A 111,753-nucleotide genomic window follows, 5' to 3' on the forward strand; every position below is an offset into this window, starting at 1 on the left:
CTCATCCTCACTTCTATCTTGTACTTTTACTTCTATTACTTGAAATCTTTTTGCCTCAAGTTCCATCTTCATCTTTTACAACTTGAACATTCTTTCCCTTTCTTCTGCAGTGGTTCTTCTTTCCTATTCTTTATCTTCTAACGCCAATTGTCTAATTTTCAATTTTTTCTAACTCCACTGCACGTGACTGATTTTCTGATATACCTAAATGCTTGACTAACTCCCTTACAATTTCAACTTTCTTTTTTTCCCTAGTTAAGCCCAAATCTAGCCTGTTTGCTAAGTCTAAAAATATATCCTTCTTCTTTCTAAACTTTCTTGGCAAATTTGGGAAGCATCATTGACCCCTAGAAGCTCTTTAGCAATCTTAAGAGCCATTTCCCCACTTTTGATTTAACCAACAACAAGCATCGTTTTCTGAAAGGTGTGAGAGCCAAAGGTTTTTTTTATAGCTGAGAGCTGTTCTCTTAGACCAATTTTCAAATTGCCTTTTCTTTTACACCCTTGATGATCTATCAATCTCTTACATTAGGATTGGTCCAATGTAATCAAAACCAGTAGGCTTAAATTTAAACTTAATTGGCTTTGGTATCTAGGGCCTGGTTTAAATTAATTGGCTAAATTCAAAAACCTGTTGTCATGGTAAAATTTTGTTGTCTTGCCTTTTGTACAATGTTTCAATTTCAAGAACTTGCTACGCGTCTGGTGCTACCCACATTTGTTTTAATCTCCAGGCCTAAAAAAACATCTTTTAAAGGGACCATGTACTTTACCCCTAATATTTTAGGAGCAGCTTCTAATGTCCTGCTTTCCAATCCACAAGTACTTCACCAATTTCGCTGCACATTTCAAATAGCTTCTTTCGTGTTTTGAGGGGATATTGAACATTAGAGAAGTAATGAGCATCCTGGCCAATACTTGTCCATCAATTAATAGCCTTGAGATTGAAACCGAAAGAACTGCAGATGCTGTAAATCAGAACCAAAAACATAAGTTGCTGGAAAAGCTCATCAGGTCTGGCAGTATCTGTGAAGAAAAATAAACGTTAACGTTTTGGGTCCAGTGACCCTGAGGAAGGTTTAACAGAACTACTCGAAATGTTCACTTTGAGTTCTCTACACAGATACTGCCAGACCTGATGAGATTTTCCAGCAACTTCCTATTTTTATCACTGAGATTACTTGTTTATTATCATGTTGCAGTTGGGTGGGAGAGATAATGGGAACTGCAGATGCTGGAGAATCCGAGATAACAAAGTGTGGGGCTGGATGAACACAGCAGGCCAAGCGGCATCTCAGGAGCACAAAAGCTGACGTTTGGGGCCTAGACCCTTCATCAGAAAGGAGCTCAGTGCGCTCAAATCGGCTTCCAAGTTGCACGTATATCGTTGGTAACGCTCTGACACATCCAGGGGTCGTGAGAGGCGCTACCGAAATGCAAGAAGCCTGCCACAGAGAAAGCGCACTCCGCTTTGTGTCTTGAGCTGCTTAGTTCGAGCCCCGTCTCCGAGTTTGCTGCTGATTGGACGAGGCCGCGGAACCGCCTCCTGTGATTCGTCAATCCCCTCTGGCGAATGGCTGCGGCCGCTGTCAATCACCAAGCTCCCCTGCTGGGTGCTGAGCTCCGGGAACGGCGCAGGGAGAAACCGCATCCTGGTCTCGCTAGCTAGCAGCTGCTTTCCTCTTTATGAATCATCTTTCCCAAGTATTGCATGCAAGCTTACAATTGCGAGAGTTCCTTCCTTCCTCCTTCCTAACTACGCCCCTCAGCTGAAACGTTGAGAAAAGACAGGCTCAGACCCAAGAGAAAGCCTAAGTGACAGGGTGAGTTTTCATTTTTTGAAGTTTTGACATATTTAACTGACTTGCAGCCATTAAAGTTTATTGCACACGAAGAATTGTTTGCAGGAGATCCCGGGCATTTGTTTTTAAGCTGCAATCGTGGTTGTCATGGTTCAGTAATAGAATTCACTCTTGTCACTGCAAAAGCTGCAATCCTGAACTTCTTCCTGTCTCTGCCTTCGGCTGCTCTCTGACCGTGAACTTTACGAGCAGTGTCCTTACAGAAGCGGATTCTCTCCACTGAACGGTCTCCTTGCCCCCGCTCAGAAACATACAATGGAAAGGGACCTACATCCCCAGTTTTCTCTTCCCTGCCTGCAGTGTGCATTGAGTTGAGCCACAGCAAATGTTTTAAATTCTATATCCCCATTAATTTAGTAAGTGAACCCGTCAGTGTGTAATTCATCAAGATTCGTACTGTACTGTACAGATTTATGCATTATTCATGATTGCTAAGAGCAAAACTATTACATTTGGTCCTGATTGGTAAAGACTTGTCAGAGACTGTCTCCTCGCCTGCGCAAGAAACAACAGCATTTCATTTATCGGCTTGTGTCAACTATAGAGCAGAAACGTTTAATGGAAGCAAAGATCTTCCGCATCTCAAATCGGAACGTGCACTTTGAGAATGTCATTAGCCCGAGATGGGCAATTCACATCGGTTTTTACTGACGCCTGTTGCAGTACTGTATAGAAAAATCGCCATTAACTGAACTGCGATATGAAAACCACACAGTCTGCATTAAAATCGTTGTGTTTGAGCCAATCACTGTGTCCTACTAGAATGAGATAAACGCGGCTTACCTAACGAAAATCTTCCGAATTTGCGATATACCTACAAGTTTGCAGCAATCCTCTGCACCCCGCCCAAAGGAATATATTTCCCTGGGAAGCACACTATTCTGTTCCTTTACCGGTCTGGAAAATGCTGTCTCCTAGCTAAGGAATGGTTTCATCATGCAGGTCATCTTCTGCTAACCTTCCTGGGTATGCCGTTCATTTAGTAAGCTTTGTCGATGCTGTCAGTCGATATGACTTGTTGATTGTTTCACAGTCCAGTTGATCCTGTCTGTGTTCATCTGAAATGCACGTGTTTCTAACAAGGGCCTTTGGATAGTGATCAGGGCCAGTTACAATGGCTGATTCCCAAACTTAGCAAATGATGGTCATACTATTAGTATCACTGCTGAATATTTAGCTGTGATTTACTCTGTTAAACACAGATTTTTATTTCCCTGTTTATTTTTGCTACTTTTGGTTATTAAGACCATTTTTTATGGTCTTAAGGATTAAGTTCAAACAAATCTGATTCTGTAAAATGTATGCATTGGAGAAGGATATTTATTAATATTTCAGAAAACAAATCTTAAGAAAATAACTTTTATTTATATTGTACCTTTTATAATCTCACAGCATCCAAAGCTCTTCACAATCAATGAGGTACTTTGATAAAGTGGTGACTGTAATGCAGAGAACCATAGTAGTCAATTTGCACACAGCGAGGTTCCTCAAACAGCATTCATTTTTAATTCAGTTGTTTGTTCACAACATGTGGGAACAGCACACCAGAGACCTGGCAAATAGGACTAGATTAATTTAGGATAAATGGTCTGCAATGGACGGGTTGGACTGATGAGTCTGTTTCCATGCTTTGCAATTCATTGCAATGACTGTAGGGCATTATTTATTACCCATTCTTAATTGCCTTCAATAAGATGACAGTACACTCACAGTGCTGTTAGGAAAGGAGTTCCAGAGTTTTGACCCAATGGCAAAGATACAAATCATTAGTCAATATGCTTTGGTCATTTTTGACAAGGAGATAAAAAGGGTCTCTTTGGTGGTGTGGGATCTTTTGCATCCACTTCAGAGAGAATTTTGGATTTCCATTTAATAGCAGAGCTTTTAAGTAATGGAAAAGATGAGCAAATTAGGCACAGGCAATTTTGCAACTACCTGGTACTCCCTTAGTGCTGCCCCAATATTTTAGCGAAGTGAAAGATCAAAAATAGGTTTTTATTTATATATTGCCTTTAATGGAGTAAAATGTCACAAAGCAAGTCATGGGAGCAATATAAAACAAAGTATGGCAATGAACTAGAAATAGAGATTATGTATCAATTGACAAAAAGCTTGGTCATGTTTTAAGGAGTGTCATCAAGCGAGAAGGTGAAGCTGAAAGGCAGGGAAGGAATAGAGCTTGGGAGTTTGAAATTAATGGTTTCATTCAGCCTAATGTTTAATTAAAGAAAATTTGTGCTTAGCCAGTGCTGAATAAGTAGCTCCACTAAACAAGTTCACTTCCAATCCAGTCTCCATCCTTACTTAGAAATATGATGCCATTTATTCAGTATTTCTGAGTCAACATCTGGAACTCCTCCCTAACTGTACATCTCCACCGAATGGACTGCAACTGTTCAAAAAGACAGCTTGTAACCACCAGCTTCTGAAGAGCAATAAATGCTTGCCCAGCCAGTGAAGGCCATATTGTATGACTGAATTTTTAAAAGCCTAATAGTTTAAATTTAGTGAAGGAGTCAAGACCAGGGGTGGCGCTTGGGGGGCACATCAGTGCATGCAGGCAAACTAATGCTGTGCCTTTAAATGTCACTAAGGGAAGGCATGTAGGTGTGAAAAGACATTCTTGTGAGACACCAGAAGTTACAGAAGTGGTGCAGCAAAAGAAGCCATTTCTAGTCATTGTCTGATGATTAGATAGTATTAAATGGAATCGGGGATGGCAAGCCCGGCAGTGAAAAGCCGTAGAGGAGTATATGGATAGCCATGTAAAAAGTTGCAAACAAAAAGAGTCAAAGTTTACCTTTGTCCCAGTCATGTAGGTTGTTTTCTGTGACTTTGATAAGATGCATTTTGGCATTATGGCAAGAACAGAAGTTTGGTTGGATGATCTGAACATGGAGTTACGCAAAAGGCAGAAACCGATTTCAGGTGACAACACATACAAATACTTTGGAGAGTGTATAATTCAAGGTGTGGTGGTAGTTTGCAAGGGCAGAATGGTCTAGTTCTCTTCTTTGAGGAAAGGGCTGGTGACATTGAAAGACAGAGACACATACCTGAAGAGAGAGAACCCATTTACAATATTGGCTAATGTGGGGACCAGGAGGAGAAGTTGGGCAGGTAACAGTTTAGTGGGCAGAAGACTAAGAAAATGGGGATTTGGGGCATGTTGACAAGATGAGTTCAGAAAGGGCATGAGAGGCAGACAATATTTCATGAAGTAGCCAAAACTTTATTTTAGATATGGCATTGCAGTTATTGCTTATTCAAAGTTGCTCCTGAGAAAGTGATGGTGAGCCTCACTGTTAAACTGTAGCAGTCAGTTTACTGTAGGTATACACATACTACCAGGATTTTGACCCAACAACACTGAAAGATCTGGTAATGTATGTCCAAGTCAGCATGTTGAGTGGCTTGGAGGGGAACTTACAGGTAGTGGAGTTCCTGTATCTGATGCCCTGTCCTTCTAGATGGGTTTGGAGGATGCTGTCTTAAGACCCTTGTTGAATTTCTGCAATGTATCATGTAGGTAGAGCTCAGGGCTGCTAATGAGCATCGGTAATGGCAGAAATGCATGTTTGTGGATGTAGTGCCATCGGGCAGGCTGATTTGTTATGGATGATGTCATGCTCCTTGAGTGTTGTTGAAGCTGCACTCATCTAGGCAAGTGCAGAGTATGCCAGTAAATTTCGGACTTGTGCCTTTTGGGAGTCAGGAGGTGAGTTACTCACTGCAGTATTTCTAGCCTCTAACCTGCTCTTGTAGCCATTGTATTTATTAGACTTGTTCAGTTCAGTTTCTGGTTAAGTGTATCCCCCAGGATGTTGCTGGAGAGGATTCTGTGACGGTAATGCCATTGAATGTTAAGGGATAGTGGTGATTGCTTGTCACTTGTGTGGTGTGAATATTGCTTGCCACCTTTCAACCCAAGCCTGCATATTGTCCAGGTTATGCTGCATTTGAACATTGACTGCTTCAGTATCCTTGTGATAGATGGAAAGACATTGATGAAACAGCTGAAGTTGGTTTGGTCTGCGACACCGGCCTGAGGAACTCTTGCAGTGATAGTGTCATGAGAATGTGGCAAGTTCTGAAGCACAAGTTTTCAATACTAATATTAGAATGTTGTCAGGGCCTTTGCAGCATCCAGTGCCTCCAACTGTTTCTTAACATCACATGGAAAGAGTCAAATTAGTTGAAGACTGGCATCAGTGATTCTGGGAGCCTCTGGTGGAGGATGAGATGATTGTCAACTCAGCTCTACTAGCTGAAAATTGGTGCAAATCCTTCAGCTTTGGCATTTGCACTGATGTGCTGGGCTCCCTTGTCATTGAACGTGGGGCTATTTGAGAAGCCTCCTTCTCCAGTCAGTTGTTGAATTATCCACCAAAATTCACAGCTAGGTATGGCAGGACTGCAGAGGCTAAATCTGATTCTTGGGTTCTTGGCTTTATCAATCAATTGCTATCAATTTTTGTAGATGTTTGGCACAAAAGTAGTTGTGTTCTGTAGCTTTCTGCCTAAATAGATATTTCTACTTGAAATATCCACGTTTGCCCAGATTTTGAAGTGTTAATCCTGGCAAAGATAATTGTAATAAAGCGAAAGTCTGAAGGAATGAATGTATTTTTTCAAAACAACAGTCAATAAGCTGTTTTGCTTAAGTGCTCAAAAATCAAATTCTGTTTCTCTCATGCTCTTTGAATTAACACAAACTTTGTATTTTGACTAAAGACTAAAAATTTGTCAGCATTGTGGTCAAGCAGTTGTAGATCTGTTTTCGAATCTTGCCACTGGATCCAAGAATGTGATTTCTATGTAGTTAAATTTCACCTGAAGTCTGGTATTGGATCGGTTTCCTTTGTTGAGAAGAGGTTACATTTTGCCTTGGCCCTCATGTATGACTCTTCAAAAAGTCATTTACCTTCATTTTGAAATATTCTACTGCCTGTCATGGAGTCATAGAAATGTACATCACAGAAACACACCCTTCAGTCGAACTCATCCGTGCCAACCAGATATCCTAAACTGATCTAATCCCATTTGCTATCGTTTGGCCCATATCCCTTTAAACCCTTCCTATTCATATATCCATCCAGATGCCTTTCAAATGTAATTGTACTGGCGTCCTCCACCACCTCTGGCAGCTCATTCTGTACACACACCACCCTCTGCATGTATAAGTTGCCCCTCAGGTCCCTTTTAAATCTTGCGCCTCTCACCTTAAACCTATGCCCTCTAGTTTTGTACTTCACTACCCTGGGGAAAAGACCTTGGTATTTACCCTATCCGTGCCCTCGTGATTATATCAACTTTTAGAAGGTCACCCCTCAGCCTCTAACTTCTCAGGGAAAATAACCCAAGCCTATTCAGCTTTTGTTTACAGTTCAAACCCTCCAACCCTGGCAACATCCTTGTAAATCTTTTCTGAACCCTTTCAAGGTTAACAACATCTCTCCTGTAGTAAGGAGACCAGAATTGAATGCAGTATTCAAAAAGTGTCCTGTTCAGCTGCAACATGACCTCCCAACTCTAGTGCTGACCAATGAAGGCAACTGTGCCAAACAACATCTTCATCACCTTGTCCATCTGTGACTCCACACTCAAGCAACTATGCACCTGCACCTAGCTCTCTTTGTTCGGCAATATTTTCCATGGTCCTACCATTGTGTGATTTGCCTTTCCAAAATGCATCACCTCAGTTTATATAACTTAAACTCCATCTGCCCATTAGCCCATCTGATCAAGGTCCTGTTGTACTCTGAGATAACCTTCACTGTCCACTATACCACCAATTTTGGTGTCATCTGCAAACTTACTAACTATATCTCCTATATTCACATCCAAATCATTTATATAAATGATGAAAAGCAGTGGACTCAGCACCAATCGTAGTGGCACACAACCAGTCACAGACCTCCAGTCTGAAAAATAACCCCCTACCACCACCCTTTGTCTCCTACCTTCAAGCCAGTTCTGCATCCAGAACTTCGTTGAATGCCTTTTTGGAGACATCTTTTATCAGAGATTCAAGGGAAACTTTGGAATAATTGTTCATGTTGCTTCAGTTAGACTTTGTAAAAACAACAAAATCAAGAAATGATACATTTTCTCGCTTTGAATGCGCCCTATTGAACACGTGCTATTTCATCAGACATGCTGTCCTGGTAAATAATTTTAATGTCAACCCTGTCTGTTCAAATGGATATATAGGATGAATTATTTGATGATCAGTGAAATGTGATCAACATTCCTTCCTGAACTATCATTATTAGAACCTGGTTAACTGATTAATTATTTCATTTACTGTTTGTGAGACCTTATTTTCCTGTGTAAAACGTGGCAACATTTAATTTGATGTCTAGTGCATTGACATTGAGGATATGGTGAGGTGCTATATAAAGTCTAGATCTCCCTTTCATTGAGGAGTCCAGTCTGTAACATACGTGACATACTTTAAGCATGAATGTTTTCAACATAATCTTTTAATTTGCAGAATAAATAGCTTTCTTTCTTGTAGAGTAATTGGTGTGATATTGTTTTGTGCTCAACTCCTGCGGAGTTCAGTCTCCACTCCAAGGAGGAAAACCTACAGGGAAAATGCACCTGAATTGCTGTAGGATATGTCCTGCTGGCCATGTTAAATGCAGGCAGAACCTGGAAGCAGGTGGCTGCTCACTTGCACGGTCAGAGAACTGCATTCTGCAGGAGTTGTTAAAAAAAACTAATGCAAGTAGAGGGGGCCTTTGTTTCTTTTTGTTATTCCATCCTCACCCCTGCACCAGCAGAATAAGAAACAAGTGGATATTGAACACTGTTATCTTTTATAATCTTAAACTTCCACATTTATATGAAAATGTGTAATTTTGTCAAGATCAGTCTTATTCCAGAGCAACAACATCTGTTTCTGAAATGGGTAAATGTGACCCCTTGCAAAGTAATAAAATTTTTTTAATGTAAGGAAGCAAGTAATATTTGCAGATGGTGGATGAAAGGTCTGTTTGCCATTTCCTACTTAAATTTTCTGTGCCTCAGACCAGAAGTTCCAGCCAGGCACAGCCTCATTTACCAACTTTTTTTGTCCAATTAGTAATCTTCCACCCAGGAGGGAGGTCCGCAAGGATGTAGATGTAAAAATATATGCCTGCATGGATCTTAGCTCTTCACCATAAAAATTCAAATATTTTTACAGCACACTTCTGGTAAGATTTGTTTTTGAGAATGATAAGTAGAATGGAACTCTGAGAGCGGATTAAAATTTTGTTTGGTATTCCAATAGAGTTGTATTTCATTCATCACCACTTCCAACTTGTATGAGACAGCGGTCCATCCAGAAGATTGGCTTAGAACCTTTCTTAGTGTTGTTCCTCAATCTCAATACGCAGGAAGGCTTTGTAGAGATACTGACCGTTGTAATTTTGATTTGATTTGAATTATTATTGTCACATGTACTAAAATACATGAAAAGTATTGTTTTGCATGCTATCCAGGCAAACCCAGCCATACATAAGTACGTCAGGGTAATAGAACAGAATGCAGAATACGGTGTTATAGCTACAGAGAAGGTGCAGAGAAAGATCAATTTGAATAAATAAGAGGTCTTCATTAGTCTGATAACAGCAGGGAAGAAGCTATTATTCAACCTGTTGGTATGTGCTTTCAAACTTATGTAACTTTTGCCCGATGGAAGAGAAAATAACTGGGATGGGAGGGGTCTTTGATTATGTTGGCTGCTTTCCCAAGGCCGTGGGAAGTATCGACAGAGTCAATTGATTTATTTATTGTCATGTGTATCAAAATACAGTGAAAAGCTTTGTTTACGAGCAGTGCAGGGAGATTATAATAAGCAAAGGATGTACAAATCATAAAGATTTAGACAGAGGTGTACAGATTACATTGCACTGGTCATGTGCTAGGTGAGATCAACATTAGCAAGATCAGCGTTATTTGATGTTAAAGAGTCGATTCATCATTCTGATAATGACCAAGAAGAAGCTGTTCCTGAACCTGCTCATGCATGTGGTCAGGCTTCTGTATCATCTGCCTGATGGAACAAGATGTAGGAGATCATTACCAGGGTGCAATGTGTCTTTCATGATGTTGGCCGCCTTTCTGCGGCAGCGAGCCATGTAAATGGAGTCCATGGATGGAAGGCTGGCCTCCATGGTGGGCTGGGCTGTGCACACCACCTTCTGTAGTTTCTTACATTCCTGGACAGAGCAGTTGCTGTATCAGGCTGTTATGCACCCAGACAGTAAGCTTTCAATGGTGCATCTGTAGAAGCTGGTGAGGGGCCCTGTGGACATGCCAAATTCCCAGAGCCGCCTGAGGGAGAAGAAGCATTGTTGTGCCGCCTTGACTGCGGCATCTATGTAGGAAATCCAGTCGGGTCATGGGTTATCATCACTCTGAGGAATTTGATGCACCTCACTGTCTCAACCTCAGTTCCATTGATGTATTTGAGGGTGTGTTCTCCTTCTTTCTTTCTGAAGTAAATAAGCAGTTCTTTAGTTTTGCCAATGTTGAGAGAGGAGGCTTTCATTGAGCCACCTCACCAAACCCTGTATCTCCCTTCTGTAGTTTGACTCATCGTCAATGAATGGGAAGCTGGTTTTCATGATGGACTGGGCTGCAGTCACATCTCTCTGTAATTGTATGTACTGGAAAGTTGCTCAGATGTTGCAAAATTTGTACTCGAATGGACATGTCACTTTTTAATTTGTTTTGTAATTTACCACATGGTAACAATACATTAGGTTGAGATGATGACATGAACTCACAGTGCAAAGCTACTGAGTTTCAGACTCGACTTGACTTCAAGGTTGGTTCTTAAATTTTGCATTTAACATTCATAATCTGAATATTAGGGTGAGGAGGAGAAAGAAAGATGAGACTGTTTGCCAAGATTTTTTGTGGAGAGCAGTTGCTATGACAGCTACTAGTAGTCTCTTGTTTTTTTTTCTGTGTTTACTTTGGAAAAGTTCCATACATGTGTTGTGTTCAGATTTCAAGTAATACTCCAGGGCCTGTCAGAAGTAGGTTCCCGTTTCTGGGGCACTGACACCAGGCCTGGAGAAAACAGGATCTGCACTGTTGAGATAGTGCACTCTTGAGTCATATGCAAGCCTTGTAACTAGGGAAGCAGGGAAGATGTTAAACAAATGTGAGGAGAGAAGTGAGAGGTCAAGCTTGGGTAGACATAGCAAAGTAGGAAAGCAAAATCGTAATGTGAGAAATGAAGATCCGAATAGACTGAGGGGCCTCTTTTTTGTTGTAAAAATGGTTTTACCCTTTGGCTTTCAAAACTGTACACAACCTCCAGACCCACCTCAAAAAAGACCTTCCTTGCTCTGAGTTATCATTTCTGGTTGATGTCCGTCCTGGAGCACTTGATTTGTGCTGGAGACTTTTCTCCTGAATCCCTGGTGACTGCCATTGAAATGTATTTTGAATGGCTTCGCAGTCACTTCCACCATTTTACTTTGGGAATCAGCAGGTGGCATTTCAGCAAGAGCTGTTTGCTTGAACTTCTTTGCTACTATCCCTTGCTACCTGGTCTCTTCACTTTGCTGCTTTTCTGTCTAGAACCTATAATTGAACCCATTGCACTCAATCAGAAGAGGGAAATCCATGGATAATTTAAACTTAAGTACTTTACAAACTGTGATGAATATATGGAAGGGACTGTGCAGCGATCGTGGCAAAACTTAGTACATTGAAAACTTCAAGGAAAACTTTGCAAATGCTTGGAGTGTGATTATGAGATATTAGTTTGAGAATTGGGCATGTGGATTGTGCCCTGTATTCTGCCCTTAGAATTTCAGTGTTTTATTACAATTAACAAAATCTGTGCATAAATTTACATCAGTCATTTTCTGAACAAGTGATGTTTTGTTGTAAGAATGTCAGAATTTGTTACAATAAGGAAATTACTTGTAATGCAGATTGCTAAAGTAAACATTTCAATGAAACTATTAGGGTGTGCTTGGGTTACAATAGTAGTTTCACTTTAGATTGAAGGTACAGTTTTAATGTAAAAGTAATCAAAATCCAGAGTCTGACACCACTGTGAGCAGAATCAAATTCCAAAGGAGAACTTTTATCCACTTTGTTCTAGAATTAATTTGAATACTAACTCTTAATTTAAACAGAACAGTTTGGGGTCAGTGAAGTACAGACACACCTTATATTGATGCTAATCATATTGGCTGGTGTTAACTTGTTAAATCATCACATCTCCTTTGATAAAGTGAATTGATAGAAATTGTGCACTGACAATCACAGATAGAAATCCAAACTGCTGTGTACGTTTATCTTAATAATTAGGGTTCCATGCAAAAATGTGTACTGCAATACTAAGTATGTTTAAATCATTAGCTGAAAGTGCTGGACAAATTCAACAGGTCTGGCAGCATTTGTTTTGAGAGAACTGGGTTAATATTTGAGTCCAATGTGACTTTTCTGTGGCAAAGTGTTTTTTGTTTTATTGTGGAAAAGGTTTAGGAAGCGTAAGCAGAACAAAGGGAAACTTAGGGTGTAAGGGAGACTCAAGATCGCGTCATGACAAAACAAGTGGCGAAAAGGAATGGTATTGATTGGAGAAAGAGACAGAGAGGACCAGAACAGGTGTTAATAGCAGAATATGTATCAGCTCTGCTGAAAGCAAAAATCAGATGACAAAGCACGTGGCAGGGAACGGTGGATGGACTAAAATGAAAGTCTGGACCTATTTCTGTCTCCCCTCTACAACTTTACGATTCCGTCTCTCTTTTTTGTTCTTATCAACTGTGATCTTTTGTCTCACTCACCTTCAAACTTCCCCTTGATTTTTCTATCTGTTAAATTTGTGTCTCCCCACCTTTTCCTACCAATATAGATCGTATCATTTTTCCACGTCTTCGGTTCCAGAGAAATCACATTGGACTCAAAATCCTAACTCTGTTTTCCTCTTCACATATGCTGACAGACCGGCTCAGTTTCTCCAGCATATATTCCTTTCAGATTTCCAGCGTCCAAAATATTTTGCTTTTGCTTAAATAAATGTTAATAAACATTTCTATTTAATTCTTCACAGCTTGACCAGTTATGAAGTCATTGTATTTTGGAGACTGCTGTCATTTCAAGAACAAATCCAGTGTGTTTTTAGTCTGTCGTGCTGTAGCCAATTGAACCATGTTGTTGGAGAATTAGAATTTAAGCAAATGTGTTTGGATGCATTCAAAAATTAATGTTTGAACCTGAAAGTTACTTTTAACCAGGGATAAATGTCCTCTATTTGTAAAAATATTACAGCAGCATTGCTTGAAAATGAATCAGATAAAGGTACTGTCTGTGGGATAAACTTCTGAAACCCAGGCTCATTTCCATTTCCCATTCATACTTCCCGTCAGTATTCTTCCTGCTGAACATTATTTGTCTCATGAGAGATCAAGTAAATAAATCTACAAAGTGAAAACGTGAGAAGCCAGAGCTTCCATTAGTTTCTAATATTTTAACAAACTTGCTTCTTTGGTTGATGAGATGTCACATCAAGTTTCTGAAAGAGTGGGAAAAGATAGCTGGAGAATCACTTTGTGTCATTTCCCAGGCCTCCTGTCCATTCAGCAAGAATGTAGGTTTATTGCATGGAGCCACAGGCTAATTGACAGAGCAATTATAAGGCAAGTGTGGACAATTGAGTTAGAAAATGTGCAACAACTCAAGGCCCCTGTGATGCAGTGGTAGTATCCCTTCCTCTGAACCAGGAGACGTGGTTTCAAGTCCCGAATCTGTTGTGGAGGCACGTTGCAAGATTACTGAATGGGTTTGTTTAAAAATAAAGGTGCAACAACTCATATCTGTTGGAATCAGCTACTTTTCCCCCATTTCAAATGCTTGCAGTGAAATATGCTTAACTTGTGTTGGGCACACGATAAGGAAACTATGTGGTACTATAGTGAGAATGGAACCTTTGTGAACTTTTAAAGACCATTTTGGGTGAGAGGATTCACACTTAAGTATTGGAGCTGTACAAGAATATCGACCACATCTCTGCCAGTTTTTTTATTCTGTTTTTTTTTCTGACCCCACTTTAATGGAATCATGGAGTAGAACAGAAAAGAAGCTGTTCAACCACTTAAGTCTGCGCCGTTGCTTTGCTAATGCCGTCCAAACCGGTCCTTTGTGTTTCAGTCATTGGCTCAGCTTTTTATATTATCAAATTTGAATCAAAGGATGATATATGTTCAAGCCACACTCAAATATTTCTGTGCATCATTTAACTGTGCTCAAGCTAAGAGGATATTACATTGTCAGATTTATGATACTTTGAATGAGATTTTAAATCAGGTTGTTATTTGCTTATTCTTTTGATCTGTAAGACCATTGTTGCCATTCACGGAAGAACAGAATTCTGTTGGTGGCCTAGCCAATATTTGTACTCAATTAATACCACCAAAAGGAGATTAACTGTCCACTTCACAGATTCACAAAAGTGTTGTGGTGCAGAAAGAGGCCATTTGGTTCATCATGTCTGTGCTGACTCTCCAAGTAAGCAACTTAATGCCATTCTTTGCCTTTTTCCCATACCTTTGCACACTGTTTTTATTCAAGTAATCATCCAATGCCTTCTTGAATACTTGAATGAACCTACCTCCACCATGTTTTCAGGAAGTGCATTCCAAGCCTGAACCACTCATTGTGTGGAAAAGTTCTTTTTTCTCACGTCATAAAATCTACCTCATTGCTTTTTGTAGAACTTGGTTGGGCAAAATTGATGTCTCAGTTTGCCAAATAAAAAATGGACTGTATTTACATAGTGCTTCCCATGACCATAGATGTTTCAAAGTGTTTTATACCCATCTCCATATTTTTTAGATGTAGTTGCTGCTGTAAAATAAGATGTGCGGCAACTAATTTTTACACAGCAAACTCTCACAGTAATAAAAGACCAGGTGATTTGCTTTTGTGATGATGGTTGAGCCAGTACAATAAACATGTTCCTAAAAAAGGGCCTGGGATATTTTACATGTACCAAAGGAAGTAGATGAAGCAAAATAGTAACTAAGCATTCAAGTATTTTCAACTATGTTTAAATATTCATTTTGGGCATCAACAATTTCAATCAGTTGACATTTCATTTCAGAAAAGAAATTCTATAAATTGTTGAGAAGAGATAGTAGAGTGTTGACGAGTTGATGGAGTTCATAATTGTGTAGAAGTAGGAGCAACCTTTGCTTGGAAAGGATAATAGTACTTTCCCATATTTATATTTGAAAGTGGCAAAAGTTAACAGAAAATAGAAAGCCAATTTTCACGTTTGTGTAAATGTAGAAATATTTAATGTGCTTTAGTGCTACAGTTACAAAAAAACTCTTGCCCTTTCGTTGAGGCCTTCTTTCATAGTAAGCCTTCCAAATATTGCTTTCACCTTTATTGTGTGCCAGTTATAACTCTACTCTTACTGTCTGTTTATCATTCATCAGCCTCAGTTTATTTTCTTTGTTAGTATGTATTTAACCCTAGTCCTTTACATACGACCTATGCTCCAAGTGGGGCTATATAATCTGTACCTTAGGCATCTTCTATTTAACACTCTTCCCCTGCTAGTTGCCTATTTGATCGTTTGGGTTTTTAGTTTGTTTCCCGTTGAAGTAGTTACTTGAAAATACTAAGTCTCCAGTCTTTGCAAATCTGGGTGTAAAGAAATCTGCAGAGAATGTAAAATAAAATCAATGATTAGCTACCTCATGTCAAAGATTTGCAAGAAGACACATGAGCACAGAGATCAAGTTAACATGTAGCTGAGATTATATGATTTTTTTTCAGTAAGGTTACAGATCTTCCACAAATCTGTTGAAAGGAGAGTAATCCAATTATTCTAATCATCACTGGCTGTCGACAATGAATTTCTCTAAATTGCAGTTGCATTTTATTCCTTTGAGACTCAAGTGGTCATCTGCTGAATTTTGGGGATAATTTGATTGTGTTAGTGTAGAAGAGGTTTACTTACAAGTGACTTTGAATGTTCTTTAAGTGAGTGGAGATTTCAAAATGTATTTTTTGACTTCTCTGTCCTTTGTCTTACTGTTTTTGGTTGCAATGAATTATTTTTGTCCTGCATATTTACTGGTTGGAGTGAGGGTGAGTGGGTCTGAGGGCTTGGGTGGGGAACTATAATGTTTTAACTGAAAGGGAGCAGAATAAAGCCAGTGATAAGAGTAGTTTGTTTAAATCAATAAATATTCCTCAAGATGCAACTGCACAAATGATTTGTGACAGCTAAGCTGTTTTAATACAGCTGTTTAGAAAGGGCCACATAAATGCCAGTATTTAGTCAAGGGACTTTCAGATGCTCTTAGATGTAAAACTATCATGGGCACTTGCATAGCTGAAATACCTCTTGGGTAATATGAGCAAAGCGCAACTAGTCAGTGCAGATACGGCATGTGTTTTTTTTATATTTCAGTGTGCAATGAAAGCTTCCTTTTGTGGTACAAAGACAGCTGCCTTTCGGTTAACCAGTAAAAACTATTTAAATTTTTTTTCTACATTATTTATTGAGTTAACAATACACATAAGCCCCATTCATCTAAGCTATCAAAAAGAAAATAATGCTTGGTTTGAACTATGTTGCTTTCTGTAAAGTAGTTTATTTTAGTCGATTTATTGGGATTCCCAAGTTGATGGCTTACAAACATATCCCTTAGAACACACTGTTTGAAGGTCTGGTAAATGTAGATGGTAGATTTGTTTGCATGTTGAAAACTAATTGAGTTTGCAAAAGAAAGGTGCCTTTCTGATCGATTAGCTAAATAGAATATTTCACTTAAGTATTTAAAACGACTGGCCAACTACGTATTCCATGTGTATTTTTCATCCAGAGGTTAAAGCTAAATATTCCGTCATAATTTTAGAATGAACGCTAATATTAATGCCAAAATGTTATTATGTTCTGTTTTCCTGGAAATATTACAAAGCATCAGATTGTGCTGTAATAGAGGCTATTTTAAAAGTTAAAGTCAGTGAGAAATTGGCGGTAGCAGCAACAGCTAGGTGTTGTCTCATCATGTTTTCTCATAAAACAGTTGCCATCTGTCGTGACTAAATTTGTGGCTTAATGATTGTGGGAAGTATGCTCCAGTTGCATTCCAGATACTTGAAGATTGTAAACTTCTAAATCTTTACTCATATTGGTAAATCATTTGCTAGTGGAGAGTTGCAGGAAGGGTTTTTTTAAAACCATTAAGTTGATCACTAAAATAATTATTTTCTTAAGAAAAGCCTCCAATTGTGTTTTCAAATCTCTCTATGCTATAAATCTTTTAGAATGCAATAGAAGAACTTAATTCCTGGTGAAGGTTCACAGAGCCACAGAAATGTTATAGCACAGGAGAAGGCCATTCAGCTCATCATAGAATCACTGGCTGATTAAGTCCTTCCTGCAAATAAAGCCACCAACGGATTAATTGGTTATTTTTTTCACTTGTATCAAAATTTAGTCCTCCTTGTGATGTGTGGGGATGGGTGCCTTCAAAGTCAAGAAACAGCCCTCTCCAACCAACAGGAAATCTTACCTCTACATGGCCGAGGCCAGACGCCAACTCTCCGACACCACCTCCTACAGCCCCCTCGATCATGACCCCACACCCAAGCACCAAACCATCATCTCCAACACCATTCGTGACCTCATCACCTCAGGGGACCTCCCACCCACAGCCTCCAACCTCATTGTTCCCCAACCCCGCACGGCCCGTTTCTATCTCCTTCCCAAAATCCACAAACCTGCCTGCCCTGGTCGACCCATCGTCTCAGCCTGCTACTGCTCCACCAAACTCATCTCCACCTATCTGGACTCCATTTTCTCCCCTTTCGTCCAGGAACTCCCCACCTACGTCCGTGACACCACCCACGCCCTCCACCTCCTCCAGGACTTCCAATTCCCTGGCCCCCAACACCTCATCTTCACCATGGACGTCCAGTCCCTATACACCTGCATTCCGCATGCAGATGGCCTCAAGGCCCTCCGGTTCTTCCTGTCCCGCAGGCCCGACCAGCCCCCCTCCACCGACACCCTCATCCGCCTAGCTGAACTCGTCCTCACCCTCAACTTCTCTTTTGACTCCTCCCACTTCCTACAGACTAAGGGGGTGGCCATGGGCACCCGCATGGGCCCCAGCTATGCCTGCCTCTTTGTAGGTTACGTGGAACAGTCCCTCTTCCGCACCTACACAGGCCCCAAACCCCACCTCTTCCTCCGGTACATTGATGACTGTATCGGCGCCGCCTCTTGCTCCCCAGAGGAGCTCGAACAGTTCATCCACTTCACCAACACCTTCCACCCCAACCTTCAGTTCACCTGGGCCATCTCCAGCACATCCCTCACCTTCCTGGACCTCTCAGTCTCCATCTCAGGCAACCAGCTTGTAACTGATGTCCATTTCAAGCCCACCAACTCCCACAGCTACCTAGAATACACCACCTCCCGCCCACCCTCCTGCAAAAATTCCATTCCCTAGTCCCAATTCCTCCGCCTCTGCCGCATCTGCTCCCACGATAAGACATTCCACTCCCGCACATCCCAGATGTCCAAGTTCTTCAAGGACCGCAACTTCCCCCCACAGTGATCGAGAACACCCTTGACCGCGTCTCCCGTATTTCCCGCAACACATCCCTCACACCCCACCCCCGCCACAACCGCCCAAAGAGGATCCCCCCCTCGTTCTCACACACCACCCTACCAACCTCCGGATACAACGAATCATCCTCCGACACCTCCGCCATTTACAATCCGACCCCACCACCCAAGACATTTTTCCATCCCCACCCCTGTCTGCTTTCCGGAGAGACCACTCTCTCCGTGACTCCCTTGTTCGCTCCACACTGCCCTCCAACCCCACCACACCCGGCACCTTCCCCTGCAACCGCAGGAAATGCTACACTTGCCCCCACACCTCCTCCCTCACCCCTATCCCAGGCCCCAAGATGACATTCCACATTAAGCAGAGGTTCACCTGCACATCTGCCAATGTGGTATACTGCATCCACTGTACCCGGTGCGGCTTCCTCTACATTGGGGAAACCAAGCGGAGGCTTGGAGAACGCTTTGCAGAACACCTCCGCTCAGTTCGCAACAAACAACTGCACCTCCCAGTCGCAAACCATTTCCACTCCCCCTCCCATTCTTTAGATGACATGTCCATCATATGCCTCCTGCCGTGCCACAATGATGCCACCCGAAGGTTGCAGAAACAGCAACTCATATTCCGCCTGGGAACCCTGCAGCCTAATGGTATCAATGTGGACTTCACCAGTTTCAAAATCTCCCCTTCCCCAACTGCATCCCTAAACCAGTCCAGTTCGTCCCCTCCCCCCACTGCACCACACAACCAGCCCAGCTCTTCCCCCCCCCACCCACTGCATCCCAAAACCAGTCCAACCTGTCTCTGCCTCCCTAACCGGTTCTTCCTCTCACCCATCCCTTCCTCCCACCCCAAGCCGCACCCCCATCTACCTACTCACCTCATCCCACCTCCTTGACCTGTCCGTCTTCCCTGGACTGACCTATCCCCTCCCTACCTCCCCACCTATACTCTCTCCACCTATCTTCTTTACTCTCCATCTTCGGTCCGCCTCCCCCCTCTCCCTATTTATTCCAGTTCCCTCTCCCCATCCCCCTCTCTGATGAAGGGTCTAGGCCCGAAACATCAGCTTTTGTGCTCCTGAGATGCTGCTTGGCCTGCTGTGTTCATCCAGCCTCACATTTTATTATCTAAGAAATCTTACCAGTCGAGCGCCAATTTGGTCCTTAAGAGTTACCAGGCAAGCTTCTTGTTGAATCAGGAGCTTCAACTCTGAAGCCATGCCCCACCTGAAACTGCCAGTCAATCAGTGCCTGGCAACGAAAGGAAATGGAATGACTTCTCTGAAGTATCAGTCTGCACAGCCATGACACAGTTGACGTTTTATTTAGTGGTGGGGGAGATTGTGGGGCGTGGGTCATACGGAGTCAAAGGCCTGCTCCTGATTTCACACAGTTCGGGCGGAAATGGCGACCACCTTCCCCTACCCCACCCAGAACCTGGCAGGCAGGTCATCAGCTATCTCCATCAGGACAGCAGCCATTATTTTCTACCTGCAGGAAAGCTAAAATTGGCCCACTGGAGGGCTGAGGTCCCCCAAGTGGCTGGGAATTGACACTGGACTGTCTTGGAAAAGGTTGAGGATCTTCCTTGGGTCAACTTGCTCAATTATGTACCATTCTGACCTCATCCATCCTGCCTCCAGAGAGAAGATCGCAACCTTAGTGTTTTTGGAACTTTGCTGTATATAGACTTTGTACAAATTGTTTTAGCATAATGGTGACCACAGTTCGGTTTAATTGGTTGCGAAGTCGTTTGGGGAATCCTGTACTACAAATGTAAGTTCTTTGTACAAAGCCTCTAGTCAACATAAGCAATTGCTGCCTGTCTCCCACTTTATTTTAAAGTAATTACGTCTTTCATTACTCACCGAACTTAATTATTCTATTTCTACAAGATGAATTTTAAATAAGTATATAATGAAAATGAGAGGATTGTGGAAAGGTTGGGAACTAAGAGATCATTGAAAATGTATGTACTTTGGTTGATTTCTAATCAAATAATTTTCTCTTCCATGGAAAATTATAGTTTATTTATTTGTGACATCTGTTTCAGTGCCAACGGTTAACTGTTACATTCATGTTTAAGGTATAAAGTTCAGTGTAATCCAGTATGTGTACTGTATATCTGTGTATACTGTCAAAAAATGCAATACTTCAGAAAAACTGAACCAAAAGCAAAGTGCTGGAAATACTTAGGGTCAGGCCACATCCATTGAGACAGTAACAAGTTAACATTTCAGGTCAAAGGTTTCAGATTGACAAGTGAATCCAGGTTCCACAGAGGCAGTGATTTCTTCAGTGTGATGAAAGTGGGAGATATTTGCTGGCGGCTGAAATTGAGGAGAATGTGGCAGAAGTGAAATGTGAGCACAGTGTGGTAGTGGGTGGGGGTGAGGGGTGTGAAAGGGGGACAGCAAAAGCCTTGGCAGTGAAATTGACATGGTCAAGGTCTTTCTTGCTGGCTATGTCTGTGAAGCTCAGCTGTCCGCTCCTGTGGCAATGAGTTCCACAGATTCACTGCCCACTGGCTGAAGAAGCTCGTCTTTATGTCAGCTCTAACGTGTTTGCCTTCCCTCGGAGGCTGCGCCCTTGGGTCCTAGTCTGCCATTACTGGTGGAAACATTGTGTACTCTTTCCGGGTATTTCAGTGTTCTGTACGTTTCAATAAGATCCCTCCATCATCCTTCTAAACTCCATTGAGTACAGATCCAGTGTCCTCAGCTGCTCCTCATATGGAAAGCCTTTCATCCCTGGGATCATTCTTGTAAACTTCCTCTGCACCCCCTCAAAGGCTGGCACATCCTTCCTTAGATACAGTGCCCAAAACTATTTGCAATTCCTACATGGATTGGCAATTGTTGCAAGTTAACGGCCTGTCAATTATGCACTCTATTTCAGCAGCACATTAAAACCAGCCCTAACCCAAAGTTGCGTTAAGCTATTATTTTCGATTTCAAATGAAACCTTTGATTTAGCTACAGTGATACTGTAGTTCTTGTCACTGTGACCCAAAACCAGAAACATTTAGAGTAACATAACATGACTATTTTTTGTTTTATTTTGTCAACTTGATTAGTCCATTGTTCACATAGAATCACAGATGTTTATAGTATGGAAGGAGGCTTTTCAGCTCAACATTTGTGAAATGTTGATATCCTACAACAAAAAATATGTTTCTATTAAACAGAAATTAGCACAGAATATTTACAAGGATGTTGTTAGGACTAGTAGGCCTGAGTTATAGGTAGAGGTTGGCCAGGAACGTATTCCTTGGAATGTAGGCGAATGAGGTGTAACATTACTGAAGTGTATAAAATCATGAGGGGCAGAGATGGGATGAATGCATATAGTCTTTTTCCTGGGGAAGGGGGAATGAAAACTGGTGGGCATAGGTTTAAGGTGAGAGGGGAAGAAATTAAGAAGGATCTGAGGGGCAACTTGTTCATAACGGGGGTTGGGCGTACATGGAACGGGCTGCCAGAGAAAGTGGTTGAGGCAGATACAATGGCAACATTTTAACAACATTTAGATAGGTACATGGATCGAATTTAGAGGAATATGGACCAAATGCAGGCATTTGGAACTAGCTGAGTGAGCACCATGGTCAGCATGGACCAGTTTGTGCTGAAGGGCCTGTTTCTATGCTGTATTACTGTATGACAGTGTGACCCTAAGATTGTAAACCGTGACTGTAGCATGCTTGCAAGAAACTCTGTTGATTGCATATTGCTTAAATTCCCTGATTTCTATTTTTTTCAGTTCAAAATGCTGTAAATGTTGTATTTATACATATAACATTGTACAAATTGAATTTACCTTTGCTACATCATTGACTTCATTGCTATCTGGCTTGGTAAATGTGCAAAATTAGGCAAAGGAAGCCAGCCACTTTTGGATGAACTACTGGGACTGATACAAAACAATTCCTCAATAAAGAAGCTAACTTTTCAACACAAGCTTTGAGAGTGTGGACCTTTTTTTTTCATTAAAAATAAAATGTGTTGACATTGGAATGCTTCCTCTTTTGAAGCGAACTTAGTGCACATTGCAAACATTTAACATATATATTGTCCCTCAAAATATTATTTTGCTGCAAGGTTTCAGTGAGAAGGAAGTGTAGTTTTTAATGTGTGGTTTGGTGGTAGATGTTTTTGACATAAAGTATGCAGGAAATATTGTGTGGTGTTTATGTTAAATGTGTTAACTTTGTGTTTCATAGTAAACATATTTGTTCAGATTTTTTAGATACGGGTAAAGTAGGCAATTTGATGTTTCATTTTATTGACTTGAAACAATTATAATAATTCGTCATTGAAACCTCATAAAACTACAACTGTGTAACATATTACCATTTAAATCTCTTCAAATAGTTCCTAAGTTTGAAATCATTGGTTCCGCAAGCAGAATTGTAAAACCAGTACTTCAGCAATTCTGTATACTACAGCACATTTCAAGTAACAGTTGTACGTAGTTTGTGACCACATAGTTCAGATTGCCTAGAAAATAAAGATGACCGGGCTTAATTGCCCCCGCCTGTAGGCATCTGCTTTTTTGCAAAAGAAGTGGTGTCAGCTCAGTTTCTTCAGGGAAGGCTTGATTTTCTTTCTTGACTGATTTAAAACCATCGATAGTATCTTTCAAGACAAAATACTTGTGATTATATTGTACCTTTAATGGTCACAGTATGCTTCACTGTTCTGTATAGCTAATGAAGTACTTTTGAAGTTTAATCACTGTTGTGCAGCTGGAAATACAGCTACTAATTTGCTCACAAGAATAAGGTTCCAGAAACAGCATTGAAACAAATAGCTAGATCAGCTGCTTTTTCATTTTGAAGTGTTTACAGAAATGTTTACAATGAGGCTGGGAATATCCCTTGAATGTGCTTTAACTAGTGTCATGGGATCACTTGCATACACTCTAGAGGGCAACCAGAGTTTCCATTCTCTCCTCCTATCCTCTGTCCTGTTATCCTGAAGACAGCCCCACCAGCCCCAAGCCATCATACTGTGGTTGATAGCACAAGGCTGAAGCCGGCATCTCACATCTGCTGCAAACAGTGTTCAATTCTTCTTGTGAAGGACTGGAAATCTGAAAGCTTTGTCTACTTTATCATCATATACTCTTTGGGCAGGGATGATTAGAATGCAGAAATTATCATAGGGTAGTTATGATCTTGAACAGCTAATACTGCTGCCTAACCAGCCAATCAGATCAATGTCCTTTTTAGATATTTTCCATAACAACCTGTTCAGAGATGTCATTACACACCTCTGGAGCAAGTGAGACTTGAACCCAACCTCCTGACCTAGAGGTAGATATATTTCCGTTGTGTCATAGAGCCTCTCAATGTCCCTCTAGCAATGAATCCGAGTGGTCTTAATCCAGGCTCCATGATAACCTCAAATTTCAGCATTCATGACTCCTCAGAAACTGAAGCAGTCAATGATCAGATGCAGCTAGACCTGTACAATACCCAGGCTTGGGCTGAAAAGTGGCAAACGACAATGACCATATCCCAACATTTACCTACCAGCCCTTGACATTCAATGGTGTTACCATCAGTGAAACTCTCATTATCAACATCCTAGGACTCCCATTGACCAGACACTTCTCTGGACTTGCCACATAAGTACAGTGGCTACAACAGCAGGTCAGAGACTAGGATACTGTAGTGAATAACTCACCTCATGACTCCCCAAAACCTGTCCACCATCTACAAAGCATAAGTCAGGAGTGTGATGGAGTACTGCCCACTTGCTCAGATGACTGCAGCTCTGAGAAGCTTGACATCATCCCAGACACAGCAGCATGTTTGATTTGCACTAAATCCGCAACCATGCACTTCCTCTACCACCAGTAGCAGCAGTGTGAGCTATTTATATGGTGCACTGCAAAGGTTCGCTTTAGATCTTTAGACAGCACTTTCCAAACCTATGGCTATTTACATTTAGAAGGACAAGGGCAGCAGGTGTTTGGAACACCACCACTAGTAAATTCCCTTGCAAGCCACTCACCATCCTGACTTGGAAATATATCACTGTTCCTTCACTGTCATTGGGCCAAAATCCTGAAATTCTCTTTCTAAGTGCATTGTGGGTCTACTTACAGCATGTGGACTGCAGCAGTTTAAGAAGAGAATTCACCACTATCTTCTCAAGGACAACTGGGGATAGGAAATAAATGCTAGCCAATCAGTGACACCCACATCCCACGAGAGAATAAAGAAAACTTTGTGATTGTGGAGCACCTACTTATGCTACTGATTCTTAGCAGAGTCATTTGCTATATCTTCTAACACGAGTAGGATTGAAAGAGCAAAACTGTTCTTCAAAGAAACTTGATGTTTGCTTCAAATGCTATTCACAATTATATAAGAACAGTTCATAAAAGTGATTACTTGCTTTGCTTGTCTGAATCTACTTTTCCCTTTCCCTGCTCTATCTATTACTTTGATGAGTTATGATCTGCCTTGTAGCTTGGTAGATCTGTCCATGATCTGTCTGAAGATAAGCTTTGATAAATTTGCGTCACTATTATCCCAGACACCACTCCCCATAGGAGCTATGTTCAAAGTTTTTTTCCGTCAAAAACAAATCTAGATTGAAAAACAATTTCAGTACAAGGCAAAACATCTGATACCCAAATTTTGATCTGCAAAGTGAATTTTGGGGATGTGCACACTTCAGAAAACGCTAAGAAAATTATCAATTACTTGACACCAGGTTATAGTCCAAGAGGTTTGTTTGAAATCACAAACTTTCGGAGCACTGCTCCTTTGTCAGGTGAATTCCCTTAAGAGGCCATTTGGCTCATTAAGTCTGTACCACTAAAAATATACTTCTGCCTGCATTTGCCCCACTTTGCTGCATTAGTCCTGCACTAGGCCCATACCATTTCAAGTGTTCATCCAAGTATTTCTTAAAGTTGTGAGGTTTCCTCACTCGGCTACCCTCCTAGGCAATGCATTCCTGACTCCCACTGCCATCTGTTTGAAAAAAAAATCATTCCTCAAATCATCTGTAAATGCCCTGCTTTTCAATTTAAAATTATGCCTCCTCTTGTTGATGCTTCAACTGAGTGGAACAGCTGCTTTCTATTCAAGGATAGCAAGAACTGCAGGTGCTGGAGTCAGAGACAACACAGTGTGGAGCTGGAGAAGCACAGCAGGCCAGAGAGCATCAGAGAAGCAGGAAAGTTGACATTTCAGGTCAGGACCGTTGTTCAGCTTTCCTTTGCCAATTTCCCTGCTCCCTGCCCTGATGCGCTTCTCCAGCTCCATACTGTTTTATATATGCTTTCTATTCAACTTGCTCATACCCCACATAACCTAATACACTTCTGACAGGTCACCTCTCAACCATCTCTTCTTCTAAGAAAACAACCTGAGATACCCAGCCTGTCTCCATAGCTGAAATTTTCATTCCCAGACAACATCCTGGTGAATCTCTTTTGCACCCCTCTAGTACAATCATGTCTTTCCAATTGTGTGGTGACCAGAACTGCACACAGCACTCCAACAGTGAACAAACCAAAGTTTAGTACAGCTCTGACATGACCTCCCTGTTCTTACAATCTATGCCATAACTAATGAAGACAAGCATCCTTTATGCTGTAACTTCCCTGTGAACCTGTCCTGCCACCTTCAGGGATCTGTTAAAAAGCATCCCAAGACCCTTGTAAGGGTATTTTTACAGTTCTGGAGGGATTGGAAGAAAAAGGAGAACAGTAGGCAGTCAGAACTTGATAAGGTAAGTGGAGTAGGCAGAAGATTGAACAAAAGTAAACCCCGTAATTTAACCTGTAATACATACCTGATCTAAGAAATAAATTTTCTTAAAAATGTCCAGCCCCTGCACCAAGCTTGGAGCAATAGAAGCTGTGACCCATTATTGAGAGACTGCAACGTAGCTAAAATGAAATAACTTCTTACATGTATTATTTTACATTAAAAGTCATATCCAAGTGTGCCTGAAGTGGCACCTCACTGAAATTGTAACCGAAGAAATAGAAATGGTTGTCCAAGAAAGTGGATAAGAATAATGCCCCATGTGCAAAACGTTTTGTCAATCAATAAATAATTTACAATGTGTGAATTGTGTATATTAAAGCAAAATCATATGGATTTTTTCCTGCAAAGCACAAAGAAATCACCCAATACTTATAGCTGAAATTTCCCACTTCCTAAACTATGTGGGCAATGACAGATCGGTTGGGAAAATATGGCGAGATTGAGCATGACATTTTTCCATTGTCTGGGAAAGAAAATCTGATATTCTATCGCAGGTTTGAACAGTGGGCTGAGAATCTCGTCAAGAACAGCAAGAGGCCTATTTGTTTGTATTTACATTTCTTAATTAGCTATTCTCGCCTCATTTGTGTGCAGTCTCCCATATGGCAGACAGAAACCAAACGGTGACAGTTTCCAGAATGAATGACAGAACTGGTGTTTGGCAGCTCCTCTGGGTCTCTGTCTTGGTCACTTCACTTGGTAACAACTGTCTGCATTCCCCTGTTCATGGATTTTGACAGTGAGAACACACCAACCCTACCGAATCATTACAGCACATCCTCAACTCCTGTGGTGTACAGTTCTCCACTTCAGCGCTGCACCAAACCGATCCCTTATGTTGTAATGCTACCTCTTGGCCACTTTGTGCACAGGGATAGGTGTCCAGCTCATGGATTTGTGCAGGGTGCATTGTAGGACACTTTGTTTGCTCATTTAGCATTCATTCACTTTGCATCTACTTGGATGTTCACAGCATCCCCTCATTTCCTTGCTTTTTTGCACATTGCCACATCATTCAAAACTTACAGGCATATAGTATCTGCTGTTCCCGTTGTGTCCTCCTCTATATTGGGGAAACCAAGCAGAGGCTTGGGGACCACTTTGTGGAACACCTACGCTCAGTTTGCAACAAACAACTACACCTCCCATTTCACAAACCATTCAACCTTCCCTCCCACTCCTTGGACGACATGTCCATCCTGGGCCTCCTGCAGTGCCACAATGATATCACCCGAAAGCTGCAGGAACAGCATCTCATATTTCGCTTGGGAACCCTGCAGCCCAAGGGCATCAACGTGGACTTCACAAGCTTCAAAATCTCCCCTCCCCAGACTGCATCCCAAAACCAGCCCAGCTTGTCCCCGCCTCCCTAACCATTCCTCCCACCTCAAACCCCACTGCCTACCCACTAACCTCATCCCGCCTCCTTGACCTTTCCGTCCTCCCTGGACCGACCTACCCCCTCTCTAACTCCCCACCTACACTCACCTTTACTGGCTCCATCCCCGCCTCTTTGACCTGTCTGTCTCCTCTCCACCTTTCTTCTCCTTTATCCGTCTTCTATCGGCCTCCTGCTCTCTACCTATTTATTTAAGAATCGCTTTCCCCTCCCCCATTTCTGAAGAAACTGCTCCTCTGATGCTGCTTGGCCTGCTGTGTTCATCCAGCTCTTCACTTTGTTATCTCAGATTCTCCAGCATTGGCAGCTTCCTACTATCTCAGGCATACAGTACTCCTGCTTTGCCTTGAGGTTTAGCAAAAACTCAAAGCCAGGCAGCTCGTCACATTTGCAGCAGGGATTAGTCAAGGAAGTGGACACGTTGCTTTATGCCACCATGCCACGTCAACATCATACTTGCAGCAATTGCTAGGAACTTGCATGGCAAGTACATGGCATGGGCATCAACTGAATGGTTGAGTGTGAAGGTCAAAAGGGAATAGTCTTCAGCCAAGTCAAGGGGGTTGCCATCAGCAAGGCATATGGGCACAGTAAGCCAAGGGCATCATCAGATACCAGCTTGGATGTCGTCTGTTGGCACCTGGGGCAGTCAGCAGTCTAGAGAATGAGTAACATGTATTTTACTTCTGCCTACAGGGATAACAGGTCTGGATGATTTATATCCCTGGCTGCTGAGGGAGATGTGGAACTAAATTTTTACTTCCTCTCTGGCCACAGCGAAGGTGCAAGAGGAACATGCCAGAGGACTAAAGCGTATTAATGTTGTTCCACTTCGCAAGAAGGGTCACTGAGATAAACCGGGGAATTACAGACCAGTGAGCTTACAGCAGTCGTAGGGAAACTATTGGAAAAAAACTGAGCAGGAGAGAATTACCACCGCGTGGAGAGGCAAGGTTTGATCAGGGATGGTCAACATGGCTTTGTCAGAAGGAAGTCATGCCTAACAAATTTTATTGAACTTTTCAAAGAGGTGACCAAGTATGTAGATGAGAGTAATGCAGTTAATGCAGTTTTATATGGACTTTAGCAAAGCCTTTGACAAGGTCCCACATGGGAGACCGATAAAGAAGGTAAAAGCACATGCAAGTCAAGACAAATTGGCAAGTTGGATCCAAATGTTTCTTTGTGATTAGGGGACAGAGGGTGGAGGTAGAAGGCTGTTTGTGTGAACGGTGGCTGTTTCCAGTGTCGTACCACAGGGTCTAGTGCTGGGCTCACTATACTTATAAACAATATAGAAAAAAATACACAAGGCTGATGTGTAAGTTTGCTGATGACATAAAGATTGACTGGGTGGTTGACAGTGAAGCGGAAGGTCTTAGGTCACAGGAGGATATAGACGGATTGCTGGGATGGGTAGATTAGTGGCAGTTGGAATTTAACCCTGATAAGTGTGAGATGGTGCACTCTGGAAGAAGTAACAAGACAACTGAGTTCTGACTGAATGTCAGGATACCAAGAAGCTCAGAAGAAGAGCGGGATCTTGGGCTGCTTGACCATAGATTTCTGAAGGTAGCAGGACAAGTTAGTAGGGTAGTTAAGAAAGTAGGTGGGACACTTGCCTTTATCAGTTGCAGCATACATCGGAGTTCAGTGCGCTATCCGGTAAGATTCCTCATGACACATTTGCAATCCACTTAAAAGACACTTCTGCACTTCAGTGTTACTCAGGGTACATCTGCACTGTACTGGCAACTATCATTGTAATGCCATAGCAAGGACACTGTGCACTCAGGGACATGCACCCAGATCATGGACTAGACAAGGTTGCATCACCAGGCCATTTGCCCAGTGTGATAGTGCTAACCCATCTCTGAACCTACCTGGATTTTCACAGCATATCGGCTTTGCATGACTTCGCCTTGCCTTGTTTTTGCACTATGCCCCATCAGCTAGAGATACCGTCTTCAAGTTACAACTGTCTTATTTATTGTAGACACAAAGGCAGGAAGTTTGTCATAGTTGTTAGCAGGCCTCAATCAAGCCAAGGGGGATACATTTGCTCAGGAAGTCCTAGCATAAAAAGTCAAAGGCAATCTCTAGCCTTAGTCCAGGCCTTACTCATGATGATCAGAATAAGGATAGTCTCTTCATGAAGGTTGAGAAACCAAATGGTGGGCAGCTCAGCAGCAGTCTTGGCTGTTCTTGTCCTGTGGTGGGATTGTTTTTCTCATGGGATAAAGGAGAGACTGGTATTATAGAAAATGAAAGTAGTTGGTGCAGATATAACAGTTGGTGCAGGTGAGGAGTGTTCAGAAATAATATGTAGGCAGTGCAGAGGGCATGCAGAATTAGTGTTGACAGAGCACGGGGAAGATGTTGCAGGAAATAATGAAAGTGGTAGAGCACAAGCCTTGATGGGAGCTGGGTACAGTGGCAGAGATAGTGTGAGGTGTCACGTGTCAGAAAGAAGATGGTGTAACATTCGTTGAGAGAGAGGAGAGGACGTTGACCTGTGCCCTGCAGCCCTGGGCATTACACCAGACAGCTGAGTGCATTTTAACCATGGGGGTCAACTTGAGACATGAACTGGTATTGCCTACATTGCTGGGCCTGCAGATCGAGGAAGTCCCACCTTGCCCACCTCCAAGACCACCAGGATCTTGCCCGTAAAGTGAAGCACCCATTTCCCCCATCAGCCATGTCCAGGACAAATGTCAGGGATAATGCAGGGCAGCTCTGGATTGATGGTGTTTGTCTGGGTGCATCACTGGTTTTTAAAGATGGTGCATACACCAGGGATGCCAGTCAATTCCAGATATCCAGTGAGTGGCAAATACTTCTGGGAACAGTGAGTGGTAGAATAAGATGGAGGTCAGCTGTGATACCTACCATTGGGGTGGGAACAGCAATTAATTTTATGAATTTTAAGACGAAATGGGAAAACTCACTAGCACAAATGACAAGAGTCCCTTCAACAATCTCAAAATCACTAATCCTTAGCCAAAAACAGTAAGATTCAGTAATGTTTTGAGGCCGGGACACTTTGTTCATCAGTTTTGTTAATTTTTAAATTGATATTTAATCTACATAATAGTAGACCAATAAATGTGCCCAAACTGCTGTCCTTAGCCTGTCCCCATTGAACTCACTGAATATTTCACAGCAGTTGAAAGTTATTTGTAAAATATCATTTTCAGTATTCACAGAAATAAGTATTCACATTGTTTGAAAACTTAAAATGTAACTCCATATAAAGGCCTAAACAATTAAGACAAATTGCTGATTCACTGAAATCAGCCTTGCTAAGTCTGAAGGCATATGTGAGTACATAAAATGCGTATGCTAAATTTACTACAGGTACAATCCAGAGATAATGGGAACTGCAGATGCTGGAGAATTCCAAGATAATAAAATGTGAGGCTGGATGAACACAGCAGGCCAAGCAGCATCTCAGGAGCACAAAAGCTGACGTTTCGGGCCTAGACCCTTCATCAGAGAGGGGGATGGGGAGAGGGAACTGGAATAAATAGGGAGAGAGGGGGAGGCGGACCGAAGATGGAGAGTAAAGAAGATAGGTGGAGAGAGTATAGGTGGGGAGGTAGGGAGGGGATAGGGGAGGTAGGGAGGGGATAGGTCAGTCCAGGGAAGACGGACAGGTCAAGGAGGTGGGATGAGGTTCGTAGGTAGATAGGGGTGCGGCTTGGGGTGGGAGGAAGGGATGGGTGAGAGGGAGAACCGGTTAGGGAGGCAGAGACAGGTTGGACTGGTTTTGGGATGCAGTGGGTGGGGGAAAAGAGCTGGGTTGGTTGTGTGGTGCAGTGGGGGGAGGGGACGAACTGGGCTGGTTTAGGGATACAGTAGGGGAAGGGGAGATTTTGAAACTGGTGAAGTCCACATTGATACCATATGGCTGCAGGGTTCCCAGGCGGAATATGAGTTGCTGTTCCTGCAACCTTCGGGTGGCATCATTGTGGCAGTGCAGGAGGCCCATGATGGACATGTCATCTAGAGAATGGGAGGGGGAGTGGAAATGGTTTGCGACTGGGAGGTGCAGTTGTTTGTTGCGAACTGAGCGGAGGTGTTCTGCAAAGCGGTCTCCAAGCCTCCGCTTGGTTTCCCCAATGTAGAGGATGCCACACCGGGTACAGTGGATGCAGTATACCACATTGGCAGATGTGCAGGTGAACCTCTGCTTAATGTGGAATGTCATCTTGGGGCCTGGGATAGGGGTGAGGGAGAGGTGTGGGGGCAAGTGTAGCATTTCCTGCGGTTGCAGGGGAAGGTGGCGGGTGTGGTGGGGTTGGAGGGCAGTGTGGAGCGAACTAGGGAGTCACGGAGAGAGTGGTCTCTCCGGAAAGCAGACAGAGGTGGGGATGGAAAAATGTCTTGGGTGGTGGGGTCGGATTGTAAATGGCAAAAGTGTCGGAGGATGCTGCGTTGTATCCGGAGGTTGGTAGGGTGGTGTGTGAGAACGAGGGGGATCCTCTTAGGGCGGTTGTGGCGGGGGCGGGGTGTGAGGGATGTGTTGCGGGAAATACGGGAGACGCGGTCAAGGGCGTTCTCAATCACTGTGGGGGGAAAGTTGCAGTTCTTGAAGAACTTGGACATCTGGGATGTGCGGGAGTGGAATGTCTTATCGTGGGAGCAGATGCGGCGGAGGCGGAGGAATTGGGAATAGGGAATGGAATTTTTGCAGGAGGGTGGGTGGGAGGAGGTGTATTCTAGGTAGCTGTGGGAGTCGGTGGGCTTGAAATGGACATCAGTTACAAGCTGGTTGCCTGAGATGGAGACTGAGAGGTCCAGGAAGGTGAGGGATGTGCTGGAGATGGCCCAGGTGAACTGAAGGTTGGGGTGGAAGGTGTTGGTGAAGTGGATGAACTGTTTGAGCTCCTCTGGGGAGCAAGAGGCGGTGCCGATACAGTCATCAATGTAACGGAGGAAGAGGTGGGGTTTGGGGCCTGTGTAGGTGCGGAAGAGGGACTGTTCCACGTAACCTACAAAGAGGCAGGCATAGCTGGGGCCCATGTGGGTGCCCATGGCCACCCCCTTAGTCTGTAGGAAGTGGGAGGAGTCAAAAGAGAAGTTGTTGAGGGTGAGGATGAGTTCAGCTAGGCGGATGAGAGTGTCGGTGGAGGGGACTGGTCGAGCCTGCGGGACAGGAAGAAGCGGAGGGCCTTGAGTCCATCTGCATGCGGAATGCAGGTGTATAGGGACTGGACGTCCATGGTGAATATGAGGTGTTGGGGGCCAGGGAATTGGAAGTCCTGGAGGAGGTGGAGGGCGTGGGTGGTGTCACGGACGTAGGTGGGGAGTTCCTGGACGAAAGGGGAGAAAATGGAGTCCAGATAGGTGGAGATGAGTTCGGTGGGGCAGGATCAGGCTTAGACGATGGGTCGACCATGGCAGGCAGGTTTGTGGATTTTGGGAAGGAGATAGAAACGGGCCGTGCGGGGTTGGGGAACAATGAGGTTGGAGGCTGTGGGTGGGAGGTTCCCTGAGGTGATGAGGTCGTGAATGGTGTTGGAGATGATGGTTTGGTGCTCGGGTGTGGGGTCATGATCGAGGAGGCGGTAGGAGTTGGTGTCGGAGAGTTGGCGTCTGGCCTCGGCGATGTAGAGGTCAGTGCGCCATACTACCACTGCGCCACCCTTGTCTGCGGGTTTGATGGTGAGGTTGGGGTTGGAGCGGAGGGAGCGGGGGGCTGCCCGTTCTGCGGGGGAGAGGTTGGAGTGGGTGAGAGGGGTGGAGAAGTTGAGGCGGTTAATGTCTCGACGGCAGTTGGAGATGAAGAGGTCGAGGGAGGGTAGGAGGCCTGGGGGTGGTGTCCAGGAGGAGGACTTGTGTTGGAAGCGGGTGAAGGGGTCAGTGGGAGGAGGGTTAGGTTGCCGGTTGAAGAAGTAGGCGTGGAGGCGAAGACGGCGGAAAAACTGCTCTATGTCCAACCGTGACTGGTATTCATTGATGTGTGGTTGTAGGGGGACAAAGGTGAGCCCCTTACTAAGGACTGACCGTTCGTCCTCAGTCAGTGGGAGGTCTGGGGGTGTGGTGAAGATGCGGCAGGGCTCAGTGTGGCTGTCTTCTCAGGGGTTGCTGGCTGTGGAGGTTGTGGGCGGAGCGATGAGGTCGTCGGCCGTGGGCAACTTCTCTTTTGACTCCTCCCACTTCCTACAGACTAAGGGGGTGGCCATGGGCACCCGCATGGGCCCCAGCTATGCCTGCCTCTTTGTAGGTTACGTGGAACAGTCCCTCTTCCGCACCTACACAGGCCCCAAACCCCACCTCTTCCTCCGGTACATTGATGACTGTATCGGCGCCGCCTCTTGCTCCCCAGAGGAGCTCAAACAGTTCATCCACTTCACCAACACCTTCCACCCCAACCTTCAGTTCACCTGGGCCATCTCCAGCACATCCCTCACCTTCCCGGACCTCTCAGTCTCCATCTCAGGCAACCAGCTTGTAACTGATGTCCATTTCAAGCCCACTGACTCCCACAGCTACCTAGAATACACCTCCTCCCACCCACCCTCCTGCAAAAATTCCATTCCCTATTCCCAATTCCTCCACCTCCGCCGCATCTGCTCCCACGATAAGACATTCCACTCCCGCACATCCCAGATCTCCAAGTTCTTCAAGGACCGCAACTTTCCCCCCACAGTGATCGAGAATGCCCTTGACCGCGTCTCCCGTATTTCCCGCAACACATCCCTCACACCCCGCCCCCGCCACAACCGCCCTAAGAGGATCCCCCTCGTTCTCACACACCACCCTACCAACCTCCGGATACAACGCATCATCCTCCGACACTTTCGCCATTTACAATCCGACCCCACCACCCAAGACATTTTTCCATCCCCACCCCTGTCTGCTTTCCGGAGAGACCACTCTCTCCGTGACTCCCTTGTTCGCTCCACACTGCCCTCCAACCCCACCACACCCGCCACCTTCCCCTGCAACCGCAGGAAATGCTACACTTGCCCCCACACCTCCTCCCTCACCTCTATCCCAGGCCCCAAGATGACATTCCACATTAAGCAGAGGTTCACCTGCACATCTGCCAATGTGGTATACTGCATCCACTGTACCCGGTGTGGCATCCTCTACATTGGGGAAACCAAGCGGAGGCTTGGAGACCGCTTTGCAGAACACCTCCGCTCAGTTCGCAACAAACAACTGCACCTCCCAGTCGCAAACAATTTCCACTCCCCCTCCCATTCTCTAGATGACATGTCCATCATGGGCCTCCTGCACTACCACAATGATGCCACCCGAAGGTTGCAGGAACAGCAACTCATATTCCGCCTGGGAACCCTGCAGCCTAATGGTATCACTGTGGACTTCACCAGTTTCAAAATCTCCCCTTCCCCTACTGCATCCCTAAACCAGCCCAGTTCGTCCCCCCCCACCCACTGCATCCCAAAACCAGTCCAACCTGTCTCTGCCTCCCTAACCGGTTCTTCCTCTCACCCATCCCTTCCTCCCACCCCAAGCCGCACCCCTATCTACCTACTAACCTCATCCCACCTCCTTGACCTGTCCGTCTTCCCTGGACTGACCTATCCCCTCCCTACCTCCCCACCTATACTCTCTCCACCTATCTTCTTTACTCTCCATCTTCGGTCTGCCTCCCCCTCTCTCCCTATTTATTCCAGTTCCCTCTCCCCATCCCCCTCTCTGATGAAGGGTCTAGGCCCGAAACGTCAGCTTTTGTGCTCCTGAGATGCTGCTTGGCCTGCTGTGTTCATCCAGCCTCACATTTTATTATCTTATACAGGTACAATCCACTTCTGTTCACGGAGTTTAGAAAATCTAATTCACACCATACCTGTTCACTAAAGTGGGACATGTTCTGTCAGTTTATTACAAAATTACCAGTAAGTCAGCATAAGTTACTGTTTTTTTTTGTTGCCAGGAACAAATGTGGTTAGTGCATTTGCTAAATACCAATGACAAAACTTCACAAAACCACTTCTCCAGGTTGCAGAATTTAATGCTGGAGTGTAATATGCTGCAGTTATGTCTGTTGTATGCACAGTTAAACAAAATTCTAATCCATTCATGTATTACTGACAAAGCAGTTGCCTATTGTTTATGCGATTGAGTGGTTTGCTAAGCTATTTTCGAGGGCAGTTAGGAGTTAGCCATATGTCTTGGGTCTAGAGTCATATGCAAGCCAGATTTGGTAAACACAACAGATTTCCTCAATTGTAGTAAATTTGTAAAACATGTGATTTCCTGAGACATTTTGTAGTGATGGTCTTTTTGTAAAAGTTCCAAATTAATTTACTTAACTGAATTTAGTTTTCACAGTCACCATTGTGGAATTTGATTTGATTTGATCCTCTGCATTGCTAATCCAGTCACACGACCACTGTGTTACTCTATCCCTTTACAGAATTAGAATTATTGATGCAATCTCATTGGTACTAGGTGTAACTTTTACTCGTTCTGCATGGCCAGTGACTGCTATTGCTGAAATTGATTACAATTACTGGTTGGACATTATTAATGATTTAGTATATGCAAAACATCATTTGTAGCCACTGTAAAACAATATCCTGATATTTAACTGGTACTTTTTTTATGCTGAATGATCCTATATTTTGAACCCTTGTTGTTCTTCTTTCATGGTCTAGAGGTAATTTTCTGCATGATAAATACTAATTTGCTAACTGGATAGGCTCAAATGTGGTGCAAGACAGCTTGGGAGTGATACTAAGGAGCAACAATAAAGGCAGAGCTAAACCCGATAATGGTTGTATGAGCTGTGCAGCTTTAAATGAGTTTGCAACATACATTGTGAAGGTTACTTCAATTTTCCCAAAGAGAGCCACGACCTGCCCATGTGCTTTTCCAACATTGCTAGCTTATTGATTAACACACCACTCAAAGAAGCATTTAACATTTGCACTGTTACGATATGGCAATCTAGATGTGCCGCTAGATATGAATCTGTTTTCTTCAAACTCATGAATTTAGTAATTAATGGGTTTGAGTTCAGTTTCAATGACACAATGTGCAACCACATTGATGGCTCTTACATGGGAAATGTCCCCCACCCAGCTCGTGCTGACATCTTTGTTGTTTACCATGAGAAGCATGTCCTTGATGAATGATCCCTAACCTCCTATCCCTTCCATACTTCCATTATGCAAAAACTGACATGTTTTTGAAATTTAGATCTGCAGATGCATCAAAGAATTTCTTTACACATTAATAAACTCCATCCTCAGCTTGAATAGCTCTATTTCAATGGTAAATCAAATGAGCACTGTTTCTCCAATGTAAATCCGCCAATGGGTTCTCTACTACCACCTACCAAATACCTTATTCATTGGTTAGGATTCCCACAGTTCTGTGTGCTATTAGTTGCTGCCAGACTTACTGAATTTCTCCAGCACTTTCTGTTATTATTTCAGATCTTCTGCAGTGTTTTGCTTTTATTTGTCAGATAACTATTCTTCGTGCCCGTCCATTGTCAATGATGGACCAATCAATCAACACCATCTTCTCGTTTTGTATAAGTTGTGTCCATTTTTTTTCAAATGTTGGTTCTTGTACCAAATTTGAGTGCAAGATGAAAATCTTCACCTTCAGTGCTGGGTAGCTGATGGCCTATTGATTTAATACCTTTATGAGTAAAGGCAAATTCGCCATAGCCCGACTGGAGCATGAGGCTACTCTGTCATTAGAGAGAGATGACTGGTGATGGTTCAACCTGACGGTCATCACACCTCAGGTGAGGGGAGAGGTTGAGAAGACAAGTCCTTCGTAGTAACCTCAACCAGTGTGGTGACTGGTTATGATTGATGGACAGGTTTCTGAGAGAGTAAAAGGCACAGTACATTTGAAGGAATCTGGCTTTCTTTTTTGTTTCCTGATTGGATCAGGGATCCCCCATGGCCGGAAACTACTTGGAGGTGCCAGGAACCATGTCTACTAACAGAAAGTGTCTGACTCATCAAAATTGTGGGGGCATTTGAAATGCTGGCCAACACAATTGAGACGGTAGGAACTACAAAACTATGTACAAGCCCTACTAGCACCATTTTATTCTGGACCAGTCGAAATTATCCAACTCAAAAATGAGATATGGAATATCTGTTTCGGTCTCGCCTGCCATTTTTAAAAGCACAGCCCATCTTAAGAAATGTCAGAGCCTGAGAGTGTGATTAGTCCAAAGTTATTGGAATCATAAGACATCAGAAATATTGAATGTATGATGTTTTCACCATATTTTGTTCAGTTTCTTTGCTCATTTTCAAAATGAATTAAGGCACCTAATGGAAAATTTCTCAATATTAAAAAAGCACTGGTTTCACATAAGGCAGATATAGTGCTGCTTAATCTAGAAAAAAGACAATTGAGACTGTTTGGTACAGATCCAACATTTATTTGTCGGCATTTGATGCAGACTAAGTTTAATGTTGACTGAGGATAATATTTTAGTTCCCAATGTGTACTGTTATTCAAGCAACAAAATATTCATATTAGCCGTGATTCAATTATTGACCAAGCTATGAAAGGTTTCAATGTAACAAGGTTTTTAAAATATCTACTGTAAAATTACAATCATAATTGATTTTGACAGACACATCTCAGAGCATTAATTTAGGCTGGGAGAACTGTAAAATAGATGTTACATTACTCTAATGCTTTTTAATGTCTCCAATTACTGGGTTATTTTTTGGGAAAATCAATTGTCTCATTTCTCAACTGAAGCACAGAGTTGAAGCTTATAACTAAAGGATTCAAGCTATTCGATCTTTCCCCCTTTATCTTGTTGTGTTATTTATTTCAGTTTGTATTATACCACAATTGAGAAGCCACCAGTGTGTTTACATTATTGTTTGAAGACGAAAATCTCCTACTTGCTAAGACACTGATCCTTTTTGTGAGCAACACTGCAACAAACTAAAGAAATTTAAGCAAAACCATGGTTATGCAATATTGCAGTCCTGCCTAGTTATTAGTCCACTAACACTCTGCAACCTAGACGCAGTTGTCAGTAGCTTTTCTGTATTGTCTGCTTCATAATTCATAATGTGCTTTATTATTAAACAAGCCTATGGAGTTAATCCGTACTCGATGAGCAATCTGATTATTAGACCAACGTCATTATCATGACATGTTGAAATGCAGTGGGAAACATTATATAGATGAGGCATATTGGACAATCAGCAAGCAAGTTGGTGAATAGGTAGAACACAATATTCAAGAATCTTGAATCATACTGAAGTAAATACATCTGTATTTTAGTATTCCAGAAAAATTTGAGAGACAGATCGAAGACTTGTAGCATAAAAGAGCTACTAAAGGGTGAACGTAAATAAGCAACAATTCTTTGAGGTTGATGAAGCTACATGACCAAAGTACAAACGTGACAAATATAGCAAGACATGTGGGAGGTGTCACCTTCTGCATGCGCATGGAAATGCCTAGCTTTTGATCAATTTTGCAAGGTATGTAACAGAAAAAATCTTTGGCAGATTTGGTGCACTAGAGCAAAGGCTAATACAGCTACGAAGTGTTGCATACTGACCCAGACAGAGTGTCTGCAAGGAGTATCTTCAAGCTACAATGAAGACCATCTGATGCATTGACATGAAGTGATTGGCAAACTAAATGCTGATGATGTAAATAAATCAGAAAGTAGTAACACATTTCACTCTGTTAGTCTCAGGGAAAACATCAATGTTACACACCATCCAAAGTGTTTGCAAGATGCAAATTATTTGTTCTCCAAAGAAAAAGTGACGATTCATTATTTTCTAAAGATTGACGTGGCCAAGTGCTAATGTAAACCTTCTGCAAATTCTACAGCGTGTACCAATAGACATGGAAAGCTGTGATGGAACCAAGTAATGTAAAACCTCTGTCATACAGTGGTTCATCAATTTCACATCAATAATGCTTGAGTGCAAATATAGTCAATTTGCCTGAACATCACAGATGTCTCACATCATAGACACAGCTAGATCCACAACTGCAGAGCATGCTGTGACCTAGCACTGGTCACAATCTCCAGAGTGAAGCTCACAAACTTCACCCATTACTTTAAGTCATGACCTAACACCGAAATATCCAGAACATTTTGAGAAAATTGGCAATTTCAAGGGAGCTGCATCATTGCAGTTGAAGGAGAACATTGACTATGTTCAACATCTGTTTGGAAGACAAATTGAGGATCAAAGTATGCAGAGGTAAAAGAGCAAAAAAATGCATCAACAAAAAAAAGTGCAATATAAAGAAGGGTGAATCTTTTGAGAGGATGCCTTGATCCATGATGCCTGATTGCATCTTTGAAATGGTGGCCTTACAAAGTACTCACTTTAGAAGAACCAGAAATGATTTGCAGGTTTGAAACTCTTCTCTAAGATTGATCATACACACAGTTACTGGCCAATGCATCTTGACGAGTCTTAAAAACTTACTACATTCCCTATCCCATTCAGATAATACTGTTTTCAACTACTTACGTTTGGGTTATGTGTCGACTGGGATTTTTTTCAAGCCTACATGGACTATGTTAGACATCTTGTTACAGAATACATCTGGCTCATTGATGATAATGAAATGTGAGGCTGGATGAACACAGCAGGCCCAGCAGCATCTCAGGAGCATAAAAGCAGACGGTTCGGGCCTAGACCCTTCATCAGAGAGGGGGATGGGGTGAGGGTTCTGGAATAAATAGGGAGAGAGGGGGAGGCGGACCGAAGATGGAGAGAAAAGAAGATAGGTGGAGAGGAGAATATAGGTGGGGAGGTAGGGAGGGGATAGGTCAGTCCAGGGAAGACGGACAGGTCAAGGAGGTGGGATGAGGTTGGTAGGTAGGAGATGGAGGTGCGGCTTGGGGTGGGAGGAAGGGATGGGTGAGAGGAAGAACAGGTTAGGGAGTCAGAGACAGGTTGGACTGGTTATGGGATGCAGTGGGTGGAGGGGAAGAGCTGGGCTGGTTGTGTGATGCAGTGGGGGGAGGGAACGAACTGGGCTGGTTTTGGGATGCGGTGGGGGAAGGGGAGATTTTGAAGCTGGTGAAGTCCACATTGATACCATAGGGCTGCAGGGTTCCCAAGCGGAATATGAGTTGCTGTTCCTGCAACCTTCGGGTGGCATCATTGTGGCACTGCAGGAGGCCCATGATGGACATGTCATCTAAAGAATGGGAGGGGGAGTGGAAATGGTTTGCGACTGGGAGGTGCAGTTGTTTATTGCAAACCGAGCAGAGGTGTTCTGCAAAGCGGTCCCCAAGCCTCCGCTTGGTTTCCCCAATGTAGAGGAAGCCACACCGGGTACAGTGGATGCAGTATACCACATTGGCAGATGTGCAGGTGAATCTCTGCTTAATGTGGAAAGTCATCTTGGGGCCTGGGATAGGGGTGAGGGAGGAGGTGTGAGGGCAAGTGTAGCATTTCCTGTGGTTGCAGGGGAAGGTGCCGGGTGTGGTGGGGTTGGAGGGCAGTGTGGAGCGAACAAGGGAGTCACGGAGAGAGTGGTCTCTCCGGAAAGCAGACAGGGGTGGGGATGGAAAAATGTCTTGGGTGGTGGGGTTGGATTGTAGATGGCGGAAGTGTCGGAGGATGATGCGTTGTATCTGGAGGTTGCACTAACAGCAACTCATATTCTGCTTGGGAACCCTGCAGCCCTATGGTATCAATGTGGACTTCACCAGCTTCAAAATCTCCCCTTCCCCCACCGCATCCCAAAACCAGCTCAGTTCGTCCCCTCCCCCCACTGCACCACACAACCAGCCCAGCTCTTCCCGTCCACCCACTGCATCCCATAAGCAGTCCAACCTGTCTCTGCCTCCCTAACCTGTTCTTCCTCTCACCCATCCCTTCCTCCCACCCCAAGCCGCACCTCCATTTCCTACCTACCAACCTCATCCCACCTCCTTGACCTGTCCGTCTTCCCTGGACTGACCTATCCCCTCCCTACCTCCACACCTATACTCTCCTCTCCACCTACCTTCTTTTCTCTCCATCTACGGTCTGCCTCCCCCTCTCTCCCTATTTATTCCAGAACCCTCACCCCATCCCCCTCTCTGATGAAGGGTCTAGGCCCGAAACGTCAGCTTTTATGCTCCTGAGATGCTGCTGGGCCTGCTGTGTTTATCCAGCCTCACATTTTATTGTCTTGAATTCTCCAGCATCTGCAGTTCCCATTATCACTGGCTCATTGATGACATTGCTCTGGTTGGTAAAACAAAGCAAGTACTAGTCTACAGTCTGCATTTAGTGATGCAAGCAGCACACAATGAATGACTGCTGTTCAACAGCCTGAAATGTCACATCAGAGTGTGAAAGAGCAACTTTCTCTATATTATTTATTTCACTGGAGCCGTGAATAAAATAGAAGTTATGAATGCCTAATCAAGATGGAGAATTTTCAGAGTTATGTATTTTTCTACCTACCTATTTGGCAAAAAAGATTTTTAGTGGAGACAAACCACAAATCACTGCAGATGGTTTAACACAAAACATTTGACGATTGCTCTACTAAGATTGCGGTCTCTCTTGATAAACATCCAAGGTTATAGCTGTAAAACGGTCAAGTGGTATACACTTAGCAAACTACACAACCTGGTGAAAACAGAACATACATTCTAGGCTCTACAAGTTTATCTAATTTACATCAAACTTGAAGACATTCTCCAAAGTGACCTGTTACATTTCAAACAGTGCAAATGGCAGCAGCCTATTGAAAATATGGCAAAAGATTCCACTTTACAGAAACTATGGAAAAACATTGAAGAATAACCTGAGTCAATTCAGCATTGACATTACACAAGACAGTAATGGCCTTCTCAATACTACCTAAATGTGTCCAGAAAAGTTTATTTTTAAAGGAAGGTAAGTAGGTCATCACACTAGAATCTTTGCAACCTTATTTTCTTCAGCAACTTTGTCACTAACATCGGCGTGGATCAGACAATAAGACTCACAAGAGAGTCAATACATTAACCAGGTATTAGCAGTGATATTGAAACCCATGCTAAGAACCGTGAGGCATGCTAAGAGCATGCACCAAAGAGTCATTGATACCTATTGAAGTTCTTGCCTATCATTAGTCCAAGATTACATCCAACCATTTTCACATCCATGGAAGTGATTATGTATTGTTATATCTGAGAGCAACATGTCTGCAAACATTTATTACATCACCAGCTGTGGTAATGTTTAGCTGACCAGTGCACACCAATTTACCAATTTGTACCCAAAATACTCCTTTGAAACTAAGAGTAGCTTGTAAAACTGCAAGATAAGATGACCAACATGTATGATAAAAATGAAGGTTCAGTTGTCAAAATTACAAGTGTGACAATAGGTTTACATTCCTGATCCCAGACAATGTAACCAGTTGAGGTGATGAGAGTGTGCTCAGAACTAAAATTGTATGAAGTCCGTACACAGCAGTGAAATGGTAATGACACCAAGGACCAAAATCAGTTCTATTCCAGATTCCCAATCCTGTGGCATTTTGTGCCACATACCGACCAGGATCAACAGGCAATATCACTGATGACTGTGCCAATCAGTGGCACCTGCAGACAACTCAACATCAGGTGATATACCAAGGTGTGGAGCTGGATGAACACAGCAGGTCAAACAGCAGCAGAGGCGCAGGAAGGCTGACATTTCGGGCATAGACCCTTAGGTGATCTGGACGTATCTGCAAATAGCAACCTGTAAGTTTTAGAAATTCTTGGGCTTACCTGTTACTGTAAATAGTTACACCTTTGGAAAGGAGGATTTTTGTATGTGTTTCTTGCCTTTAAGGGCTCCATTTGCTCTGTGCATACAGTGCTGTGACTCTGCCCAGCAACTGGTTTATATGTCTGCAAGCTGCACAAATCTACGCCAGTTAGTTTTCTTTAATGCCTGCTTCTGAAAATGTGTTTTTATTGTTTTGAGTAAACTTGCCCATGAAGTTGTCCAACCCCTGATGAGTGATTTGTTTGCTAGGCCATTATCATTAACATGATACCACAAACATGACATCAACTCCTAATTTCATTCCCCTTGCCAACAAAACCATCATGGGGAGAATTATATCAGAGGTAATGGGAACTGCAGATGCTGGAGAATCCAAGATAATAAAGTGTGAAGCTGGATGAACACAGCAGGCCAAGCAGCATCTCAGGAGCACAAAAGCTGACGTTTCGGGCCTAGACCCTCCCCTCTGATGAAGGGTCTAGGCCCGAAACATCAGCTTTTGTGCTCCTGAGATGCTGCTTCGCCTGCTGTGTTCATCCAGCTCCACACTTTATTGTCATCGGCAGAACACAGCGTTCTGGCCTAAGGCATCGATTGTAACTTTTGAGTTGTCGTGTATAATTAATTTGTTCAGAGAAATCAGTGGAACAGCTCCTTCAGTTTTGGCACAAGATTCTAACATTAGTTTGGTATAACTGAGACTTAACAACCCTCTATAATGGACTAATTAGATTCAACTACATTGTGTGTCTGAGGTAAAACGTTGGGCAGACCATGTTATGATAGCTGATGTAACTTTTCAAATGGATATTATTGAAGCAGATGTTTCGTTTACAGCAATCCAGCAATGTCATGATCTTTACTGAGACTGTGTTTTGTTTTATTCCATACTTAATAAATGAACTTAAATTCCACCATCTGCTATGTGGGATTTAGACATTTGCCTCCAGAGCATTAACTCCTGTCCTTGGATTACCACTAACAACTGTTCCCCGATGTTCCATTCGCCTTGTTGCAATTTGTCAAAAGCTGACATGTTTGTAGTTTCATTTTTAAAAATAAAGTCTCCTTCTGCATTTTCACCATTTTGGGGTTGTCCTGTATTGCTACTTTTAAACTGTGTGATTATATTTAGTGAGTTGCAACATAAGTTTACATTGACCCCTATAAGAAGTCATTTTTGGAAGTAAATAACTCTTTAAAAAATGAAAAATGAATACCTACTCAAAACATGACTATTTTGATGAGAACTTGTTTTACTAGGACATATTTAAAATGCGTAAGATTCTGTATATTTTACTTCTTAATCTATTTGTGGGATGTGAGCACCACTAGCAAGGCCAACATTTGTTCCTCGTCCCTAATTACTTTCAGAGAAAATGGTGATGAACTGTCTTCTTCAATCGTTCCAGGCCTTGGGTGTTGGGACACTCACAGTGCAGCTAAGAAGGGAGTTCTAGGATTTTCACCCAGCACTAGTGAAGTTCACACTCAGGTTGGTATGTAATTTAATCAGTTTTTGGCACATGGCCTTTCCATGCTTCCCCTGCCCTTGTCCTTCAAGGAGGCAGCGGTCATGAAATTGGAAGGTGGTGTGAAAGAAGCAATGTATCTTGTAGATAAATATTTCCCATCCTTAAATGCACTGGAAAAGGTAGTAGTGAGCTGCTTTCTTGAACTGTAAAAGGGTTCAACTCCTTGGGGCACTGGGATATACCCTGGTGTTAGAAAGGGTGACCTAAGACGTTGCTCCAGTGACAAGAAGGGAATGGTGATGTATTTCCAGGCCAGATTGGTGTGTGGCTTAGAAGGGAACTTGCAGGTGGTAGCATTCCCATGTGCCTTCTGCCTTTGTCCTTCTAGGTGGTAGTGGCCATGGATTGCCTAAGGAGCCTTGATTAATTTTTGTAGTGCAACTCGGCATCAGTGTTAGAGGAACTGAATGCCGAAATGGTGCCAATCAAGCAGGTTACTTTGTCCAGGGTGGCAACAAGCTCTTTGATTTTTGTTAGAGCTGCATTCATCCAGGGAACTGGGGAATATTCAGTCACACTCATGCATGGTAGCTGGTGGACCGGCTTTGGGGAGTCAGGAGATGAGATACCCACTTCAGGATTTCTAGCCATTGATCTGCCCTTGTAGCCATGATGTTTATATGGTTACTCCTGTTCAGTTTCCAGTCAACAGTAACCTCCTAGAATGTTGACGGTGGGGGGATTCAGTGATAGTAACACTGATGAATGTCGAGGGTGATATTTTGATTCTCTCTCAATTCAAAATGGCCTGGCATTTGTGTGGTGCAAATGTCACATGCCCAATGTCTGCCCAAGCCTGGATAACCTCCAAATTTTGTTGCATTTGGGCATGGACTGCTTAAATATCTGAGGAGTTGCAAATGGTGCTGACATTGTGCAATCATTGACTTGTATCCCTAATTCTGACCTTCCTTTGGAGGGAAAGTCATTGATGAAGCAGCTGAAGATGGTTGGGCCTAGGACACTACCCTGAGGAACTCCTGCAGAGATGTCCTGAAGCTGAGAAGACTGACCTCCAACAACCACAAACATCGTTCTTTATGCCAAGTACGACTCCAACCCCAGTGGAGAGATTTCCACAGATTCCTATTGACTGCTGTTTTGCTTAAGACCCCTGATGCCACTGTCAGTCAAATGTGTGCTTGATGTCAGGGGCTGTCTCTCTCACCTCACCTATGAAATTCAGCTTTTTTGTCTATGTTTGAACCAAGGCTGTAATGAGGTCAGGAGCTGAGTGGCCCTGGCGGAACCCAAACTGGGTGTCACCGAGCAGGTTATTGTTGAGCAGGTGCTGCTTGAAAACACTGTTGGTGACCCCTTCGATCAAATTACTGATGATTGAGAGGAGACTGATGGGGAAGTAATTCGACTACTTGGATTTGACTTGCTTTTTGTATACAGAACATACCTTGGCAATTTTCCAGATTGTCAGTTAGATGCCAGTGTTGTAGCTTTACTGAAACAGCTTGATTCAGTACGCAACACCTCTTGGAGCAGAGGTCTTCGGCATTATTGGCAGAATGTTGTCAGGCTCATAGTCTTCGCAGTGTCCAATGCCTCCAGCCGTTTCTTGATATCACATGGAGTGAATTGAATTGGTGGAACTTTGTTACCTGTGATGCTGGGGACCTCTGTGAGAGGCTGCGATGGTTCATCCACTTGGCACTTCTGGATGAAGATTGTTGTGATTGCTGAATGTATCATCCTTACTTTCAATATTTTTATTGAAGAGGTGTATACATTCTTGATCATCAAGGGGTGAAAGATTATCAGAGATTAACAAGAATTTACAGTAATGTAGAATTGAGGTTAAATTCATGGTTTTATTAAAGAAGGCTCATAAGGGCCAAATGGCCTGCGCTTGACCCATGTTTGTACCTAGTGCCGCATGAGCTAGTCCATTAAAATAAACGTATTTCACTTCTAAAGGTAGTATAAGTTAAAAGGTTGAGACCAAATTTTGCAATGAAATTATATGAGTAAATAGCAGGATATTGTGTGAGAGAAGTGTGCAATGCCTGTGGTGTGATGTTATTCTTGTTAATAATAATAATCCAGTTAGGTATCTGATACTGGGAAAAAATGAAAATTGAATATAAAATGCTGCAAGTATTGAGTACCTCTGTTACTGTCTGTCAAAGAAACAGTTTTGTAATGAGTATTTATTTGAGAATACACCGCTTGTTCGAACTAATAATATTGCGTGCACATAATTTTTTTTAATCATTGTAAAATTCTGCACTCAGTCTGATATATGTTTTCATGCTGAGGTGTTTGTGAATTAAAATAGAAATGAAAGTGACAGGTAAGTCATGCTAAACAGAATGGCAAAATTTTCCAACATATTGAGTCTTGACAATGGCAGGAAATGCCTGTCAGCAGCATGCACGTACCCAACAAGCAGATCCCACCCTCCCCTTGGGTTTATGGAAGGCTGCTCATTAGCAGTTGCTGGTGGTTTTGCTGTCTTGCCCCAATCAACAGGTTTGCAGTTCGGCAGTGCCACTAGGAACAGCAACCAGTGCTGAGGAAGAGAGAGGTCCTGCAGCCTCCCAGAGAGGGGAGAAAAGTCTTCTTTTAAAAAAAGACAATACTTGGAAATGGACTTACAGGAGATTGCAGCCATTTTGATTTCAGGGCATCCCAAGTAGTTTTGCAGGCAATAAATGCTTTAGAAATGTAGTTATAATGTAGAATCCACACAATTATATTGAACGTTGTAAAATTTCACAGCCACAATATTGTTGAAATGTCCTTGCTTTTCTTCAGAATCTTGTGTATCTCCCACAAATGGCATCCTGGATCATGTTTTAATGCTACTCTTCAAAAGGTGGCAACTGTGCCACATTCATTCAGTATTGCAGTGGAGTGTTACCCAAAATTATTTAGTTAAACCCCTCTAGTGTGCCCATAACCTCAAAGTTAGAGGCACACTGCTGAGTCAAGGCTGGCATATTGACAATTTTTGAAGTTGCAAATTAGGGTGTACCATTTACCACATTTTTCAGCAAAGCTTATGAAATCACTGCTTGGTATCTGTTAAATCATTTTATTATTTCAGCATGAGGGGGTCACAATATAATAGTTGGAGTCCTGAGTTCTGACACTAGTTAGGGTTTGAAATAGTTGGAAGGAACCTGTGTACAGGGTGTTATATTACTTGGAATTAGTGCACTTTGTGGCTAGTAAGTTTGCAATTGCACTAAGGAGGTAGTTTCCACTGAATGTGTCTCCCAAGAATGGGTTCCTGACACTTTGAGCTGATGTTTCCCTTCACCACCGAGTGAACCCAAGCTGGGACAACCAAACTGGAGGTCACAATTTTAAACTTACCAGGCCACCCCTGAGGGACACCATTACCAATTCCACCGCCCCACCCCCCAACCGCACCAAGACAGGAAATGTAGAGGGTTGTGACTTGATGCTGACACAAAATGACTTGGAAGTTGCCACTTAACGACTTGTTTCAAACTTGTTTCTCTCATGTTGATATTTTAATCAAAAGCTTTTATGACTTAAAAAGGTAATCGACCTGGAATATAGCTCCTTCCTCAGACATTGCTTGATGTCCATATTTTCAGAAAATGGGAGGGAGGGTGCTATGCTTTCAGATTTCCGGTATTTGCAGTATTTCACAGTTGTGTTTGTGTAACTCAAGAGTTAAGATTGTAGCCATTATGTAACTGTTTTGGAAAACAAAAGTGGTTATACATGAATTTCTCTAGAGATGTGTCAAACCATGTTTAAACAGATCGATTCCAAATACTTACCAGAAGTGTCTCAGGGCTGCCATCAATCTGAGGCATTAGTTTTGCAAAGTTGTAAATTTATGTGAACATGGTTATCTCTCACTTCGTAACTGCAGTAAACAGCATATTTTTTAAAACTGTAACTGGGAAAAATTATGAAACTGGTTGTCAGCTGGTGCTGTGTGAAATAACTCCATAGAGACCAGTGTCTAGTCTAGTCTAATCTAATCTAACCCATCATCAGGTCAACTGTTATTTATACATGGGGAGCCCTTGACACTGATCCAGCTCCCTCAAAGCCAGCTGTCAGAGTGAACAGAATCCCTGACACTCCTGTCCTTATCTGTCAGCCAGGGCTCCCTGATTGGACCAGGTTAAAAGTCCAAAAAAGGGAACTCATATTCTATCAAGTCCACCTGGCTGACCTCATAATAATCACTACACTGTGTTATGGATTTCCAATTCAAGAGGATAAAGAGGAGTTAGGTTCTGTTAACTGTAAGTTCAGAAGCAATAAAACCATAAGACATAGAAGCAAAAATTAGGCCATTTGGCCCATCAATTCTGCTCTGCCATTCAATCATGGCTGATAAGTTCCTCAACCCCATTCTCCCGCTTTCTCCCCGATGAGACCGTAGCACCAGCTGACTATGATTCTCCCAATTTCTCACTCTCATGAAAAACTGCTTCCAAATTGATTTTTAATGTACGAAAACAAAGTTGCTGGAAAAGCTCAGCAGGTCTGGAAGCATCTGTGAAGGAAAAAACAGAGTTAATGTTTCGGGTCCAGTGACCCTTCCTTCTGTGTTCAGAGGAAGGGTCATCAGACTCAAAACGTTAACTCTGTTTTTCCGTTCACAGATGCTGCCATACCGGCTGAGCATTTCAGCAGCTTTGTTTTTGTTCCTGTTTTACATCATCCACAGTTCTTTCGGGGTTTTTTTATTTTTAATGTATTTCAGTTTGCAGGACAATGCAAACAATACCATACCTCAGTTGCATGTTTGTCTTCTGTGTACGCTGTGAGTTGGATTAACTATTATTAAATATTATGTCAGACACATTGCTCAATTCAATTTCAGTTTGAATATTAGTTGTGGTTTGATCAGAGGATTGTGTTATCCTCTAGCTATAAATATCACCCGAACTTTATATTTTTTCTTAGCGTGGGAGGTTTTGTGGCAAGTCGGGTTTTTGTTCAAGCTGTGACATTCAACTTTGAGAACTTTTAGCCCGGATTTTCCATTAGCCAGACAGTCTTTATTTCAGCGTAGCTGCGAATTCCACCCTGTGGAATCACCATCACAGTACACTCTGAAGGAATTGTCAGACAGATTAAAGATTCTGTTGAATATCTGCCTGGAATCCTCTGAATGTCTCCATTAAAATTAGAGACATCAGTGGGTTCAAATGAAACTCTCTAAAATAGTTACTCAGGAAATCTTACACATTTAAATTCTTGTTTAATAGTCATTCGGGAGTCGCATTAACTCCATACTTACTTTACACACCCAACCTCTTAGACACCCCAACCACACACTGCCTGGACCTAACACCTACTGTCCAATCTATGAGACTGCCACTGTTTGGAACTTCTGGCCCTTTGCATTTAGAACAGAATTAACAGTAATTCCGAATTAACTTCTAGTTCATTTGAAATGTTAGTAAATGTAAAACTGACATACAACTTTTCATTGAGGAATAACAATTCAGTCACCCAGAAAACTAAATAAAAACTGAAAGAACTGCGGATGCTGGAAAAGCTCAGCAGTTCTGGTAGCATCTGTTGGGAGAAATGATTTCCTTGCACAGAGCTGCTGAGCTTCTCCGGCAATCTCTCATTTTGAAAGCTAATATATTTACAAAACTCTACTGTCACCAAGTTGCTGTTTCTAAAAGAAAATAATTATAGACATATGAACAAGCATTTTTTTCTAATATTTGTTTCTAACTGAAGTATACTTCCAATTTCACTAGGTTTTGCTGCATTATACTTTATTGACAGCGTAAAGAGCAGAAAAGTTTTTGGTTCTCTGTGTCCAGTTATATTTTCCCAGCTGGATGGGCAGTGTGGGCAACTAATCAGGGTGCCATGGATTTGATCCTGCTACCATAAGGCCACTCAGGACTGGCTTACACTGCTTAAAAAGACAAACATTTGATTAAATTCTCATACAGAGTGACACAGAAAAAGCTGTCTGAATTTGAGACATTGGTATATTGTTACTCAAGAAAATGCAGAAAAGTGTTAAATTAATCTCCAACCACTCTGTATTGGTTTCGCAGTGTGATGAAGGGTCAAGTTCTGAAATGTCAGCCTTCCTGCTCCTCTGATGCTGCTTGGCCTGCTGTGTTCATCCAGTTCTACACCTTGTTATCTCAGTTTCTCCAGCATCTGCAATTCCTACTACCTCAGGTGACCTCCCACCCACAGCATTCAACCTCATCGTTCCCCAACCCCACACCGCCGGTTTCTATCTTCTTCCCAAACTCCACAAACCCGACTGCCCTGGGCGACCCGTTGTCTCTGACTGCTCCTGGCCCACCGAACTTATCTCCACTTATCTCAACTCCATTTTCTCCCCCCTGGCCCAGGAGCTCCCCACCTATGTCTGCATCGCTACCCACACCCTCTACCTCCTTTGTGACTTTCCTGGCCCCCAACACCTCCTCTTCACTATGGACAGCCAATCCCTTTACACTGCCCTTCCCCACGCAGATGGCCTAAAAGCCCTCAGCTTCTTGCTCCCCCGCAGGCCCAACCAGTCTCCTTCCACCAACACCCACATCTGTTTAACCGAACTCATCCTGACCCTGAACAACTTCTCCTTTAACTCCTTCCACTTCCTGCAGACTAAGGGGGTGGCCATGGGAACCCGTATGGGCCCAAGCTATGCCTGCCTCTTCGTAGGATACGTGGAATAATCCCTCTCCCGCAGTTACACTGGCACTATCTCCCATCTCTTCCTCTGCTACATCGATGACTGCATCAGCGCTGCCTTGTGCTCCCACAAGGAGCTTAAGCAGTTCATCCAATTTACTAAGACCTTACACCCCGACCTCAAATTCACCTGGATCATGTCTGATACATCTCTCTCCTTCCTGGACCTCTCTGTCTCCATCTCTAGTGATTGCCTCAAAACCAACATCAAATTCAAGCCCACCAACTCCCACAGCTACCTAGATTACACATCTTCCCACCCGCCTTCCTGCAAGAATGCGATCCCCTATTCCCAATTCCTCCACCTCCGCCTTCGCTGTGTCTGCTTCCAAGATGAAGCTTTCCACTCCCAAACATCCCAGATGACCTTTTATTTCAAGGACCACAGTATCCCCCCGAGTGGTTGAAAATGCTCTCGACCACATCACTTGCGCTTCCCACACCTCTGCCCTCACATCCCTGACCTGCAACAAAAACAAAGACAAAAACCCCCTTGTCCTCATGTATCACCCCACTAACCTCCAGATTCAGTGTGTCATTCTCGGCCACTTCTGCCACTTGCATTCTGACCCCACAACCAAGGATACATATCCCTCCCACCCCTATCTGCCTTCCTTAGGGACTCTCTCTGCGACTCCCTTGTCTACTGCACACTCCCCACTTGCCTCATCACCTTTCCCTGCAACCTCAGGAAGTGCTACACCTGCCCCTATATCTCCCCCCTCACCCCCATCCAAGGAACCAAAAGAAACCTCTCACATAGACAAAGGTTCACCTGCACATCCACCTACATGGTCCACTGCATCCGCTGCTCCCGATGTGGCTTCCTCTATGTTGGTGAGACCAAATGGAGGTTCGGAGACCACTTTGTAGAGCATCTGCACTCTGTTCACGACAAATGATAACACCTTCCCGTCGCAAACCATTTCAACTGTCCCTCCCACTCCCTGGGCGACATGTCCATCCTGGGCCTCCTCCAGTGTCACAATGACGACACCCGGAAACTGGAGGAGCAGCACCTCATATTCCGCCTTGAGAGCCTACAACCCAGTGGTCTCAATGTTGACCTTACTAGCTTCAAAATCTCCCCACTCCAACCTCATCCTGAGACCAACCCTCCCTCTCAAACCTGCCTCCTTGATTTGACACAACCTGACTCAGCCTGTCCATCTTTTCTCCCACCTTACTGACCAATCCCCACCACTGCCTACCCGCATTCACCTATCACCATCCCACCTACCTTCCCCAGTCCCACCCCTCCTCTCTCTATTTACTTCAGAGACCCCACCCCCTCCCCCATTTCTGAAGAAGGGACCCAACCTGAAACTTCAACTTCCCTGCTCCTCTGATGCTGCCTGGCCTGCTGTTTTCATTCAGCTCCACACCGTGTTATCTCTGACTCCAGCATCAGCAGTTCTTACTGTCTCTGGGATTTTTTAAAGAGTAGTTTGTACAGCACTTTGTTCAGTTCCATTGATATCTTCCTGAATAACAAGAAATGATAGCTTTTAAAAGAATTTTTTAAAAAATCATTTTTAAACATCACACCAAGGGTGGTGCAGTGAGTAAAAGACTGACACCTCTCACCGGGATCTCTAAGTTTTGTTTTTAATTTTGCATGGGTGTGGGCACAACTGGCAAGGTTAACATTTGCCCATCCCTAATTGCCTTGAACAGAGTAGCTTGCTGGGCAGTTTCAGAGGGCAGTAAAAATTGGCCATATTGCTGTTGGTTTAGAGTCACGTTTAATCAAGACCTGTTAAGGATAGCAGGTTTCCTTCTCTAACGAACATTTGTGAGTTGATAATTGGCCATGTTTAACCAGTCTTCGTTCAACTAGTCTTTTATTCCAGATTTTATTAAATTCATGTTTGGATTAATACCCATTCCCCTTAAAATTAACCTAGGCACCTGAATGACTAGTCCAACAACATAATAATTATACTCCGACCTAACCCCTTCTCAGAGTATATACAGCTGATGTCTTAAAACAAATTAAACTGCTCTTCATGTACAATACTTTGATATTGTAACGATTGTATAGCTTTACAATGTATATGAATGGATGCTTGATTACTAACCACTTGTAAAGGAGCCATTGAGCCAAGAAAAGGTTGAGAATTGTGGATTAGTAATTTTAGAGCATCTGAAAAAGAATATTTGCTTTCATGTTTCATGTTCATGCCACAACATGTTCAACTAAAACTAGAGAAATTCTAGGCTGCATGTAATATCTTTAAAGCCAAAATAATAATAGTATTTTACTTGATTTATTGTCCACAAGTAAATATATCCTTTGACATATGACAGTAAGATCTTTTTCTGTTGATGTGTATCAATTGTTTTGTTTTCCTTAAAAGTAGTTTTAAGAAAGCATTGTCAAAAATTTGACCTTCTCTTTGAAGCAAGAAAAAGAATTGGGAAGGTGTTGGCATAGTGCATAGTCTCCAGCCTTTTCTGTAACCTGGCACACTTCAATGAGACAAACAAATCCATGGTACAAAACACTTCTTCTCAGCTGGGTTTGTTGCTCATAGTCATGTTTACTGTTATGGTCTTACTAGACTTGCAACATAATGCAGACAACAAGCATGAAGGATCAAATACATTCATATTTAAAATTCACTGGAAAAAAATACAGTGTCTTCCCACTAGCAGCTAGCTTCCCTTGCGCACCTCCTGTATTAGTTGACATGTCATCAATTTACCATTTAAGAGTATTATCAGAGAGCGGAATTTGTTGACCTCTTTTGCATTATCACCTCCTTACACCACACATATGATTTTTTTTATATATGCAACCATTCAGTTTAGGGGTAAGTAGCACCTCCTGTCCATGAAAATCCAAAGACTAAATAGCTCTTACTGTACTGTCTGTGAACAGTTCCAGTTGTTTCTTTTCTTTGCGTTCAGATATTTTATCCATCATTGAATTACTGGAGGAATGACCTCTTTTGACAATAAACATACCCATTTCTTCTTAATCCTGGGAAATAAAACAGATAGAACATAGAACATTACAGCACAGTACAAGCCCTTTGGCCCTCGATGCTGTGCCGACCTGTCATACCGATTTTGCAAAGAAGCAAGGATACTGTCCATTTAGTACCTATGCCAATTTCACTTGTTTTATGTTGTTTTGCTATCAATGAAAAATCACACAAGTACCTCTGACTGGTTTCTATGATAACTCACAAAAACTATCACCTCACCTCAATTTTGCCCTTTGGCCACCTACTTGTAGAATGCTCACATTTCAGAATCAAAAGACCAATACCTGGCATCTAATTTGATAAATTTTTCACAAGCTTTATGAGTTATTATTTTGGTTAGATAGCACGTTGTTAAAGATGAATCAAAGCTTTTTTTGCATTGATTTTCATTACTTCTGTACAAAATTTCATGGTGCTCTTGCACAGTTCTCACAGCACACTTGATTGAAAACCACTGGCTTACTGGTAAATGTCACTGGATGAGCAACCTGGAAACCAACCATTGCTTTGGGGTCATGGGTTCAAATGCCAACAGGGCAGATGGTGAAATTTGAATTCAGTATAAATCTGGAACAAAAGGCTAGCCTAATGATGATCATGAAACAGCTGTTGATTATCATAAAAACCCTGTAATTCACTAATGCCCTTTTAGGAAAACATGTCTATCATCTTTACCTTGTCTGGTAACATGTAACTCCAGATGCATAGAAACGTGGTAATAAAGTGTGAAGCTGGATGAACACAGCAGGCCAAGCAGCATCTCAGGAGCACAAAAGCTGACGTTTCGGGCCTAGACCCGTCATCAGAAAAGGGGGATGGGGTGAGGGAACTGGAATAAATAGGGAGAGAGGGGGAGGCGGACCGAAGATGTAGAGAAAAGAAGATAGGTGGAGAGGAGAGTATAGGTGGGGAGGTAGGGAGGGGATAGGTCAGTCCAGGGAAGACAGACAGGTCAAGGAGGTGGGATGAGGTTAGAAGGTAGGAAATGGAGGTGCGGCTTGGGGTGGGAGGAAGGGATGGGTGAGAGGAAGAACAGGTTAGGGAGACAGAGACAGGCTGGGCTGGTTTTGGGATGCAGTGGGCACCCTGAGCACCAAACCATCATCTCCAAAACCATTCATGACCTCATCACCTCAGGGGACGTCCCTCCCACAGCCTCCAACCTTATTATTCCCCAACCCCGCACGGCCCGTTTCTATCTCCTTCCCAAAATCCACAAACCTGCCTGTTCTGGTCGACCCATTGTCTCAGCCTGTTCCTGCCCCACCGAACTCATCTCCACCTATCTGGACTCCATTTTCTCCCCTTTGGTCCAGGAACTCCCTACCTATGTCCGTGACACCACCCACACCCTCCACCTCCTTCAGAACTTCCAATTCCCTGGCCCCCAACACCTCATTTTCACCATGAACGTCCAGTCCCTATACACCTGTATTCCGCATGCAGGTGGCCTCAAGGCCCTCCGCTTCTTCCTGTCCCGCAGGCCCGACCAGTCCCCCTCCACCGACACCCTCATCTGCCTAGCCGAACTCGTCCTCACCCTCAACAACCTCTCTTTCGATTCCTCCGACTTCCTACAGACAAAGGGGGTGGCCATGGGCACCCGCATGGGCCCCAGCTATGCCTGCCTCTTTGTAGGTTACGTGGAACAGTCCCGCACCTACACAGGCCCCAAACCCCACCTCTTCCTCCGTTACATTGATGACTGTATCGGCGCCGCCTCTTGCTCCCCAGAGGAGTTCAAACAGTTCATCCACTTCACCCACACCTTCCACCCCAACCTTCAGTTCACCTGGGCCATCTCCAGCACATCCCTCACCTTCGTGGACCTCTCAGTCTCCATCTCAGGCAACCAGCTTGTAACTGATGTCCATTTCAAGCCCACCGACACCCACAGCTACCTAGAATACACCTCCTCCCACCCACCCTCCTGCAAAAATTCCATCCCCTATTCCCAATTCCTCTGCCTCCACCGCATCTGCTCCGACGATGAGGCATTCCACTCCCGCACATCCCAGATGTCCAAGTTCTTCAAGGACTGCAACTTTCCCCCCACAGTGGTCGAGAACGCCCTTGACCGTGTCTCCCACATTTCCCGCAACACATCCCTCACACCCCACCCCCGCCACAACCGCCCTAAGAGGATCCCCCTCGTTCTCACATACCACCCCACCAACCTCCGGATACAACGCATCATCCTCCAACACTTCCGCCATCTACAATCCGACCCCACCACCCAAGACATTTTTGCATCCCCACCCTTGTCTGCTTTCCGGAGAGACCACTCTCTCCGTGACTCCCTTGTTCGCTCCACACTGCCCTCCAACCCCACCACACCCGGCACCTTCCCCTGCAACCGCAGGAAATGCTACACTTGCCCCCACACCTCCTCCCTCACCCCTATCCCAGGCCCCAAGATGACATTCCACATTAAGCAGAGGTTCACCTGCACATCTGCCAATGTGGTATACTGCATCCGTTGTACCCGGTGTGGCTCCCTCTACACTGGGGAACCAAGCGGAGGCTTGGGGACCGCTTTGCAGAACACCTCCGCTCGGTTCGCAATAAACAACTGCACCTCCCAGTCACGAACCATTTCCACTCCCCCTCCCATTCTTTAGATGACATGTCCATCATGGGCCTCCTGCACTGCCACAATGATGCCACCCGAAGGTTGCAGGAACAGCAACTCATATTCCGCTTGGGAACCCTGCAGCCCAATGGTATCAATGTGGACTTCACCAGTTTCAAAATCTCCGCTTGCCCCACCGCATCCCAAAACCAGCACAGTTTGCCCCCTCCCCCCACTGCATCACACAACCAGCCCCGCTCTTCCCCTCCACCCACTGCATCCCAAAACCAGCCCAGCCTGTCTCTGCCTCCCTAACCTGTTATTCCTCCCACCCATCCCTTCCTCCCACCCAAAGCCACACCTCCATTTCCTACCTACTAACCTCATCCCACCTCCTTGACCTGTCTGTCTTCCCCGGACTGACCTATCCCCTCCCTACCTCCCCACCTATACTCTCCTCTCCAGCTATCTTCTCTCCATCTTCTGTCCGCCTCCCCCTCTCTCCCTATTTATTCCAGAACCCTCACCCCATCCCCCTCTCTGATGAAGGGTCTAGGCCCAAAACGTCAACTTTTGTGCTCCTGAGGTGCTGCTTGTCCTGCTGTGTTCATCCAGCCTCACACTTTATTATCTTGGATTCTCCAGCATCTGCAGTTCCCATTAGCACAGAAATGTGGTTGATTATTAACTGCCCTCTGAGCAATTAAGGATGAGCAATAAATGCAGGGTGTTGACCATATCCCATGAATGAATAACAAAAAGTTTTTTCAAATCCAAGTGTTAAACTTCACAGAAATATTCTGTCGGTTGATTATATCTTGTTTTGCCATGATCACATCAGCAGTAAAAATTACTCATTCAATTATTTGCAATTTTTTTAGCAAGCCCAGTAGATTTTTAACGAGATGTAGCAGAAGTAGCAGAAAGAGAGCAACTGTGCTTCCTCTGCCACAACTGGAGTTGTGCCTGATCGAGGAACTGAAGTAGTGCACTTTCCATTTTACCCTCCAGCAGTTTGACCTAATTTCCTCTAGATGCTGCGTGCAGGTAGTTTGCCTGCTTGGTTTCAAAACGTAAAGGATTAAAAGAAACAAAATTTGAATGGGAAAATCCCATTTCATATGACGCTAATGGGAAATATTTTTTAAAAACTCATTTTAGGAAGCTACTCTCTAGATTCCAACTCAGTACAAATTGTTGAATCTAATTTCATTCTCCAGCATAAAATTTCATTTCAAGAGGATGGTATACATGCTTTGGCAGGAGCTGACGGGAGAGAGCACATCCTGAGTGAGGCACAGCCAATTTCTGGGAAATTGGAGCACAGTGGAAATCGGGTGCAACGGGGCTTTATACTTTTTTTGTGTATTTTACTGTTTGTAAGATCTTTTTATGTGGTTTATTGTTTGTAAGGAGTTCGTAAGACTAAGCTCAAGTTTAAATCATGGCAAGTGAGGTCAGCTGAGTGGAATGTATAATATGTATATAGGAACATTGAAACAGGAATAGGCCATTCAGTCCCTCAGGCAGCTCTGTCTTTCAGGAGATCATGGTTAATCTGTGGCCTTACTCCATATGGGCCCACATTCTTTAGCTAATCTGTGGCCTGACTCCATATGGGCCCACATTCTTTAGTATCCTCACTTAATGGAGTTTGCACATTCTCCCCGTTTCTGCGTGGGTTTCCTCCAGGTGCTCCGGTTTCCTCCCACAGTCCAAAGATATGCAGGTTAGGTGGATTGGCCATGCTAAATTGCCCGTAGTGTTCAGGGGTGTGTGGGTTATGGGGGATGGGTCTGGGTGGGATGCTTCAAGGGGCAGTGTGGACTTGTTGGGCCGAAGGGCCTGTTTCCACACTGTAGGGAATCTAATCTAATGTAATTTAATCTAATAAATAAAAGCCCATCATAAATTTAAATTTAATGACTGCCATCTGAGGAAGAGAGCTGTACTACACTTTTGCATAGAAGTGCTTTCTAACATCACTTCTGAATGGGCTGGCTCTAATTCTTAGACCAAGCCCCCGATTCCAGAAACCTCTTCAACCAGTGGAAATGGTTTATCTTTATCTACCCTGTTTTTCCCTGTGATACCCCAAAGTCCTTAATTAGATCATCCCTTGACCTTCTAAACTGGGGAGAATAAAGGCCTAATTTGTCTAATCTCTCCTTATTACTTAAATCCTGAAGTCCAAGTATCAATTTTAAGCCTGTATTGAAATCCCTCCAGGGCCAAAACATCCTTCCTAAGGTGTGATGCCTAGATCTGCTCACTGTACTCTAACTGGGGTCTAACTAGGGTTTTGATTCACTGCAGCATACAGTCTGCATCCCTATATTCCAGCCATTTAAATAAGAAAACCAGCATTCCATTAGACTTCTTGACTATTCTCTGCACACTTGTGACATTTTAAAGAGCTATGCACCTGAACCTCAAATAGCATTGGCTATCCACTGTACTTAACTTTGACCTCCTGAAAAATATCCTCATCTATCCTTTTTTTCAGTGCGAAATGGATAACCGCACTTGTTCATATTAAAATCCATCTGCCTCAGCTTTGCCCATGCACTAATCTATCGATGCCCTGTTGTAATTTTCTGCTGCCATCAGCACCGTCTGCAGTGCTGCCCAATTCTGTGTCATCGTCAGCCTTGGGCATTTCACTTTTTATGCCATTATCCAAGTCACTATTGAATATTGTGAATAATTGAGGCCCCAACACAGATCTCTGTAGGACACCGCCCGTCACATCCTGTCAAATTGAGTGCGTCCATTATTCCAGCTCTCAGTTTCCTGCCGTTCAAAGTCAGTATTTTTCCCTCAATTCCATAGGCTTCCACTTTAGCTAATGATCTCTTGTGTGGGTCTTTATCAAAAGCCTTGTACAAGTGCATGTAAATAACATCCATAAACTTACCTCTGTCCACCACCTTTGTCATCTTTCAAAAAGCTACGAGGTTTTTCAGGCAAGACCTATCAGCTATGAATCCATGCTGATTCTCCTGATTAACTGACATTTTCTGAGGCGGTCAGTTATTCTACCCTTGATTATAGACTCCCAACAATTTCCCCACCACAGATGTTAGGCTAACCAGCTTGTAATTTCCTGATTTTCCCCTGAAAACCTTCTTAAAGAGCAGAGCAACATGAGTAATTTTCCAATCCAGAGGGATAACTTCTGAATCCAGGGAATTATGAAAGATTATGGTTTGCGTATCAGCAGTGTGATGGCTGCTGATTGAAGGAAGATATCAATAGTTTGGTTGAGTGAGAGGATAAGTGGCAAATGAAATTCAATCTAGAGGAGGACAAGATTGCATATTTAGGGACGGCAAACAAAGTCGAGGGAACACAGATTGAATAAGATATGAAATAACTGCACAGAGGTCAATATTCTGTGACCAAGTCACCCTTTATTTACATGTGCATAGTACACTGGCTGTGACCAGCCAGCTCAGAGTCAGTCCCCGAAGTCCTAGAATCCCTACAGTGTGGAAGCAGGCCATTTGGTCCATCAAATCCACACCAAATCTCTGAAGACCATCCCACCCAGACCCACATCCTACCCTATCCCTGCATCTTCCAGCGCCTTGACACTTAAGGCAATTTAGCATGGCCAATCCACTGAGTCTGCACACCTTTGGACTGTGGGAGGAAACTGGAGCACCTGGAGGAAACCCACACAGACACGGGGAGAATGTGCAAACTCCATACAGACAGTTGCCCAATTCTGGAATCGAACCCGGGTCCTTGGTGCTATGAGGCAGCAGTGATAACCACTGAGCCATCGTGTGGTCCCCCATGCGGGGATTCTGAATCCCCTGTTTATATTGGTCAGCCAGGACTACCTGATTGGCCCAGGTTAGCAGCCCCATCAAGGATCTCATTGTCAATATGATCCACCTGGTTCTAATCACAGCAGGATGGAAGACCTTAGAATACATATCTACAGGCCCTAGAGGTTGGCACGAAAGATGAACAGGGCATACAGAATGCAGATGGCATGCTTTCTTTCACTGGATGAGGTATCGATTCAAACGCAGTGATATAAAGCTGAAAGTGTACAGGACACTGGTTAGGCCGCAGTTGGAGTTTTGTGTGTAGTTCTGGTCACATTGCAGGAAGTTCATAATCAGTTTTGAGAAGGTACGGAAGGGCTTTACAAGAATACAATGAAGGCTTGAAAATACCAGCTATGAGGAAAGATTAAATAGGCCGGGATTGTTTTCCTTAGAACAGAAAAGGCTGAAGAGTGACTTAAGGCATACAGAATAATGAGGGGCTTGAATAAAGTAGACAGGGAAGACCTGTCTCTCCTAGTGGAGAGGTCAATTACCAGAAGCAGATTTAAGGTGATTGGTAGAAAGCTTGCATAGAGATATAAGGAAAGAATGTTTTACCCCGGAAGGTAGTGGGTATCTGGAATTTGCTGCCCAGTTTGGTAGTTGAGTTGGAAATCCTGAACTCATTTAAAGGGAACCTTGACGTGCCTGAAGCTCTATAACCTGGAAGGCTGTGCAGAATTAGAATGAACACGTTTATTTACCTGGCACATACATGATGGCTGAATAACCTCTTTCTGTGTTGTAACTTTTCTAAAGTTCTGTAGTTCTATGGTCTGCTGGGTGGTCATATGACTGCTGATGATCACATGACATAGCTTAAGGAAAGAAGCATTTATTTTTATGTAGTATCTCCCATGACCTTAGGATGTGGCAAACAGTTTACAGCTGATTTAGTGTTTTTCAAGTGTCACCATTGTTGCAGTATAGAGAAATGTGGCAGCTAATTTTTGCACAGCAAGATTCCATAAACTGTAATAAGATATCACAATCTTTTTTCCAAAGATGCCAGTGAAGGATAAAGATTGATCAAAACAAAAAGAGTACTTACCTTCTCTTTGAATAGTGAGATTTTTATCTGCACTTGAGAATGTAGAGAAGGAATTCTGTCGAACTTCTCACTCAAAAGACAGCAACTGTGACAATATGGTATTCCCTCCACGCTGCATTAAGACATTACTTGCTCAAGTCTTTAGAGTAGGATTTGGCATGCAGTGGCATTCTGGAAGAATATTGTGGTCTTGAAGTGCCCTAGCTAATAATTCTGCTGCAATCAAACTTATTTAATAGGTCATTTATTTCATAGCTGTTACGAATTATGGATTTTATAAAATGGGTGCCTTTTTTTTCCCTAAATTCAACGTAAAGTCAAGCAGTTGAGAGTGAGGTGTTGGGACATCCTGTTGAATTTATTGAGAAAAGACCATTGTGGCATTCTTAAGGAATCAAGACTTATTGAAATAAAAACTGAAAGACTCTTCATTCTGGGTTCTGAGGAAGGGTCACTCAACCCGAAACATTTACTCTGATTTCTCTCCGCAGATACTACCATTCTGGGTTCTGAGGAAGTGTCACTCAACCCGAAACATTAACTCTGACTTCTCTCCGCGGATGCTACCATACCTGCTGAGCTTTTCCACCAATTTCTGGTGTTGAGATTTATTCAAAGTCAAGTGCAAGTTTTAAAACTTTGACACAAGAACACAAGCAGATGATCTCATTGCTACCTGGACTTCAGACTCTTCAATAAAAAACTGAAAGAACTGCGGATGTTGTAAATCAGAAACAAAAACAAAACAGATGTTGTTGGAAAAGCATTTGGCAGCATTTGCGAAGAAAAATCACAATTATTGTTGTGGGTCTGTGAACCTTCCTCAGAACCAGTTCTGAGGAAAGGTCACTGAACCCAAAACGTTAACTCTCAGACTCTTCAAATTAGTTACATCCAGGGGGTCGGCTGACAATGATCTACAGCTGATGCTGCTATAACAACCCAGGGAAAAATCTGGACCCATACTACCACTGTGCAACAAGACTACTTCAAAATAATTATTTAATGACGATATTTGACACTTGATGAACTTTATTAATTCAAATATTTTATTCTAGGCAAATCTAACGTAGGATATACCAAATCCTGCGGCTTTAATTCACCTGCAGTCAGTATTTTGTGGCTATTGAAAACCTTCAGTTGCAAGGAGCACTTTTGGGCCCTGATTGCATTCTTAACAACAGAAGCGCATCTTACAGTTCAATATCTCAGGCAGCATATAGTTAAGGACCCACTTCTTTGGATCACCCAATGATTTGGGACAGCAAGCAGCCAAATAGAAAGTATGATTGATGAGGCAGCTCCATTGCAAAAGCTGCTAGCAGCTTTTCCCTGTGCCTGCAGTGAGAGTGCTGCTGAGAGGAAATACAACGGACAGGCACATTGGAAGCACAATCAATCTGATGGGATCAGTTCCATAACAATAAGCCCATGACTATCAGTTGTCAGGCAGAATTTTCCCCTTCATGGAAGCGGTGGAGTAAGTATTGAGAAGGGCACATATTCTGATGGGGTGACACTGGAAAAGTATCCGCCCCATTCCTGCCACCTCGGCAATACAGTTCTGCTGGGCTGGTAGGCTCATGATCAACCTTCCCAAACCGCTGCCAATTAAGTGATCAATTAACAACTACTTAACTCTTGACGCTACCGCTGTGACTAACTTTGTCTCCAACAGTCAAGAAGAGAGGTAGATGGTGGCTGGTCATCCCAGATGGTTAGAGGGTGTTGCTAATCACACCAACATTGCTGGTTCAGTCCCCACACTGGCCAACATGGCTGGTTTGATGCTTATGAGCTATAGTGGCATGGTGGTAATATTCCTGTCTCTGGGCCTGGAGGACTGGGTTCAAGTCCCACCTACTCTACAGTGTGTGACAACACGTCTGAACATTGATTTAACAAAAAGAGCAGAGTCACCCTTCCCTACTGGTGAAATCGAAAAACTGGGTTTAGAACATAGAACACAGAACAATACAGTGCAGAACAGGCCCTTCGGCCCTCGATGTTGCGCTGATCTGTGAACTAATCTGCCCCTTCCCCTACACTATCCCATAAGTTTTTGGTTTGGTTTGGTTGACTGCTGAAAGATCACTCCTGCTATTGCCTTCAATCTCCCTGAATCCCATTTCTTCTTGACTCCTACCTTCCTCGATTTTCTTGCCTATGACTTCAGGGACTCAGCTTTGCTGTTTAGCCAGCAGTTTCAGCATTGGCTTGTGAACACATTGACTTCTAGTTCCAGACATTGTCGCTGCACCTGAACCTCAGATTCACACTGCATCAGGAAAATGAGAGAATGTAGCCCCTGAGGTGACAAGGGCCTTCTGTCCATCCGTAAGCTGTTTGGCTGTCGTTGTCCCAGGGAGTGATGTGGTGAAAAGCCTGCTGATTGATCACTTAGGTGCTGACTGAGGTCACCATGAAGGACTGTCCATGTCAACCTCTCCAATCACCTGAGGTGTGGCGACCCTCAGGTTAAACCACCACCAGTCATCTCTCCCTAATGAAAGACCAGCCCTGATGTCTGGTAAGACTAAGGCAGCTTTACCAATGACAATGAAGCCTAATCTAATCTAACGGTCTGTCTTGCTGGTAGTAGGTTTCCAATACCATACTTTAAAGCGAAGTTGGAAAATCCTACCCATCAGACCTCAGAAGCAATACTGGCAGTGGGCAGTCCCTCTTGCAGCAGACATGAGCCTTGGCATGTTTGAGTTGTTACATGTTAAAAAGCTTTTAAATCTCCTGGTGCTCTGTTGTCCAGCTGTGTATCTGTCTCCTGTCATTTGTTGAGGCGCTGTCAGTGTGGATATATGCTGAGGTGGGATTTTGGAGCCCCATTCACACAGCCTTTGGCCTGTGTCTCTTGTGTCTCTGTGTTTCCAGCGATGATACCACTGCTATCTTGAGACCCTTGCTACACTGGTGGTGTTGGTGGAAGCATGCAGTTTTTTGCCTAATTGCATATTTTGAGTGGTCTCCTGCCACTGCCAGAATAGGTCGATGACAATGAACCCCGTCCATCCCTGGGAACAGCAGCTGGAAGCAGGAGCATGCAGGCAAAGTGGTCAATGCATCATTGTTTAAATTGGCTCACTTCCAAATCTGCCTCAGAGCCCTTGGTAAAATTACCACAAGATTGCTGACATTTGACATAATCATTGAGAGATGAGTGCATATGCTTAATGCTGTGAACCAACTGGAGGGTTTATTCAACAGAAGTATCTATAGTGTAACAGCATGTGGCGTTCATGCTGGAAAACCCCTGGAAGCCCGTTGAATGTATAAATGAAACCAAGATTTCAAACTAACTTCATTTACACAACTGGGAATACCAGGGTCAATAATTAAGCACTGAAATGAATGCTGTCATTGAAGTGGTCATTTTGTTGGTGCATCATTACTGACTGGCTAACAGAGAGAAAATAGAAGGTAGGGACAAATGGGTCATTCATTGGCAGGCTGTCAGTAGTTGGGTTTCACGGGACCAGTACTTGTGCCCCAGCTGTTCATAATATATGTCAATGATTTGGAGATCAGAACCAAGTGTAACTTTGCAAATTTGCAGATCTTGCAAAGCTAAGTGGAAACAGTATTTTGAGAAAGAAGCAAAGAAAGATTTGATCGTGAATAGGCAAGAACATGACAGATGGAATGTAATGTGAGATTATCCGCATAGGTCGGAAAGAAAAACAATTTGCAGACTACTTCTTGAATAATAAGCGGTTGAAAAATGGAAATGTAAAAATAAAGCCTTTGTCGATATGTCACTGAAAGCTAACATGTAGGTACAGCACGCTAATAGAAAAGCTAATAGAATATTAGCCTTTATTGAAAGAGGACTTGAGTATAGGAGTAAGCGATGTCTTGCTTCAATTCTATCAGAGCTTGGTTTGACTGCACCTAGATACTGTGTGCAGTTTTGATTTTCTTAACTCAGGGAAGCTATTATTACCATGGAGGAAATGAGCTGAAGGCTCACCATGTATGTTCTGGGGTGGCAGGGCCGTCCTATGGAGAGAGTTTGGGCAAACTGGATCTGCATTCTGATAACATAGTGTGGAGCTGGAGGAACACAGCAGGTCAGGCTGCATCAGAGGAGCAGGAAAATTGATGTTTCAGGTCAGGACCCTTCTTCAGAAATGGGGAGGGGCAAGGGAGCTGGGAAATAAATAGAAGAGAGGTGTGGTTGGGGAAGGTAGGTGGGATGGTGGTAGGTGAATGCAGGTAGGGAGTGGTGGGGATTCGTCAGCAGGAAGGGTGGGACGGATAGGTTGGGAAGAAGATGGGCTGGTTGTGTTGGATCAAGGAAGCAGGGATGAGAGACAGGGTTGGACATGGGATGAAGCCAGGGGTGGGAAGATTTTAAAACATGATTTCTCAGTTAAGGCCATTGGGCTGAAGGCTCCCAAGGTGGAATATAACTTGCTGCTCCTCCAGTTTGTGGGTGGAGTCATTGTGACACTGGGCGGGAGGGGATGTGAGGGCAGAAGTGCAGGAAATGCAAGAGATGCGATTGAGGGCATTTTTGATCACCAGAAGGAGGAAGTTGCAGTCCCTGAAATAGGAGGACATCTGGGATGTTTAGGAGTGGAATACCCCATCTTGGGAGCAGTTGCGGTGGAAGCGGAGGAATTGAGGGTAAAGGATCGAATTCTTGCAGGAGGGTAGATGAGAGGAGGTGTAGTCCAGGTAGTTGTGGGAGTTGGTGAGCTTGAAATAGATGTCAATGTTGAGGCAGTTACCATAGATGGAGTTGGAGAGGTCCAGAAAAGGGAGGGAGGTGCAGATGCAGGGAAGATACTTCTCTTGGTTAGGGAATCTAGAACCAGGGAGCGCAATTTAAAAGTAACAGGGAAGCCACTTAGATCTGAGGTAAGCAGAATTTTTCTTCCAAAAGTTGTGACCTTTGGAATTCTATACCACAAGAGGCTGCAGAAGCTCAATTTTTAAGAATGTTTAAGCTAGAGCTTGATATATTTCTGATTAGCAGTGGTGTACAGGGCTAGAATGAGTAAAAGGCATTAAAGTATTTGATCAAAAGTGATTACATTGAATGGTGGGGTAACCATGAGAGGCTGAATGGCCTGTTTCTGCTCTCGGGTTCCTGTGTTCCTGAATTCTATCTGCTGTATAAAAAGCTCACATGGTTTGGTTTGACAGTTCAAACTATAGTGCTGAAATCAATAAACTGAAGGCTAATTTCATTTATCAGGTTGATTCCGTTATTGTGGTATTTCCGTAGATGTTGGAAGTCATGAAATCTGGTTTAAACAAATGCTTTTGCAAAACAGAGTAATGTGTAAATTTGATTTCCTCAAATCAAACGTATCATTGCCTTTGGCTGTTATGTTATTCTGAATCATGCTGTGCGTGGATGAAAACTAGCAATCTTTTAGGTATGCCACATGAAGTAACTTATTACTAATTCGTTTAAGGTTCACTATTTCTGTTATCTGAGGACACTATCAAAATGCTACTTTCAGGATCCAAAGATACTTTTGATGTGAAATTTCAAACTGGTGCTAAGGCAAAGCCTGTTGTAAGCATTGGAAACTCTTAGCCAGGTTACTATTCTGATAAAAGGTTAGGTGCTGGAAATAATAACTGTTTCTCTCCGTAAATTCTGTCTGACCTAAGCATTTCTATCATTTATGTTTGTAATTCAAATTTTCAGCATCCGCAATGTATTGCTTTTGCATTGATCCATGGCTTTCTTGCATTGATTACTCTATGAGCAAGTTGCAAGCTGCCTGTGAAGGTCAATTTTAAGGTGAAATCTCTCTCAATCTCCAAAAATGCTCATGTTCCTTGTGTAGTCTTTCAAGGTAAAAATCGTAAAATATGGTTCAGGATCTGAAGCGGGCCAGCAAGTGTTATGATCCAAGGTAATGTTAATAGCGGTCGTCATATCTCAGGGTCCAAACCTGGCTTATTTGATCGTAACCATTTTGTAAATATGGGATGAAAGTGGAGGCACAAGTAGACAGGGTAGTGAAGGAGGCGTTTGGTTAGTTTGCCTCTATTAGTCAGTGTATTGAGTGTAGTAATTGGGAAGCCATGTTGCATCCATCTCCTTTGACTTTGATTGAGTTGAATCCCAGGACTGGCTGTAGCCCATCCTTTTGACTGACTTGGACAGATAGCCCCCAATGAACTGACCAGACTCCTGACTCTATAGAGCTCCCTAACTGACTTAACATGAATGTCTAGACTGGCTGCACTGCACCTGTAAGCTTGAACATGGTCCGCTCCTGGACTGCAATGATAGGGAAGCCTTGGCACTGGATGTCCCAAGTGTTCAGTTGACCATATGCAAGCTTCTGGACAGTTATCAGATGATTCCCAGGACTTATTGTGTTGGAACTACCTGACTGAAGGCTGTCTCCTTCAGCCTGACCTGAAGATCACTCCCCTTAGGTTTTGATACATGGCCATTTGGATGATGCATGTGCAGTGTGGCAGTGTGTATTACTTATGCTACTGGCACATGCTGGTGAGCATGAGATTGGCATAGCACAGTGCAGTGCAGCAACATATCCACCCACGTGACTGCTGACTGTTGATAGCTATGGCAATCTGCCGAGTTTTGTGTGCTAAACACTGAACTACTGTAAACCTTTAAGGCCTGGCCGAGAAGGCAAAGTGCAAAAAGACAAGGGATGGAGAGCTGCTGTGAACATCCAGGCAGGTCCAAAATAAGTAAACATGAAGACAACAAGCAAGGAGGCCTGCTGTGTTCATCCAGCCTCACATTTTATTAGCCTTGAGATACAGTCTGGTTGAATCTATGAGTTGGGTGACTGCAGAATTTCTATATGCCACTAAATATCTCCTTTATCTTTGGCACTGGAAAATCTATCACCATCCTTACTTTACTGTTCTGGGGACTACTTTTTCCTAGTCTAACAGTGTGCCCAGGTAAGTTACATTTCCTTTGGCAAATTTAGTTTCTATCAAATTTATGACTATTTGTTTAAGTGTTGTAAATATTCTTCCTGGGTTTGGCTGAGCACAACCAAATTAACAATATATACAACATGCTTGCATAATCTTTCAATGACCTTGTTTGTCAATCTTCTAAAATTTGCTGCTGCATCTTTCATTCTGAACAACATGAACTTTCGTTAATAAAATTTATCCAGAGTTATGAAAGCTGATGCTTCTTTGGCTGCAACGGTCAATGGAATTTGCCAATATCCCTTTAAGAAGTCAATCTTTGTCACAAACCTTGCTTATTCAGTCCTGTAGACACAGTCAACTAGTTGTGGTTTGGATATGATTCCGTCTTTGTTGCTGCATTGACTTTTCAGTAATCTGTACATAATTACCGTGATGCACCTGGTTTCAATACAATTACAATAGGTGAGCTCCAGAGATAATGGTAACTGCAAATCCTGGAGAATCCAAGATAACAAAGTGTGGAGCTGGATGAACACAGCAGGCCAAGCAGCATCTTAGGAGCACAAAAGCTGACGTTTTGGGCCTAGACCCTTCATCAGAAAAGGGAGATGGGGAGAGAATTCTGAAATAAATAGGGAGAGAGGGGGAGGCGGACCGAAGATTGATAGAGGAGAAGATGGGTGGAGAGGAGAGTGTGGGTGGGGAGGTAGGGAGGGGATAGGTGAGCTCCAGCCTCTGTGGAAAACAGTAATGAAAGAATTCCTTTATCCCAATCCATAGAATATTCCCAACAGTTGGTTTTAATCATGGCCTTTAAGGTTTAATGACATCTTTACGTTGCTCCTTGTGATTATTGGTGACCAGCCAAAGGCACAAATTGTTTGATTCCCAAACTATTCTCTATTTCTTTGAATATTTCTTATGTACAATCAGATTCCAGTCGACGATTCATTTTCCAGGGTGATCCATAACCTGAATCTAAAAGCAAATAAATCAACATTTTTCTAACATTTCCATTATATTTCTTGCTGGCATTTTCACCAAAGCCTTAGGAAATCTAGTTCAAACATACATAATTCTTCAAAAGATTGCCACCTTAAATAGTTCTTCAAATGCTGGTATCAGAATTAAGGGTGCATATTTCATTGACGATTCGGTTTTCCCCACTACCCTGCACATATGTCATGTCTGGCAAAATTTAACTGTGTTTATACAACTCTAGCTGATAAAGATGATTCAGCTTGTGATTTCCTAGGACCTGAGTGGCCCGCCATTGGAATTGCAAGAGCCACTCATCAAATTCCATTACAATATCCAGAATGAACTACCACTTGGTGGGCTGCTTATTCCAATTGGCAGATATCAGGGGAAGTCTCCATTTCCTCTTCAGCACTTTGCCTTTTAAATAATACACTCACTTATTGGTTCTGATTCACTTTCATTTTTTCTCATAGCTCTGTTAACTCAGGATCTGTCTTTTGAATTTCTGTTAAAGAGTATCTACTAAACTTGTCATTCTCTTTATTTATGTGCTTTTAACTCAGGTTTGCGAAAATAGTGTTAGATAACTACATTTCCGCATCCTCTCCATTTTCTGTGGAACCTTCCTTTTCTGGTCTAATTTTGAGCCTGAGATCTAGTCACAAGGCAGTCAGGAGACAATGAGGATGTTCCTCCGACAGTATCCCAGTTTCTTTTTGCTTTCATGGGTTGTTCTGCACGCTCAGTAAAGCTAATATTTTTGAACCAGCCGGGTCTTTCTCCAGGATAAAGTCAATTCCTTCTACAGGGATTTGCTGTACAACTCTAACTGTAAATTCTCCACTTGGTAAGCTACTCTTTAATCCAGTGCAATATAATAGAACAACTTTGTAAACTCTGTGTATGCTTTCATTTATTTCCTGCTTTATGATCTCCCCTGGTATGCAAATTGTATCTTGAGACAACATTAGTGACTGGCTTGTTGTGTATCTCAATATCTTTATTGGTTTGCCTCTTTGATGAGAAGACTAAGAGAATCTCTCTCCTTTATGTACAAAATATTTAAACATTTCCATAATTGGTTTACTTATTTTGTTGAGAAGTAAGGGATCACTTCTCCTTTTGACATAAAATATCCTGGGCGTCCAATAGTCTGACTCTATTTCACTATAATCAAAGACAAACTCTCTTGCCTAAACTGAGCCATCTACTCCTCCCTGGTAGGTGTGGTTGAAGCACACCTCACATAAACCACTGCTGTCGTTTTAATACTCATCCCCTTTCCTGATACAACTTTTATGCATGTTACTTAGTCATTCCTACAGCACCAGTCGTTCACCTATTTCATATCCAGCCATTGTAGTATGACCAGTCTTATTCCAGCAGAAGCATTATTTTTCTTATTCATTTTGCTTCTAGTCTTTCTCCTTAATAGTATTAGCATCCTCCTTTTGTTCCAAAACCTAAACCCTTTTCTATTGCCAGATTTATTATTCTTCCCATTTCCTAATAAAAGCAAAATACTGCATATGATGGAACAGAACCTGGTACGGAAACTTAGCAGGTGTGGTGGTGACAGAAACAGAGTTAATGCTTTGACTTCAGTTTAATTCTTCTGCAGAACTTCAGTTATGTCCAATTTCCTTGTTTATTCCTTTAACCATTTGCCTGCATGTAACTGAATGCATGAGATATCACCAGTATCTACAGAATTGCCTTTTCTGCCATCTTTGAAACTTGGCACTGATATAAATAAGTCTTGATCATTTCCAGAATACTGTTTCGGGATTCATCAGTAATGATGATTTCCCTCACATGCTCAGCATTTTTCTCTAACTTCAGTGATTGAAGCCACTGATCCTAAAGTATTTTTTTTCTTGCAAATTCTACAAATGGTTGATTAAGATTTCTTCTTATAGCCCCTGCGATAGGGTTAGGGTTAGGTTTATTTACAATTATTCAAAAACTTAGTATCTTTGATGCTCAGACTACTTCTTTAAAAAAGTCATCCAATCTTTCAATGATTGTGAGGCATATTTTCCATAACTCTCAAATACAGTGCACAGCTCAGAGTATTTGATGGAGGAGCTATTAAAATTTTGATGGAAACTCATTGAGGTAGGAATTAGTCAAGGCCCTTCAGTAGAAATTGGACTCTGGGCTGCATCTGAATAATTGAAACGAGCTGGTTGTGTTTCGATTAGTATCTTGCATGGTGGGAGGTGGCAGCAGGCCAGAGGAAAATACTTGAGGCAGTGGGAGAAAGGAGAATTATTAAAATAGTGCATTTCTTGGTCTCCCTGTAATAGAAGTAATGTTGTTAAACCTGGGAGGATTCAGGAAAGATTTACATCCACGTTACTGGGACTGGAGGGTTGAGCTATAGGGAAAGGCTGAATATGCTAGGGATATTCTTGCTGGAGCATCAGAGGCTGAAGGGTAACCTTATAGATGTTTAAATAATCATGAGGGCCATGGATAGGGTAACTAGCCAAGGTCTTTTTCCCAGGGTAGGGAAGTGCAAAACTAGCCGGCATAGGTTTATGGTGAAAGGGAATGATTTAAAAGGGACCTAAGGGACAATTTCTCCACACCGACAGTAGTGCAAGTGTGGAATGAGCTGCCAGAGGAGGTGGTGGAGGCTGGTACAATTACATTTAAAAGGCATCTGAATGGGCATATGAATAGAAAAAATTTAGAGGGATATGGGCCAAATGCTGGCAAATGGGACTAAATCCGGTTAGGATATCTGGTCGGCATGGATGAGTTGGACCAAAGAGTCCTGACCTGTGTCGTACATGTTTATGACTCTAAAAAAACCCAGCCCTGAATATTGCTTGTTTAACCATTTCATTGTCTGCAGACTGCTCTTTCTTTTGACAAACTATCAGGACACTCTGTAATATTAAGGCCTAGGCTTCTTTAACCTTCATAGCAGTCAAGTCAAATAAGACGAAATACCATTCAATTCCACCGTCTCTAAATTTAGACACAGAATAAAGATTTTTGTTTTGTTTAATCAAATCCCTCAGTGGAATCTGAATCATCCTCTGAATGACTACCTTGTCTTTCTTACTTTACTCTAAGCTTTGCTCTAGCAAAGCCATGTTGGCTAACCTTTCTGTCATTCATTCAAGCAGTCACAATTCCATTTCACTGTATCATTCTCCTTTCTTGTTAATTCAGACTTTTTTATTTTTGACCAGGGAGCTCTAGATTTGACAGAATCAGTTTGTTTTTTCTTTGTTGGGAGATGTCTGCACTGCCTGCAGAGTGTCACAGTTGAATACTTCCCACTGGTTTGTCACTGTTTTCCTGCAAGTAGCTGTATCCAGACCACTTTGCCAGATCATCTCTCAGCTTTGTAAAGTCTGCCTTCCCCCAGTTCAGAACTTTTACTCCTGTTCTATCTTTGTCCATTTCTATAATCATGCTAAATTTAACTATATTATGGGTGTCACTATCTCCAAAATGGCTACCCACTGTGACTTCATCCACTTGCTCAGCTTAATTCATTCAGACAAAATCTAGAGTTGTACCCTTGGGATTGATATGTGCTGGCTAAGCAACTTCATTCGAATGCTGTTCAATGATTTTGGCCGTCTGTGTCTTTCACATTGTTAATACTAAGGTAGTTGAAGTTAATAAATATTATTACCTCTTGCACTCAGAAATTTGCTTACATATTTGCTGTTCTATCCCTCTCCTGGCTATCAGCCATCTATTATTTCTGAGTTCTGCCCATCTGGCTTCATTGATGATTCATTCAGTGCACAATCTCTCATCTTAACACACACAATATAAATTCAGTTTAAAATTATATATTGTTCTTAGCTATATAAATTCTGTGGCAAATGAGAAATGGAAATTTTGGAATGCATTATTCTGCTCCTGCCTTCACAAAACCTGTCAAACATCTACAAAGCACAAGCTAGGAGTTTGACAGAAACACCGCTTCTAGCTCCCGCCGAGCCACGTTCCATCCTGATTGGGGTGAAAATCTTGGAATCCCTTCCTAACAGCGCTGTGCATCCTTACACCACATGGACTGCAGTGGTTCCAGAAGGTAGACCACAACCACTTTCTCAAAGGTGATTGGAAATGAGTAACAAATGCTGGCCTAGCCAACAACACCCAGAACCCATGAGCAAACAAAAAGTGTTTTGTTCTTGTTGGTTATAGCTACAGTTTATGTACGTTGAATTGCTTTCAATAAACAAGATGTGTTCTAAATACTAAAATATACTGCCCCTGTTTATCATAGAATTCCTACAGTGCAGAAGGAGGCCATTTAGCCCATCAAGTTTGCATGAACCCTCCGAAGAGCATCTCACCCAGAACCCATCCCCACCAACTCCAAGTGGGAGTTTAACCATAACCTGCACAACTTTAGATGGTGGGAGACACAAGAAGAATGTGCAAACTCTACACTGTTGTCCAAGGCTGGAATCAAACTCAGCTCTCTAGCGCTGTGAGGCAACAGTGCTAATTGCTGCACTACTGTTATCCTGTTAGTCTGACCTGTATGTTTCTGTGCATGCAGCGTCACACAGAAGGAATTGCTGGAAATTACTGTATCATTACTTTATTGTGTAAAAATAGAAATTTGTCAATGAATAATGGAGTAAAAAATTTGCTGCCTGGTTTATAAATACACATACCGCAAAAGCAAGACAGTTTTTAAAAATTTGTGACTTTGTTCACCCTGCTTCACCCTTTCTATATATTCCTCCCCTATAATCACAGTTTCACCTCCCAGCTATGTAACATTTGTTCTGCCATTTCACAGTAATTTCAATTTTATATCATACATTTCATGTAAGCTGCAGCTGAACCACGTACAATGACCTGTATGTATCACACAGAGAAAGAGAAAGAGCTGGAGAAGCCAGTCTAGCAGAATCTGTGGAGATGTGAAATTATGTCACCATGTCCTCGATATTTAAGGAACGGGGATCTTTAATTTGTGAACTTGGTTTATGAATTTTTGGAATGTGGCTAGGCCAGTGTTTATTATGCATCCCTAATTGATTTGTTCATGATGCCTTTCATCAGTTTGCCGATGATTGAGAGTAGATTGATAGGAGTAGTAATTTGCCTGGGTTAGAACTGTCCAGACTTTTATGCACAGGATGTGTCTGGTCAGTTTTCCAAACTGGTCCAGTAATTATATTGTTATGTTGGATGTTGGAACTAGCTTTCCTTTCTCTAATTCAGAAAAACCTTTTGTAATTGTGAACACCACTATCAGATTTCTTCTTAAATTTTTTTTAAAAATTCATATTACTCTCATTTCTCTGCTCTCACTTTATACCTCTGCTTTTTGTCATCAACCTATTCAGTCCACTTTGTGTTTTAACATCTTTCCTAAGGTAAAAGATTAAGTCTCTGTGACTGATCATAACGTTCTTCTTGAGTATTCAGCTTAATTATTGGTTTGTAACCAATTACAAATACCTCTTTGCTCTTGATATACCAAAATGTAGCTTTTTAGGAGGTCCAAGTTGAAAACCCAAAAGAATACCACGTGGCACTAAGTACTGTCAACACAAGATGGCTGTTGTGAGAGACGGTAGCTGTTGTTCTAATACAGTGTGCAGGTAGTAGTGGAATAGCCTTCTTCTTTAGTTAGCACTAAAATATTTTGAGGATTTAAACTGCATTTATTTCATTCACCACTAAAAGACTTGTTAGTGCTTGGTGCCCGCCACTGGGTATGACAAAGGGGAAAGCCCATATTGCAATCAGCTCAAAATTGTCATTTTTATCCACCTATTGAGTCCTTCCTACCCCCATCCACTCACCCTGCCAAAGAAAAATTAAGAGTATTAACTGTTTTGTTAATTCATGTAAATAATCCAGTGTTTGGATTATTTTCTTACAACAGATTTTAATTGTTTGAATCTCATTTTTCCACTCTTCTTTAGATGGAAGCATGAATGTGGTTCACGCTAACTGACGGAGTAATTTGTCTGTTGCCATGACAGCCAGCCATTGCAATCACTTGACTGAGGTCCTTCCAGACTGCACTAGCTTAGTTCCTTTAGTAAAAGCAGTGGAAGATTCTGCTGATGTCGTGAATGGGCAGCCAGAATATGTGATGCAAGTTTCAGCTAAAGACGGGCAGCTGCTATCAACAGTTGTTAGGACGCTGAACGCGCACAGGTACAAGAAATTTAATGTGACAATTTTCGGCAATGCAAAGGAAAAGAAAATATCTTTTGGAATCTGATGTAAATAATAGTTGCTTCAGATCCTTTTATTGTTATTGATGCAATCTGATTTTTGTGACTGAACTTTGATTCCTAACATAAATTCTGTTGTTTAGTCCACTTACTGACCTTGTACTTTGAAAACAAACATTGATTTTTTTTCCACCAGACAGCTAGCAGACAGTTTCTGCTGCGCAACAAGGCTGTGTTTACCTTAAGACACTGACCAGATACCTAAGAATGAAATCTTCGTTTTTACTGTTCCAATCAAAGCCATTTAACCCTGAAATGCTGCTGCATGCAGACCAATTTCAGTGGCAAATGTAAACAAATCATGTGGCAAGAGACAGTCCATTTTTTGTGGTGCATTCCTGAACATTGCGAGCAAATTTGTAATTTAAGGACTTTATTTAGGCTACATTTACATTACAGCAGTTAGGATATGACACTGCAGTTCTGTCTGCTTGGGACCTTATTTTCTGCCTTAACTGTTAATATCCTGATTAGGAGAGAGCTGTGCAGACACCTGGATAAATTGCCATCTTGTAGTTAATAATCTGTATGAAGTGTGTGGAGCAATGAGAAACTTTCTGCTCAACAGATATGGATGTTACAATCAGGTACATTTTTGGTGTCTTTGGTGTATTAGATTCTCTGAACACGTGGTACAATAGCTTCGATGCTGCTTAAGGCTGAAACACCAGAACATAGCAAACCTATGTGGAACAAGACCATCCTCAAAGAAGTCTTTTGCTCCAAATTAGGATCTTGAACAGATTAAATAGCGTGAATGAAGCAAAGCAGTTTCTAATGTCTGAAGGCACAATAACTAGAGGACACAAGTGATTTGGCTAAAAAGCCAGAGGCAACTTGAGAAAAAAATATTTCTACACAACAAGTTGTTAGCACTTGGAACATCATGTCCAGGGTATACTGGATAAAGATTCAACTGTAGCTTTCAAAAAGGAACTGAATAAATATTTGAAGGGGAAAAAAGCATAGCAGAGGTTTGAAGAAATTGTAGGAGTGTGGGACTAACTGGATTGCTCCTCAAAGATCTGGAGCAGATATAGACGAGTCGATCAGAAGGGCTGATCAATGGCAGATGGAATTGCGTCCTGAAAAATGGTGATGTGCTGCAGTTTGGAAGAAGTAACAAGAAAAAGGAGTACTCAAAGGCAGGACACTAGGAAGCTCAGAGAAACAGAGGGATCTTGGGATGCTTGTCCACAGATCCCTGAGGGTGGCAAGACTGATTAATAGCCTGGTTAAGAAGGCATGCAGGATGGTTGCCTTCATTAGCCATGGCGAATCTAAGCACACAGAATTTAGGTTGAAGCTGTACAAGACTTTGGTTAGGCCATAGCAGAAGGGCTGTAGTTCTGACCATCACCCCATAGGATGGATGTGATTGCACTGGAAAAGTGTAAAGGAGATTCACCAAGATGTTAGATAACAAGGTGTAGAGCTGGATGAACACAGCAGGCCAAGCAGCATCAGAGGAGCAGAAAAACTGACGTTTCGGGCCTAGACCCTTCTTCAGAAAAATGATTTGCTTGGCCTGCTGTGCTCATCCAGCTCTACACCTTGTTACCTCAGTTCCTGCAGCATCTGCAGTTCCTTTCTCTTCACCAGGATGCTGTCTGGGATGGAGCATTTTAACTATGACAAGCGGCTGGATAGGTTCAGGTTGTTTTCTTTAGAGCAGAGAAGGCTGAGAGGGAACCTGTTAGAGGTGTATAAAATTATTGAGGGGGGTGGGGCTATGGACAGAGTGGATAGAAAGCTGTTCTCCTTAGCTGAAGGGTCAATAACAAGGGAGTATCATTTTAAGGTGAAAGGCAGGAGGTTCAAAGGGAATTTGAGGAAAGAATTTTAGACCAAGAGGGTGGTGGGGTCTGGAATGCATTGCCTGGGAGGATAATTGAGGTGGGAAAACTCATTATGTTTAAAAACTACATGGGTAACCAGTCGAAATGCCATAATATTCAAGATGATGGGTCAAGTGGGATTAGTGTAGATAGGTAATGGATTTTGTTTTTGTTGGTGCTGTCTCTAAAGGTCAAAGACTGTCTTCTGTACAGTGTGACTGTATGACAGATATGATAGGCTGAGAACGGTCTGCTTACTATTCTGTTATTCAGTTCAGAAACAATTTGGATCCAAACACTGGATCTGTATTGATAGGAAAGTGGGGAATGGCAGTTACTTGGCAGTAATGATAAATACGCAGAATAAATGTTTAGTTAGCAGCAATAAATGGTAAAGTCAAGCTTTATGCGTTAATATGAGAAGAAAGAACTGACTTTATAAGGCTCTGACCGCGAGATGAATCTTGGACTTGCACTACGGGAGCACATATCTGAGAATTGGATGTATTGGTCAGTCTCATTGATTAATGGCACTCCTGATTTTCCATAAATTGTCAGGGCTGACCACCATGTAAGGAGGAGATCCCTGCCTTCAGTAAAAGAGAAGAATAAAATTTGAGTTGGATTGACAACAAACTTCTTTAAGCACAGTTACAACCATTTATCACACTGAACACAAAGCGTGAAATGAAAAATTTATCAAAGGAAAAGCAGTAAAATAGGGGCAGTGCCTAAAAGAACAGTCTCTTTACTGACAGGTTTGCTGGCTGCTTGGCAGCACTTAGTATTTTCCACCGAAAGAAATGGCCCTTGCTGTGTCGTTTTATGTTGGAGGAAATTGATTTTTAAATTTAAAAGTTTGGGAATATCTGGAGGGCAGTTCATCAATGAAGGCAAAATTGACAGCCATGGGCACATTCTGTAGCTATTTAATTGTAGAAAAATGAATCCTTACTCTTGCCATGAGACTTCCTCTCTTTTGCCTATCTCAGAAAATCATGCTGTAATGCACCTTTAAATAATTTTCTGTTTTTCTAATCAGATAACTTACTATGACTAAGTAAGAAAATCCCCTTGGAGTGGACTGTAGGATTTTAGTTAAACTTCATTTCACTTGGAATCATTGGTGTGAATAGATGGAATAATCTAATGTCAGGAATGAAAATCAGGAAGCTATTGGATTATTATGAAAAATTTAGATTTAATCTGGATCAATATTCTTCAGAGAAGGAAATCAATAATACTTACTTGTCTGGATTACATGTAACTCCAAATCTACGTCAAAATGTATGACTCTTAACATTCCTCAGGAATGGCCTAGCAAGTCACTGAATTGTATCAAAAAATGTTGACCTCTATTTTGAAGGGAATGGAGCATAAAAGTAGGGACAAATTCCTAGTCAGGCCATACTTGGAATACTTATCTAAGATATACTGGGATTTGAGGCAGTGCAGGGAAGATTCACCAGACTGATATCATGTGTAGAGGGACCATCTAATCAGGAGACATTGAGAAGATTCTTCCTGGACTTACTGGAATTTAAAAGAGGGAGAGGCAACCTTGTTGAAATCTGCAAGATTCTTGGAGTACTTGACGAGATAGATGTGGAAAGGTTACTCCTTTGTGGTAGAATCTAGGATCAAAGGGCATGACCTTAGAATAAGGGGTCACACATTTAAACAGAATTTAGGAGGAATTTCTTCTCACATGGTAGTGAATCTATGAAATTCTGACCACAGAGGGCTGTTGAGCCTGGGTCATTAAGTAGATTTAAGGCTGAGATAGATTTTTAATCAATAAGAGAATCAAGGGTTTTTGGGGAAAAGCAGGAATGTGGAGTTGTGGGTTTTCAGATCAACCATGATCTCACTGAATGGTGGACCAAACTTGATGTTCTGATGAGCTACTTCTGCTCCTACACCTGCTTTTAGAAAGTTACAGAAAATCTGGAAACTAATAAAACTGGATGGATTACTCGGCAACACGCTGCCTGGTCAACCCGACAAATATTGAGGTGAACTGCCCCACAGACAAGTCAAACAACAGTCTGTCATAGCCATATTCACTAAATCATAACTTAGAGCTATTGTGCCAAAGGCCTTCATTACTGCCCCTGAATATGCCCTGTTCTCACAGACAGACTAGAAGTGGTGGCATAGCAATGTACATTCAGGAGGGGTTGACCTTGTGAGTTCTCAGCATGAACCCCAGACTCCATTAACTCTTTTGTTGTCAGGTCAGATATGGCTGAAGCATCTTCCTGTTGATATTCAGCTTTCACCTTCCTTGAGCAGGTGAGTGAGTACTCCTCCGTGTTGAACACCACTTTGAAGAAGCACTGAAGGTGGCAAGTGTACAAAATATTCTCTTGGTGAGTGACTTCAGTGCCATTACCGTCATTGCTAAGATGGTTTGGTAGATGTTGGTCTGACCAGGCCTGCAGCAGATGATGGGAAAAACAACAAGAAAGAAAAATAAACTAGAGACTTGATTATCATCAGCTTACTTGTCGCAGATGCATCTGTCCAAGATAGTATTGTTCAGAGTGACCATGACTGTCCTTTTGAGTTCAAGTTCTAACCTTGCACAGAGGACACTTGCTGTGAGTTGCTGACACTATCACTGTGCTAAATTTGGATAGATTCAAAACAGAACTAGTGGCTTGAAACTGGCTATTGAGCCACTGGGCTATCGACACCGGAACAGTATTCAACCTCTATCTGTAATCTCGTAGCCTAATATTTCACTCACTTTCTCATTTCAACCAAGCCAGGGACCAGATCTGGCTCACTAAGAAGTTTAGGTGATCCAGGAGCTGCAGTACTGATGACACATGACTTCATTTTGCTGATGATTGAGAATAGTCTGAGAAAATGAAAATTGCCTGACTTGACGAAATTATAACTTGAGATGATTTGCATGTTAACCAAAATAAGCAATTTACAATTGATGAAGTTAAAGCGATCCCTCGACCAAAGATCAGTTCAGAGCTGTGCAATCTCCTCTTTAATGATGGGGAATCCCACATCCCAGTCAGTGCAAAAGATGAGCTTGAAACATTTGCATCTATCGTCAGCCAGAAATGCCAAGTGGATGATCCATCATGGCTGCGAAGGTCCCCAGCATCTTTAGGACCAGTCTTTAGCCAATTCAGTTCACTTCATGTGATGTCGGGAAATGGTTGAAGGCGCCAGACACAGTAAATGCTATGGCCTTAGATAACATTCCAGCAGTAGTACTGAAGACATCAGAGAATCATGAGGGAATTTGGCCCGTTATGCATGCACTGGTTCTGTTACCCTGTACCAATCTTCTGCCTTTTCTCCATATCCATGCAGAACATTTCTATCCAAATAATCATCCAGTCCCACCTTGAATGCCTCAGTTTGATGTGTTCTGGAATTAGCCACACCCCTAACCAAGCTACACTGGTCTAGCTGCTACACTGTCATCAACTTGACAATGTGGAAAATTGCCAAGGCATTGGTAAAGCCCCGCTTATCGTTAACTCCGTTAACATTTTGCTTAAACACCATTAAAGGAAGTGACAATATGTTTGTATATGAGTTTCAGTCCATTGTTATTTGTCACACACTTCCTGTTCTGGGGTCTCTCGTTCTCATGACCTATTCCCTATGCTTCTGCCTTCAGACTCACCCTGAAGTCCCCTTGGCATCCCTCCAATCAGTCCCTCTGTCATGGGAAAGGTGTTAGAATCAAGGAAGTTATAGCTGGTCACATTTTAAAGAAAAAAAATCTCAGGTTAATTGGAAATAGTCAGCACTGTTTTGTGAAAGGGAAATGATTTTATTTGAGCTGCTTGTTAAAGTCGCTTGCTGTGGATAAAGGGATGCTTGTAGCTGTACTGTTCTTGAGTTTCCATAAGGCAGTTGACAAGGTGCCATATAAATTTATTACACAAAATAGGAGTGCATGGTAACATATTAATGTGGATAGAAGATTTTCTGGCCAGCTGCCAGCAACTAGACAGTATGTACAAATGGGCCATTTTATAATTGGCAGGATGTAACGAGTATTGCAAGACTCTGTTCTGGGACCTTAGCTTCTTACAATTTACATCAATGGCTTTGATAAGGGGAGCAAACGCATGTTAGCTAAATTTGTAGATGGTGCCGAGAGACTGAAAAGCATGTAGAGGACACAAGTGCTTTGCAGATGGATATGGATGTGGATTATGAGAGGGCAAAAATCTGGTACGTGTCATACAGTGTGGAAAATGTGAAGGTGTTCAATTTGTTAAGTTTGACTTAAAAGTTTGAATGGTGAACAGTTGCAGAATTTTGAGGTGCACAGAGAATTAGGTGTTTTTAATACCTGAGTCATGGAAATTCCTGTAATTTTCGGGGTACCCGGGGGGGGGGGGTCTCATCCCACCTCAGCAGATGGTAGAATTTGAATGCAATAAACACAAAAATCTTGTGTTAAGAGTCTACTGATAATCATGAAACCATTGCCGATTGTCAGAAAACCCATCTGGTTTTCGGAGGAGTAAATTTACCATTCCACCACACATGTGGATGTCATCATATGAGGTGAGGTCAGTAAGTTTGCAGATGACACTAAAGTTGGAGGTGTGGTGGACAATGAAAAAGGTTACCTCGGAGTACAATGGGACCTTGATCAGATGCGCTAATGGGCCAAGGAGTGGCAGATGGAGTTTAGTTTAGATAAATGTGAGGTGCTCCATTTTGGAAAGGCAAATCAGGGCAGGACTTATACACTTATCGGTGAGGCCCTGGAGAGTGTTGCTGAACAAAGAGAACTCAGAGTGCAGGTTCATAGTTCCTTAAAAGCAAAGTCCCAGGTAGACAGGATAGTGAAGAAGGCATTTGGTATGCTTGCCTTTTTGGCTAGTGCATTGAGTATAGGAGTTGGGAGGCCATGTTGCAGCTGTACGGGACATTGGAGAGATCACTTTTGGATTATTGCATTCACTTCTGGTCTCCCTGCTATGGGAAGGATGTTGTGAAACTAGACAGGGCTCAGAAAAGATTTACGAGGATTCTTGCTGGTATTGGAGGGTTTGAGCTATAGGTATCAGAAATGTTCGAAGGAACCAAATTCCACGTTTAACATCAGGTGACTCTTGGGTTGCCATAGAATTTAAAATCATGATTTTCAGGAATGCAGCCATTTCATTAAGTGAGGCATTATTGAATGCCCTGCTAAGAAAATACAAGATAAATCAAATCAGATGAAATATCATTCTATCATTTACATGATGGCTTTTAAATGTTGTAACTGTTCCAGCCTGGACCACTTCCTCTGGTAGCTCATTCCATACACGCACCACCCTCTGCATGAAAAAGTTGCCTATTTACCCTATCCATACCGCTCCTGATTTTATAAACTTCTATAAGGTCACCCCTCAGTTTACTCTCCATCGGCAAAGTGAGGGAAGAAGTCATCAGCTGTGTTACAAAACACCACTTTAAAAAACATCTTTCACTGGATGGGGGCATCATTGGCAAAGCCTGTATTTATTGCTATCCCTAATCATCCTTGAGAAGCTGTTGCTGAGCTGCACTCTTGATGTGCTGCCGACTGTCTGGTTTCTCAGTAATGAACATTTTTTTTACTGTTAATTCTGTGTTCCGCCCATTGTCGTTTTAGCCTTTGTGCAAACGTAGACCAAAATTGCTAAATTTGGGAAGTGAGGTGAAAGTGACTGTAGTTAACATCAATTGCATGTAGAATCAAGGAACTTGAGTAAAATTGAAGTTAAGGGGAGTCAGAGTTGGTGGTGACAGGAGAATGCCTCCATAGTTGGAGTCACGCCTGGTACAAAAATAGATTGCCCTATTAGAGGACTATCACCACAGCCCAGACATCTGTGTGGGCTTTCTTTGGGTAGTGTCATAGGCCCAACCAACTTCAGATGCTTCATCCAATAGCTTTCCTCCATCATTAAACCAGAAGTGGAGATAATTACAGCATTCTGTATCATTTGCAAGCCTTCAGATCTGAAAATAGTAAGTGCATGCATGCAGAGAGTGCTGGATCACGTTCAGTCTGGTTCTGATGAGTGTCAAATAATATTCACAGTACACAAGCACCAATCAATGGCCATCTCCCCTTTTAGTTTTCAGTAGCATCATCATTACTATATTATCATGCTTGAGGTTACCACAAACTAGAAACTTATCTGATGCAGCCATATCAATTGTGTGGTCACAAGAACAGGTCAGAGGTTGGGATTTCTGTGAACTAATTCATTCACCTCAAAGCCTGTAAAACATCTGTTTTAAAACATCTGTGAAAGTGTGATGGTATACTGTAGGGAGGTGACAGCCTAGTGATATTGCTGAATTTTCAATCCAGAGATGTAGGTAATGTTCTGGGGATCTGGGTTTCAATCCCACCATGGCAAATGGTGGAATTAAGAGGTAATGATAACCATGAATCCATTGTCAATTGGTGGACAAGCCCATCTAGGTTACCATTGGCCTTTCGGGAAGAAAACTGCCATCCTTACCTAGTCTGGCCTACATGTGACTCCAGACCCACAGTAACACGGTTGACTCTTAACTGCCCTCTAGGCAATTAGGGAGGGGCAATAACTGCTAGCCTTGGCAGAAAGGCCTACATCCCATGAATGAATTTTTAAAAAAAACATGCCATATACCTGGATGAGTGCCCCACTAACAGCTTTCAAGAAACTTCCTAAGCATTTTGTCAGCAGACCATGCACCATCTTCAAAGTTCACTCTGTCCACCACTGACATATGGTGTTTAACATCTCCAAGATGTGCTGCACAACTCCTCAACAGCACCTTCCCAACACTTCACCTCGACCACCCAAAATGACACACACAACAATGATTTGGAACGCTACCACCTGCAAGTCTACCTGCAAACTCTGCACAAACCTGACCTGAAATTATAACTATATTACCATCCCTTCACACTTGCTAGGTGATGCAGTAGTCCTGGAGCTCCTTTCACAATAGCCCTGTGGGTTTACCACTCACAGATAAACTGCAGTATTTCTGGAAGAGAGCACCCCACCACTTCTTAAAGTGTAAATAAATGTCGACCTGATCACTGATGTTTGGATCCCATAAACAAATTAACAATAAAAAGTCTGCAATGTATTTAAATCCATATTCTAGAGATTAACAAATATGAGTCCTTATTCATATGTTGAAAACCTTGTTTCTAAGTACTCTTTCTGCCAACATCTTTTTATTTTAAATTTCTATGAGTGCATTTGTAATGGAAACTGTTTAAACTAAACACGTCACAACGATGTCTCCCACAGTAGTTAATTTCTAAACCAGAGACTGTGCAGCATTCTCATCCTGTTACTTGATATGCAAATAGCATTTTAGTCCTCGGATTCAGTTTCCAGAAACTATGTTTTGCTCTAACCAAGTAAGAAGAAATACCTGAAATACCCTGTCATTCTTTTAAATGTCCATCATCTTCACTTATTTTGGACAAATTTGTTCAATGCTGCAGATTAGAATCCAATTAATTGCATTGCAGTTTAGATTTTATACTGCTATGTGTTCTTTCAAAATTGGGCAGTTATTTTAGAAACAGTTATGGTATTAATAAAAGCCTGTCATTTTGACTCTCCTCTAGATTGTTTTGAAGCTGGCATTGATGAACCTTTTAATGTTTGCAGCACCCACCATGACCGACCAATGTGCCGGATTTGCCATGAAGGTAGCAACCAGGAAGATCTGCTCTCCCCCTGCGAATGTACAGGAACTCTAGGAACTATTCATAGAAGCTGCCTAGAGCACTGGCTTTCTTCTTCAAACACCAGTTACTGTGAACTCTGCCACTTCAAGTTTTCAGTGGAGCGTAAACCTAGACCATTAATAGAGGTCAGTATGTCATTCCTGTCTGCAGAAATTGGGATACCAAAAATAGCTCCAAGACATGCAGCAATTAATTAGCATAACTTGTCAAAAAGAGTATGATTGTGTAAATCTGAGGTGGCAGATAAACTTCTGTTCAAATCAGTCAGGCACAGAATTGTCTTCAGTGATGAGTTCTTCAGTTTGGACAAGGTACCTGTTGCAATAAATTAGGCAAAGCTTAATTCCTTGTTTCACATGGGCTAAACCCTGTTAATTACATGGAGGGCCTGAAAGGAACAGTGTTTTCTTCTCAGTGTGAATATCCATCACTTTAATGAGCACACTTTTCAGAGTTTTTCAAAAATTGTACTGATAGACAATAGAAATAATCAGGAACAACCAGTTTCCCTGTGAATTCTCATTCTCTAAAATAAAACTCTCAATTCAAATTTCTTTCGTGACCTCTCGCAGCCTGTTAGGATACCTTCAGACTTAAATTTTGTTCCAGTATTCACACATAGAAAGTATACCACTAAAGCATACTGCAACACTGGTATTTGAAACTGCGGGTTTTGTACTTTGCCAAGTTCCATTTTTCTGACTCGTAAGAATGCCCCTGTACAATAGCGAGTATTCAATAAATGTTTGCATTGTTTGGTTATAACATCTTCTAAAATGGTTATTTTTATTCTCAGCATTATCTGCTGTCTTTAGAGTAGTGCTCCTTTGTATATTTTTTAAAATTTTGCCCATCTGTAAAACAGAGAAAATAACAGAATGTAAGTCTTATATTGGTCGACGTTTGCACTGAAAGAATTATCCAAAGATTTCTGAACTCATTGCCAATCAGAAAAGAGATTTGAAAATGTTTATCCGATACAGATTGCACATGAAGGAGAGGGCTGTTGTGGTCCAGTGGTAGTGTCCCTACCTCTGGGCCAAGAGGCCTGGGTTCAAGTCCCACCTGTACCAGAGGTGAATAATAACATCTCTGAACAGGTTAATTTTAAAACATCTGTCTGTAAAAAGAGAGGAAATTGTGTCATTTATGTTCTTTGGACCACATCATACCTCACCAGACCTTGTTTTCATATCAAAACTGCTCACTACCCATTTATCATCCTGAACATCAAGAATAATTGCCTGGGTTTCTTTACTGCAATGCAAGCCTCTCTCTCCTCCTCCCATCTGTACCCTCAGCATTTATGAAGACCCCATTTACTTCTTCTTCACTGGTATTGAGGCCACATGTTCAGGTGACTTTACCACATCCCCTACTTTCTTGCCCCAGCCTCTAAATTATTTTTACAGTTTCACTGGTAGCTTATTGATGGAATCTATCTCCTTTTCTTTGGACTTCATTCTCATTAGACTTTTGACTATTTAAATACTGTTCCTTGCCCCCATAATAGCTGACATTAAATTAGTCACTGTTTGACCCACCACCCTCTTCTAACTCCATAATCATCACTCCCTACTCAAAAACAAACATACTGTATCCCTCTGACTTTGTGAACTGCATCTCCAACCTTTGACTGCCCAAGTCCTTGAACCTGCTGTGATTTACCAGTTCCATATTCAGTCTTGCATACCTCTTCACCAGACCTGCCATAACACTGAAATGGCCCTGATCAAAGTCACAAAAACACATTCAGTGATTGTCACACCTCATCCATCACAACTTGTCTGCAGACTGACATCCAGAAACGTCATTGTCCTCCAGAACCTTTCTTCTGCCTAGCTTAGTTTTACTGTCTCGCTTGACTCTTCTTTCAGCAACAGCATCCCCTAAATTAATTTCTTTCCCTATTCTACCATTATTAATGCCAGTTGCCAAGAATCATTCCCTTTTTTTATTTACATGCTACCCTTTGGTCACATCAACTAATGTCATGAATCAGGTTCCTATTTATGTCAACAACATTCAGCTTCTATTTGTTCCTTTATTTCATCTGTCTACTCGTCTGCCACCTTGTCCTGCAAGTTCCTCCAATTTAATTCGAAGAGGCCAAAGGCACTATCAGTGCCAGCAACAAACACATCCTGAGCACCAATTCCATTCCCCATTCCAGTTTCTGTCTTCAATTCACATGACTTTTGTAACATATTTGATCTGGAATTGAATTTGTTCTGTCTTTGCCAGAAATGCAATCTTCTTCAACCTTGTAATATTGCCTGTCCAAGGTCATATTTGTGATAAACTCCTCATTGTTTAAATATTTTTAAGCCATAACTGATTCCATTGTCTTCTATACTTCTGTGTATAACTGAAGAGCCCAAAGTGAGATCAGCATTCTCATGTACACAGTTGGTTGGTCATGTTGTTTTGTTGGAAATCTAGGAAACTTCTGCACTTATGCTACTCTGATTTCCTCTGGGCATGTCGGATGTTGAGGATTTGATGTGGCTGGTCTTTTAAATGCGCTGAACCAAGTTTCCATATGTATATTCACATGGACCGTCAGCTGCAGTGTTTCACTAAGAAAGGTGATCTGCAATCCTGAGTTTGTTAGACATTTCAGTGAGGATGTCCTTCTAACAATTTGTGCTGACCACCCTGGTAATGTTTGTTTTGCAGTAGACCTGTATAGAAGATCTGCCTGGGAATTCTGAAGTCATCTATCTGGGAATCATGGCCTGTCCATCTGAGTTGAATTTTCTCATGGTACCATGCTCTTGAGACTAGTGCAATGGAGGACTCTGTTGTCTGGGAGAAAAAAAAACACATTGAATTCTCAGCATGGATCATGTGTTTCTTTGCTGTAAATTTTCAAGGGCTTTGCTTTCGTGGGGAATTGGTAGCATCATGGTAATTCCACTGGACTAGCAATCTAGAGACTAAAGTTGATGCACTAGGAACGTGGATTCAAATCCCACAGCTACTGGTGAGATTTAAACTTGATAAGTACACAAGTGACTTGTTCCACAAACAGGATGCTGTCAATAAGCCAAAGACATGTTTTGCTAAACGCACAAATGAGTAAAATGAGTTTCAGTACCAATGTGATACTAGCTGTATAGACTGTACATTCTAACAACTATCCTAACAATCATGTATCAAACAACATGACCCATTAATCATTCTCACCAAGCGGTAGATTGATCCTGCTTAACCAGCTTGCAAGCCTAAGAAACATATATCCATAATTAGATGGGATTCTGCCATTGGAAATCACTGATTAAATAATCTGAGTGGTGCTAAGATTTACACTAAAAATCAAAATAACAATCAAACTAAAAATCATCAGTCATGCTCACAATGTGATGCATTTGTGCTACCCATATAAATAAGCAGGACTGTTCATGTAGGCAGAAAGAAACAAAAAGTATCATGTTTAAAGCCAGTCGTTGCTGCAACTCTGTGGAAACCTGTGACCAAGTAGGGTCTACTGCCTGGTCTGAGAATAAATATAAATGGTTACCTGTCCCTATTGCATCTCCTTACCCCAAAAAAAGCCCAACCAATCAGTCTCCTCATGCTGTATGAAATAATGTCCCTTTCTTCAAGTCTGACATCCTGGTTCCAATGAGTGCAAAATTAAAAGCTTCAAGTTCTATGTCTCCTTTTAGCAATGTTTAAATTCTGACTACCCCAAGCAGTAATTAGAATTCAATGAATAAACAAATGTGGAATTAAAAGCTCATTGCAGTAGTGGGGTTTATGAAACAATCATCTTAAAAACCCATCTGGTTCACAAATGTCCTTTGAGAGAAGGAAATACATCATCCTTACCGGGCCTATATGTGACTGAAGACCCGTCACAATGTGATTGACTTTCAGTTGTTTTCAGAAAAGGCCCAGTAAGCTACTCAGTTCAAGAGCGATTGAGAAAGTGCAACAAATGCTGGTCTTGCCGATCACATCCGTATTTCATGAATAGATGCAGAAAAGAAAGAACCAGGTACCTGTAGCTCACCTGGGATTCTGTTCCTTGTGTCAAAAAGGCTTGGTAGAGTTTGATTTTAGCCCAATATCATTCTGTTTTCAGACATGACCATGGAGTTCGCAGTAGTAGAGCTTTCTGAATCAACAGTGGCATCCTGGAGTGCACTATACTGCGGGATGAGAACTTTTCTACAACGTTGAGCCTGTGCCTTTAACAGTAGCAAGATCAAAGCCAGTAACAGGGTTTCTGAAGAATTTAACATCTGCCTCAGGCTCTGCCTTACGAGTAACTTTTTGGCAGAATCTATAGGCTCAACTTGGTGTGGATCAGATGGTGATCTATTTAAGAGTAAAGTTTTTGCATAGCATGAGTTAATTTGACATCAGCCTTTTTCTCCCATCTAACTAGTACATAGTCAAGGAGTTCCCAAAACTTAAATCATGGATGTTGCCAAGTTGTCCTGTATTTTCTGTCAAACCTTTACCCATGTCTAATGGCAGCTATAAATTACAATTCCAATGTCATCTTTGGCACCTTCATTCTTTTCAATCCCTGCAAAACTCTGTTGTGTACATTATATCCTTCACCAATTCCCATTCAACCATCACTGCATAGTCCCTGACCTAACTGATTCCTGGTTCCCCAACAGCATGTTTTGCAGCTGTCATCTTCTTGCTTAAACCGTCTTGACCTATTCCTTGCCGTTCTAACCATCACCAGTCCAACCACGAAGAAATTTGCATTGCTCTAACAAACTCCAGTCCCTGAATCTTTCCGCCTCTGTATCACTTTTACTCCATTATGACCCATCTCAATATTCAACTCTTTGATCAATCCTTTAGTCACCCCTCTTAATAGCTTCTTGTTGATTTCAATGTTGTTTCTAATTCCTACATTTCTTCACCAAAATGTAAAATGTTCTGTTGCGAGTACTTTATATATTTGAACAGATACATATACACCAGAAAACCATGCTGTTAATTAATTAATAGTGTAGAACAAAATGCTTTTCAGGATTCCATTTCCACTTGGAATTCATAGGGTTTTCCTACTTCTTGCCAGGTAAAATAGATATTTTCTCATCATTCATGGGCTGTTGTTGTCACTGTTGGTAATCCTGTATCAGCTGCTGATTGACTAAATGTCTGTGTCTTCTTCAGGCAATAATTCTGGTAGAGTGGTAAGCACAATGCTTGAATGTTTTTCTTTTCTTCTGGTCTGAACTGCACCTCTGCAGCCATTTTCCCAGATTGACCAGTCATGGCACCTTGTTCTCTCTACCACCTTTACTTGTTTGAGGTATTAAGTGAGGCTTTATTAAGGTAGCGTTTTGCCACCAAACCCCTTTTGTGTTTGCTTTGTCTTGGATCTATCTAGGGAGGCTACATCGCCACACTTTTTTTTTGCAAGAAGCAGTGTTCTTAAATAACAAGAAGATTTATTTCAGAATAGCAGAGAGTACAACTACAGTTGGTCACACATAACTACCATGACTTTTTGGGAGCTAGTACAGATGCATCTGCTTTCTGAAAGCTACAGTAGAACTTGTTGACTCCACCCACAGAATGAATGACATCAGTGGAATCGTCTTGGTCCAGTTCATTTCCTGGTCAGTGGTAACTCAGAGGTTGCTCATAGGTATTCAGTGACAGCAATGCCATTGAATGCCAAGAACAGATGACTACATCTATTTTGTTGAAGTTAGTTATTGCCTGACAATTAGGCGTGAATACTAGAAATTTTCTTTTTTGGAGTAAGGGAGGAGATTTAATAGAAATTCTAATTTGATTGAATTTTGGATGAATAATTAAGACGAAACTGTTGCTCCAGGCAAAACATGAAATTCTTGTTACCAGAGGATTTTGCATCACTCATTAATATTTTGATGAGCCAAGAAGGATGTCAGGTTGTAGCATATGGATAGCTTTTGGAATGGCAGTCCAATCCACAGTATATCTGGAAAGACTGAAAATCTTCTGAGAACCCAGAAGTGTATCAGAGGGAAAGAGCATAGGTAAGGAAGCCTGTTGAGAAGCAGATATACGTATAAAGGGTGAAGATGAAAAACAGTAGATGTCCGTTAAAATAAAACCATGAGAGAACAATAGAGATGGAGAGCGCCATGAAAATGTAGTGGAAATTAACTTGAAGCATAATTGAAATGTGAGGGCGGGAACATTCAGTGGCCAATTCTTTTCATTTCTCATCACCTCATCTTGCCCCCTCCACAGAGAGAACAATTCCAGACTAGGAATAGAGAGAAGAATTGTGTGCAATGAAAAGACTTAGCAGGACTGGCAGCATCTGTAAAGAGAAACGCAGTTAACATTTTGAGTCCAGTGTTACTGTTTGGGACTGAAGATGTAGAAATGTGATGCTGTTGTGAGAAGGGGAGGATCAGATCGAACAAAGAGGAAACATTTGGGAGAGGGGGAGATTAAAAGATGTTATGAAACAAGAGGCAACGTGTGGTTACGACTATAGTAAAGAAACAAAGTGTTACCACTTCCAAAATGTCTGGTTTTAGCTCAATAGTTGATCAGTGTCCCATAAGTAATAATTGTTCTTGACACATAATAAATAGTTCAAGTTTTGACATTGTTGTAAACGTAGAAAAGGCTTGTTGATATTTCTGGAACCACAGTTCGTAAATACATAACTTTATTCACCCGAAGTTTGAAACTAACATGGGTGGTTTTAAATTTCCGAGGTGAGCCTAACTTCGCTTAGACAATGCACCTGACATAAATGTTTCTGCAGAGTTCCTCTAATTAGCATGTAGAGTGCCTTTAGTTCATCTCCAGGAGGCTGCCCTGTTTCATTGAGTTGTCGATCACTTGGAGGCTTGCAGTTCTGCACACTGGCAGCACAATTCAAATATAGTTGTCATTGCTGTTAGCGAGCTATTCAGTCCTTGTTATCTGCTCCACCAATCAAGGGATCATAGTTGAGCTTTTATTTGGTCATTTTTCTGCACTATTCCTGATATTTTAATGTCTAGAAATTTATTGATCTCAATTTTGAACATACTCAAAGGTTTGAGCCTCCGCAGACTTCTGGGGCAGAAAAACCCAAACTTTCAACATCCTCTGAAGAAACCCTTCTCATCTCAAGCCTGAGTGTCTGCCCCTTGTTGTGAGATGGTATTCCTTGATTGCCTGAACAAGAGTTTTGAAGAAGTTCTGAAGAAGATTCATACCGAACTCGAAACATTAACTCTGTTAATCTGTCCACAGATGCTGCCAGACTTGCTGAGTTACTCCAGATTTCTGTGTTTGTTTTAGATTTCCAGCACCCACAGAACTTTAGACTTATTTGACATCTATATGTGAAGGAGCCAAATTCAATGCAGCAAATCTGCTAGTATGGAAATGAGCTGAAGCCTTATTTAGAATGGTTTGAGATTGCATATCCACAAGTAAAAATGAAAGCCTTCATGAAAGAAAATTTGAACTAATATGAATTAATATCCTTTAAGATTTCTGGTAGGTTAGGGTACATGGAACGACCTGTATTGCATTGTACAGTACAGTAGTATCTCACATTTAAATTTTGAATACATCATTGCTTTCTTTAGTTTGTATGGTTACTGTCAGAGGGCTGAGCAAAGGAAGCAAACAACAAATTTGCTGAAATCAAGTAAAATTAAGGTTATGACTTTTTTTTCTGTCTCCCCCTTTTCGCCCCAATTCAGTGGCTAAGAAATCCAGGCCCACAACATGAGAAGCGGACTTTGTTTGGAGATATTGTATGCTTCCTGTTTATAACCCCACTAGCCACAATTTCTGGCTGGCTGTGTTTGCGAGGTGCAGTGGACCATCTACACTTCAGCAGCCGACTAGAAGCAGTTGGACTCATTGCATTAACTACTGCACTCTTCACGATTTATCTATTTTGGACTTTAGTAAGTACAAATTACGTTTTCTGGTAAACATGATTTACATCAATCATTTCATCATGGTTGGAACATAATGGTCTTAGTATGTTATACCCATCACTAAACACACTGAAGACAAGAGTCATGAGACCGCTGCTATCTCAATTAATGTGCTTTATTTTGTGGAAGATTTTCCTTGACACGATATATGCTCCCATCTCTTCCTTAATTAATTTGCAGTGACAGTTTACCTTTCATGTTTCATAATTTTTTTTAAAATCATGACCCTAACATCACTCTTCTCAACTCACTACTATAAGCCTCATGTTCTTCCTAATCACTAATTATGCTATTAGTTCCCTACGTTTTAGACAGAGCACAACATAGTTCATATTTTTCTACATTCTAGCTGTGGCTTAGCCTCTATGCAGTCTACTCGTACTATGAGAAACACAGCACCCTTCTCGATGCCATGTTCCAATATAACTTTTAGTTTTGTGAGATTTGATTTAGTAAGACCATAAAACATAGGAACAGGCCATCTAGCCAATGAAGTCTGCTCCACCATGCAATGAGATCATGCCTGATGTAGTGAACCTCACCTCCACTTTCCTTCCTTTTCTCAATAACCCTTGATTTTCTTACTGATGAAAAATCTGCCCATCTCAGCCTTGAGTATATTTAGTAACCCTGCCTTAACAGCTCTCTATGGTAAAGAATTCCAAAGATTCCCAACCCTCTGAAAGAAGAAACTTTAAGTTTCAAAAAGAGAGTTCACCTTTAAGGACCCTATGTACTGTGTGTATGTATAATGTTGTGACCCTGCTTGGCAATTGTCCTGGTCTTTGTCTGCAAACTATGCTACAGAAATCAGTGGGTTTGCTGCTATCTCTGCCTCGTAAATTAGGATGTGTTTTATTGTTTAAAAAAAATTAATTCCTTGAAGTACATTATTCTTAGTTCCCTCTTATAATGCACTAATTTGCCAGTCCTTGGTTTGGAAATTCCTATCTTCATGCTCAACATCACCACCCTCTGAAACTTCTCCACATTTTAAAATTTAAAATTGTTGCTTTGTAGTTTGCCTTTTTAGTCAATCTTTTAGGACCTATCCCAATATTTCTTTTTGTATTTTTGTCATTTTCCATCTCATTATGATACATCAAAGCTCTTCAGGATGATTTTCTACTTCAAAGGTATTTGATAAATGCAAGTTATTGCTTGATCAAAAATCATTCCTTAACTAGATAAAGGAACAAAATTTTTCTTATTCCCTAAAGCATTCTGAGTGGCATACTGTTTCAAGTTTGGCTTATTGTAGGATATGAGAGAATTTTTTGTGCTAAATTTACTCTAACCCCTCTAGGTTTCATTCCGTTATCACTGTCGATTGTACAATGAGTGGCGTCGAACCAATCAACGAATTATACTGCTTATACCAAAGTCAGCAGATGTATCACCTTCTCAACAATTACTTCTTGGGCTGCATCCAATGAAAAGGAACTCAAAAGAGACGATTGTATGACATAGATAATAAAATGAGGCTGGATGAACACAGCAGGCCAAGCAGCATCTCAGGAGCACAAAAGCTGACGTTTCGGGCCTAGACCCCCGAAACGTCAGCTTTTGTGCTCCTGAGATGCTGCTTGGCCTGCTGTGTTCATCCAGCCTCACATTTTATTATCTTGGAATTCTCCAGCATCTGCAGTTCCCATTATCTCTGATTGTATGACATACGTCAGTCTCTTTGAGTTTTCAATATAGAATCCTATGAGCTCTAACCAAAGATAATTAACTTAGTCTGCTACCTTTCTTCAAAGGTTAGCCTGGTTCACAATGCAATGAAATTTGGAGGAACTGGATTACATTGCAGTTTTTCTTAAAGTTCTGTAATCTTTATTACTATAATAAGGCCTTCAATATAATCATTTATACTATCATTACTGATGATACTTGGTATTTAGTTTTATTTTAATGTCAGATAATGCCATATGGATTCTTGTTTCCCCCCAGTTAATTGGGTAATATTTTTAATGTACTTGTCAGTGTCAGTTGTTATTCTTGGAATTGAGATTGATGGATCACTTAAAGTGTCAATGCAGAAAATGATCAGATTCACCGTTTTGGTTTTAATTTCCAAACAATAATTGGTTAGGACATAATTTGTTATGGCGAGTGACACAATTTTAAAATGAAACATTTATGAGAATTATTTTTGGTTTACTATCCTAAAGCTTAAAGTGTTCAGAAAATTATCCAGGTGTGATGATAATTGAATTATCTGTTGATTATGAGTTACTCAGTTGGTGGACACTTCGAATTTTTTTAAATTATATTCTGATGGAATGGATTATTGGACAGATCTGACAAATTATGTACTTAATTACATTCATTATTCAAACAATACTAGGTTTGCTGCATAATTAGGCATCATTTTTATCTTTGATGCTTGACTACACATGTTGCATTTGATATAATGGACTCCTATTTAAAATAGCACTGTAATTTTATTTTGTATTGAAAATATTTCTTTAAATCAATACACTGCTTCTGCAGTCCATAATAAGTTTAAGCATCTGCTTATATTATTTGCCAAATTGCAAATTAGCATATCTCAAAATACTTGGATCCTATCTTATATGTATAATTAAATATTGAAATATTTAAGTCAAATGAGACATTCTACCACCAAAATTAAACCTGAGTTTATTGTAATTAGCATGCAGTACAAGATGTTCATTTATGCTACTGTCAAATATGTGATTACATAAGTGTATTGCTAATATAGCCACTAAAAAAACTTATCGTTTTCTCAAAATAGCAGGCAAAATTTAAAAGTTATTATTTTTGATTCTGACATTTATCAAGTTCTTTTCATTTCCAAAATTGTGACTTCTGAAACGCTCATATTTTTCTGCAGGGTTGAAATAACATAAGGTGAAACAAACATCATCAGTCAAACATCAAGGAGGCAACACTTAATTTGCGTGTATTGATTTTAAGTTAAAAGTTATTTGTATCGTCAATTTAGAAATGCCTGTAATCAGACACAAAATCTTAACTGACCTGAAAATTAGGTCTGATAAATTTAGCGTATGCAAAACATTAGGGATAAATGCAATAGAGGGAACAAGATATTGTCTCCTTCTAAACTCAAGTGTTGATTTTTAACACTCTAAATTTCTACCTCCAGGCAAGTATGTATAAAGAAAGATGCCATCCATATTGTGACGTGTTAAATCCTTATACATTTCAGGTATCTCACATAAATAATATGATTTTATTTTTGCCATAATGTATATTTAAATCTTCTAAGATGTTCAAGTGCAGGATTTGAGAAATGTCTTTTTGGAATTTGATGCCAATGTATTTCAAGAATGTGGATCAAGTCTGTGGTCATGACTTTGTTACTCATACTTTCTCAGAACCTCTCATGGCCTGAATGAATTTATTATTCAGCAAAACTTTAGTTTTGTGCAAAACAATGCATGTTCACTTTTGAAACTGTAATAATTTATTTACAGCTTTTGTATTAATCAGCAACATTAGATATTGAAATAAATTCTGAAATACAAAAATGATGTTCTTCGATAATTGTCTTTCACTTCTTTTCTATCCTCAATGGTAAAACGTAAATTATGCCATTTCTCCTTTCGAGTGATCTTGTGCAATTATTAAGAACATGAGCTTGAATCATAGGATGATATCACACAAGTGGGAGTCATTCAGTCCATTTTGTCTGTGTTTGTTCAAACTCTCTAATCACCTCTTCTTCTACTGTCAGGAAAACAACCTCAGCTTCCCCTGTGTGTCCAGACAATGAATTTCTTTGAACCTGCTGCCATTATAGCTAAACATCTGCATCCTCTCCAAGGCCTTAATGTCCACTCTAATGTATAGAACCTAGACTGAACGAGGCTCCAGCTGGAGCCTAGCCAGTGTTTCTTTCAATCCATGTATAGCATAATTTCCTTTTGCACTCTGGATCATTTCTAATCAACCTGTTCAACAATGTTATTACACACCTCTCAAGCAAGTGGGGCTTGAACCTGGACCTACTTGGTCAGAGGTAAATGACACTATCACTGCACCGCAAGAGTCTTTGTTTTGTATTCTATTCCTCGATTAATAAATGCAAGGATAATAAACTTCTCAACTTGGCCTGCTGCAATTTAAATATTTGTAATTAAACACTCCCATTAGTGTTCCTGTTATCACAGCTCCTTTCAAGTTATACTGCCTTCCCTTATTCTTCCTATTGAAATATATCACTTTGAACTTCTCCGTGTAATGTTCTATATGCTATATGTGTACCCTTTTCACCAGTATGTCTATCAAGTTTGCCCAAAATTTCTGTAACAAGATACATCAATTTTTGTCTCACTGATAGGTCTAATAAGAAAATTTCAGTTTTCCACAACAATAAACATAATTTCAAGAAGTGAAACAATTCCAAAGCAAAGCAATAGATTGATAATTTAAATGAATAATTAATTTTTTTAAATGCCAAAAATAAAAGCAGATGGGAGGTGATTCTGTTGTAATAATATCTTGTAAGCTTGCACCCCAGAGTAATGTTCTGGAGGCATGGGTTCGAAACCCACCACAGCAGATGGCGACATTGGAGTTTCATAAATCAGGAATTCTTTTAAAAAATAATCTAACAACAAAATAATAAAGGTTTTTTTTTGCCTTTTTGGTTTAGAAGCAGAGTTAGAGAGAGAAAGGCACTGGTCTTGATCACCAGGGAAGGGGATGAGACCAAGGTCAAGCAAAGAATTTGGTCATTCAGAACTTGAGCATTGCTCAAGAAACACATGTTTACAAAGCTTTCCTTCTTGTATTTATCAGGAAATTTTGCAAGAATAGCAGTTCAAGAGGAAAACCAACTTTTATGCAACCTGAAAAAAGAGTGCTGATTCATTGGCCAGTGAACTCGGCTAGAGGCGATGCCATGCAGAATACACCAATTAATAATTGCCAATCAACTGCAAGACTTTATTGAAATATTAAACCAAACAGGTTAACTCTAGTCAAAGCATTGTCCAGAGAAATAAAGCAGCAAAATGGCAATCGTCTTTAATTGAGTTGAAACAAGTATAGTAAGCTTTCATGTTCTTTTTCTCTGTTGTGTATTAATACATATAACTTTAGTACACACATTAGGCTGACTAATAAATTTGCAAGCAGCATCATCCTTGAGCACAGTGTACGTTTCTTTCTCTCATGTCCTCCCTAGGCCACTGTCTCCCAGTCCTCATTCGACAGACTGTCCGCTCTAGTTCCAGGTCTTGGGCTCAGTGAAAACACTCACATTGCACTGTTCGTCCAATCACAAACTGGTCTTGTCCCACATTTGCTGCAAATACGGAAGAGAAATTGTCTTTGATTGGAGGAGCAACACCTTTCAAACGCTTCTGAATTTTGAACATGGGCTCCACAGGCCATGAAGGGCCTCTTGGCAGGCCACGTGGTGGTCCGTTGACAAGCCTAGTCCATATTCTCCTAAATCTGATACTATTTCCTGCAGTTCTGAACTTCATATCATTTGCAAATCTTTAAATTCTCTTTGTACCCAAGACTGGACATTAACATTTGTACTAAAAATTAGCGTAACCACTGGGGATCACCACATTATACTACCTGTGTGATAAATAATTGACCACTGATTTCTGCATTCTACCTGCTAACCAATTTTGAACCTGTGCTGTCGCAACTTTTAATCCTGTGACCTTTTAATTGTTGAACTTTTAAATAGAGCTCTTGTCCTTTGACCTGTTCAAAAACAAAGTATTTTTGAGCTACACCTTTGCGCAGTGCAAATAAACACCTTGTGAATACATGGATCATTTATTCATCTCATCTGTAACATTACAAGTCGCTCAAGCACACATCCAAAAGCAAATTGAATAGATGGTTTGCTATCCCATCATCTGACTCAATAAATACAGTAAACACAGTTGAGGGCCCAACACAGCTTTGCAGGGCATTCCTTGTCACATGATAAGCTAACAACTCCTTGATAAGGGGCTTCCGATTATTTGCCATTCTCTGTCTCCAGCTAGTCATCAAATTTCCTAACCAGGTCAAGAATTTGTTTTCAATTCTATAATGGCAGCTTTCCCACTGGGAGAAGTTTGCAAATGTTCAGCTAGAAAATCAAGGGGAATTTAAAAGGGCATCCCTGCTCATTAAGATTTTCTCTCCTTATTAATTGGAACATTAGCAGTCAACTAATTTATTTTGCTGTCTTCCTCTTTATCAGTTACTGAAAAGATTGATGTGTAATGTTAATGCCATGGAGCTGGACAATGTTCTTGGTTCTTTGTTCAAAGATAATAGACTCAGTAGCCATGCTATTTCATTTCTTCTTACAAACTCTAACAAAGGTTTGAAGAAATGTTAACTTTTGAGTTTGACTTAAACTTATTCCAAAAGCAAATCGTATTGCAACTTTGTAATTAATGAAGAAAGATTAAAAGTGGCCTTCAACCTTTCTTCAGTGCAGTCCCAGTAAAATTGTTAATAAGCAGGATCTCAAGTAAAGTTATCAATGAACAGGTGGGATAATGGACATCGGCCTGGCTTTTGGTCCAGTCAGAATGACTTGGGAGCCTTTAAAATGGTGGGTGTGTCTCTATTATGGGAATACTGACCCATTCCCTGAGTTTTCTAATTTTACAGAAAGCCTTATGAGAGCACAGGTTTATTCAGTGCAACTGGCCTGGTGGCTCCTTCACATGCCCTCGTCATCCACAATTTTCAAGAGTCAGACCACTCTTTCATGCATCGTGCTTCAAGGCACAGAGCGGGTGTAGCAAACTAGGGCATTTTTTTGCAAAGTAAGTTTAGAAAATTCTCATGTTAACCCACATACAAGGCTGTGCCCTCCAAACAACCCTAAATGGCCCTTAATGTCACAATACCAAGCTGTGACTCCCTTCCACCCATAGAGCACACACCATTTCCATTCACTGACTGTAAACTGTATAGCACCAAATGTGTAAAGAAAATTACAAAAAAGATCACAAAAGCTGATGTTTCAGGCCTAGACCCTCTAGGCCCGAAACGTCAGCTTTTGTGCTCCTAAGATGCTGCTTGGCCTGTTGTGTTCATCCAGCTCCACACTTCGTTATCTCAGATTCAGCAGCATCTGCAGTTCCCATTATCTCTGATTAGGAAAAGGATCATTCATTTACTATTTTATACTTTTCTTAAAACTATGTTGTACTATAGGCCAATAAAAGTGGCAATCATTCTGACCCTTTAAAGGGTCAAGTACTAAAACCACATGCAGTTTAAACCTTTTTAAGTTTATGTAAATGAACAGTATGAATTGGAACTACCAAATATTCAGGAACTCTGGTGTTTCAACAGAGTAATGAATGTTGAACTCTCAGCCAAGTTTCCTTATGTACTCTTGCTGATTGCCTCAAGGATGAAAGTCCAGACTGTTGTTCCTGTATTAGAAGCACCCTTTTAAAGAAGCAAGCTTATGGCGATGAGGTACATTCCTTATGAAGGCATCGGTTTGGCCACAGTCAGTGCATTGAGTCCAGTTCTCAGCATTCCACTAAATCCATGAAAAACCTTATGCTGATGAACTACTACAATAATCAAGATAAAAGTTATGAATGAAAAACTTTAAAAAATTGGGCTTTTTCTTTTGCAACAGAAAAAGCTAAGGTGACAAGTAATCTTATAGATATTTAACAATGGTATGTAGAAGTGTAATAAGTAATGGATTGTTTGATGATTTGGTAACCATGGGCACAAACTAAGAATTATCACATTCACCATCACTTTTAAATCAGCACATATATCAAGATGAAGTATCTCTTTCAGCATTTCCCTCCAGAATGCCCAGTCTCTCTATTATCTTATTATCCAAAATCTCGTGACTCCATATCAAGTAAAACATTTGCAAAGTCTTGTCATCTTGTTCATCACTTGGTTGCAAGGTGACCAGGAATGGGAACACTATATTGAAGATTATTCAATGTTCCAGAATAGGTGAAAAGGAGATGAGGCAGTTGTGTTACTAAAGGAAAGCATTAATACAATGGTATGTTCTGGATGTGAGTTTGCTCGCTGAGCTGGAAGGTTAGTTTTCAGACGTTTCGTCACCGTTCTAGGTAACGTCATCAGTGAGCCTCTGACGAAGCGCTGGTGTTATGTCCCGTTTTCTATTTATCTGGTTAGGTTTCCTTGGGTTGGTGATGTCATTTCATGCCATTCCAACTGGAACGCCATCAACAAACACATTGGCTCCAAATCAATGTGTTTGTTGATGGCGTTCCGGTTGGAATGGCATGAAATGACATCACCAACCCAAGGAAACCTAACCAGATAAATAGAAAGCAGGACATAACACCAGCGCTTCGGAGGCTCACTGATGATGTTACCTAGAATGGTGACGAAACGTCTGAAAACTAACCTTCCAGCTCAGCGAGCAAACTCACATCCAGAACCTCAACCTGAGCTACAAATCTTCTCAAAACTCGCCAGCAATGGTATGTAGTGAGAAGAGTGGAATAGATCATGATGTAGAATCAGTTTGGGTGGAAATAAGGAACAGCAAGGGAAAGAATTCACACATGGAAGTTTTCTATTAGCACTGAACAGTTGAAAACTTATAACAAATTGTAAGTCAGGAAATGATGGAGCATGTAAAAATGGCACTACAGTTGTCATACAGAATATCAATCTGCATATTGACCAGACAAATCTTACTGCAGGTGTGCCCTAGAATTATAAAATCCTGACAGTGTTGGAGTAGCCCATTCAGCCCATTGAGTTTACATTGGCCCTCCAAAGAGCATCCACACAGACCTACCCCCCTACCCTATCACCCTGCGTTTCCCATGGCTAATCCACCTAGCATACATATCCCTGGACACTATGGAGCAATTTATCACAGCCAATCCACGTAATCTGCACATCTTTAGGCAGTGGGAAGAAATTGGAACAAACCCACACAGACACAGGAAGAACATAAACTCCACACAGACACCCGAGATTGGAATTAAACCCAGATCCCTGACGCTGTGAGGCAGCAATGCTAACCGGTTTGCTATCATGCTGTTCCGTCATTTGTTACAATTAAATTTCTTAAGTTATCTGCTGTGTTTGGATGCAGAAAAAAAGGGTGAACATTTATTCATTAGTGCTTAGAAGAATGAGGAGTGGTTTTATTTAAGCATACAAGATTCTGAGAGACTTGACAGAGTAAACGTTGAGATGATGTTTCCACTCGTGGAGGAATCTCAAACCGGGGTTCAGAGTTGCAGAGCAAGGGGACACTCATTTAAAAACTGACATACAAAGGAATTTCATCTCTCAGAGGGTAGTGAATATCTGGAGTTCTCTTCCCCAGAGAATTGCAGAGGCTTGACCACTGGAAGTATCCACAGTGGAGATACATTTTTAATAAGTTGGGGAATTGAGGGCTATGATGAGCTGGCAGCAAAAAATTGAAGCATGGGGCAAATCAGCCACAATCTTTGTTGAATGACAGGGCAAGTATGCAGGGCAGAATGGTCTACTCTTTTATTTCTTATTTTCTTTTGGCAATATGGCTAAGCTGTTCAATTTTTCATATCAATTGTTTAATTACACCATGCCAATATGTTGATTCAAACTCAATGTCTAATTTATTACTCTTCCTTCAAAGTTTCATCAACAAATGATCATGACATAACCGGTGATGGTTTCAAAAATACATATTCTCTAGTTAACCTTTTATTCAACATCTACCTCCCCACATGATCTCCATCAAGATATTGATCACTTTATCATCCCTGATTTTAATTGCTTCAGCATTAGTGACTGGGTCCTGAGCTTCAGAATTCATTTCTTAAACCTGCCCTAATCTTTAACCTTGTTGAAGGTTCCCTTTAAAATTTGTTGTTGGCTAAGATTTTGATCATTTGTCCTTGTGTGAGTCCATTTCAAGTTTTGACCTATAACACACAAACACAGTGCCTGAGGCTGTTTCACTGGGTCACAGGAACTATGTAATTGCAAGTTCCTATTTTTCTCTCATTTTTTCCTGAGGATTCCATAGACTGCCAGAACTCGCATAGAATTCAACCTTTTGAAATTTGTAGAAACAAAAATCCCCAAGAGAAACTAGGAGAAAAATTTGAAATTGAAGGATGAAAGGTGCTGTATCAGGCATAGCTGGCCTTATTCGTAATTGATGTACGAGTGACATCTAGAGGCTGTTGAGATAAACCTTTTTATTCACCATGTGTTGGGAGAATCAGAGGTAAGATCAGTGTTCATCATATATCCATGATTGGCCTTCCTTCTTGAATTTATTGCAATCCACATTCTATAGGTACATCCCAGTGCTGTTAAGAAGCGTATTCCATGGCTTTTATTCATCCATTGGACATGGGTGTCATTGGCCAGGGCAGCATCCCTTATTGCCCTAGAGAAAGTGATGGTGACCTGCCTTGAATGGCTGAAATCCTCAGACTATGGGAGGGCAGCCACAGCAAAGCTGGAAAGAAAACCTGACCCAACAGTGAAGGGACAGCAATGTATAATGGTGTGTGGCTTGGAGGGAAATTTGCAGGTGGTGGTGTTGCCATGTATCTGCTGCCCTTGTCTTTCTAGATGGCAGGGGTCACAGGTTCAGAAGATACCGTTGAATAAACCTTGGTGTGTTGCAGCAGCATGTTGTGTAGACAAACACACATCACAGTCACTGTGCATTTGAATGTAGTCTCAATGTTGTCCTGAATGGAATTAAGCTTCGAGTGTGTTGGACCTGCACTCATCCAGGTAAGTAAGGTGCGTTCTATCATGTTCCTGACTTTTGCCTTGCTAATTATGGACTAGCTTTGAAGAAACAGGAGTTGAGTCACATGTTATAGAATTTAATTTTAGGGCCAGGCCCGATGAGTTTCTACTTAATGCTGACCCTCAGGAGATTGACAGTGAGGGAGGCAGTGATGGTTATGCCATTCAATGCCAAGAGGGAATGGTTTTCAATTTGTATCAGATGGTCATTGCCTGATATTCGTGTGGGTGAATGCGACTTGTCACTTGTCAGCCCAAACCTAGATGTTGTCTAGGTCTTAATGCATATTGACACTGACAGCTTCAGCATCTGAGGAAACAGGAATGGTGCTGAACATTGTGCAATCATCTGCTGACCTTAGGAGATAGTAAAGCAGATTAACAAAGATGGTTAGGCCGAGGACACTACCCTGAGGAATTCCTGCAGCGATGTCCCAGAACGAAGGCAATTAATCTCCAAAGATAACCATCTTCCTTTCTGCCAGATATGATCTGAACTAGGGGAGAGTTCAGCACTAATGGCGTCAAGCTTCTTGAGTGGTGTTGGTGCTGTGGCCACCCAGGCAAGTGAGCAGCATTTCAACTTGCATATTGTTAGTTTTGGATGGTGTATTTGCAGCAGACAGATTTGTTATGAAGAGGTCAAGTAAACTTTTCCTTCTTGTTGGCTCCCTCCCAACCTGTCACAAATCAAATCTAGCAGGGATGTTTAAGATATTGGCCGTGGCGATCAGTAATGATACTGAGGCAATCTTGGTAATAGATATTGAAGTCTTTATGCAAAGTGTATGCTGAGCCCTTGATACCAAATTCATTCTCCATTGTAAGCCACAATGTTGCCACCTGGTGGCTGTCTGCTTACTTGGATTTTGGTAAAGACTTTGACAACATTCCACATGGCAGCTTTTGTGCTCCTGAGATGCTGCTTGGCCTGCTGTGTTCATCCAGCTTCACACTTTGTTATCTTGGATTCTCCAGCATCTGCAGTTCCCATTATCACTTCCACATGGCTGACTGCTTAGTAAAATTAGGTTACATGAGATTCAGAGTGAGCTTTCCAAGTGGATTCAAAATTGGCTTAACAGCTGAAAACAGGGACTGATGGTGGCAGTGATAATGGGAACTGCAGATGCTGGAGAATCCGAGATAATAAAATGTGAGGCTGGATGAACACAGCAGGCCAAGCAGCATCTCAGGAGCACAAAAGCTGACGTTTTGGGCCTAGACCCTTCATCAGAGAGGGGAATGGGGTGAGGGTTCTGGAATAAATAGGGAGAGAACCCTCACCCCATCCCCCTCTCTGATGAAGGGTCTAGGCCCAAAACATCAGCGTTTGTGCTCCTGAGATGCTGCTTGGCCTGCTGTGTTCATCCAGCTTCACACTTTGTTATCTTGGATTCTCCAGCAACGAGAGTTCCCATTGTCTGAGTGAATAGTTTTCTAAGGTTATCTTGATCAATTAGGTCAATGGGCTGAAGAGTGGCAAATGGAGTTTAATTTGGATAAACATAAGGCATTGCATTTTGGTTTTAACAAGGCAAAAATTAAAAGTAGGGTCTTGGCCAGTATAGGGCTTCATAATTCTTTGAAATTTGCATCACAAAAATAGGTTGGTTACGAAGGCGTTTAGCATGCTTATCTTCATTGTTCAGACCATCAAATAGCAGTTGGGATATTATAATACGCTTGTACAGGAGGGTGGTGAGGTCTCTTCTGGAGTACTATGTGCAGTCCTGGTCTCCCTGTTATTGTTAAGCTAGACAGAGTTCAGAAGCAATTTACCATGATGTTGTTGGGAATGGAGGGTTTGAGTTTGAGACACTGGATAGGCTGAGACTTCTTTCACCAGAGCATATGAGGTTGAAAGGTGACCTTGTAGAGGCTTATAAAGGTAAAAGGGGTAGAGGTAAGGTCAATGGGAGGTGACTTTTCAGCAGAGTGGCAGATCTCAAAGGCATAGAAACCACAGCCTCGGTCCCATCTTACCAGCAGAGGCATACAGCAAGAAAACAGACCTTCGGACCAGCCCGTCCACACTGACTCAGTGCACCGACTATGGCCAAACCGAGGCCTTTGTAAGGAATGTAACTCATCACCATAAGTTTGCTTCTTTAAAAGGGTGTTTCTAATACAGGAACATCAGTTTAGATTTTCATCCTTGAGGCAATCTGCAAAAGTACAAAAGGAAGTTTGGCTGAGAACCCTGTTGAAGCACCATAGTTCCCGACTGTTTGGTAGTTCCAATTCATAATGTTCATTTGTATGAGCTTTTAAGTAGTTTTAGTATTTTACCCTTTAAAAAGAGGTCAGAATGATTGACATACAGCTTTGTGTCATCTGCAATTTGAGGTATTACACAATGCAAATAAACTGGGGTCCGAGTATCAGTCCCTGCAGTACCTAACTGATCACTGCCTGCCATTCAGGAAAAGAAGTCAGTCAGTCATTCCTACTTCGATTCTTGACTGCTAACTAGTTTTCTACTCATCTCAAAACACTATCCTCAATCCCCCATGCTTTCGTTTTAAACATTATACCAAATCTTCTCAATACTCTTTGTTTACCATTTCTTCTCAGAGGGTTGTTAATCTTTGGAATTCTCTTCCCTAGGCACCACTAGAGGTGCAGTAATTGAATACATGCAAGGCTGAAAAAGACAGGTTTTTGATCTACAAGGAAGTTAAAGATCATGGGGGAACAAGCAATAAAGTGCAATCAAAGCTTCAATTAGATCGCCATGATATTATTAAATGGTTCAGATGATGTAAGGGTCTAAGCAACTTGACAAATTAGGAGCAGAATTAGGGTTGATGACCTTTTGAATGGAGCAGCAAGCTCAATCTGGCCGATCTGATTATTCCAAATTCTCACCTTCATCTCATAACCTTTCGCTTCCCTTCTCAACAAAGAATCTACCTACCTCTGCCTTCAAAACATTCAAAGAAGTAGCTTCCAATAAATTGAGTGTTCCAAGAATCCAACCATCTATGAAAATCTCCTCTTAATCCTGACTTAAATGGGTGACATCCTATTTCTGACTTTATCCACCCCAGGCCAACGGCAACCCCACATCACCCCTATTTTGAAAACACTGAACCTTAGTTCTAAATTATCTCAAGACAGTGAGCATCCTTTTTATTTTATATCCACCCTGTCAGAATCCCTTAGGATCTTATTTATGATCTAGTTGCCCCTTATTCATCTAAATACTAGCAGATACATGTCTAGTGTAATCTGCCCACCTTTCCTCATAAGACAACCTGCCCATTCTAGTTATCAGTATAGTAGTTTCTTAGAATTGCATCCCGAAAGCACTTACAACCTTAAGTGAAGAGACCAATGTTGTACACAATACTATAGTGGTGATCACACCAATGCAGTGTATCACTGAAGAATAACATCTGAAGTTCATACTAACTTTTTCTGATTCGTACACAAGGATCCAGATCCCTTTGCAATGTAGCACCATTTAGATAAACTGACCAAGGAGGTGAAAGTTAAGCTTGGGTACATGAAACCAAACAAGGGATAGAGGTCAGGCAAGAGTGCAAAATACCATCCAGAGAATGGCAGGAAGGGACAGGTAGGTTTAAAAAAATAAGAACTTACCAGTGGTCAAGACCAGACACTACGATGAGCGAAACTAACTTTAAAAACAAAAGAGTATACCTAGCAAATACTGAGGCGAATAAATATATCCTAGTAGCCATTACAGAGACATGGCTGCAAGATGACAGGCATCAAGTTCTGAATATCCAGCATACAATGTTAGAACAATAGAAAACTATTTACAAAAGGCAGATATGCAGCGCTCCTAATCAAGGATGGCATTGGCTCAATAATTAGATGACCCTGGTTGAGGAGATCTGGATATAGAATCAGTTTTTGGGGAGATGACAAAGGGGAGGGCTAAGTGAAGTCCATCATACCATAAAACCATAAGAAATGGCAACAGGAGTCGGCCATTCATTCCCTTGAGTCTGCACTGCCGTTCTAAATGATCATGGCTGATCATATTCCTCACATTCATTTTCCCACCCTTTCCCCATAACCCTTAACTTCCTAACTGATAAAGAACACTCCTATCTCAGCCTAAAACATACACAAAAAATCTTCCCCCACAGTTCTCTGTGGCAAGGAATTCCAAAGACTCTCAACCCCCAGAGAAGAAATGTCTCCTCATCTCAGTGTTAAGTTGACACCCCTCTATTCTGAGACTATGCCCTCTGGTCTGAGACTCTCCCATGAGGAGAAATATCCTCTCAGCATTTACGTTGTCAAGCCATTAAGTTTCTCTGTTTCAAACAGATCAACTCTCATTCTTCTACACTCCATTAAGTAGAATCCCAGCCTGTCTAGCCTTTGGTCATAATCCCTCGCACTGAACTGCTTTCAATGAAATTATATCTTTCCTCAAATAAGGGGAATAAATCTACTCACAACACTCTAGAAATGGTCTCAGCAGGACCCTGTACAATGACATATATCAAGGTGTAGAGCTGGATAAACACAGCAGCCCAAGTAGCAGAGAAGCAGGAAGGCTGACGTTTTGGGCCTAGACCCTTCTGAAGGGTCTTGTACATCTCAGATTCTCCAGCTTCTGCAGTTCCTACTATTCCTGTACAATGACAGTCAGGCTTTCCTGCTCTATGCTCCAAACCACTAACATTCCATTAGTATTTCTGATTACCTGCTGTACCTAGAGTTTATTGCTAAAGTACCTCCAAGTCCCTTTGTTTTGCAGCTTTTTGTAATTTTTCTCCATTTAAATAAAAGTTGCTTAACCTTCACATTTTCATATGTTATACTCCACCAACCTTTCACCCACTTGACCAATATCTCACTGTAAACCATTTCTATCCCTCTTAGAATCTGCTTGCCACCTATTTTAGTGTCATCTGCAAATTTGGCTACAGAACATTAATTTCCTTCCTCCAAGTCATTAACATACATTGTAAACAGTTGCAGTCCCAGACTGATCCCTGTAGAACCCTACTGGTTGCTAACCTGAAAAGCCCTTTGTTTCCCCCCCCCCCGCCAAACCTTGCTGTTTCCTGCTCATTAGCCAATTCTTTATTTATGCCAATATACCATCTCCAACACAATGGGCTCTTATCTTATGACTTAATCTGTTGCAAAGTATCTTGTTGAATGCTTTCTGAAGATCAAATACAACACATCGACGAGACCCCTCTATCTATTCTCGTTGAGACTTCCTTGTAGAACTCTAATAAATTTAGATATTTCCTTTCCCCATGCTATTTGTTTGGACTGTGTTCTGCTATTACTTTCCGAATGATTAATTCTAATACTTTTCCATTGATGTTGGGCTAATCATCCTCTGGTTCACTGGTTGCCTCCCTTCCTTTTAGAATAGTGTTGTCGCTTTGGCAGTTTTTCAATCCGCTGATGCTTCTCCAGAATCCAACATTTTTTTTTAGAAAATTACAATAATGCATCAACTATCTCTGTAGCTCCTAGGTAGCAAGCCAGAGATAGGGGATTTATCTACCTTTAGCCCCATTGGATTATCTAATATCACTTCTTTAGTGATGATGGAACTTAATTTGTTCCCATATTCTTCAGTATTAATAGAATATTCTAAGTATCTTCCAAGGTAACATCTGATACAAAATATCTGTTTAACTCCTCTGCCATTTCTTGTTCCACAAAAGCTCTCCCTAGATTCATTTTCCCACGGGCCAATGTTCACTTTTACATCTCTCCCATTTTATAAATTTAACTAAAAACTTAGTTTCTACAGTCCTCACTAGTTTGCCTTCGTAGTTTATTTTCTGTCGAGTCTTCCCTTGCTGGATTCTGAATTCATCCCTATCTTTGGGGCTATCACTGACTTTGACTCCTTATATGTGCTTGCTATCTTAACTAAAGATTCTGTAACTTCTTTGGTCAGCTATGGTGGGTTTATCCCTTTGTTAGAATATTTCCTCCTCAATGGGTTGTATTTTTGCTGTGTCACGAATTACCTCCTTAAAATGTCTGCCACTGCTTGTTTACTGTCATTTTCGCTAATCTATCTGCCCAGTTCACCTTAGCTAACTCTATCCTTAATTCATTGTAATTCCGTTTAAGTTAAAAGGAAATTAGTTTCTATTCCAAGATTTTCTCTTTCAAATAGTAAATTCTATCACATGATGATCAGTATTTCCCAGGGGATTCTACACGCCACCCCCACCCCCCCACCCACTTATTTATTATCCATTATCCATTACCAGATTAAAGAAAACCTGCTCCCTGCTTAGCTCAGACATATTACACTTGGAAACAATCCTAATGCACTACAAATTTGTTGTTGTAGCTACTCTTGCTAATTTGCTTAACCCAGCATCTGTGGAAACAAAATAGAGTTACCGTTTTAGAGTTACCGTCCGGTGTCTCTTCATCAGAACTGGGAACAATATTAAATGAGACAAATAGAACAGTCAGAAACAGTTGCTACAGTTGATACAAATTACATACCTGAAAGAAAAAAAATGTACCTAAAAAGGAGCTTTTAAAAACAAAGGAACTCAAGTATTTAATATCAACAAAGGGGAAATAAGCCAACAAACATCCGGATTTCTAGGGTTCAGTCAGAGAAATAGTGGACATACTGGTTATGATTTTCAAAAATGCCATACATTCAAAAATTGTGCAAGCAGATTGCAAATTAGCAATTGTAGTATGAATTTTAAGTGAGAGTGAGGAAAACAGCGAACCACAGTCCTGACATCAATTGTCAAGAAATACCCAAAGCAATCTTCTCCTAAGATGCTGCTTGGCTTGCTGTGTTCATCCAGCTCTACACCTCATTATCTCAGATTCTCCAGCATCTGCAGTCCCTATTATCCCCAAAGCAATTTAATGGGTAAGGAAGACAGGATTGCAATGATATAAATAAATGGAGTGAGTGGACAAGGTGACAGATGGAGTCGTGGGTATTTGTGAAGTTATTCACTTCGTTAAAAAAAGGCAGACCAGATTTTAAACAAAATGAATATGGTGCCACAGAAGGCTGTAGAGGCTGGATCATTAAATATAATTAATGGCTGAGATAGATTATAAAACCAATGTAGTCAATGGTTACAGGTACGGCAGGAAAGGGGATTTGAGGATTACAAGATCAGTCATGAACTCATCAAATGGCAGAGCAAACTCAACGGGCTGAATGGACTACTTCTGCTCAAGCATTTTATTGGCTTATGAAGCTTCTAACTGCCACAGTTCATGATGTGGAGGTGCCAGTGTTGCACAGAAGTGGACAAGGCCAGAAGTCACACTTCACCAGGTTATAGTCCAGAGCT

The 111,753-nt window shown here is 41.8% G+C and overlaps 1 protein-coding gene across 2 annotated transcripts; it reads left to right on the forward strand.

Annotated features, from left to right (window-relative positions):
- The first annotated feature begins 1,623 nt into the window (after nucleotides 1–1,623).
- Nucleotides 1,624–95,183, forward strand: LOC125451351 (E3 ubiquitin-protein ligase MARCHF3). 2 transcript variants are annotated; one of them, XM_048528381.2, is made up of 5 exons: nucleotides 1,624–1,823; nucleotides 75,888–76,125; nucleotides 85,696–85,900; nucleotides 93,458–93,667; nucleotides 95,007–95,183. In XM_048528381.2, exons 2-5 carry the CDS (start codon nucleotides 75,941–75,943, stop codon nucleotides 95,163–95,165), a joined length of 759 nt encoding a protein of 252 aa, XP_048384338.2. In that variant the 5' UTR covers nucleotides 1,624–1,823; nucleotides 75,888–75,940; the 3' UTR covers nucleotides 95,166–95,183. The 2 variants fall into 2 exon arrangements, with proteins under 2 accessions (XP_048384338.2, XP_048384339.2); XM_048528382.2 differs by lacking the exon at nucleotides 1,624–1,823 and adding an exon at nucleotides 70,705–70,807.
- Nucleotides 95,184–111,753: the final 16,570 nt, after the last annotated feature.

This window comes from Stegostoma tigrinum, chromosome 3 (genome assembly GCF_030684315.1).
Source record: "Stegostoma tigrinum isolate sSteTig4 chromosome 3, sSteTig4.hap1, whole genome shotgun sequence".
Classification (NCBI taxonomy): domain Eukaryota; kingdom Metazoa; phylum Chordata; class Chondrichthyes; order Orectolobiformes; family Stegostomatidae; genus Stegostoma; species Stegostoma tigrinum.

Excerpts from the sequence above, each read along its gene's own strand:
- LOC125451351 (XM_048528381.2), top strand. The coding sequence starts at position 75,941 with ATGACAGCCAGCCATTGCAATCACTTGACTGAGGTCCTTCCAGACTGC. Across the intron at positions 76,126-85,695 it reads AGGACGCTGAACGCGCACAG|CACCCACCATGACCGACCAA; the intron begins GTACAAGAAATT and ends TAATGTTTGCAG. Across the intron at positions 85,901-93,457 it reads AACCTAGACCATTAATAGAG|TGGCTAAGAAATCCAGGCCC; the intron begins GTCAGTATGTCA and ends GCCCCAATTCAG.